Source organism: Prunus avium, chromosome 4 (assembly GCF_965620075.1).
Source record: "Prunus avium chromosome 4, drPruAviu1.hap1.1, whole genome shotgun sequence".
Taxonomy (NCBI): Eukaryota; Viridiplantae; Streptophyta; class Magnoliopsida; order Rosales; family Rosaceae; genus Prunus; species Prunus avium.
In genome coordinates, this window is record NC_142287.1 from 32974883 (window position 1) to 33112728 (window position 137846).

General features: G+C 37.5%; 21 protein-coding genes, 2 long non-coding RNA genes and 2 pseudogenes across 27 annotated transcripts; 12 read left to right on the top strand and 13 right to left on the bottom strand.

Annotated features, from left to right (window-relative positions):
* Window positions 1–3398: 3398 nt before the first annotated feature.
* LOC148295264 (uncharacterized) lies at window positions 3399–4204 on the bottom strand. Its single transcript, XR_015835218.1, has 2 exons — window positions 4146–4204; window positions 3399–4108 (listed from the first exon to the last, which is right to left on the bottom strand). It is a non-coding gene; the product is annotated as an uncharacterized LOC148295264 (long non-coding RNA).
* On the top strand, window positions 4069–10430 carry LOC110774054 (uncharacterized). Its single transcript, XM_088252026.1, has 4 exons — window positions 4069–4537; window positions 5371–6697; window positions 6838–7027; window positions 7188–10430. Exon 4 carries the CDS (start codon window positions 8944–8946, stop codon window positions 10123–10125), a length of 1182 nt encoding a protein of 393 aa, XP_088108152.1. The 5' UTR covers window positions 4069–4537; window positions 5371–6697; window positions 6838–7027; window positions 7188–8943; the 3' UTR covers window positions 10126–10430.
* A 3347-nt stretch (window positions 10431–13777) lies between these two features.
* LOC110774042 (Galactose oxidase/kelch repeat superfamily protein) lies at window positions 13778–15907 on the top strand. Its single transcript, XM_021978565.2, has 2 exons — window positions 13778–14119; window positions 14532–15907. Exon 2 carries the CDS (start codon window positions 14564–14566, stop codon window positions 15779–15781), a length of 1218 nt encoding a protein of 405 aa, XP_021834257.1. The 5' UTR covers window positions 13778–14119; window positions 14532–14563; the 3' UTR covers window positions 15782–15907.
* A 3217-nt stretch (window positions 15908–19124) lies between these two features.
* Window positions 19125–19634, top strand: LOC110773989 (uncharacterized). Its single transcript, XM_021978503.2, has one exon. The coding sequence runs from the start codon at window positions 19191–19193 to the stop codon at window positions 19470–19472; it is 282 nt and encodes a 93-aa protein (XP_021834195.1). The 5' UTR covers window positions 19125–19190; the 3' UTR covers window positions 19473–19634.
* A 487-nt stretch (window positions 19635–20121) lies between these two features.
* CUL4 (cullin4) lies at window positions 20122–28231 on the bottom strand. Its single transcript, XM_021978539.2, has 17 exons — window positions 27695–28231; window positions 26814–26929; window positions 26362–26708; window positions 25148–25328; window positions 24818–24940; window positions 24427–24714; window positions 23865–23990; window positions 23595–23696; window positions 23451–23504; window positions 22326–22432; window positions 21863–21923; window positions 21637–21768; window positions 21382–21519; window positions 21178–21258; window positions 20843–20923; window positions 20626–20706; window positions 20122–20509 (listed from the first exon to the last, which is right to left on the bottom strand). The coding sequence occupies exons 1-17, from the start codon at window positions 28053–28055 to the stop codon at window positions 20396–20398; spliced, it is 2493 nt and encodes an 830-aa protein (XP_021834231.1). The 5' UTR covers window positions 28056–28231; the 3' UTR covers window positions 20122–20395.
* Window positions 28232–33463: 5232 nt separating this feature from the next.
* On the top strand, window positions 33464–35834 carry LOC110774055 (Glycosyl hydrolase superfamily protein). The gene is made up of 3 exons (XM_021978582.2): window positions 33464–33786; window positions 33898–34967; window positions 35351–35834. Exons 1-3 carry the CDS (start codon window positions 33720–33722, stop codon window positions 35438–35440), a joined length of 1227 nt encoding a protein of 408 aa, XP_021834274.1. The 5' UTR covers window positions 33464–33719; the 3' UTR covers window positions 35441–35834.
* Window positions 35835–39288: 3454 nt separating this feature from the next.
* LOC110774057 (uncharacterized) lies at window positions 39289–40768 on the bottom strand. Its single transcript, XR_002529415.2, has 2 exons — window positions 40418–40768; window positions 39289–39506 (listed from the first exon to the last, which is right to left on the bottom strand). It is a non-coding gene; the product is annotated as an uncharacterized LOC110774057 (long non-coding RNA).
* A 445-nt stretch (window positions 40769–41213) lies between these two features.
* On the top strand, window positions 41214–42435 carry LOC110774074 (cytomegalovirus UL139 protein). The gene is made up of 4 exons (XM_021978604.2): window positions 41214–41324; window positions 41473–41660; window positions 41740–41902; window positions 42072–42435. Exons 1-4 carry the CDS (start codon window positions 41247–41249, stop codon window positions 42282–42284), a joined length of 642 nt encoding a protein of 213 aa, XP_021834296.1. The 5' UTR covers window positions 41214–41246; the 3' UTR covers window positions 42285–42435.
* A 363-nt stretch (window positions 42436–42798) lies between these two features.
* On the top strand, window positions 42799–45626 carry LOC110774066 (uncharacterized). The gene is given in 7 exon segments (XM_021978593.2): window positions 42799–43030; window positions 44140–44235; window positions 44369–44485; window positions 44683–44922; window positions 45009–45074; window positions 45238–45303; window positions 45305–45626. Coding segments are annotated over 7 exon segments (753 nt in total). The 5' UTR covers window positions 42799–42919; the 3' UTR covers window positions 45362–45626.
* Window positions 45627–49581: 3955 nt separating this feature from the next.
* Window positions 49582–59165, bottom strand: LOC110774010 (uncharacterized). 3 transcript variants are annotated; one of them, XM_088251768.1, is made up of 7 exons: window positions 58959–59165; window positions 58747–58822; window positions 54069–54657; window positions 52986–53060; window positions 52529–52888; window positions 50305–52287; window positions 49582–50154 (listed from the first exon to the last, which is right to left on the bottom strand). In XM_088251768.1, exons 2-7 carry the CDS (start codon window positions 58774–58776, stop codon window positions 49742–49744), a joined length of 3450 nt encoding a protein of 1149 aa, XP_088107894.1. In that variant the 5' UTR covers window positions 58777–58822; window positions 58959–59165; the 3' UTR covers window positions 49582–49741. The 3 variants fall into 3 exon arrangements, with proteins under 3 accessions (XP_088107894.1, XP_088107895.1, XP_088107896.1); XM_088251769.1 differs by having other exon boundaries at window positions 52986–53057; window positions 58959–59137; XM_088251770.1 differs by lacking the exons at window positions 54069–54657; window positions 58959–59165 and having other exon boundaries at window positions 52986–53057.
* A 2856-nt stretch (window positions 59166–62021) lies between these two features.
* LOC148295265 (uncharacterized) lies at window positions 62022–62506 on the top strand (annotated as a pseudogene).
* Window positions 62507–62830: 324 nt separating this feature from the next.
* LOC110747895 (uncharacterized) lies at window positions 62831–73101 on the bottom strand (annotated as a pseudogene). Its single transcript, XR_015835253.1, has 6 exons — window positions 72407–73101; window positions 71218–71289; window positions 70769–71128; window positions 70334–70515; window positions 63554–65355; window positions 62831–63403 (listed from the first exon to the last, which is right to left on the bottom strand). The product of XR_015835253.1 is annotated as an uncharacterized LOC110747895 (transcript).
* A 1088-nt stretch (window positions 73102–74189) lies between these two features.
* On the bottom strand, window positions 74190–75359 carry LOC110773987 (small ribosomal subunit protein eS28). The gene is made up of 2 exons (XM_021978501.2): window positions 75202–75359; window positions 74190–74583 (listed from the first exon to the last, which is right to left on the bottom strand). The coding sequence occupies exon 2, from the start codon at window positions 74580–74582 to the stop codon at window positions 74385–74387; it is 198 nt and encodes a 65-aa protein (XP_021834193.1). The 5' UTR covers window position 74583; window positions 75202–75359; the 3' UTR covers window positions 74190–74384.
* A 381-nt stretch (window positions 75360–75740) lies between these two features.
* Window positions 75741–80786, bottom strand: CCP1 (P-loop containing nucleoside triphosphate hydrolases superfamily protein). 2 transcript variants are annotated; one of them, XM_021978587.2, is made up of 11 exons: window positions 80588–80786; window positions 80051–80200; window positions 79886–79944; window positions 79051–79116; window positions 78803–78910; window positions 78368–78434; window positions 77998–78082; window positions 77523–77683; window positions 77284–77385; window positions 76497–76719; window positions 75741–76103 (listed from the first exon to the last, which is right to left on the bottom strand). In XM_021978587.2, exons 1-11 carry the CDS (start codon window positions 80624–80626, stop codon window positions 75970–75972), a joined length of 1194 nt encoding a protein of 397 aa, XP_021834279.1. In that variant the 5' UTR covers window positions 80627–80786; the 3' UTR covers window positions 75741–75969. The 2 variants fall into 2 exon arrangements, with proteins under 2 accessions (XP_021834279.1, XP_021834278.1); XM_021978586.2 differs by having other exon boundaries at window positions 80051–80227.
* A 7316-nt stretch (window positions 80787–88102) lies between these two features.
* LOC110773997 (gibberellin 2-beta-dioxygenase-like) lies at window positions 88103–90190 on the bottom strand. Its single transcript, XM_021978513.2, has 3 exons — window positions 89455–90190; window positions 88964–89312; window positions 88103–88614 (listed from the first exon to the last, which is right to left on the bottom strand). Exons 1-3 carry the CDS (start codon window positions 89859–89861, stop codon window positions 88345–88347), a joined length of 1026 nt encoding a protein of 341 aa, XP_021834205.1. The 5' UTR covers window positions 89862–90190; the 3' UTR covers window positions 88103–88344.
* A 10228-nt stretch (window positions 90191–100418) lies between these two features.
* Window positions 100419–102933, bottom strand: LOC110774064 (uncharacterized). The gene is made up of 4 exons (XM_021978590.2): window positions 102270–102933; window positions 101637–101783; window positions 101375–101458; window positions 100419–100778 (listed from the first exon to the last, which is right to left on the bottom strand). Exons 1-4 carry the CDS (start codon window positions 102789–102791, stop codon window positions 100623–100625), a joined length of 909 nt encoding a protein of 302 aa, XP_021834282.1. The 5' UTR covers window positions 102792–102933; the 3' UTR covers window positions 100419–100622.
* Window positions 102934–103563: 630 nt separating this feature from the next.
* Window positions 103564–104904, top strand: LOC110774065 (uncharacterized). Its single transcript, XM_021978592.2, has 4 exons — window positions 103564–103969; window positions 104119–104265; window positions 104358–104435; window positions 104538–104904. Exons 1-4 carry the CDS (start codon window positions 103664–103666, stop codon window positions 104760–104762), a joined length of 756 nt encoding a protein of 251 aa, XP_021834284.1. The 5' UTR covers window positions 103564–103663; the 3' UTR covers window positions 104763–104904.
* A 1820-nt stretch (window positions 104905–106724) lies between these two features.
* Window positions 106725–109046, bottom strand: LOC110774076 (uncharacterized). Its single transcript, XM_021978605.2, has 4 exons — window positions 108433–109046; window positions 107862–108008; window positions 107605–107688; window positions 106725–107003 (listed from the first exon to the last, which is right to left on the bottom strand). Exons 1-4 carry the CDS (start codon window positions 108913–108915, stop codon window positions 106869–106871), a joined length of 849 nt encoding a protein of 282 aa, XP_021834297.1. The 5' UTR covers window positions 108916–109046; the 3' UTR covers window positions 106725–106868.
* A 695-nt stretch (window positions 109047–109741) lies between these two features.
* LOC110774002 (uncharacterized) lies at window positions 109742–110880 on the top strand. The gene is made up of 4 exons (XM_021978520.2): window positions 109742–109856; window positions 109948–110094; window positions 110187–110264; window positions 110366–110880. The coding sequence occupies exons 1-4, from the start codon at window positions 109764–109766 to the stop codon at window positions 110414–110416; spliced, it is 369 nt and encodes a 122-aa protein (XP_021834212.1). The 5' UTR covers window positions 109742–109763; the 3' UTR covers window positions 110417–110880.
* A 1506-nt stretch (window positions 110881–112386) lies between these two features.
* On the top strand, window positions 112387–115197 carry LOC110773999 (transmembrane protein (DUF616)). Its single transcript, XM_021978515.2, has 4 exons — window positions 112387–112665; window positions 112762–112965; window positions 113073–113633; window positions 114391–115197. Exons 1-4 carry the CDS (start codon window positions 112410–112412, stop codon window positions 114759–114761), a joined length of 1392 nt encoding a protein of 463 aa, XP_021834207.1. The 5' UTR covers window positions 112387–112409; the 3' UTR covers window positions 114762–115197.
* A 1671-nt stretch (window positions 115198–116868) lies between these two features.
* Window positions 116869–117660, top strand: LOC110774059 (uncharacterized). The gene has a single exon (XM_021978585.2). It carries the CDS (start codon window positions 116991–116993, stop codon window positions 117447–117449), a length of 459 nt encoding a protein of 152 aa, XP_021834277.1. The 5' UTR covers window positions 116869–116990; the 3' UTR covers window positions 117450–117660.
* A 57-nt stretch (window positions 117661–117717) lies between these two features.
* NMAT1 (Intron maturase, type II family protein) lies at window positions 117718–121141 on the bottom strand. The gene has a single exon (XM_021978584.2). The coding sequence runs from the start codon at window positions 121059–121061 to the stop codon at window positions 118980–118982; it is 2082 nt and encodes a 693-aa protein (XP_021834276.2). The 5' UTR covers window positions 121062–121141; the 3' UTR covers window positions 117718–118979.
* Window positions 121142–122204: 1063 nt separating this feature from the next.
* Window positions 122205–122835, bottom strand: LOC110774003 (uncharacterized). The gene has a single exon (XM_021978521.2). The coding sequence runs from the start codon at window positions 122786–122788 to the stop codon at window positions 122369–122371; it is 420 nt and encodes a 139-aa protein (XP_021834213.2). The 5' UTR covers window positions 122789–122835; the 3' UTR covers window positions 122205–122368.
* Window positions 122836–123198: 363 nt separating this feature from the next.
* MNS3 (alpha-mannosidase 3) lies at window positions 123199–127518 on the top strand. The gene is made up of 6 exons (XM_021978500.2): window positions 123199–123622; window positions 123963–124921; window positions 125666–125921; window positions 126268–126465; window positions 126618–126766; window positions 126887–127518. Exons 1-6 carry the CDS (start codon window positions 123542–123544, stop codon window positions 127143–127145), a joined length of 1902 nt encoding a protein of 633 aa, XP_021834192.1. The 5' UTR covers window positions 123199–123541; the 3' UTR covers window positions 127146–127518.
* On the bottom strand, window positions 126921–132063 carry LOC110773984 (potassium channel KAT3). Its single transcript, XM_021978499.2, has 11 exons — window positions 131254–132063; window positions 130912–131127; window positions 130653–130808; window positions 130467–130524; window positions 130054–130371; window positions 129509–129748; window positions 129207–129305; window positions 129074–129106; window positions 128790–128975; window positions 127972–128674; window positions 126921–127817 (listed from the first exon to the last, which is right to left on the bottom strand). Exons 1-11 carry the CDS (start codon window positions 131430–131432, stop codon window positions 127675–127677), a joined length of 2331 nt encoding a protein of 776 aa, XP_021834191.2. The 5' UTR covers window positions 131433–132063; the 3' UTR covers window positions 126921–127674.
* Window positions 132064–137846: the final 5783 nt, after the last annotated feature.

A 137846-nucleotide genomic window follows, 5' to 3' on the forward strand; every position in this document is an offset into this window, starting at 1 on the left:
ACACGCTAAGTGGTAGGAACTAAAAGACATTAAAAAAAAAAAGAAAATTGAGGAATGAACAAAGAAACGTGCTAGCGGGTTGACTCTTCATGACCCGTTTTCTTAAATGAATTATATAGGTATTTTAGCGGGTTAGTGAGTTGATTTGAAACCCACCCGTTTATTAAACGGGTCATGATAAATTGACCTAAAAATTTAGTCGTGCGGGTTTTGAATCGTGTTGGAAATTGCCATGATTGCATTATATGAAAATTAAGGTCGTGGATACTTTATGAGGAAGAAAACAATGGACAAATTAATTGTGTCGACATTGGTTTCCATTGCATTGTCTTTTTCATCTTTTCACGTTGAAAACTGCGGTTAATATTGTGTGACATTTTAATTGCCATATGAAAGTCATGGCCTTGTGAGAGGCCATGCTCAAAATGCCAAAGGGATGTTTTTGCTTCTTTTTAATAAAGTAAAAGTGGAGTCGGTGTAGATTGTCCTACATGTATATCAGAAGAACATGTCCAGCTGAATTCATGTCTAGAGCTAGAGGTCATGCATGCATATGTATAACTTGTTGCATGGACTCTAGGTTTTGCATTTGCAAATAATAAGGTTAATGGGGGTGATACACTTAATTAGCATGCAAATTATTTGGAGCATAAAATTCCAAGTCCTGAAATCTTCACTTGCCAACAATGAAGGAGGAGGTATCTGCAAGAAAACACTTTGTCGCTCGAGTTAACAAGAATTCAAGAAGATTGTAGTAGAGTTTAGAATAATTTGTTTGTTGTTGAGTTAATTGGTCTTATGTAGACATTGAAATCTTGAGCTCAAAGTCTCATATTCATTGTTTCTCTCCCACGATCAACTATCATTCCATTATGTTTGTCTTTAGTCACGACGAGGCACAAGACATGTTTGCCGTGGTAGGCCTTGGCCATCAAGCCCCACTATAATCTCATGATTTTATTCACTTGCGATCATGAATAGAAAATGGAAAAACTATGTTGCTTGATTGTAATGTAGCTCCACTTTCCCAAATTTAGCCGTGCTAATGGCAACATTTCTTGAGGAGTAATTTTAGATCGCTCAAAATTAAACTTATATTTTAGGTCATTCATTTCATATATATATATATATAGTTGTATATAATGATCATTCAATGGGTTGATCAAGATGAGGAGGCACTAGTAATACCGAGTAGGAGAGCAGGAAAGGGCACATCATAGAAAGTGAGATTGACATCCATTTAGTAAGGGAAGTGACCATTTACCAGACATGTCACAATGTATCTGGCTAGAATCAGTTTATACAAACCCCAACTAATCTCTTTATACATCACATTACCTTTCAAACAAGTATATATATGTTCACTCAAGCATCGCAGAATATAATTGGTCACATTGAGTAGAAAGTTGAACTAAGTTTAGATTTTAACACAACTTATCATCTTTATCATGAAATTATATTGCCCCTACCGTACACTAACATTGCCTGCGAATTTCGGGCTCAAATTGATGCATCGATCGGTAAAAATCAAGTTTGAAAGGACGTTTTTTTGTATTAATTGTAAACATGATTTGAATGCAAAAGAAATATCCATATATGGTGTGGTGACAAATCACTTCTAAAGCCATGTCCAAGTTTTCAACCAGATTGTGATGCCTGGAAAACAAAATACAAACTCAAATGCGCCAGTGTTTGTGTGAAGAACAAACTTAGCTCTATCATGTGATCACCTTTATTAGGGCACTTGGCTGCTTTGATGGGCTCAACTCAAGTACCAACCAATGGCCAAACTTTGGCCCTAGTTTGGTCTTGGAGTAACTGAAACAAACAAACTATTGCTTTGATCGAACACCACATGACAAGAAGCACAAGCCACCAAGAAGCAACTTGTGCCCATGGGCCTACCCTAATTGGACAAACTTCAAGCACTTCGAACCACTGAAAAGACCCATTGGTCCTACACCCAAAACCCTTTTGCCCTTATGAATCCAATTCGAATGCATGATTGGCTTCATCTCTATGCAGGTTCATGTTAATCTCACTCTCACCAACAATATATGCTAATTGCAAATATGGTCTTAGTCAAGTTAGTTAAAATGGATATGTTTCCCATTCTGCACCCGAGTTCGAATCCCCCTTCTAATAATTTAGATTAGTAGTTTAAAGTAAATTATAGCTTGTATATATAAAAAACAATATATGCTAATTATTACAGGGCATGTTGCACATTTTTGGGTTGGTTTGTATGGGTCATGTTTTTGGTGATTTGAGAGGCTTTTTAGATACCTCGTGAAGCAAATATACAAGAAGCAACTAAAATACACATAAAAGTTGGTCTAAAGGTATTGTTTTCCCAACTTATTTTGGGATCAAATTGAGGTCGATTGAAGCACTTGGGGTTAGTCCAAGTGATGAGGAAGAATAGGGTAATGAGTTAGGTCCGATCCCCTCCAATGTAACCAACAAAACTGAGTTCGTATATATTAGTGAGAATGAGGGTGTGTTGAGTAATTTTATAAGTTCCCCCATATGGGCCCATTTCTTATGTATCTCCAAAGGGGCCCTCAGCAGACATAAATTTAAAAAATCAAGAGAAATTAATTTTCTCTTATAAAAATATTGAAATATAGTTTTTTTGTTGGTTGGATATTGAAATATAGTTTAGAAGTGATTAACGGGTCACCCAGACCCACAAACCGAGATTATAAGGCCCAATCTCCATTTCCGAACCCACTTACAGAACCCAGCAAGCCTTGGCGCCTTTTTTATTTTTTAGGATTATTCGCAGCAATGGTCCCTCAATTATACCCCAAGTTACACTTTGGTCACTCAACTCAAATATTAGTTGCAGAGGTCACTCAATTAGGGGTTCTGTTGCACCGTTAGTCCTACCGTCAAGTCTCTCTAACGGTATGGATTAATGGTGCAACATAACACCTAATTGAGTGACCAAAATGTAACTCCGAGTATAGTTAAGGGATCATTGCTACAAATAATCTTAACTGAAAAGTCACATTTGCCCATCAATAATCTAAGAGGGGTCGTTTGGTACGGCGGACTGTCATGGACTGGACTAAATCCTGGGACTGTCGTGAATTAGCTCGGATTGGACTAAGCTGGATTAAGTACTGATCTACGTTTGGTGCTGCGTCGGACTAAGAAACTGGATTGTAAAAATAATGAAGACCTATGTTTGGTGTTGTGTCAGACTAAAAATAATTATTTTAATATTTAATTTTAATTCATGAGAAATTAATAAAATTTTAATATTTAATTTTAATTAAGGCTTTCTTTTACCTAAAAATAAATAAAAAGAAAACAAATAAGTGAGTATGTGGTGGTTTATTATCTTATCTCTCTGGTCAAACAAATAATTAAGCCACACACTCCAAACGACCTTTTTATTTTTTTATTTTTTTTATTTTTCTCCTTTTCTTTTTACCTTCCTTCCTCTCCTCTCCATTGACTTTTCTTCTTCCTTTCCTTCTTGGCCGTTTCTTTCTTTTTTTCCTTTCTGCCTCCTTTCTTCTTCCTTCCCAAGCCTCCCCCATTTCTTTTCTTTCTTTCTTTCCAGGCCGTTCCATCTCTTTTCTTTCTTTCTTTCTTTCCTCCTGTTCTTTCCTTTCTCTTTTTTTCTTCCTTCCTTCCTTTTCACTCTCTCTTCATGCTGCACCCCAATTTTTAAGAGAGCCATATCCACTTCTGGGTATGTGGTGGCTGCAAACACCCACCCTCCTCTCTGTCTGATTCCACTAATTAAAGGTTGTGGTGGTTCAATTGGGTGGTGATGGCTGTTGAACTGAGTATGTGGTGGCTGGTTATGGGTGGTGATAATGCTTTGATTGACTGATTGGGTGGTGATGATGGTTCAATTGGGTCTGTGGTGGCTGGTTATGGGTTTGATGGTGGTGGTCTGAGGGTAGTGGAATCATGGTGGTGGTGGTCAAGGTCGTGTGTTTGATGGTGGTTGTGGTATCCAGGCGGACTCGCATGCTCAAAATAGTACCATCGCTATTTTGAGAACCACATTTTGGGCTCGCTATATTACCCGAGCGAGTCCCATGTTTTTTCCCCTTTTGGACTATACAATCCCATTTAAGTTAATCCCCTACTTTACCAAACATAGGTTTCAAGGACTATTTAACACAATCCAATCCAGTGAGGCATAGTGAGGCATGCCAAACATGCCCAATGAGGCATGCCAAACATGCCCAGAGATGCTTGCCACATCATCATTTTAAACAGAAAAAGTAACAGAGTTGACGGTAGGACTAACGGTGCAACAAAACACCTAATTGAGTGGCCTCTGCAACTAATATTCGAGTTGAGTGACCAAAGTGTAACTTGGGGTATAGTTGAGGGACCATTGCTGCGAATAACCCTATTTTTTATTTTGCCAACAAGCCTCGGCGCCTTTACTCAATGCTCGTCGTTAAACCGCTTCCTGCATACCCAAATCCCTATTAACGACGCCGTCAGCTCCGCCGCGGGCTTCACTACGACCCTAATCAGCATAAGTTTGTGGCTTTCGGCGTCGGTAAAAATTCTTACTCTTCCTTGATTTCAAGCTTTCATCTTGTTGGATGAAATTATGCAAATTGATTTGTTTTAGGGTTTCTGCCCCCTTCTGCACCAAAACAGATAAGATTTGGACGTGATAATTGAAATCGCTCATTGCCTAAATTGGTTTTTGATGATGTTTAAAAAGCAAAATGTAGGAGAAAGGGGTCGAGTAGCAGGGTTTTAGGGTTCCATTGGATTGGGCCTAAATCACAAGCTACATTCTTTCAATAACATAAGCTTTGCTTGCAACAGCTAGCCCATGATGAAGAACATATTCCAGTTGTAGCTAATGACAATCCAAGAGCTGGGTAGACCTTTTTTGTCCATAGATCAATGGCCGTAGGTTTTCTAATCAGTTGTAATTTTTTGTACCTTCATGCATTTGGTGTTGTATATTTATCTGTGTGCAACATTCTTATTCCAATTGGCAACTTGTTCATCCACCAATCATAGGTTGTCTAAGAGTGTGTTTTTCTCTATGTTAGTGAATGACTGTACTTGTTCTGTATTTGAGAAAATCTGCTGTGTATGGGCTTAGCCTAGCTGGGTCACTGACCTGTCTGATCCTGGTTCAGATTGATTTAAAAGCCTTTTACTTGCATTAGAACTTCCTTTAATAATTTAGTTGCCTGTCAAACCATAGAATTGTTAAATGTCTTATGAATGCTGCTAGATACCGTTTTGAGTACTTACTAGAAAGTAGAAACCATTTAGAGTAGTTCTCAAAAATGTGTTTTGCAACTATTTTGTTAATTTATTTTTTCTAATTGTTTTTGTCCCTAACTCTTAAGGATTGTTTATTTTCAGGAAGATGACTAAGTTGACAATTTTGATTAATTATGATGGGAAGTGGGTTAATTCTTTATATAAGGGTGGTAAAATGAAGGCATTAGTTGCTGAAAAAGTTACTTATGAGGATGTTCAGGATAGACTGCATGATATTGTCAGGGTAGATGCAAATGAGTAATGGAGTTATAATAATGGCTGTATATTGTGGAAAACTCTTACCTATCCCGTGCAGGTAGTAGATAATGGTGATGTGACTGCTTTGATTTGTTAGAGTCTTGCACGAGACTGGAAAATTCCATTGGTGCATTACTGTTGAACGTAGGGTATTAGTTTCTGGAAGTGGGAGTATTGAACGTGTTCCAATCTGCCTTACAACTCAAACTACCAAAAATCTCATTCATGAGGTCCGCACACTGAACTGAAGAACAAAATTCCATTGCAATCAATGCAGATCCAGTGCCAGTGGACTTCACTTCAGAGACTCAAGCAAATTCGGATTGTGGTGATGGATTGAGCCCTGATGATTCGGAAAATGATAAGCCGCATGATAATATAGAAGTTTATGTGGAACGTAACAACCTGCGACATGATGATGTGCCTCATGACAACCTGCAATTTGATGAGGTGCCTCGTGCCAGCTTGCAATTTGATAATGTGCTTCATGACAGCTTGCAATTTGTTGTGCCTTGTGACAATATGCAGCTTGATGATGTGTTTCTCAATCCTCCTAATTCTCCACCTTGTGCTCCATATTCACTTAAACTCACAGAAAAAGGGTTAATGCGATACTGAATGTGGAGGGAGATACAGAAGAAGTTAGGCCTTGCTGCGTTGGAAAAAAAAAAATTGAGTTCAAAGTGAAGAGGTCCACAAAAGAACTATTTGTAGTTGAATGTGTGAATGACAACTCTATGCATGCAAGTCTCCAGACTCTGAGAATTTTATGATAACAAGATATCATAGTCGCCACTCTTGTTCAGTAGATGCTATTCATCACAGTCTTCAACAAGCGAGCTGGTGGCTTATTGGTCAGTATTAAAGTCGAAGTACGAGGGTGTTCCATGCCAATACAAACCAAAAGATATCGTCGAGGATTTGCAGAAAGATCTTGGGGTGAATATAAGTTATAGGAAAGCTTGGATGGCTAGCCAATGTGCATTAGAAGATATCAGGGGATCACCAAAAGAATTTTCCTGTACACGGCGGTCATGCGAAGGGTACAAGAAGGAAGGAATTAAATCTCTTGGAGAAGAGCAGTCTACGCGGAAGTGTGGGAAATGTGGTGCAACTGGTCATTACTGTAAAACCTACAAGAACCGTATTACTCTTCATATCATTTCCAAAAGTGAGTGTGCTACCTAGAACTGAAATATGATTTAGCCTAAAGTTACTTTAGTAATTTATTATCTAAAGAAAATGCATTGTAATCTTTTCTAATGTTGTAATCATCTCATGCACTTTACTGACATTAATGTTGGAAACCAGCTCGAAATATCTTCAAGCAATGTGCCTGAAACAACGAATGCAAACATGGTTTTGAAGTACGTTAATCAAAGCTCTTTTGAGCCAGCTTGAAAGTGTTTCAAGTATAGAACCCGAAACCATTGTAACATTTGAAATGGCTTTGAAAAGGCTACTTGAAACAATTTGAATCCAACCCAAAAATGGTTTCAAGGTCAGTATTTTGAAACGTGTGTCTTTGTTTTGTTTGATGTCATCAATGATATTGACGAGAACTACTCAAACCCCAATTAATCAGGCTTGTTATGGTTTTGAGTAGTCTTTTGACATCCTCAGTACATCATTTCGGCGATAAAATGCCTGTTTTATTGCAGCAAAGTGATAGGTAAAGGCTTACCCTCAAAAGAAACAGTACATCAATTGGGTATGATGCTTACCATGTGCCACGTGAAAAAAATGTTATTTTGGCTTCCTGCTTGAGCAGTGAAGAATGGCGGTGTATGAAGGTATGTCTTGTCTCTCTATTCTATTTTTGTGTTTTTATGTTTTTTTTTTGTTTCAAGAGTATTTTGGTCACTTAAAGTCAACCCGGCTTTCCAAAAAAAAAACAAAAATGAAAAATGAAAAGAAAGAAGGAAACTGTAGGTAGATATAATTAGAAAAGCCAGATCTAAAATCTCCTTAAATTAGGAGAAAATGAATATTCCATATTTGAGGATTTTTATAATTGCTTAGACTTACTTAGGATGTTAGCAGTTTGATTATCAGTTGTGTCAATTTTGTTCTTATAGGTTTAATTTGAGTGTTTAGTTATTAAACGTCTTTCATATTGGGCAACAAGTTTTACTTTAGAAAATTTCTATTGTCTGCTGGTTTGTTAACAATTACAAAGTTTGATGAATGGCAATTCTCTATAGTTTTACTTGTACTTATATAGTTATAATACCCTTATCATACCATTGACGTTATGATAAGGAGATTTAAGCAAAAAAAGAAGTAAGCCAAGAGTTGATTATGCACTCTATGATGTTAAGACCAATTCAGCTCTAATGATGCTTTTACACTGCAGCATCCTGTTGTATGTGAGCTTCTAAATGACTTAAGATATATGTGCACACACAGTACTTATGTATATATCTACATACACCAAAATAGGCCGTACCTGGTGTTGTTTCTGGCAAAGAAAGGTCCTAGGAACAGAAATCTAGATATGGAGGTCCTAAGCTTATTATGTGTGAAGCAAGGTACACATGATACAAGACAGCTGAAGTGGACTCAAACATATTCCTTTGCAAAATGTTATTTAAACACAAATTTACTACAGCGGACTAAGACAAGGTGATTATGGGCTGTCAGATATAGCCAAGCAAATACTATCAAAATTGATGACTTAATCAACTTCTGCTCTTAAGGGGTACTTGACTGCTATTGATCTCTGCATTTCTGGTGTCACATTATTAAACCTTGTCAGAGGCATATGAGTGACCACTCCCCTGTGTTTCTATTCACTATACATCCACATTCAAAACTGGAATGAGTTACTATCTGATATCCTTGGGAATTGCAGGCTATTAAAGAAAGAACTATGCCTGCATTTTACAAGTATTGAATATGACACTGAGGCACCTGTTTTCATTCTACGTTTCTTTGCGACTTGCAATTTCCAATATTATCCTCTAACAGATGCAAAAGGTGTTAGTGACAGGTTGTTTCATGACCTTGTTATAGCAGGTGTACTATCTGTAGTTCTATGACATTTGTTTTGCAAGGTGTTCATGCATTGTTGATTTTTTAAAGCATTAATGGCTCTTCTTCATTCAGATTCTTGCTGATAGGATTGCTTTAAAGTTTCTCCTGCATGAGCTTTTCGTGGCAACTTTTTTTTTTCCCGTTTGTATTCTTTGTGTTCTTTTCTCAAATGCGTTTTTATGAGAATTGTCATTTACCATTTATTATTCTTAACCACTATGTCCTGTAGCTTCCCTGCAAACTGATACAATAGAGGTAAGGAGCAAGGCACTCTTCCTCATCGCTTCATTGTTTGTGCTTCTGCTCCTGCTAGTTTTTATCTTCTTCTTCTTTTCCTTCTTCTGAAAGGCCTCATTAAGGGTCTCCGTGTTTGCTCCAACAATGAATTTCCTTTTGACCCCTAACAAAGGAAAGGAAGAGAAGCATATGGGTGTCCAATGCTTGTATTGCAAAAAGGTATTCAAAAATCACCAGGGTCTAGGGGGCCATCTTAGCGCTCATCAGGAAGAGATCAACTCAAAGAGGAGCTGGAATTATCCTAGCCATTTCAGCAACTCAGTAAGCATTACTAACAATAGTCCTCAACCTTTCAGCATGCGTCATCCTGAAATTTTTTCTGGAGGCCCTCTCTTCAGTGAGGTAACCCCTCCTTTGGATTTCTCCAGGAGACTCTACTCAAATGAAAATAGCTGGGTGAATATAAGCAGGTTCTATGAGAACAATATGAGCGCTATGCCTCCAAAATGTTCATCTAGTAGTGGTCATGCTGAAATCCAAAATTCTAAACCTTTATCCTTCATAGCACCTGCTCCCTCGGGTAGCATGGTACCAATTAGTGTTTCTTTGGATCCTCCATTCTGTTTGGTCTCAAATGGAGTTTGTCAGTTTAATACTGATCAATTTCGATCTTTTAGGGATGGTATGCCATCCTTTTCTGCAAATGCCATGCCATACTTTCAGGATCACAACTGTGGTATGATTCCATATCCTGTGAATGCTGTAACTGATCTTCATCCAGGTCTCAGCTCAAAACAGTCACTTTGCTTCAAGGAACCTATTACATTTGGTTCCTTGCCTCCACATCCCAGTGAATCTTCAGGCCAAGGTGAAATTGGTCGGTATAAGACACAAACTGTCTCAACCTCTAAAGGTCGCAAGAAGCACTGCTTAGGTGGAGCCGGAGGAAGTGCTGCTGAGATAATGAATCCATCAAAAAGGCCTAAGAAAAACTCTGAGTTGTTGATGGAAACAGATAAGCCTCCACATCCCAGTCAATCTTCAGACCAAGGTGAAATTGGTCAGTATGAGACACTAATTCTCTTAACCTCTAAAGGAGGTAAGAGGCACTGCTTAGGTGAAGCTGGAGGAAGTGCTGAGATGATGAATTGTCAATGGAAAAGGCCTAAGATCAACTCCGAGTTGTCAATGGAAACCGATAAGCCTCCAAAGAGAGAGCTTCTGCTTTTTAAAGATGTGGAGAACTGCTTTTCCAAGGCAGGAATATCTTCTAATGCGGAAGAAGAGGAAGGCCAAACGGATCTCGATCTCTCTCTACATCTGTAGCTTCATACTGGTCTTATTTATACAGAACTCCAAGTGACAATGGAAACAGATAAGCCTCGGAAGAGAGAGCTTAAATTTCTTTTAAGATGAGGAGAACTCCTTTCTGGGTCATGTATGTCATTTTATGCAAAAGAGGAAGGCCAAATAAATCTAGATCCATCTCTATATTTGTAGCCTTATAACTGCTTTGTTTATACAATGTGTTTTCTAGCAGTAAATATATTACATATACATGGGTTTGATAGAAGGAATGAACTCTCCCTCCTCTCTCTCTCTCTCTCTCTCTCTCTCTCTCTCTCTCTCTCTCTCTCTCAAAAGAAAAGAAAATTTTATTTATTTATTCATTAATGACTTCATATTTTTACTGAATCTATCGTTGCCTTTCTGTTCTTAAACAATGCCAATAATTTAATTCTGTACTCCTTTTTATCCTTGAAATTGCCATTAATTAACATTAAAGGTGTCAATTAAAGCAGGGAAGCATTGTTTTCAGTTATATTTCCTTGCAAATAGTTCTTATATTGAAATAAATGTTTTTTAGGCAAATAGACGGATATGGTTGTTGTGACTCTGCCTCTTTGGTTTATAACTAATTGTGCGCCTTGAATTTTGGTTTAATAATAATGGTTAAGTTATTGATCCAATTCAAACTTGGTTAGGCCTTAAGAGCGTCTTGGATTATTGTTGTCCAATACAGTTTAAGTCTGTATCCTACAAGGTTTTCAAGTATTGGGTTCCCTCTTTCTTTAATATATTCTATTATGCATAGAATTTTCTGATTTATCTTACATGAGTTGTATGCAACAAGTTCATTTCTGTTATCTCTAATAAGGTTATACAGTGGAGTAAAGTACCGCCGTATTGGTAACCTGTATATGTTCCTTGCTTTCTCAGAAATGCTTGTTATTGTTAATTCTTAAACCTTTTGCAGTCGCATGCCCACAGAGAATTCTATGGTATGGACGCTGTTGAGTTATTTTGTCAAGTTTGTATTCATCTCTCTTTCGTATCATTGTTCTTTTGACATAATGGTCTTATTTCCTCAGTTTTTGGGTCAGTGATAGCAACGGCTCCTTACTAGTTAAAAAGCAGCTTGCCCTGGAGAGGCATTTGGTACCAGCTTTAATTCGTTTACTCTTTCTTTTGGTTTTCTGTTTATTGTGCTTGAATATTTGAGCAGTAAAAAGTTCGACCACATTAAGCATTGTTAGCTGTGCTCAGACTATCAGAATTCTATTACTTGAGTATTTAATTAAAATGTGTGTTGCTGTTTCCATGTTTCATTTAAACGATCTTGTTAGGCTTACTAGCATTATTTTTATGGAACCATCACAGAAAACTTCTTGCTTCTTTTCTTTTCTTTCTTTCTTTGTCGATTGGAAATTGTTCTGTTTTTATGAAGATCATTCATGATCAAGGATATTTACGAGCAGTTGGAATCATTCGTCAAGGTAATGCCTCCTCTAGATTCTTATTGGAAATACATCCTTGTTTGTCCTATGTGGCCCAATACGGCAAGAATGTAATCAAGTTTTCACCAACCTTGTTATGGAATTGTAGAAGAGGATTTACATTCATTTGCCACCTCGTTTTGACAGGTGCATGCCTTTTGAGGTGGGAAGAAATAAGATTTAAGAAAATAACATAAGAAAATTCAGGTAGGAAATTTTACTCATCTGTTAATGGTCATAACTGTTCCAGATTTACTCATCTGTTAAAAATTCAGTTTGGTTTACATTTCTTTTTATGGTAATTGAATGAATTGTGTAACCACAAAAAAAAAAAAGGGCCAACCCCTATCAGCAAATTTATTACTGCACTGGTAAGTATATTTGGTTTTACTTTTTCTCTCAGCCTTCTTTCTTAGTTACTGCACTGGCAAGTAAATTTTGGCAGATTGGATCTTCCTCTGTCATCTTACTGAAATAAGCAGACAATCCCAAGTTACGTTTTCTTGAATTTCTGCAAACTTTGCATGTTTTGCCAAAACTTAGAGCTGAGAAACACAAAAGGGAAGATCCAATTCTAATACAACAAGAATAAGAATAGCACTATGATCTGTTGCAGGTGCGAAAATGACATGCCTACAAGCAGCAAATGCAGTGACGTAAATTGGTTGGACTTCAATGGGATTGGGGGGGTCAAAAAGCCATGCTCGTTTCATGGTCATCACCCCTCCATCCAATATCATTTGATTATTTGATTATTTGATTTGATTTGATTTGATTTGGACCAAACCAAACTCATTATAAGAGATCTTATTGGGATGATAGGATGAGGTACCGTGGAGGGGGTAGGTTTTGAGCAAGCAAATATTGTGTGGATTCGGTTTGATTCCCACTTGCCTTTCCTTCCTTTTCAATATCGTCGCTCTCTCTCTCTCTCTCTCTCTATTCTCTAAAGAGTAAATACTAAACGTATCTCTAAATTTAGACCACCAATCCATCTCTTTCTGGTTAATGAGATGAGACAGCCCTTTTCCCTTTTTTAAAAAAATACTTTTTTTTGTTAAACGAGAATAATGGTATCTTTCTTTTTTATCCGTCTGAATTACCTCCACTCCAAGGTTCAGTTTTCTAGATCAAAATTATTTTGTTCCTAGTAAAGGAGAATATATATATATGGGAATTTTATAAGATAGAAAGTTGAGATTTCATTCGATTTTACGCACATATTACTAGTTTAATACACAAGGTTGATTTGTTTCTCAACAACTCATACATTTTTCCGTTAATGATTGTCTAGTATAGTATCAGAACTTTGATTATAAGAGGAACATCATATTCACCGACCAGCGAAGAACCCAGGGACGGTCTATTAATGATAATCATGCCACCTCAAATCCAAAGACTCGTTCATCGCTCATCTAACAATACACTCAAGAAAAAGAAGATGAGACAAACTAATGAATTGAATTCTATTAGATTATTCCAGGACATCTCTGTAAAGTTCTCTCTAAAATGAAAAGTATTTCTATATTGTTGTTACTTTTTTAGTCTACTGCCAACTTCTTTATAAATATATATTATAAACAGTCTATTGCTAATTTTCCTTTAACTGGTAACCCTCTTCACACATAATCCCTTTTAAGTGAAAAAAGTTAAATAAATAAAAGAACGAATTGGTAAGCTGCAGTAGCTGTACCTTTATGTTCCACTCTCCGGGGTGTATATAAGGTAAATTTAGCCCACCTTATTTAAAAATCTTAGGACGAACTGAAAAAGACGTATGTGAAAATTCTATGTTACACATAGAAACAACCAAATTCTAGTTAAAATGTACAACAAAATGAAACCACATTAATAACGTTATAAATTAAGTAACTACGAAAAAAGAAGTATAGTTAAATTAACCGTGCAAGTGGTAACAACGTCTGGAGTTGAACTTGAACATAAAATAAAATTCTGGATTAAACATAACACTTTTCAGCTAAGAGGCTTGCCTAAGCCTAGAGTCAATCTTCCTTTTGAATCTTCCAAGTAAGAGTCACAACTTGCTACACCTTCATCAAGGTGCGTGCGAATCACCGTCCAGCTTCTGCTTCTTTGCTGAGCACTCTCTCCTCCTAAGACTCGCTCATGGCGCGTAGTTTTTGCTTAATCTAGAATCAAAGAACCATGTTTGCCACAAAATAAAAAAAATCTTATTTATGAGGAAGAATAGCCTGATGGGTGACCCTCTCTATTGGGATGCAATAACCAGACCTCTATAAATCTCATAAAGTCACCATCTTTAATAACAATATCTCAGCTTTTTCTGGTTGTAAGTTATTGTTGTTGCAAGTTTATTTCTCCTTCGTCTTGTCCCTGCTATGTTGGTTTTGTTAATAAGTTGTACAGCTTATTTACGTTCTGGGTTCAGTGTTTGATGGATATTCAAGCTGATAAGGCCAGAAAAAGTCCATTGATATGTGATTTTCGAACTGGGTTTTTGTCGGCGGTTGGATTTTTTCACGATAGAGGACAAAGAGCTTAGATTTTGCGCTGCTTCTGAGGTATTGTTTTATGAACTTGTGAATTTTGGGTGTTTTCTGTTCCTCTCACCAGTAGGAAGAAATTTCATAGCTTTAGATTTTGAATTTGCTGTCTTGATTGGCCAAGTGGTTATGGTGTATATAAAGTGAAGAAAAGCTTATTTTTTTCTGTTAATACATGTGAGTTAAGTTTGGATGTTTAGATGGTCGTTTATTTGTATGTTCGTTTTCTGATCCTGTAAAAGGTTTGGTGCTCTACTTTTATGTAAATTTGGATTTTGGGATTCCTTTTATATGCACAAAAACTGTGAAAGCTTACTTGAGGATTCGGAATTCTCTGGATTGGGATTGGATTATGTTAGTTTTCTTAGTAAAGACTATCACAGGCAATAAATTGCATTTGAAGTAAGGGCCTCCTCATTTTTTTTTGAAGTGCCTTGATATACTTTGCTCAAAAGGAGAAAGATGCAACGGGTTCGATTGTCCTCCCAGCAGGCACCCGTACACAAGCTAGGGGATTCTCAAATTACATTATCCCCAAAGTTTAGGTTAGCGGTTATCCAATCTTCTTTGTTGAATCCTTCCCCAGACTTAGAGTTATCTCATGGGGGAGAACCCCTCATTCCGGGCCTTCCTGATGATGTTGCACTTAACTGTCTCCTTCGGCTTCCAGTCCAGAGCCACAAAGCAAGCAAAGCTGTCTGCAAGCGTTGGCATCTACTGCTTGGTAGTAAAGAGCGGTTTTTCACTCGAAGAAAAGAATTAGGATTCAAAGACCCTTGGCTTTTTGTCTTTGCCTATCATAAGTGCACTGAAAAGATTCAGTGGCAGGTTCTTGATCTCACTAATTTCTCTTGGCACACTATCCCTGCCATGCCCTGCAGAGAAAAAGTCTGTCCCCATGGATTCAGATGTGTTTCAACCCCCCGTGATGGCACTCTCTTTGTTTGTGGTGGAACGGTCTCTGATGCGGATTGTCCACTTGACTTGGTCCTGAAATATGAAATGCAGAAGAATCGGTGGACTGTGGTGAATCAGATGATAAGTGCTAGGTCATTTTTTGCAAGTGGAGTTATTGATGGGATGATTTATGTGGCTGGAGGAAACAGCACAGATCTTTTTGAGCTTGACTCAGCTGAGGTTTTGGACCCTGTTGAAGGAACTTGGCATCCCATTGCGAGGATGGGAACAAATATGGCCTCTTATGATGCAGCAGTTCTCAATGGAAAGCTTCTTGTTACCGAAGGCTGGTTGTGGCCTTTCTATGTCTCTCCCAGGGGTCAGGTTTATGATCCAAGAACTAATAATTGGGAGAGTATGGCTGTTGGACTGAGAGAAGGCTGGACAGGTTCAAGTGTGGTGATTTATGGCCATTTGTTTGTGGTCTCAGAGCTTGAAAGGATGAAGCTTAAAGTTTATGATGCGGATACTGATAAGTGGGAAGCAATAGAAGGGCCCCCTTTGCCAGAGCAGATATGTAAACCATTTGCTGTGAATGCCTGTGATTGCAGGATATACGTTGTGGGTAGGAACCTTCATGTTGCTGAGGGTCACATCTCAAGGGTTAGCCGTAAAGGAACTTGTGAGAAGAAGTGGTGCTTTGGTGTTCGATGGAATGTGGTTGATTCCCCAGATTGTTTCTCTGACTTGACACCCTCAAGCTCACAGGTCCTGTTTGCTTAGCTTTTCATGTTTCGTCACTTTGTATGTCCTTAAATAAGTTTCTATATAAAATACTTAAGCTGTACTGAGCTATAATGGTTGTGTGTAAAAGGGTTTGGTGGTTATTGGAATGTATGAATTTAAGTATATGGTTGTTCATCGTTTGATTTTGCCTTCCTTTCTTGCCTTCATCCCTCAATGTGTTGCGTCTACTATTGAAAAGTAATTCAGATAGATTGCTCTGCTTCTTCTGCGTCATGAAGTAGCAGGTTTTGTTCTTTACAGTTGAGGTGGAGAAAAGATTTTTAGATCTCATTCCATGTTTTGAATATGAAACGTGGATGAGTGGTTTAGGTGCTAGAGCATCTGCATCAGATTTTTTAGTGCTTAACATTTATGGGGATTGACATGTAGAACAGATTGATCGCGAAGTTGTGAGCTTCAAAGAAAAGGGTGAACAAACAAATGAACAGAAAGCTTAGGTATACAGCTGTCCCTGAACCAAACTTTTTAAGTCCAGGGTTCAAATATTAATTGTTTCTAAGTGTTGCTGTATCAAAAGCTTAAATTAGGAAATAATGATTCATTTCTGGCATCTTTGGTTGAGAGAAGAGCTGAGTTTGGGGGTTAAAAATGACACCACATCAGAGAGAATGAAGCAAAGCAACAGCTGGTGCAACAGTGACAGACAGATACAATGTGGTCACCTTCAAATAGTAGATGACTAGTATCTTGGAGTTGAAGAAACCTTGTGAATTAAATGAGAATTCTTGTAAATTTATAGCTTGAGATCAGTATTGGAGCTGGCAATGTCAGCGGTCAAGAATGTCAAGGTCTGGTCTGGGGTGAGCTTGAAGGAGGACTTGGTGTGCTCGCCAAGTGCCAATTAGCCTATCTTTGGTTTCATTCATAGCTGCATGCATGATTAGCACAAGTGCCAATTAGATTTCTAACATAAACGTGTGAAAAACTTGTCTCCGATCTTTTGGTACGTGTAATTTGCAAATTTGGTTAATTTCTTGACCCATTCGACGTAAAGGTAAGAACTTTTGATCTATATATCTATATATGATTTAGGATTAGGGTGTTCCAATTGGATTAGGATTCTAGTCGGAATTGTTTGGTCATTCATCTATATATCTATATGATCCTTTATCTACTAATCCATTTAAATGCAAATAATTAAAAACAAAAAGAAAATAATTATCTTCTATGGATAAGGATAAAATAAAAGTTCGAACAAAGAAGCCCTATGTTTCCTTCCTTATTTCAAGTAGCAATAGAAACGAAGTAATAACATTATAGTTTGTCCAAGGATAAACAACACAAAAGGGTAATCAAGACAATAATTTTTCTTGTCCTTCTATTTCTTGATTATTCATGCGGACCCAACTCCACAACCACTATAAACACACCCCAAACTTGATCACCATACTCACAATCACGCTACAACAATTCACCATCTCACTTGCACATCAATAATTAGAAACCCTCATTACGAAAAGCAAGTATGCGTGGTTATTATCAAGTTCCAGTGGGCTACAAGATGGGGTTACAGAGGCTGAGCCGCAGAGGGGTCATTTGTCATCGTCCAGGTACGCTTTACATTTCATCACTCGGGGGTGAACGTTGGGCAGGGCCAGGCTACCTGAATTCGCCCCCACCACAAGCACTTCCAATGCCCCATTTCTTATCAACATCCCCATCCCCGTCCCCAGCTGGGGAGTGCCCTCCTCCCACACCAAACCACTCTGTTGAGTATGTGACAATGGAGCTGCGTCGCATACTCAACATTGAGGTTGGTAAGTAGTATCTATGTAAGGAGTCGACATCCCCGGCCTCAGCTAGAGACCATGGGTGTCCACCTAACATCGGTGGGCTGAGTTATGATATTTCTTTTACTGGTTATGGTCTTATTCAATGCCAAACATTTGATAGGTCTCTGACAATTACACAAATTCCTTTGTGAGGAGGTGTAAAAGACTACAGATTGACCAATGGAGTAAACCCTTCAAAGTCTTGTAAAAAGATAACTCTAGATTGACCACCAATGTTACATTTTAAGAAGGGTTTATGTATAGAGATGGCTGCATGTAGGGGACGTGTGAAGTTACCGTGGAGGTGGGTGCGCACTTAATCTCTAATGGAGAGAACTACCACCCTAATGGTGTGAAAGCTACCTATACAAAGTAGGTGTACACAATAAATTAGGAGAAGGCTACCTATTAGGGTTGAGTGAAAGCTAATGTTGAGGTAGGTAGGTGAATATGCTTCACTTCTAACATAGATGGCTACCACCCTAATAGAGTGAATGCTACCACATTAACGGCTTCCTATATTGTGAAACTAGTACACCATTTAGTAAACATGGAGAGGGCTACTCATAGGGACTGTGTGAAAGCTACCATTAGAGTAGGTGCGCACTTAATTTCTAATGGAGAGGGCTACCGCCCTTATAGTGCGAAAGCCGCTATACAAACGACATTTTAAAAAAGAAAAAAGAAAAAACTTTGTATTGAGTTAGAGTTCACTCTATTCGACTTCAAGTGCAGAGGCTTGAATAAGACCAAATAGTATTATATTATGTATATGTTGTCATTGATTTTGAACTACCCCACAAGTCTTAAAGAGGAGAATGGTCAGAGGGGTAAATGTCAACCTATTAATTTGGGTTTAGTTGCTTATAGATATGCAGGTGAAATATAGGTGCAGCAGATCATCAAGCTAGCGAGGAAACTGCCTACAGGTGAGGTGATACAGAAGACCCATGATTCCGAGGAGCATGAAGAACCACATAGCTTATAATGTGTGTTGTATTATAAAAGGGACCAAGTTTTGGTTGCATCTTCTGTAGGTAGTAGTAATTAGCATTTCTCTTTGTCAAGAAAGCTTATTATTAGTGGTCTTGTATTCTTGTTTGTATCCTTGTGCCCTTTTTACATATTCCCCGAGTCCTCACTATTCCACTGTGTAAACAATTAGCATCTATTAATCTTGATATATAACTTATCATAAAATTCATTTTTTCTATCTTAATATAAGAATGCCAAAACTTTCATCAATCCAATCTTTCAGAGTGAAAAATTTACTCTCTTATTTTTATGAGCGACAGAGAGACGCGCTTCATAATTTTTTTTTTATCCCATAATTCTTGTTTAATATTTGATTTGAATCTTTGTTTAAGTTTCACCATGAGATGAGATGTTCTCTCTGAAAATGGTTAAGATAAAATCTTCATGTTCAAGACTGCTCTGGTTCTTGTCTTTGAAAACCATTTTCAGGTTTGGGCTTTGTGAAATGGGCTTCCACGAGGGTTGGTTTGGTTTGGGTCAGTGTAACCCAACTAAATCCCAAGTAGCAGCACAGATGGAGTCGTCAGTTGATACTTGAGTGAAAGAAAGGCAACAGCAGAGAGACAAGAGAGAAGAAAATGGGAGCGATAACCAGCGCAGTGATAGCGATAGTGGGGGTGGTGCTGGGTTGGATAACCATCGAGATTGCCTGCAAGCCTTGCCTTGAGCAAGGCCGCCAAGCCATCGATCGCAATCTTAACCCGGACTACGATCCCGATGACGACGTCGTTTCCTCTGATATCCGCGCCCCTCTCAACCCTAACTCCAGCGCCACCAGCATCCATGTCGAGGTGGAGGAAGATCCCAAGGCCGCTGCTATCTCCACTTCTGCACATTCGGATGCGCTCAAGGCCGTCTGATATTGCCTCTTCCCATCACCATCGTACACTCAGTTTCCTTCTGTAAAAAGGAAAAAGAAAGAAAAATCAATTATGGATGAGTGAGAATGATGTGAAATTGAAATCGAATTGTGTGTTTGTATTGGAATTTGGATCTGTAATCTGTTTATGATGCTTTGTACTGCCGCTGCCTTCTTTCGTTGGAAAAGCTTCTTCCAATTGTTTTGTTATTGCAAATCAACCATGATCCGTCTGTCTTTACAACAACACTTATATTTTTTGGATGAATCAAATGTGTTTATGAGGAAGATCCCTAATGCTAATGCACATTCTAAAGAACACGGCAAATTGGCCTAACTCACGTCTGCCAAAATTGTTACGTGTTTACCAAAATAAAATTTCACGTCTGCCAAAATCATTGTGTTCACCAAAATAAAATTTTAGAAGAATGAGTTAAAAGTTCGTAGTTCATACGGGAAATAAAAAGCGTTTGCACATATACAACTTATGTTGATATTTGCATGGGGAATACGTAGCAAAACTCACAAGACACCCATAGGAGGATAATAAGAGAGATTTTTTTTATTTTTTTTTTGCTTTCTTTGTTTACATATAATATAACCCTATTTCAGAAATGGAAAACAGAAGAATAAAAAATATCTGCAATTGATTTCTTCAAGTACTGGACTCTTTCGCATGAATATAAATATGAAAGGGGAGACTAAAATGTTCTTTACAATCAGTATTGACCGCAACAAAAATTGAAAAAGAAGAAAAAAAAACTACCAAGGTCACTGTACATTGCAAAGACAGACGGGACTGGACTTCACATCCTGTGCCTCTTCCCTCTTCCCTCCTCTTCCTCTTGAAGATAGAAGAGATCTTCCCGTGTCATTTACATGGAGAAACTTCAAAATCTGCTGCAATTTTTTTCTTTTATTTTCTTATGCTAGGTAGTTGTAAATTTGAGGGTTGTTCTTGTCCCGTTCTAGGTACTCCCTGTCAATCAGGCTTTCAATCCTTTTCTTCAAATCTGCCGGCTTTATCGGAAATTTAAGCTGCTCACCAAAACACACACCAACACATAGTTTCGCTTAATTTAAACTCATTCCTTATTTTTAAAACATAAATACTTATTTCTAAAGTTGAATGAAATCAAATGCCTTTTTTTTACCTGTTGGAACAGTTCTGTTATCAGAAGAGTGTGGCTCAGCACCTTCCTAGTTTTCATTATCCGAACAATAGCAGCATCAACCTGCAATACATCAGGTAATGCAACATTTTCAATTGGAAAGACAGAACAATCTGTTTTGGAATTTGGGATGAAACCAGCATGTGTGTATAGGACAAATCTGGAACATACAAAAAAATGAAAAAGAAAAAAGGCCAACCTGATATTGGCGGTCTTGAAACACTCTTTCAGTGGTGCTCGTGTTCTCCTCCACTGTTTCCTTCATTTGGATTGCATTCACCTGCATCCATCAAATAAAAGCTTCATCATGTGAGTGGCAATCTAAAACAGAACTCCAAAATAAAATCATCCGGTAGCGAACATGAGAGTGATGTATTATAAAGTGAGGTGAAAATTGACAGTCTATGACGTTCAGACATAAAAATTCACTTTTGAAACTTCTCAGGCCTATAATAAGCTTTGTGCATATGCAAGATTGGTGCCTTCTGATAACCATTGTTAATTTGTTACAACTGGACATACAAACCAAAGTACCTTTATGCGGTAGAGAGGAGCAGTAAATCCGTCATTGAACGTAAATGTATCATCATCCTCCACATCTCTCCCTTTGGGAAACTGTAACAAAAATTTAAAAAGTGAGAAAACAAAAGGCAAGGATAAGAGCCGACATCTCCAATTATGTTACAGATAAATATTTTACATATGAATCTGGCAATGAAGGACCACCCGGCCACCCACCTTTTGCAGGACGCGAACTTTTCCACATGCAAGGGACTGCAGAGTTCTTCTCAGTTCCTTGTCCTCAATGCCAGTTGAATCCTTAATGTCTTGAAGGCTTAGCTTCTCAGCATCATTAAACAGCATCAACACAACAGTCTGGCAAACAAAACAACCATACTTAATCCACTTGACAGGTAGAATTTAAAGAATTCTCCAGGAAAACAAATAACTAATGCTGATAAACAGAAGCACAAGGGCCTAGACGCAACCAACCTGAAACAGAGAAACTGCAAGCTCCTTTTTGCCCTTGGGAAACTCTGCTTTCAACACACAGTGACCTAATGAATTTTGCCACATTAAACGCCTACCGCTGTACTTGCTTAAGTAAAACTCTTTGAAGATATCCTATAGCACAAAGAAAAATGAGAGTGAGAATATTGTACAAAGCACATTAATATTGCCAGCAACAAAAGCATCTGTTGTGTAGCATGTACTGAACCTGGTAGACATTCAATTCATGAGGAAGTCTAACATCCATGGGAGGATATGTTGGCCAGTACCTGTACCCAGCCACAAAAAAACCACTTAACCTCGTTGCGGACATAGAGAGATAAATAATGTAGATAAAATTAAGGCAAGATTTAAGTAAAGTTCTTTACAATGTTCACATATAAAAGTATACTTTCAATTAAAGATATATGAGCAAAAAAACAAACGCATTTAAACAATATATATCTTATTTAATAGATCAAAATGTGAAAGAAAATGGCATAATTAAACCAAAATTTCACCAAACTTTATGGACAGTTTAAAACTAAATAGATTCATTTTATTACAAGCTACACTTTTCAATTTCAATCATATTTTAAGTAAACATATTGAACACAATGTAAGGAACCAAACCAAAACTTTTCGCATGCCACATTATAAAACAAAAATGAAAACCAAAACTTTAAACATACCCAGTCGTAAGGACATGAACACTCATCTCAATCCCTGACGGGAGCTTTGTCCTAGCCTGGGATGATTGTTTGAAGGACTCGTTTATCTCTTTTGACAATTCAATATCCTGAAAAAGTGTACATGCAAAGCATATCATTAAACATTACGTAGAAAACTAGCCACAGAAGCTCATACAGTTAATCACAAATCCATCTCTACATAAAGTGAATAAGATTCTGAGAAGAAAGAAGAAAGAGGCTGATACATGACATGACCATGAATCCCAAACTAGCTACAGGAGCTCAAATACAAATGGACTTGTTACTAATATAGAAGGTCAACATAGTGCAATTATTTGTCTTTTTTCTTATGTTGCCCACCAAAGAAAAGAAAAGACACACAACACATAAGATGGGCAAGGTTGATCTCCACCAACACACTCCACCACATCCTTCTATTTTTCTTCATTTTGTAACAACCCTATATATCCTCCCTATTTTCCTTCCCCTTGTACTAAACATAGTAACTACATGAGCAAAATGGTTGACTTAAAAACCACGATTAGGGAAAAAATAATAATGACCCATATTCAATGCGCAGATTTTGATCAGCCAATGGGTATCACATTTCTTCAAGTAGAAACATACATTTCATGTATCCAAATAATGCTTGCATTGCTAATGAAATCTATGATCTGTGACAAAATCTCCCATGGTCAAGCCAAGAGTACCAGACAAAAAGAAAAACAGCCAGATAGTTAAGCCTGCAGAGTATCTCAATAATACTATTCTAACTACAGCATCTTCTAGCAAGTAACCGGGTATAGCTAAAATTAGCACAAGAACTCGTTCAAACATAACAGTTAAACAAGCCTGTAAAAGATCCTTTCATCATTAAGCATCCTATAGAGATAAGCAAACATTGGACCCACAATCAAAACCAGATGGTCTGGACCTCATTTTTCCAAACAAATTGCACTCTAAAAGTCAATCTGATGCATCTTGTCAGTCCAAAGAAAAATAGGTAAGAGGCTGGTCAGTTAGGCAAATTCTGCCATCCTAGTTTTGGCATGAGATACTGGGAGGCAATATTAACTAATCACTAATCTTGAACATATATTTCGTATGATTTAGAAAATAGCACACCTTAAACATTCCTTCGAGTTTGTTCGTAAACTGACTGCCACACTCAGTCTTCAGCTGTACAGAGATAAAACTTTGTTAGTACAATCAAGTGATGGTGAGTTCACTATGCATATAAGTTGTAGAAAAGAAAACTTCATCATTAACCTTGGAAATCATAGATTTCTCTGCATCGATAGAAGCACTCTTTCCCAAAAGTAGTCTTTTCGCAAGATCCTTCTTATAAAATGCTTCAAATACATCCTTGCCCTGGATTAGCAAGAAAAAATCTCTCATCAGTTTCATTTTGCAGACACACACAAGCAGTTACCAACAGTTTGCAAGTATCAATAAGAGAAAACATGTACAAAACAACTGTGAGTTCATACAGTGAGGAGGTCAACTTATTGAATTTGGTTATTAACACTTCAATCTTACCTGTATAAACCTGAATAAAACTAAGACTTTATCCAGCATTCCCTCCAATTCCTCTTCAGAAGTACCCTTATTCCCAGCACGAAGCTTCTCGTCCAAAAACTTTGCAATCAGCTCAGCAGGTCGGTTCTATCAGAGATTAAAAAAAAATCTTGATCAAATATGTCTATTGTCTACATAAATTAGCTATGATGAGCAGCACAATGAAATTGAATTCCAAACACACTGGAAAAAGTATGGAAGGGGGGAATGTACATGGAATCAAGCTAGTTAGATTCAACTGAGAGACAAAAAGATTTTATACATGGTTACTTATGATAGAAAGTTATAACCAAAAGCAAATTACGTGGTTATTTATGATAGGAATGTTATAACCAAAACATATCTGATTCCTCACCAAGTTAAACATACTTTCACATCCATGATCAGTTATTTGCTTAATTGTGCTATCCTACCTTGCAACACTTGAAACCACATCGTAGATGATGGGTTCATTTCCTCATTTTATTGTTAAAGAAAATAAACACATAAAACAAGGGGGAAAGTGAATTGGATGAAAAGCTACCTGACGGAGATTAATAAGATGCTCAAATGCATCCTTTATGGTGTTGCAAAATGCTTCATTCTTGAAAAAGCTTTCTTCCCATATAGTGTCAAGAGAAGCCTTAAATTCCAAAAGGGAAGAAACCATTTCTCTATCTTTTTCTTCATCCATGATCATGCCCTGCCCTGTCCTCCGAATGTATGTACTAAGTGCTTGCCTCAGTGATTCAAGGGCATTGACTCTAGAGAAAAGAGTGTACATCCTTTGAAGATCCTCAATTCGATTCCCATCCATCAGCAATGTAAATCCCTAGAATATATATATATAAGAGAAACTGTGATTACTTAAATTCAATGCATAGTGACAGAAAAAGTAAAACATAGAATCATAAAATTCATAACCAGACAAAAACCTTGTCGAGAATGGCAGGTATATGGCGTTCTAAAAGCTGCTTTTCGGCTGTTGCAACTAATGGCTTCCTTGTACTTGCATCCAGGTAGATTAAACATCTCTCATGTTCTTCATGCAACCTTGTCTGCAACATGTTATCCAAAAATCTCCAATGGTAGGCATAAGTCATCATAGTGCAAAGAGACAAGCTAGATAGGTGCAAAGTAATTGGAACAAGTCATTATGTTCAAAAAATACAGACATGAAGAAAAATGCTGCAATGGAAATCAAATAGACCAGAAAATTTAGAGAGAGAGAGAGAGAGAGAGAGAGAGAGAGAGAGAATATGCACCTCCACATGCTTCAAGTAATCTGGAACATCTGCTTGCTGCATGTATTTCATACCTTCAGCGGCATAAAATTCCGAAGTGCACTCAAGAAATGGCTTCTCAAAGCTTTCTGAGTAGATTCCTAAGGCTGTAAACATCTTCAAAAGATGGTTAAGCAGGGTCCTAGCCACCGCTTCACCCAATCTGAAAAACCAAAACCACAATATTGCAGGTTACTTTGTGCAAAAGTAAACCCAACAGTTAATAGAGAGGCTTGTAATACATTAGAGATCAATGTTCAACTCTCAGGTCTTGATTAACACTTGGGTGGAAAATCATATAAAGGATAGGCAAACAGGTTATGGTGAACACATATTGCATTGGGATGATGACAACTTTTATGGCTGATTTTTCAAAAACCGATAAACTTTAATGTTTTGGGGCGAGAAAAATGTTTCTTGTTTTTTTAAAACTTTTACTCTTTAATTTCCAATAAGCTGATTACTTTAGGGTATGGCTGCTTATATGATATGCCACACATAATAGTCATGGCCAACCCATAAATAAGCCAAACACGGCGCTGTCAATGGCAACCTTACAGACACAACATCATGTAATAGCCATCTTTTAACTTAATTTATTAAGTTCAAAAACCCATGAAGTTTAGTGTTTTGGTAGGAGAAAAACGTTTCCTTTTTCATTTTACTTTCCTACTTTCTAAAAAGCTTTTTACTTTGTGGTGTGGCTGCTTATATGGCATGCCACACATACTACTGATGACCAACCCATATATAAGACAAACATGGTGCTGCCTATGGCAACCCTTACCGACCCCACATCATGGAATGAAAAGTTGTATAAACATTACATTAGTGTATGCATTAAGTGGGTTTCTCAGTGAGATGATGAGTGGCACAATCTTGCCATATATTATTAACTTAAACATGACAAGTTTCTTTCGAAACTGAGAAGATCTAAATGCCTATAACATATAACATAACATCCCCGTGAACATTCATCCATCAAACCCTTGCCTAATTGCTTCCCAATCTAACCTACAACAAAAGAACCCTCACGCACCTTTAGAAATAGGAGAAATATGGGAAGGACATAAAATTTACAGTCTTGAAAGTTTACAATCATTGTTGAAAACTACTTTTCCCAAACCTACTTTTCCCAAGTCATATTGCCTGTCCTACAGCATATGATTTGCTTAAATTGATAGAATACGGCTAACCTTTCTTTCTCGATCAGTCTTAAGAGGCCCGTGACAGTTTTGTGCTCAACTTCTGGAGACAGAGAAAGATGTTTGCGGAAAAGCTGCAGTCCCATGTCCCACAATGAACGCACATTTGGTGTTTGTTTCACATAAGTTCTATCAAGATACAAGGCTATACCGCGAATCATCAACATCTGATCACAAAGATCTTGCCAGCATCTCTCAACAAGTGATAAAAAAACCACCAAGTCTGGGCTTTGGCCAACCAAAGATTGCAGTGCTGCAGCTATGTGTCTTTCACACTCCCTTTCAATTCGTTGATAAAGACTTCCTCCCATCTTGTGCAGGCAAAGATCATTAACGGCCTGAGGAGAACATAGTTTATTTTCTGTGAATTCCTTATGCATGACATATGTCCACATTGAAAAAAAAAATTGCATTTAATACGAAGAGAAATGTGGTTGTTCTACCTGATAAAGCTTCTCCGAGTCACAAGAATCAGGTTTCTTTAAAAATATAGCACAAATGGCTGACTTCAGCTTTGCCCATGTTTCCTCTTCAAAATTTGTGGGCAACGTGGGTTTAGCTTTATTGAGGCAAAAGGAAAAAACGAACATGAAATATGTCAGTAACCTTTTTCAGTATGTATTCTGCGGGAAAATGAACTTGGCATTGTAAAGACTATGGAACTTATGTCATCATTAATAGAAACACTGTAAATTCTATCAAGTTAATCAAGTGCTATGCACTGCTATTTTCGCTTATATATAACAGCTATATGTCATGCAAAACCCTCACTTCACTCATACGCCGAGTACTTCCTAAGCCTAGAGAATCTGGGAAAGCAATGCTGGGACCTAATTCCGATTATCATTAACAGAAATGGAACTTCCCAGTTCAATCACTGACCAGATAGTGGTCAAGCAGCCAAGTACAGTCACCCCAGGTGAAACATTTTTCATAAAAAACATGCAAATTGCATGGAACGCGCATGAAACTCAAGCACCAATGTTAAAAACATTAGCAGCTGAATTACCGTAGAAATGAAATTAAGGACAAGCATCTAAATCAAAAAGGTAAAAGGAATTCAGGGTTCCCGCCCTATTACGACACAAATTGCAATATTGGATAATACCCACATCAAATTTAAGCATCCATGTCGAAACCACCCTATCAATTCGACCTAATAGCAGAGCCAAAAGGCCCAAAGCCCAAAACCTAATTCAACAAATCGCCCTAGCCCCCAAACCCCGAAGCAAAATCAAAGATGTTATTCAATCCCACAAAACCTAGAAATCACTATCCGACTAGAGCATATCAAAATTATGGCTTTGGGATCAAGAAGGCGTACCTTTCAGGAGCTTGATGACTAGCTTCTTGGTAGGCTGAGGGGGCTGGGCCTTTTTGCGGGACAAATTGGCGGCGACGGCACGAGAAGAGGGGTCGTCGGACTTGAGATCTTCGTCGAGGGCCATGGTAGAGGGGTCGAATACGACGTCGTTATCGGGGTCCTGAGAAGGGTGAGTGTGGGGATGATGGTGGTGGTGGTGGTGGAGGCCATTCTTGCTGGGATCGAGGGAACAGGCGACGGCCTGAGACTTGGCCTTTTTCATGGGTGGGCCTGAAGAAGGGTTGAGAGAGGAGGAGGTGCTGCTGCTGGTGTTGTTGTTGATGGCTGAGGAGCGTTTGGTGGGGTGAGACATCAAACTCATTAACAGCGCATTGTAAGTGAAAGAGATAGAGGGAGAAAGAGAGAAGAGAGAGAAACCAAAGACAAAGCGAGACGAGGATTTGAGAAGCCAGCAGCTGATAGATAGCCCGATATGAGACAGAGATAGAGAGAGAAAAGAGAAACAGAGCAAGAGAGAGAGTGTGTGTGTGTGCGTTAATTGTCTTACAATTAATGACTAAAGATTTTTTTTTAAAACAAGAAATGACTACAGATTTTGTTTTATGGTTTTATAGTTTTCTTCTTATTATGTGATTCATGAGATTTCGTATAGTTTATACAATCTTTTTGGTTATAACCGTTGAAAATGGAAAAAAAAAAAAAAAAAAAAGGTTATAACTCTCGTAACTTCATACAAGAGTCGTGCTTTGATGATATATTTTAATCTTCTCAAAACGCCCAAATGTTTATATTTTCACTTAATTAATAATGTTTAGAAAGTTAGGGTTAGGGAGTTAGCCTGAAAGATTAAACCTTTGGTCCTAATCTCCAAATGAAATACAAAAACTATCTTTAAAAAATGTAAATTTCATTAAACTACAATGGTATAATTTCCTTTTTTTCTTTAATATAATTGATATTGGGAATTCGAACACAAGATTTCATGTGCATTGTAACACCCATAATTACGAACTATTTTTGATTGATTGACGTACAAAATGTTGAGTGATAATGGCAACTGCCCAAGTTTTTAATACTATACAAATGATATGGTGAAAAAATTGTTTTTGTTTTGTGTCCTACATGAGGACTTCAAGTAGTAAAATAGAAAGATAAAAAGAGTATCAAATTGGTTTGAAATTTAATGCATAAAATGAGCTTGAATAAATTATTAAATCGAAAGCCTAACAATAATTATATATTTGAAATAATCAATCAGCCCATGATCCATTCGTTTTCAAACTTGGGATGCTCCAACCAATTCTATTGGGTTTTTGATGAACCAGTCTTCGGCCACATACTATTGCAGCCCAAACCTGATCATAAGGGTGAACCCACTTAATTAAGAGTCGGCAGCTTAGTTTGCTTCTAACGAGCGTCTAATTTAAGCCCGACTAGTGTTCGACAGAATGACTCAATGAACAGCACGAGTGGCAAAAGCACATTTCTCTCTTTTTCTTTTTTCTTCTTTTGATGGATATGAATGGCAAAGATCTTGAAACTGAACCCAGAACAGTTTAGCCTTATCCAGTACATGGCCCCTACCAGTTCGCTCCTTCCATGCTACACATCTTAATTGCTCTTTTGAAGAAGAAAAAAAAACCGACATGCATTGCTACTAAAATTACTTAGTGCATCTAAAAGTTCCAGGTAGGTTTTTATCATGTACATATAGGTTAGGTTAAGAGAAAATGCTGAACTAAGCATTGCCTAATTTTCTAAACCAAAAACCAACTTTGATTTTGATATTTTGTTATATTCGTATGAGGGATTAAAAAATCTGTAATCTAATACCTAAAAAGCCAGGAAATACTGAAAAAACTAGAAATTAGATTGATTATGGAAGTAGTTGATCGCATTCACATTTCTCTATCTCATATTCCTAACTTTCTTGATTCATCACTCTCCCAATCCTAATAAATGCATCAACAAATTATTATTTGTTATTTATCAAGGCAAAAGAATTAACATTAGGTTTTCTTTAGAAAAAGCTTTTTGATCAAGGCTCTTTAACTTGAGTTAGGCAAGCAATTGATGTTTTCACTTTTTGGAAGATATACATCAGTGAATAGAAGGAGTGAGAATCAAACTCTGACTGAAAATAATATAAGGTTCAAGAGGATCTACAATTGGAGCCATGCACTCAAACCAAACAAAATAGCAAAAGGCCCTACATGATGAGGCATTTTCCTCTTTTGACTCTATTTTCAGGACTTGTTTGCAAGCGCCGACTATTGCATGATGACCAAAATATGCTACCATGCTAAGATGGGCAGCAGACTAGCTATACCTAAAAAGCAAAAGCTAAATTATAGCTGGAGGACGTTACCTTATCAAAAAATTCACAACTCTAAAAACAACAACAACTATAAGCAAGCCAATAACCATTCTTGCTTTTCAACTTTAAAGTTCAATTGGCTTATCACCAGAACATATGCTTTTTTGTTGCAAAATTTACTGTTCCCCTCCTAACAGGGTTTTCAACTTGCATGCATGCGTATGGCTAGGGCTAGCCATGACCCTTCAAATGCAAGGCTTGCCCTTGCTTATTGTTGCATTTTCCAACCAAGTTGGTGTAGAATGATAGGGCCCTTGAAAAGAAGCATGTCTTTGGGCAAACATATACATGTGGAGCTGTGTGTATTCGTTCATTCATGGCATGCATTTGCACCTCATAAACTTACTTTTGAGCGTACCTGCTTTTTTTCTTCTTCCATGATGCTTCCTCTTTAACAAAAGCATGCATGTTCTTTACAAAAACTTCTTTGGATTGGATTTCTCTCGATCCTCTCCTTTCGCATATAGACATATCCTTTTGGATCCATGGAAAAAGATAGCATTGACCAAGTGATAATTAACTGGGGACATAAACATACATGCATATTCTTGTTTTGATTCATCCACGGATCAAAAAAGGGAGAGAATATATATTGAATCAACGGATTTAGGGACTTGGACTTGAGATCTCTTACAACATTAAGAAGAGAAATACGACTAATTAAACCAAAAACTATATAGTTTTTTTATAATCAGTGCACTATTGGTATGTTTCTACTATGCATCCAAAAACCTAAATTTTGAAGATGGTCTAGTTCAAGAAAAATCCAATTGAATGTAGCAAGTATATTCATGATTTTTAAATTATATTCATCATATATATTGATGATGAACATATACGTGTGTATGTCGACAAATCAGAAAATAGAGAGAGAGAGAGAGAGAGAGAGAGAGAGAGAGAGAGAGAGAGAGAGAGAGAGAGAGAGAGAGAGAGATGATGAGCAAGGGATAAATGATGCATTCTTTTAGATCTTTACTAGCCATTGCCAAAGGTTTGATGACGATCGACTACTACAAGTGCTAGCTAGCTTTAATTTGAAGAAAATTAATAAAGGGCCTTTCACCTTTGAAATGTAAGACTTTCTTTTTATCTCTTTTAGCAGTAAGATCACGATTCACATGCCTGGCTGGGGGAGAGCCACTTTGTTTACAAATTGCTAAAAGAGAAACTTCACCGCAACTTGTCTCTCTTGCTCATCAATTTTTCACCTTTCAATCCGATAACGAGATGTCATCCTTCGAATCTTTAGAAACAAAATATATACATATAATATACAGTATCAGTCCCATTCTATTGAGGGATCCTTCAAATAATTTTATTTGAGGGACACCCTTTAGGGTCTCCTACAAATATTTTTTAAACTATCCAAACCATCTATTTTTTAAGTCTACATTCACATATCATCCTTACAAAAAATTAGACAAATCGAAAACCATTTCGATATATATATATAATGAATTTTATTTGATATCTCATGCATGCAATATATGTGTATATATACCTTACCAACCTACACAAAATTCACTGCCGCTGGCAAGCTCTGATTCTTTATTTCCTACCAGTTCCTTAATTAACTTGATCAAATTAAGCTTCGTCATATTGCTTTCCTAACAATTAATTAAGATCCGTTTAATCATTAATTAAAAAAAATTATCAATCCAGAGCCAAACTTGGACCCTATTTCTGCACGTGTTGTTATATACAGGAAGCTAAATTTGACGGAATAAAAGGGTGTATTTGAATGCAAGGCCACCTGGTAAAGTAGGCAAAGAAGAAAAAAACATAAGTACGTAGGACTACACTCATTCATTTGGTCCCTATCATTCCCACGTATTTTGATTCAACCCTTATCCGCATACAACACATTTCGGCTGCTAACCCCTTTTTTAAGAGGTCAATTTGGCCTAATCACGTAATTAACTTTTTGATTTTTTTCTTTGTTAAATATATACAAGACCGAATATTACATGTACATTTGTTTGTCCTCTTCTCAAGAGGAAAGGATTGATCTTAGGGCTCCTTTATATATTCTACTACTTGACCAACAATTCTACCATGCTTGCATGGTCAATGTTTTTTTTTGGGATGAATATTGCTAGATTATGATGCCACACAAACAAATTATAACATCTGGTCTCTTGGCACGTGTTCACGAGTGTACTAATTAATTTTTTCGTTTTAGAATTAAGAAAGATAAAATTAGATGTAAAATGTCGAATCATAAAAAAGGAACACGACAGAAGAAAAGAAAATTGGCCCTAATTAAGTAAAACATTTCTCTTGATTCTCGAATAAAAGAAAAGGTGAAACGTTTCTCTTTCAACTTTTTCTATGCATCTCTTAAGTAAAAGGATATGGGAAAGAAGACTCTCTTTCTCTGTCTCTTCTTTTACTCCCCTAATACGCTTAAGAACAAAATGTGCAAAGAAGTGGAAGCAAAGAAAAAGGTAAATATGATTCATGAGCCAATATATCTAGTGTTTGCCGGGGTGTAAAAGCTGCATGCACTCACTTGGGGTTGTTTGGATTTAAACTAACTTTACCCTAGGAGCCATTTACTTTTAACTTCAACTAGCTAGTGTAATTTGCCTCAAGTGTGGAAAAAGAAAAGAACATAAGATTCTTGAGCCAATATAGCTAAAAGCTTTAACGAATCTTTGGTTCGACAAACAATGTTGTTTGGACAAACTATTACATGCAGTTTTATGAAGTGCATCAAACTTATTCTCCATCCAAATTTTCAAGACGAATATACTATATGAAAAAGGAAATTTTGTTTAGGTGCCTTGTGTTTAAAGACTTTGCGAAAGTTTCCCCGTTTTTGTTATTTTAGGTTTTTCCTTTTTCGATTCGGTTCGCGTTTGATTTCCTTTTGTAAATTAGGAGTTAAGTTTTCTAGTTGAATTAGAAATTTCTCTCATCATTCAGACAAATGTCAGTTTGATTTCCTTTGTAAATTAGGAGTTAATTTTTATTGTTGGTTTAGAAATTTCACTCATCATTCAAACAAATTTCAGTTCAATTTCCTTTGTAAATTAGGAGTTAAATTTCCTAGTTGAATTAGAAATTTCTCTCATCATTCAAACAAATTTCAGTTTGATTTCCTTTGCAAATTAGGAGTTAAGTTTCCTAGTTGAATTAGAAATTTCTCTCATCATTCAGACAAATTTCAATTCTAGTTCCTGGTTATTGAGGCTTGTCCAAAACTCGTTTCTCATATTCTCTGGGATTGCCAAGTTGCTGTCGTCTCACATATTTAAGTTTAACCAACTTAGTGGGATTGCTCTTTGCCTTTATCGGAAGAAAGTGGCGAGGGTATTTTGGTCATATAAAGCCGGCCAGTCTAAAAGCAACCATCGAGACGAAGAAAATACAATCCACCCAAACCCAAGTCATTTAAAAGCAGTTGAGAGGTAAGAGCCAAACCAAAGACAACATTGCCAAGGCAAGCTATAAGCCTCAAACTCCCCAAAAATTATAGCCAAGAAAAGAAAGGAATTCTCAGCTTCTCCTTCTCCTTCTCCCTACACAAAACACAACTCTATATCTCCCTATCAAGTTTCTTCCCAATTCTTCAAACTCTCTCTCACATCTCTCTCACATCTCTCGCACATCTCTCTCTCTCTCTCTCTCTCTCTCTCTCTCTCTATGGCAAGTTTTTTTAGCAGAACCTCCATATTCAGGATTTTTCTTCTATGTTCACTCTGTTTCTCAGGTACCCTCTTTGTTTTTCTTCATTTTTGTCATGTTTTTGTTAATTTTCCCTTCAACTTCTAATGTACTTTCTCTGTTTTTGTTGCTGTATGTTTTTAACTTTTCTTTACAGATTTTGGTTTCCCGCAAGGAGTTTCATCACTTGGTATCAATTATGGCCAACTTGGCAACAATTTGCTGCCACCAGAGAAAGTCCTGGACCTCTTGAGCGCTCTTAGGATCACGAAAGCACGAATTTACGACACGAATCCTCAGGTGCTCACAGCATTTGCAAATTCTGGTGTTGAGCTAATGGTGACCATTGAGAATGCAATGCTAGGCCAATTAAGCAACCCCCAAGCAGCCTTCCAATGGGTTACCTCCCACATCAAGCCTTATGTTCCAGCCACAAAAATCACCAGCATTGCTGTGGGCAATGAGGTCTTCACAGATGATGACACAACAGTTCTACTATCCAATCTGGTTCCAGCCATGGTCAGCATTCAAGGGGCTCTAGCTCAGCTAGGCCTTGACCAATACATCAAACTCTCAACCCCTTGTTCTTTGGCTGTGCTTCAAGAATCTTATCCGCCTTCGGCCGGTAGCTTCAAAACTGAGGTCTCTGGGGTCATGTCACAATTGTTACAGTTCCTTCAGACCACAAAGGCACCTTTCTGGATCAATGCCTACCCATATTTTGCATACAAAGGTGACCCAAACAGAGTCTCTTTGGACTATGTGCTTTTCAATCCCAATCAAGGAATGGTTGATCCTTTTACCAAACTACGCTATGACAACATGTTGTATGCTCAAGTTGATGCAGCCATTTATGCCATGGCTAGGCTGGGATTCAATGGCATTGAGGTTAAGGTCTCCGAGACTGGCTGGCCATCCAACGGGGACGAAAATGAAATCGGTGCAACTTTGCAGAATGCTGCAATTTACAATAGAAATCTGTTGAGGAGGCAGCTGCAAAATGAAGGCACGCCTTTGAGGCCTAAACTGAGGCTGGAAGTATATGTCTTTGCTCTGTTCAATGAGAACATGAAGCCGGGGCCGAGTTCCGAAAGGAACTATGGCCTGTTTCACCCTGATGGCACCATGGCTTATAATGTTGGGTTGTCTTCCGTGTCAACTACTTCAGCCACAACTCCATCCACAACAACCTCATCAGTCTCTGATTTTAGTTCCTCTGCTACAAAGGTAAAATCATAGGTTCTTTCTCGCTTCCTCAAATTTCTTTTCCCTTTAACATGTGTAAATGTGCCAGAAAGGCAAAAGTGTAATAGAGATTTGTATATACTTAATACACATATCAATGCAACAAGAGCTATTTCTACATAATTAAATTCCACTCTATGTTGCACTGGCACAACCACATGATACATGACACGACACAACACGGGGACACTGCATACCCAAAATATTGGAGTGTCCGTGCAACATAGATTACAGATTTTTTGTTCCTCAAGTACTGCATGCGTAAAAAAACCAATTTCATAAGTATTGAGTGCTAAATTTGGATTAACTGTGGCCTAATTCTTTTGTTTTATTCCTAATAAAATGGAATATTTTTTGTGAAACAGGCAGCAACCATGGAATATCATCAAAGCTGGGTGTACTGGATGCTTGTATGTGTGCTGAGCTTCCAAGTTTATATGAGAAGACCATTTTAAGCAAATGGGAGTTGGTGTAAATATTTACTTTTTGATGGGTACAAAGATAATGAACTCTCTATTCTTCAGAAACAAGATTACTTCATTAGGCAATGACCTTCAAATCGACATGTCGAAGAATGAATTACACACCAGAAATTGATCATGCAGAAGCAGCTTACTCTTACTGTGACAAGTCCTACGTCAAGATCAAGTAGTTAAAACAATTTAATTTCAATGTCATTTTATTATACATTTTACCATGTTGTTGCTTAGAGAAAAAAAAAATAGAAACTAAATAGTGAGAGAATTCATATGGCTGTTTCTATTGGTTGCAAGGAAAAGCTGTTTCCTTTGGAACGTGGAATCCATAACAGTTCCCTGCATATATAATATTTCTCAAATTTGCTTTAAATTCATTTCTGTGGCTCTCCTCTCTCTCTCTCTCTTAGATCAAATGCTGCACAAAGTTCATGTATAAAAATGAGATAATGAAATCCTAAAGTGTAAAAAAGGGAAAGGCCTTGTTTGGTTCTTTTTATTATCTTGAAGAAGCAGACAATGGGCGGCCAAACTTTATTCTCCTCCCTGGCCTATAAAAACCGTCAGCATTGTTCATTGCCTTGCCAATGGCTTTATGCAAAGGAGCTTTTTTTCTTCTTCTAGCTTTTCTTTGTCTGTTATAAGAGCTGAGAGGCAGACAATGTAAGCTCAGCCTTAGTTCAACATGATGGGGATGGTCTTCCTATTGACATCATCCAACATGCTGCACATGCTCTCCAACAAATTCCCACACCCCCCACTAAGATTTCTCATCAATCTTCTTTAGAATTTTAAACAAAAGGGCAAAAATAAACCATTTTTTATTATTAATTTTTTTTTTCTAAATACAAACGATAGTTTAAACTACAAGGAGAATGGAGGTTTTTTCTCACACACACTATCGAGGTGTCATGAAGGCTCGAACCTAAGACTACTAGTCTGTAAGTTAAGGTCCTGTTCTACTAAATCATGTTTGCGAATGTAATTTTTATTGAGATAGAGATATCTCTTTGAAAAAAGAAAAAAAAATGTAGTTTTCTTTGACCCTTTTTACTGAAATTATTTAACAACAACTCTACTTCTGCGGAAAACTGGTGTAGGTCGGCGTTTTCTTTGGCTTTTTGGCTAAGACAAGTTAGATTAAAATTAAAATATACCTATATTTAAGCCAGAAGAATATATATGTAAGTGTCATATTCCATAATCTAAGCTAGGTGGCATGATTTGATGTGCTTCGATTTTCAAGTTTTCATAGGATTTTGATATGTGTCATATATCATTTGCTTATCTGTCAACATTTATTTGTGTCATTTCATGCTATCTTGTTAATTGTCTTCTTCTTCTTAATACCCTTAACCTTTTAGCTTTGTGAGGGCGGCATATGAATCCAATCACAGAGCTAGCTATATATATAATATGAAGAAGAAAAAAAACAAATTAAATATATGTTAATCTCACTGCTTAAGGCTTTTTCCTTGATTCACCACAATATTGCGTTGCATGGTTTGGAAAGGGCACATTTTTGATGGCTTTTTTAAAAATTATTTGGACATTTAAATGAGATTTGATGTCAGAGATTATTAGCTAAAAGAGATGCGTGCTGCTTTGGACCACCATAATTCTTAGAAAATTATTCTTTCGACACAATGATCTGACACAGAATATATGGTACTCCCTTTTGTGTATTATGTATGCCCACATTAGTTTTATTAATAATTTGTTTGTCACATTAGAATGATGATTATTATTCATGATTGTAATATTCCAAAAATGATTGATTGAAGTTGGAAAATTCCATATATTTGTGGGATTCAATTCCCGCAAACACATGATATGTATATATATCTCTCTCGCATATACAGGTTAGGCTAATTAATTAAGATAGTGTGCTCGCCCTTTTACACTAGAGTGCGATCCTCCTCCTTGTACATTAGAGTAGTTAGAATATCGTTCTGTAAAAAAAAACACATTATATATCACAAAGTAATTACTCAAAAAGAAAAAGGAAAGTAACTAGAAAGGTCCTACTCAAATGACATATATAATGTGAACCTGCATGCCTTTTACTCCTTATGAAATGCTAGGTAGTGCCGATAAAATGGCTTTCATATTTATATATGCAAAGAAACCCCTGCTTTTGTTTCCAAGGGTCAAAGGGAATTGTTCGATTGTGGAAGTTTATTTGTCGATAATTGTGATTTTAATAAGGGCACAATGATAGGTTGATTAGCCTCATATGCCATGTTTAGGGATCATGCATAATGGATTAGGCCTTAATTACTTGTTTAATGTTGCCTTTAATTGGTACATAATTGTGGAAGATGCTTTTATAAAGGCACCGTCCTCTTCCACATGGGAAGTTTTCAGTTTTCGGCAGTTGCTTAGTCAGATATACATTAATAGTAAACAATATGGAGAATTAAAGATTTTTTTTTTAAAAAAAGTACAAATTCTGTTCTATTATAGATCGGGAGCATTTTTGCTTGCCATCATTTTCAACACTTGACATGTGTCCATAAGTATAACTATGGAAACATAAATCAAAATAAAAGGTTAACCATGGTTAGGCTTATGGACACGTGTCATGTATTAAGAAGAGTAGTGAGCATACACCTTGAGTTAAAGTGGTGAGCAAAAATATTTACATTGTGAATCTGGGAACTTTGGACCCATTTCTCGAAATGGTAATTAATATTATATTATATTTATTTATCTAGCAATGCAAGTCAATATTGTTATTATTCTTTAATAATTATCTGTTTCTTTCTCACTAAGTCACTAACCTCTCACCATCTGCAATAGCTCTTCATGTGCAATATGCTCTTTCTGTGTCAACTGTATCAATATTATAAAAACCTTGTCAGCATTTGAAGAAAGTGAGCAGAAAATTAAGGACTAAACAGTTTTAAATTCTCTCAAAAAAGAAAAAAGAAAACAGTTTTATATTCAAAGTAGATTTTTTTTGGAGTAATTAGATTCAAAAGTGCTATTTCTCCTCATTGTTTACCTCATCATTAATATACTAATTAAGGTCGGTTGGTAAATAGTATAAGTTCGCACCAAATTGAGGGGAACACACTCCCTATAATGATATTAGTCATAGAAACTAGCTACCTAACTCCTTGCACCATGCACTTATTCTGAAAGATTATAAATTTTTTAAACTATTTGGAAAATCCACATAAACCCTAGACAAAAGCAACTCAGAACAAAGAGCTAATTTAATAATTACGATAATCACGGCGAGTGAGTCATACCTTATACACAATTCAAAATATTAAAATTTAATTAATTTAAGAGCGTGTTTACTTGTTAAGATTTGAGGAAGTCATGAATTGGGAAACATAGAAATAGGGGAATTGTACTTAACTCAATCTAGTGAGAATATTACGTAATGGATTTAATATGAAACCTACACAATTTTTTATCTTTAATGTATTAGTAAACGCAAAACAAGCCATGAATTAATAATGTATTAATAAACCAATAAATTAATAAAGTATTAGTAAACGCAAGAGAAATCATACTATAAGAGAAGTATTTCTTTATATATATATATATATATATATATATATATATATATATTGTATATAATAGAAGTATTCAAAACAATGTTTATATTACTAGTTACTAGTACTACTTGACAGGACCCGACCCAAATTCCACTTTGGAATCCGAGCCGAATCCTGTGCGTGTCCGACACCTGGCAAGTGCCGGGCACAAATGACCTACTTGCCCTTCTAGTCAAACAATTTCTAAAACAACTGGAGTTTGACTTCTGCCGAAAAACTCAGCAGAGTCTCCCTTGAAATGGACCAAACCCAAGATTACACCTGTCAAACATGCATATAAAAATATACACCAACTGCCAGTATACAAAGATTTTACATACTAACAGTTAGACAAGTGTTCTAGGGCAATATCAGAGCATTTATACAGAGTAGGTTACAAGTACAAAAATAAGTAAACAAAACCCTACTTTGTCAAGGAAGGCGGCGGAAAATGGACTCGGCCCGGTGGTGGCGCACTGACGCACGACTACTGCCTGGGGGCGCAAAACATTAAAAAGGTGAGTGGACCAAAAACAAAGTTTAGAAAGTAGCATAAGAACATACTAACCCCTCTGTAAAAACAGTTAAGAAACTATAACATTTCTTTATTCATAATTGTACTGAAATCAATGTAATCATATTTATATATATATATATATATATATATATCAATCATATACTTGGTCAATTATTAAGTCTTTGAAAACATTGAAAACACTTTAAATCTACCACCTAGGTGTACCCATTTAGTAATCCGTCAATTCCTTATAATCCGTCAATTCCTTTAATTTCCGTCAATTCCTTTATAATCCGTCAATTCCATTCTCATGCCACCGGAGTGACACGTCCTAGCAGACCTCGGGAAATACAAAGTCAACCCGAGCCGCAATCCTAGCAGAATTCAGGGGACACTTGGTCGGCCTGATCCGCATTCCTCACACCCACGGTTTGGGCGTCCCCGAAACTCGTGGGGCGGTGTCTAGCATGCTGACTTACCCGAAGGCAACTGGATGTCCGTCGACATCAATATAACCGAAGGCAACATAATTTTATTCCGAAGACAACTTTATTTCCGAGGCAACATTTATTATACTGAAAGCAACCTTGGGTACCTATGGTGGCTTAAAATAAATGTATATATATATATAATTCTTGAAAAAGATTAAAGTTTATAAAACTACTTATAAAACTATTCCTTAAATCCTGCTGCCATTTAATATGATAATACCTCAATTCTAACTTTCCAAATCCCTTTTTAAATGTTCCACTAGGCAGCACATAAATAAACAGAAATATTTAAATCTATCAAGTCATGCTAGGAAAGCCGTATTCAGTAAAACTTATTCAAGATCAAATAATGAAATTAAAATGCATAAGACGTTTATAAAACAAACAGTCCACTCACAGATACTCTGAGCTAGCTGGACCCTTTGAGGGTCCCTCCTGCGGGTCACCTGGTGCCCGGGTGCCTAATCCGTCCGATTTGGTGGCCGGAGGAGGGAGTTTGAGGGATTTGAAAATCGGAGAAAATCTGCCGCGATTTTCTGGGTTTTTCTGGCAGCTTCGTGGCAGCTGGACGGCGGAGCAGGCTGGCTGGGTTGCGGAGGTGGCGGCGGTGCTTCCTTGGCTGGTCCGGTGAGGTGTGGTGGCGGCTGGAGGTGGCTGCAAATTGGGGAGGGTGGCGGCTGAACAATCGAGAGGGAGAGAGAGAAGAGATGTGGGGAGAGAGAGAGTGAGGAGAGAGAGAAGAAATCTGGTTTTTTTTTAAAATCTGACTTTTTTTCCAAAATTTCAATTATGCCCTTTTTCATAATTTGATCGTATTATCTTCAATACGACTCGGAATTGAGCCCATTACGTGTCTACGGACTCGTTTTGTCGTGCTCTACGCAGTGGTACAAGTGGATTTTCCAAATTCTTTCTCGGTCAAAAAGTCAACTTAAAACCTAATAAATTATTCCGAGGGTAGTTTAGTCTTTTCCTTCATTAAATTAATAGTTAAATAATAATTAAGGTTTGGGTTGTTACACTACTAGCCCAATCATGTTTGCTAGAGCATTTTTAATTTTCTTCATTAATGCGAAAAAAAATAAAAATAAAGGAAGCCCACTATTTCTAACCAATCGCATTAGAGCACGTATTCTTCTAAGCTCCTCTATATATAATTCAAAATTCAAAATTTCGTTGACAGTTCAGAAACCACAATTTCTGAGCCTTCTCCTCTGCAGATTGCAATGGCGCTCTCCGCTGCGTTTCGGGAACGACTTGAGCACATGGAGCATACTCGTAACCAACGCCTCTCTCTCCTCCAGGTACCAAGCACAAACCCTAATCTCCTTCAATTCTGTTCAATTTTTCTAAGAATCAGAAATTTAGAATTGCTTATTTCGTCAAATTTCCTACGCTTTCTCTGCGGCCAAATTGGAGCAAAAATCTGATTAGTTCTGGCTTCGTTTGCAGGCAGAGAAAGAAGTGCAGGAGAACAAGTCTCAGGCGTTGGTTTTGAGGATCGCAAGCATGAGGGCCACGGAGCGGAGGTGCTTGGCGCTCGACCAAAAGATCGCATCGCAAAGCTTCAAGATTTGGACGCTGAGGTCGGAGATAGATCGCCTCGACGAGAAAAATCAAACCGATTCACATCAATTGAGGTATTAGTTTCATCTCAATTGATTAATTAGGATAAAATTAGAACTTAATCTCATATTGGAATTGGGAATGGAATGTTAGGGTTTTGAAGAGTGAGGTGGAGGAGCTTGAGGACTTGGAGAAGGAGAAGAACAGGTTTTATGAACTGAAGGGCTCTGAAATGAAGGAGTTCAAGGAAAATATGGAGAGGTTTGCTTTTGAATGCCAAATGCAAGTTCAAGATTTGAAGAAGGGCATCAATGAGGTAAAAAAAGAACCCAATCAAACCCCTACAGATCACAACTTTAATGATATGCAAAGCAAGATTTGGGAATTTCAAAATTCAAGGGCTTTTAAGGATGCAATTTAGATGTTTGATTGATGAAGATTCTTACAACTTTAACATGGTTTTTTTTTTTGGGTCTTTATCTCAGATTCAATCGAGCTTTGTCAAATTCCAAGGCAGTGACAGATGCACAAGTGATTCTGAGATAGCTGCGGCTGAAATGAGAAAGTCTGAGCTTTTAGCTATGAAAGAGGAGGTTGATAGAAAATTGGCTTCTAATTACCAAATTAGAGCCCAATTGCAAAAGCAGCTTCAAACCATTCTAACCAAACACAAACAAGACACAAGTTACAAATCCTGATCACCATAGTGTGCACATTAGCATATATCTGATTCTCATAAGACAATGCTAGTATTGCCACTCTTGCAAGTGCATCATTGTACATAATAATTGTAGAGACGTACATTGATACACAAATTCTGATAATTTGCAACGCAAATCATATTATGACTTTACCAAAAAGATGCTTTTATAGGATTTCGGGTAGCAACTAGCTCGTACCCGAGTAACGTTTTTGTTCTCAGTACTAAAAGAGGTCTCAAATTCAGCTCCCACTTTTTCCATTGACAAAAAATGAGAATAGGCTTTCGAGCTATGGGATCTGAGAATAACAGGCTGGTTGTTGAGTAGCAGCCAGCCGAGAACCAAGCCCAAATAATAAGCTCTAACAAACTTTCACGTGCATCGCGCCCACTATTTGCAACCGAAACGTCGAATCTAGAACCTTATTGTAACTGTAAATTCCCAATATACCCCTCTCATTTCCCTCGCTAAGCTTATAGCAATTTATGCGGCTTCTTGTCTTAACCCAAATATAAAAACCCATCTAAACCATCAAAGGCGCTCTGTTTCTTTTGAGAGCAATTACAAATTTACAATTAGCAAAGATAGTGTGAAGGAAAAGAAACCGAGCGTAGGGTGAAAGAAAGACGAAAATGGCAGACGAAGTGGCGCTAGATTTGGTGGAGCTCTACCACCTTAAGAGCATTGCTACACGACCCCATATCATCAACTTCATTTCCTCTGCGATTCGCACTCTGGAAAAGGTCCCATTTCTATATCTGTACTGTTTCATTTACAAGCCACTATTTTGTTCTCCTTACATATCTTAAGCATGGGTCGCAAAGTTTTTGCGGAAAATATGTATGATTGCTTGATAATGTACCCAGTTTATTGTATGAAAATGGGGTTTACAGTTATGGAAGAAAATGGGTATTGAGTTCTTTGAGTTCTTGAGTTCAAAATGATATGGGTTTACAAATTGTTCTTGAGTGCTTTTGCAATTTTTTGCTACTTCCTGTTAGCTGACGAGTGTATGAAAATGGGGTGGGTACAGTTTTGAAGAAAGTGGGTCTTGAGTTCTTGAGTTCAATATGATATGGATTCTTCGATTGTGGGTCAAAAATAAAACATCCTATTTGAGGCTGTTATCGTTCTTAGTTGCATAAACACGCTTCTTGGAATTTCAAAAGAAGGTGATTTCTCTTTTTCTTGGTATTATATGATTCTTGATAAGAAAAAACTCCCCAACCCTGTCCACTTTCCTGGTTAATGAAGGTGAATTCTTTCCGGCTATGCGAAGTAGTTATATCTACAACAAAGAAGGGTTTACAGATATGGAAGAAAATGTGTCTTTCATTTTTATCTTGTATGAATTGAGTTTTTGGGAGTTCAATATGATATGGGTACAATTTAGAAATGCTTTTCTGGGTGGTGAAAAACAGAGTGCTTTTGTAATTTTTGTTGTGTTGTTGTGACTTCCTCTTGTTAGCAGAAGAGGCCAAAACTTATAACTACCGATCATAATAACCAGGGATGGGTAGAGTTATGAATGACCTGAACCTGGTTTTGGGTTTGGTTGTGGATCAAAGTGATTTCTTTCCAGGCATGCATGCAAATGAGTGCCATCACACGGTTGTAGATGATTGTGGTGTCTTTAGTTGTTGTCTGATCAATGATGTCAAATATGTCTGTGGATTCTTTGACCTGTGTTGTTGAAGTTTGATTTGGCATTATTTAAACTCTACAAGTCCTCCACTATTTTTTTTTTCCAGAGAGAATGAGAAATTATTGTTCCACGTCAAGCCTATACATGAACTTTGCTTTCTTTGCTTATAATAGGCTTATAGCAGCTAATGTTGTTTGATCATTACAGATGCCACAAGGGGATGCTACTGCAGTTCCCACCCCTGCTCTGCTACATGACAAGCCTGTGCCATTCAACTGGGACCAAGATAATGATAACGTCAAGGTGAGGATGTATTTACCATGTGTATTTACCGTCTAGGATGAGATATTATTGACCCACCTCATCAAGCCTACACAGTAACTTTTCTATCTTTGCTTATACGCTTATAGAAGCTAATGTTGTTTGATTATTACAGTTATCACAAGGGGCTGCTACTTTGCCTACTCCAATTTTAGCTACAATTTGCACCCCTGCTCGGCATTATGAGATGCTTGGGTCATTCGGATGGGAGCAAAATAATATTGATGTCAAGGTGAGGATGTTTTTACCATGTGTTTTTACGTAGGATAAGCACGTCTAGGTTACTTGTCTCATTTACGTGTTCTGCAATGAGGCAACATCAAAGCAACAAAATGATTTATGCTATTGTTCTGCTTATAAGCAATGGTCATGTGTCTTCCAATTGCTAATTTTATGGTTTTTGGTGTTCCTCTTTCCTTCCTCCTGCAGGTATATATATATCTGAAGGGAGTTGATCAGGAGAGGATAGAGACTGGCTTCACACCTTCGTCCTTTTTCATCAAATTCCATGATGTCGAAGGAATGAATTACAAATTTGCTATACCTGCACTGCACAAGGAGATTGTCCCAGCGAACTGTAGGGTGATAACTAGGCCTGAAAAGGTTGTCATCAGTTTGGTTAAAGCTTCAAGGGATTACTGGTTGGATTTGAAGTTCAAGGAGGAAAGGGTACTTCATCATTTCTTTGGACCGCCCATTTTATGCTTTGGCAAAGGCAGAAATGGAACTAATTGTTTTATTGTTTGATCTTTTAGCCGATGCCGATGCCAAATTGGGATGAAGAGCCAGATCCTTTGGCAGGGGTCATGGGCATAATGAAGGTAAGGTTATCAAGCTTTGAGGTTGATAGCATGTACACATGTATATGCATGCAAATCCACATTTGAAAACAAACATGAAAATGTGAATGCAATCACATTGAATAAACGTACATGTACACTATATATCTGTTTGGTTAATTACTGCATGAAATGCAACTTGCAGAATATGTACGAAGAAGGGGATCCAGAGATGAAAAGAACAGTTGCCAAAGCATGGACTGAAGCAAAATTCGGGAGAAACCGCTGATTCATCATCGAAGAGGTGTTCAATCAATCTGGGGCTATAGAACATTGTTTTTTGAGTAGTTTTTTTTGCTTCTGGCAGGCTTTATGGTAGTTAGTCCTTTTGTTGCTGGACGGTTCTTTGTAATGTCATGGAAGTCTATTGAACATAGCTTTTTCTAAAGTCTTAGATGGTAGGCTATAACGCTTTCTGTTATCGTAGTAGCCTCTAATCGATGATCATTTGATGTGGATTTGGTATTGGAACTATCATATTTGTAGTTGAACTCATATTATATAACATGTCACAAACAGGAAAGGTTTCCATAACGAGTAGCATGAAATGTTGTTCAATATTGTGAAACAATTTCAACTCTGCTGCGAGTTGAAGAAATGGCAGATTGGGGAAATTTTTCTTTTTGTTTACAGGGAAGTTTGGTTTCGAAATGGACAGTAGATGGCCATGACAAGTGTTATTATCTGCTCTGGAGTTTAAATCTGAGGATTCCATATATACCATCTTCTGCTCTCGAGACTTGTTATGGCTTTCTAGTTAGCTAAAAGAACCCTAAACCCTATTAACTTTATTTCTATGATTAGCCAGAAGAAAATAAGCATGCAAGTGTCATTAGGAAATGCTTTGGTTTAAATTGAATAGTAAATTGAGCTTAGACCCATAAAATTCATTTGTAATCACCTACAATCCTTTCCTTTATTTGGCTTAAATTGAATAGTAAATGGTTTCAACGTGTTGCTTTTGATTCATTAAATCTGTACAATGTTGTGTAGCTTTATTGTGAAGACTTCCAACTTGTCCAACATGGTCCCTAAAATTCTCGGGTCCCTTCCTCCAATTTTTAAACCCTTTCTCAGTGAAGACATCGCTTCCAGCCTTTCCTTGTTTATCAAAGTCGCATTTAAAAAGATAACAATGAAGACAAAATGCAGCATCTTTCTCTTTACTATACTCCAACCAAACAAATGAATCAAACCATTTCACAAGAAAATGTCGATTACAAGGACCCATAAGTGTTTGAGGCATGTCATTTTGGCTTTTAGGCTGACAAGGACCCCTTTGCAGATAGGCTCTTCGGATTTGTTCTCGAAAATTGGGATTATAATAAGTCATTGGAGGTCTAAGTCCAGGGTCTGTAGGAAGATTAGCCAATATTTCATCCAACTCAGTGACCTCTGATCGTTTTGGACTACCCGAATTATTCAAGGGAGGATGTGAAGTAGGCAGATTATTTGAAGGTTGATTTGAACTAGCCGGATTATTTGAAGGAGGGTTGGAACTAGTCGGATTATTTGAAGGAGGATTTGAACTCTTTCTCTGAAAGTACCGTTCCATAACTGTATAGAGAGAGCTAAATAAGAAAAGAAAAAATTATTAAAAAAAGAATAAACAAAATTGGCTTTTGCTCAAGGAAAAAAAAATGCATTCGACATACTTTGGATTGGCGCACTCAAGAAGGAAAAAAAACGCAGGATTCTTGTGATGCACACACGCTTTGATGAAATTGTGATGCACAAACGCAGGATTCTAGAATAGAATAGAAGGGACTAATAGATAAGGACCAGCCAAGGTAACCGTTTGGGAGGATAATATGCTGAGCATATGTTGAGTCATATTTGGTCTTTGCTAGCTTGGTGCATGCTGGCATGTACGATTCAATCTTGAGGCTTCATTTGGAATGGTGCTTTGTGGCGCTGCATCAATGGTTGTGATGGATTGCTGTGTATTGTTATTACAAAGAACATCCAGTGAGAAGCAAATTTTCTCAAAACTAAACAGAGAAAGGAAAGAAGAAGAAAAAATAAGTACATTTATCTTTATCTTGAATAATCTGAGCTTTGGCTTCTTCGAGAAGAAGGGGTTCATAAGTAGAGATATAATCGTCAACATCTTTGTAGGTGTCTTTCACTTTTGCCATTACAAAACCATCTTTGCTATTCTGCTCCCCAAACAATTGAAATTTGCATCAATTTAATATAAAAATAATATACATATATAATATGTATGTACATGAGATAGTTGAAGGACAGAGAAACTACTGTTGATTTTTCACGGACGAAAAAGTCCCAACTAAGAACAATCTTGTAGAAGCGGGCAATGGAAGCGTCTTCTTCAAGCTTGTCTTTGTCCACAGCCATTGAGAGACACAGAGTGACTGAAACAGAGTTTTCAAATTCTCAGTGAGAAAGGGGTTAATGCACAAGATTTTTGGCCAAAGGTATTTAATTGATAACAACTGTCTCATCACACTTGTGTCTCTGGCTTTCATCCTCTCAGAGATTTGGTACGTATGTTCAACAACTTTTTAAGCCCTATTCAATCAAAGTCTATGGATCTTCTGGTCTCCATGGAATTTGTTTTTAAATATATATGTGGATTTTTGTGGCGCAGGACTTGGATTGCCACCTGGTGTGGTGGTGATTATGGATCAATCTCACTCAGTGCCAGTGGTGGTGAGTTCTGATATGTGAATTTTTGTCTTCGAGGAATCGAATATCTGAACCTGAATATCCTTCTGCAGCCTTTCCAGCAACAAATCGTAAGAAAACTTCTCCTAATCAGGCTCTACTGTCAGGAGCTCCTCAAACTTGGCATTTCTTTCTTCTGGTTCAGGCCGAGGCATAAGTTCTAATTTTTCATGGTCAATGGATGGAGAACACGATTAATCAACATACACAAGTGACATTAGTGAGGAGAATCAAACTTATGATCTTGGGTGCATAAATGAATGTTCTTAACCACTCGAGCTACAAGTTTTGCGGATGCTCAATATACTTGATCATGTAAAAAACTGCCTCATGCATTGATACATAGATAGATGAGAATGCAAACAAGGGCCAAAGTCCTTGTTCCATATCTATACCAAAGGATGGGTCAAAGTAAGTGTTGTGTATTTTCTGAGTGCTTCCCGTCCATTATCCCAAAACTAGTTATTGCGTTTATGGTATATTTTCATATGTGAGTTCTATCAAAATTTTGGCCTCTTCTTCGTTGATTGAATTGCTTCAAATGTTTAATCGTGAGGACAAGAAGATTGTGATCATCTGCGCCCCTTTACATCAACAAGATTTGGGAAAGGATTTATTAAATACTAAATTTCAACTTTGATGTGGCAAGAGACCAGACAATTTCATAATCTTAAGCCTTTGGGAAGGAACACAAGAGACCAGACAATTTCATCAAGCATTAAGATGATAAATGGAACACAAGATATAAAATACAAAAAAACAGAGCAAAGAACTAATTCCATGTTATTTTCCAATAACTGAAACATTGAAAAATATCAGCATTATATAGCAGCACCTGAGAGGACATTTGGATTCCATAGCACACCAGTTAATCAAAGCTAAACATCAAAACTAAGCCAACCACAAGCTACGACATGTATCTCTCTCTTGTTTATTTGCTCTCTTAAAACAAGGCACTACTACCCATAATACACAATATTTCCAAACTAAGCCTATGTCCTTTGACATCAAATTCCGTGATGTCCAAGGAAAGAATTACAAATGGGCTATACCTAAACTGCAAAAGGAGATTGTCCCAGAGAAGTGTAAGGTGATAGTTGACCCTAAAAGGGTTCTTATCAATTTGGCTAAATCTTGAAAGGATTACTGGTTGGATTTGAAGTTTAAGGAGGACAAGGTACTTCATCATATCATTGGACCACCCATTTTATGTAGAATTAGTTTGTTTTATTGTTTGATATTGCAGGCAAATCTGGATGAAGAGAGAGATCCCATCGCAGGAATCATAGGTAAAGGTTACCAAGCTTTGAGGTTGACATGTATATGCATGCACATCCACATTTGAAAATGTGAATGCAATCACATTGAATAAACATATATTTGCTTGCTTAATTACTGCTGTATTCAATGCAACTTGCAGAATATGTACAACAAAGGGGATATTGCTGACATGAAAGCAACAATTTCCAAAGCATGGACTGATGCAAAATTCGGGAGAAACGGCTGATTCATCATTGAAGGGGTTCAATCAATCTGGGGCTGGAACAGTGTTGTTTTGAGTAGTTTTTGTGCTTCTAGCATGCTTATGGACTAGTAAGTCCTTTTGTGGCTGGATGGTTCTTCGTACTTTCATTGAAGTCTATTGCACATAGCTTTTCTAAAGTCTTAGATGGTAGGCGGGAACGCTTTCTGTTTCACGTAGTATTTGGTATTGGATTGTCATATTTGTAGTGGATATCATAATGCATCTCGTGTGGTGTGGATATCATAATACAACAAACAGACCCTGCCATACCAAGTATGTAAGAAGCTTTGAATTTCTTTATGATGACTTGTTCCATCTATATATTATTGTATTTAAAATTCAAATACAATTACACAACCACATGAATTAAGACTCAAATTGAATCGAATCCAACCAAAGTGCATGAAAGAAATATATGTCATTGTCATAGGATCCATTAATTGAAGCGATGAGCAAGAGGACGGTTTAACACCACACCTCTTGCGGCGTCCCTGGAAAACTTCATCTTGATTTTATTGAGTGTGGCTACAGCTTCTTTCATATTCATCCTCTCTTCTGGTGATTCTGCACAGCAAGCAAGAGCTAATTGCATAATGGATGATAAGCAATCCCTCTTTCTCACATGATCATCATCTTCCTGCTCTGTCCCAATCCCAAGCAAATTGGCATCCACAACTTCATCTATCTTTGCATCTGGTAATACTAGTGAGTTTGCAACCCATTGCTTTATATTCATTTCCTCACCAAACATTTCATCTGTTGGCTTCCTTCTTGTGAATGTTTCCATCACTAGAATTCCAAAACTGTACACATCCCCACTTCTTGAAACTATTCCTTCCATTCCATACTCTGCAATATGAAATATATTTGAGTTGTTTTTGTATATGTGTGTGAATTGTATACACATGTATGATGAAAAGAAAATTATAAAGTTAAGTTCTTCATAATTAAGGACAACATGTATAGGATTAAAAGATATTAAACTAGCAACTACATCACCTGGAGCCATATACCCAACTGTGGCTAGGGTCATGGTTTGGGTCATAGAATCTCCTCCATCCAAGAGTTTTGCAATTCCAAAATCAGCAACATGTGCAACCATTTCATCATCTAGTAGTATATTGCTCGGCTTCAAATCACAATGGACTATAGGTATTGAATAACCTTGGTGTAGGTATTCCAATCCCGAAGCAACATCTATCATTATGTTCATCCTCTGTAAGATATGCAAAGAATATCCTCGATAGTACAACCAGTTCTCGAGGCTCCCATTTGGCATGTATTGCAATACCAGGGCTTTGAAATCAATTTCACTGCAACAACTGATGATTTTGACAAGGTTTCGATGACGAATATTGCTTAGGATTTCACATTCCCTATCAAAACTTTTGAATGCCCCTTCTAGCTGTAAACTGAAAACCTTTATTGCAACATCTATTCCATATGAAAGTGTCCCTTTATATACTGATCCAAAACTTCCACTTCCAAGTAAGTTGCTTTCGTGAAATCCATTCGTTACCCTTAGAAGTTCTAGGCGTGAAACTCTTCTCCAAAGAGGTTGAAGCAATGAGCTAGCCTCTATTGTAACTTCCACATTCCTTTTCCTGCGTAGTAGAAAGATAGATACGGAGGCCACTAGGAGAACTACTGATATGATCCCTGGGACGATATATTTAGCTTTCCTCCAATTTGGTTCGAGTGTACCCTTTTTGCATGGTGGAACATGAAGTCGGGGTGCACCACATAGTGCACTGTTTGAGACAAATGATTGAGCAGAGAAGTTTTGAAACGGGCCACCAGTTGGAATTTGTCCTTGGAGCCTGTTGAAAGACAAATCCAGATACTTGAGAAGTGACAGAGCTTCTAAAGACTGGGAAATCACTCCAGACAGATTGTTTCTGGATAAATCCAAGAGTTTCAGGCTTAGCAAGTCGTGAAATGAACTTGGAATAGGTCCTTCCAAATTATTACTTGCCAAGGAAAGAATAACCAGATCCCGAAGACCGCCAATGGTGCTTGGTATAACACCAGATAAATGGTTATTTGATAAATCTACATCTATCACAACTTTCAAGTTTCCAATATCTTGTGAGAGAGATCCAATTAGAGAATTGGATGACAAGTTGACATGCAAGATATGAACAAGATTCCAAAAAGTTGATGGTATTGTGGAACTCAACGAATTGGACTCCAGTGATAGAGTTCTTAGAGATGCGGCTAGATTACCCAAACAGGAAGGTATAGAACCAGAGAGCTTATTACCAAGCAAAACCAATTCAACTAGGTTATCTAGTTGACAAAGTTCATATGGGATGTACCCTTGCAATTTGTTGTAACTCAAGTACAAACCTTGGAGATTCCCTAGTCTTCCCAGTGAAGTTGGAATTGATCCACTCAATTGATTGCCATCCAGGGATAAAATTACCAAGCCGCTAATGTTGCTAATACCAATGGGAATGTTACCCCTCATGTTGCAATTGGATAATTTAATATATTGAAGCCGCGACAATGTAGAGCAATTCCGAAAGGAATCATCAAGTCTGACATTTAAAGGATTATATCCCAACCCCAGTGTTCTCAAATTTGCAAGATTAGCCAAACAAGAGAGAGTCGAAGTATCAATCGCCAAATTATTCCTTGATAACCTAAGCCCCTGAAGGTTTGTCAAGGCACAGAGCGTGCTTGGAATAAACCCTGTAAATGAGTTGTAGTTCAACTCTAGCTTCATGAGCATAGAAGCATTGGAGAGGTTGGGGATTACTCCGCTGAGGTCAGATCCTGATAGATAAAGGCCTTGTAGGTTTGGAGCCCCAAGGCCTATGTTTGCTGGGAGGCTACCTGATAGCATATTAAAACCAAGTCCGAGGTCTGTTATTGTGGAGATATTGAAGATTGAGGCTGGGATGAGGCCATGTAGATTGTTGAATTGGATTGATAAAGCCTCTAAATTTTGAAGATCACCGATCTCGTTTGGTATAGTGCCTGCCACAATTTCACAACATTGTAGCGCATTAGGTTACGTGAAAACAATATTGACTTCTATACAATGTTAACGTTTATTAGGCAATTCAATCTATATTTTATTCTATACAATTTGTAGCCCAAGAGAAGTGAACAGGGCTGAAGGGGTTTTCGTTCTCTTTTTTGTCTGTTGACCTTGTACAAAATAGTTAAATAATGATAAATGATGTTGTCGTCAAGAACATAATGAAATATCAATTACCTGTCAAATTGTTGTTGTCAAGATAAATCGTTGTTACTTGGGTTAAGTTGCCAATATATTTGGGTATGCTTCCACTGAAATTGTTTACGGACATTCTTAATGCAAGAAGATGTTTGCAATGCCACAATTTGGATGGAAGTGGACCATCAAACTGGTTGCGGCCAAAATTAGCTTTCTGAAGACTAGGAAGATGCTGGCATATATTATCTGGAAGACCACCACTCAAACTGTTTCCATATAGAGTCAAAATAGTCAAAGAGGACATGTTGAAGAGACTGGCAGGAACATGCCCTTTTAGGGCATTCACTTGAACGAACAAATGCTCCACCTGATCTAAAAAGCCGATCTCGTTTGGAATTTCTGAAAAATCAACAAGATATACATATATATATATATATATCAAACTATATAATTAGGCTATTTAATTTTATGCATACAATGAAATGCAACAATATACCGGTGAATTTGTTGTGGCTCAGGTATATCCGCTTCAGCATTGTTAAGTTCCCAATTTTCCTTGGTATCCCTCCTGCTATGCATGCCAAAGTCTCAGAAAACATTTAAAATAATCTAAACTAATTTCTTGCAAATCAAATAGTGCAGACACAAATTCATGTACTTACTACAACTGCAGCCCAAAAAAAAAACGAGCGAATCCCATGTAGGATTAATTTTTGGCCATGTATTACTCATTATTTACAATCTATGTCCATATCCGACACTCAATGAGTTTTAATTATTTATAGCCCAAATGTTGTCTCTAGTTTCATTTCATCAATGTAGTTTTTATGCTTAGGGAAGGTGGCTAGAGAGAGAAGTGAAGGAAAATAAAAAGCACCAAAGCTGGAATGAAACAACAGGTGCCGAAACAACAGGATGCGAGGTGCGATTGGGTGCAGAAGGCAATGGTTGCTTGAGGGGTGGCAGCTGTGGCTGTGGCTTCAAATATTTAAACATTTTTTAATTAAATTTTTTAAATAAATTTAATTTTAAGCAAATGCAGTTTTTCAAAAAATAAATTTAATGAATATATATGTCTTGTTAATTTCAATTTTAATTTTTTTAATAACTAAAATTACTAAAATGCACATGTCACGTCAACAAGTTAACAATTTTATTAAGAAAATTGATGCAATAAAGAATGTGGGACTCTAATTTTAAAAAATAGGAACATGGGACACGAAATTAGGGTGATGAAATGAACATTGACCCAAGTGCATATTTATGGGAAAATTTGAAATTCGAGGTAAAGAATAGAGGTCGAAATTATAAATAAGTTTAATTTTTATACAAACTTTCAAATACATAATCTATTCAAAATTAAAAATTAAAGACATAATCTATTCAAGGGAGTTATTTTTGCTATATGATGGGCTGTAAGTAAGAAAATCAAGTTTAATAGGACAAGCTTAAGTTTCTATTGAAAAAAGAAGAAACAAGGATAGTTTAGCTTATATTATAAATTAATAAAAATATGCTAAAACGTAATCATATCAACAGTAGATTCGTAGATAGGTTGTTGATACATATGCATGCGTACCTGATAGTTGGTTGTACTCTAGATCAATCTCTTGCAATGTAGATAAGTTGAAGATGGTCGTGGGTATAGAACCTGAAAATTGATTGCCCCACAAACTGAAGCTTTGAAGTTTAGGGAAGGACCCAAACCACAATGGAATGGATCCCATAAAATTGTTGAATGCGAAGCTAATCAACTTGAGGCGATGTAAATGAGACAATTCATGGGGCAAGGTGCCATGGAAACTGTTGTTTTTGAAAAGCAGCTCAATAAGAAATGAGAGGTTGCCGAGGTGCGGTGGAATGATGCCGGTGAGTCCCATATAAGAGAGGTTTAGGACTGAAACTCTCAAGTGGCGAGCACCACAAGTAACGCCAACCCAATTACAAACTGGGGTGATGGTTGACCAGTTGACCAAGATGTTGTCTGGGTCACTACTGATATGGGATTTCAGAGCAAGAAGAGCAGACTGGTCCGTGGTGATGTTGGTTTGTGCTGCTGCACCTACAGAAGTGTACCGCAGCAGCACCAGCAACAACGTCATTGACAAGAGGAAACGACTTAGACTTCTCCATGAGATGAGCACCGAAAACAGACTAGTTCCTTCCAACTTCATCAAAGTGTTATGGACAATTAATTGGGTGTTGTAAAGAAAGTGGTGGAGCCCACATAAAGAAAATAAGGAAATAATATTTAAAAAGCTAAATTATGATGTTGGAGCTTAATGATGAAGAAAAGTGTTGTAGCTCGACGCTTTGTTGGCCATTTTGGCTAAGACAAATTAAAATTAAAATATTCTATATTTTATCAAACAAATTAACTTTATTTCTATGATTAGCCAGAAGAAAATAAGCATGCAAGTGTCATTAGGAAATGAACTGGTTTTAATTTTATTTTAGCACAAACCACCACCTACACACACATGAAAACTAGTACCAATATTACATTAACCAGGTCACTTAGATAAATACCATCCTTTAACAAAACAAAAACATAAAATTCTGAAAATTAAATCTGCAAAGGAACGGACGCATAGCATAGATGGCACTTGACTGACTGGATGGCGTGTTAGTGTATAAATTAGTGAACTGATTGGTAGTTTGCTTTGTGGGTTGGGCCTCAGCTCATAGGCTGAGTTATAAATATTTGAATTGTATCGGTTTTTAATATTCACGACGCTACGTATTCCTACTTTATATTTTTTCCTTGCTAGTTTGTAGTAAATTGAGCTTAGACCCATAAAATTCATTTGTAATCATCTACAACCCTTTCCTTTATTTTTCTATTTAAAATACCCAATTTTTTCAAGTAAAACCCGCTGACTAGGATCCAAGTAAGCAAGTTACCTAATCTAGCTTAAAATCTGATTTATTATATTTTTCATATTCCAAAACTACCCCTATTTACAAGTTAACGTGTTATGTGGAGGTGTAACTGATCGATTCATAATTGTATATCATTTTGTACCCTTCTAACTTATGATTTGGTTATGTTTTTGAGTTAAACTTGTGCTTTTAATCCTTTTTGTGTTTATCTTTCAGTTAATTGACATTTAGGTAACAATGATGACTTTGGATAGGAAATGATTCAATCCATGCATGTTTGGGCTGATTGGGATAAGAGCAAGAGCTTAAAGACAAAACCAAAGTTGGGCCACACTTCTTGTCAGTCCAGTTTCGTAAGTCACCTTGCAGGTCTCATTTCAGCAATCTGCACAACTCGGATGAGGAGACATTCTTCATAGAAGTTGTTCAATTGGGTGTCTAGTATAACATATCCAAAATTCAGCCCAATTGAACATATGTGGAGTCCTTAGCCCGTCCAACACTGAACCATGCTCAGGAGGATTTGCAACTGCCAGCTTTGAGCCTTGTCTCCTCCTTTAAGCCATGTGCCTCACCCATGCTGCAATTGACTTTGGATCCAACATAATGAGTGAAGTGGGGAGGCATTCCAGCAATGAAATTCTAAAGGAGCAAGTTGGTACATAATGGAGCTATTAAAGAGAAAGCATGTGCATACATGTAAAGCATAAATGAAATGAAGTCAATTCCAGTCTCTGTTCGGCAGCCAAATTGCAAGGCCCAAAACGCACACTTCTACTGCTCCGATGGGAATACTTTCTTCATAGAAGTTGTTCCAATGGGTGTCTAGTATAACATATCCAAATTTGAGCCCCATTGGATACGTTGTGAAACCTCTGGCCTTCCTACACCAAGCCTGGTTCAGAAAACTCGTTTTTCAGCAACCAAAAGGCAACCACATGGGTTGGCAACCAAAAGGCAACCACATGGGTTGGTAGCAAAGGCAGCCACATCTGATCACCTTTGAACCCATGTGAAGATGCTTGAGGTGCAGCAGCAAAAGATGAAGGATGGTGTGGGAATCCATCATGATGTTCCTCCCTCTTAGCCCTATAAATAGAGAAGCCTTCAAGCTTCAAAACACACCCCAAGGGGGGGAGCTCTCAAACACTTCTCTAGAGCTCCCTTCCCTTCTCTCCCTCAAATTCTCTTAGTTTCCTTTCAAGTTGTCAATTGTTGTAACAAAATGAGTTTACTAAATTTTCCTTCAAGTTTTCTTAGTTCCACTTTACTTTTATTTGTAATGTACATTCTTTCTTAAGTATTCAAGTTTAATTAGTTTCCAAGTTTCAATTATGGTTTTTGTTCTTATTCATTATGCTTATAAGTTAATATGCTAGTTTGAATGATTGATCACCATTTAGGCTTGCATGTTAGCTATCTTGGTTTGAATTAAGAGTAGACACCATGTTTTAATTCGAATTGAACTATGGATAGGAAGAGTATGTATGGACATTCGACAACAGGGATTAGATACATACCTGGTTGTTTAAAATGTTCTTCTATGCTTAATGGGTTCCTAATGCTTAATTTTAGGTTAGACAACAAATGATCAAATTAGGGAATTAGGAACACAAGGTTTTGACCAAACACCATGGCTTAATCATACTTTAGCTAGAATCAATCCGTTAATCTAATTGAACTTGGGAACTTATTTGCTTGAGTTATTTCTTTTTTTTCTTGTTTCATTTATTTCCTTTTTCATTTCTATTTTGTGTAGGGGAAACAAATTGGATCATTCAATCACCAATCCTCGTGGGATCGACCTCGCACTTACATATGCTATACTACCAAACGGCTCGTGCACTTGCGAGTATCACAAGTTGAGGATGCAGTTGAATCTATTTTGGTGCAGCTGAATCGAAGCAACAGTAACTAATGACACATGTTGAATTTGGAAAGATTTTCAAATGGTTGTAATGAATGTAGAAATTAATTTAGAAACTTATTTGAAATTAAATATTAAATTCAACATTAACATATTAGTAACGTTTTGGTTTATTTTATGACCGAAAAAAAAAAACGTTTGGTTTATTTAATAATTTTTTTTTGTTGTTTTCCTTTTATGAATTATACTACTAGTAATCTATTTTATTATAGTTTTATGAATAATAGTGTACATTCTAATTATGTTGGAAAATATTTTGATAATCTATTTATTGTTTGTTTTATGAAAAACATTTTTTTTTTAAAATGAACCTATTTTTTCTCTAAATAATGTACCTATTTTTTTTTCTCTAAATTATGTACCCTTTTTTCTCTGAATAAAGTACCTATTATTTGTTTTATGAAAAATAATTTTTTTAAATGAACCTATTTTCTCTCTCCAAATAATGCACCTATTTTTTTCCTCTAATAATATACATAGTAAAACAATGTACATATTTTTTTTAAATGAACCTATTTTTCCTCTCCAAATAATGTACCTATACACATTTATAGGTATATTGTAAAATAATTTACCTATGGGTAAATAATGTACCTATATTTTCTATAAATTATTGTGTACCTATTTTTAATTTATGAAAAATGTAAGGAAATTTCAATTACAAAGTAACTGACTTAGTTTTTTTTTAATTAATTTTTTTGGTAAATAATATACCTATATTTTATTTAAATAATATATTTATATTTTATACGTATATATTTATATTTATATTTTTTATAGGTACATTATTGGATATGTAATTTACAGATTTTTTTTTTGGTTTGCAATTTTAGGGGGCGGTATGTGAGAGGGAATGACAACCAAAAGAAATGGGGTGATTGATATGCTATTAATAGGGAGTGTTAATTACAATTATGACAGTGAATGAAATGCTTGAAATAAATTATAAATAAAATATGATGTTTGGTGGCAACGATGTAAAAATATAAGAATACTACGACCTCTTATATCCTACTGGTCATTTAAATTTGAAATTGGGTTTTACACATAGATTTTTAGAGTGATGGGTATATGTCTAGGAAATAAAAAATGTAGGGATCTATATTGAACAAGCCCTTTGTTTTATCACATTTATTCTACTGTGCTTGTGATGTGAGAGAGTTGTTGGGTTTAATGATATCAAAGTTTCAAACTCACCTTTCTCCTTATTTTTAATGATACCCGAGTAGCATCAAATTTTCACAACCCCCTGACTAATGCACTAAACTCTGCTGCGAGTTGAAGAAATAGCAGATTGGGGATATTTTTTGGTTCAGGGGGAAATTAGGTTTTAAAATAGACGGTAGATGGTTTTGTGGTTGGAAATTTTGGTTTACTTTTCATGGTTATCAAACAGAGAGAGCAATCAAGCAGACAGCATGAACAAGCCCTAGTTATCAAAACTCACCACCATGGACTCCGAGTCAGATTGATCCATAATCAACACCAAGCAGCAAGCACACCAGGTAGTAGCAATCCAAGTCCTGTGCCACAAAAATCCACATATAAATTTAAAAACAAATTCCATGGAGAGTTTGCAATTTAAAAATCCAACACCAAGACTGGAAGATCCATAAGCTTTGATTGAATAGGGTTTAAAAAGTTGTTGAACATACTTACCAACTTTCTGAGAGGATTAAAGGCAGAGACCGAGAGAGTGATTAATGGGAGTGTTAGAGAGAGAGAGAGAGAGAGAACCTGAGGCTAGTTTTGAAGAAGAACCGCCAATGCCCCACGTAAAAGTGGAGAGAATCTAATCAATGCTCATCAATGCTTGACTAGGAAATCTTACAAAATTTTCAGTAAGACACACAAAATTCACGTATTATACAAATAATCGTCACATATTAGTGAATAAGAATAATATATGTTATAAAAATATATATTAAAATATTATATAATAGCCGATTAATATCTACTTTGGATATGTTGAAACTAGCAAATTAATATCTATAAAGAGTAACATCTCGATGAGAGAATAATTTTAGATGTGTATATAAAAGCAGTGACTCGACCTAACATTTAAACTTGGGATTACACTAATACATAAATAAATAAATCCTAAAAGCCCAATTCTCTCTATTAGTGTTGATGTGTTCAAATACTTGATACAATAATACCTCAAAGCTTATCCTACGATAAACACACACTTGACTTTATAATTATCTTGGTCCAAGCTGAATGACCCAAGCGTCTCATAATGCAGAGCAGGGGTGGAAACTGACATCAAGTCAAGCCTATGTATGTCTTTTATTGGCGAGGGACCCACTCGGGCAAAAGGGCCGGCTCCTGCGGGTGTTTGTCGTCATCTATACATTATTGATATTGAAATAATGTCGTCATCTTTTATGAAGTTTTAAATGATATATTCTTCTGTCAGCCTCCTGTACATAATCATGCTTGCTAGTGGGCTTCGTCGTTATCTATAGAAAGAGGATTGAATCCAAATGAGATATCCTGCATCTCAACAACCCAGATGAGATATTCTACGTCTGGACAAATAGATGCATATTACATGATTACATTCCACCGAACAAATTGATCTCGGAAGCTGCCCAAGCATAAAAGAAATATTTTGATCACCCCGAAAACCATGAGAAGAATTAGCCAAATTGATCTCGGAATTAGCCAATTATAAACAGAAAATAAATGTCAATCTAGTATATTAACCAATAGAACCCACCCGAAAACCAAGAGAAGAATTAGCCACCCTACCTGGCAACCATCAACAGTAGTACTCTCCACTAATTTCTCAAACTCCACACCGTAAGTACTTCTGAAACGTTGTTTCAGGCGTTCTACTTGCTCTCTGTATGGGGATATAATCGCCAACTGATCACTTGATTTAAGCTCTGGATATGTACTTACGAGCTTATGATGTAAGAGCATGACAAAGTTAACCTCATTACTTAAAAAAAAAGTGTTACCTTATAAGTGTAAAAGAACCTGTCTCGTTCACTACTAGAAGTTACCAAATACTTCATGTTTAACAGCCTTAAACGTGATTTAACTGCATATGGATTCGAATTTGTAACTTCTCCAGATACATTCTAATCCAAAAACCACTTAGTTGACGACTTTCTACCACCGCAAAAGCATAGATTGTTGGACTTGGAGTTTCCTTTTCATACTGCAATAAGAAATGCCATCAAAACAGTAAGTAACCCTACATAATATATAAATTATGTCATTCCTCTTACATGAGTCTTCTTTTGTGATTTTTTTTGGTTATTGAAACCTGTCATTTCCCAAGATTTACTTTTCCTTTATTTTCCCCAAAAACCAAAGACAAACACATTATTTTTCAGTCAAAAATTTTCCGCACTTGCTAAGTACCAGCTACCTTTCCTCTTACTTTTTTTCTTTTTACCTACCCCATTCATTTTGTGCCGCGTGTATTCCACTTATGCATGAATGAATCTATGTATTTAATGTAAAATACTAATATTTTGCTTGTAAAGTTAATATTTTGAACATAAAAGTGCCGTACATCTTGAGAGCACTATGAGATAAATGCAACACAGACAACATAGAAATAAACAGAATCAGTTGAATTTGATTACCTTTGTTTTGAAAGAAGCAAAATATCATTCTTGCGATACTGATTTCTTGTCATCCATGTCATTCGCAGAGGTAAGAACTGCTAAGTGAAACAGATCAACTTCAGTGCACTCCACAACACACCTTTCCGTGGCGTCTCCTACTGCACAAGTAAATGTACAAAGAACATCCAGTGAGAAGAAAATTTTCTCAAAACTAAACAGAGAAAGGAAAGAAGAAGAAAAAATAAGTACATTTATCTTTATCTTTATATTATATATGTATGTACATGAGATAGTTGAAGGACAGAGAAACTACTGTTGATTTTTCGCGGACGAAAAAGTCCCAACTAAGAACAATCTTGTAGAAGCGGGCAATGGAAGCGTCTTCTTCAAGCTTGTCTTTGTCCACAGCCATTGAGAGACACAGAGTGACTGAAACAGAGTTTCCAAATTCTCAGTGAGAAAGGGGTTAATGCACAAGATTTTTGGCCAAAGGTATTTAATTGATAACAACTGTCTCATCACACTTGTGGATGGGTCAAAGTAATGTTGTGTATTTTCTGAGTGCTTCCCGTCCATTATCCCAAAACTAGTTATTGGGTTTATGGTATATTTTTATATGTGAGTTCTATCAAAATTTCGGCCTCTTCTTCGTTGATTGAATAGGACAAGAAGATTGTGATCATCTGCGCTCCTTTACATCAACAAGACTTGGGAAAGGATTGATTAAATACTAAATTTCAACTTTGATGTAGCAAGAGACCAGACAATTTCATAATCTTAAGACTTTGGGAAGGAACACAAGATTTGGCATTAAGATTATAAATCGAACACAAGTTATATAATATACAAAAAAAAAAAACAGAGCAAAGAACTCAATTGGTATCACAATTCCATGTTATTTTCCAATAACTGAAACATTGAAAAATATCAGCATTATATAGCAGCACATGAGATTGGTCTACAGAGGACATTTGGATTCCATAGCACACCAGTTAATGAAACCTAAACATCAAAACTAAGCCAACCACAAGCTACGACATGTATCTCTCTCTTGTTTATTTGCTCTCTTAAAACAAGGCACTACTACCCATAATACACAATATTTCCAAACTAAGCCTATGTACTTTGACATCAATTCCATGATTTCCAAGGAAAGAATTACAAATGGGCTATACCTAAACTGCAAAAGGAGATTGTCCCAGAGAAGTGTAAGGTGATAGTTGACCCTAAAAGGGTTGTTATCAATTTGGCTAAATCTTGAAAGGATTACTGGTTGGATTTGAAGTTTAAGGAGGACAAGGTACTTCATCATATCATTGGCAAGGGCAGAAGTAGAATTAGTTTGTTTTATTGTTTGATATTGCAGGCAAATCTGGATGAAGAGAGAGATCCCATGGCAGGAATCATAGGTAAGGTTACCAAGCTTTGAGGTTGACATGTATATGCATGCACATCCACATCTGAAAATGTGAATGCAATCACATTGAATAAACATATATTTGATTGCTTAATTACTGCTGTATTCAATGCAACTTGCAGAATATGTACAACGAAGGGGATGCTGACATGAAAGCAACAATTGCCAAAGCATGGACTGATGCAAAATTCGGGAGAAACGGCTGATTCATCATTGAAGGGGTTCAATCAATCTGGGGCTGGAACATTGTTGTTTTGAGTAGTTTTTGTGCTTCTGGCATGCTTATGGACTAGGAAGTCCTTTTGTGGCTGGATGGTTCTTTGTACTTTCATCGAAGTCTATTGCACATAGCTTTTCTAAAGTCTTAGATGGTAGGCGGGAACGCTTTCTGTTTCGCGTAGTAGCCTCTCTAATCCATCATTTGTTGTTGTATTTGGTATTGGATTATCATATTTGTGGTGGATATCATAATACATCTCGTGTGGTGTGGATGTCATAATACAACAAAACAGACCCTGCAATACCAAGTATGTAAGAAGCTTTGAATTTCTTTATGATGAATTGTTCCATCTATATATTATTGTCTTTAAAATTCAAATACAATTATACAACCGCATGAATTAAGACTCAAATTGAATCGAATCCAACCAAAGTGCATGAAAGAAATATATGTCATTGTCATAGGATCCATTAATTGAAGCGCTGAGCAAGAGGACGGTTTAACACGACACTTCTTGTGGCGTCCCTGGAAAACTTCATCTTGATTTTATTGAGTGTATCTACAGCTTCTTTCATACTCATCCTCTCTTATGGTGATTCTGCACAGCAAGCAAGAGCTAATTGCATAATGGATGATAAGCAATCCCTCTTTCTCACGTGATCATCATCTTCCTGCTCTGTCCCAATCCCAAGCAAATTGGCATCCACAACTTCATCTATCTTTGCATCTGGTAATAATAGTGAGTTCGCAACCCATTGCTTTATATTCATTTCCTCAACAAACATCTCATCTGTTGGCTTCCTTCTGGTGAATGTTTCCATCACTAGAATTCCAAAACTGTACACATCCCCTCTTCTTGAAACTATTCCTTCCATTCCATACTCTGCAATATGAACTATATTTGAGTTGTTCTTGTATATGTGTGTGAATTGTATACATATGTATGATGAAAAGAAAATTATAAAGTTAAGTTCTTCATAATTAAGGACAACATGTATAGGATTAAAAGATATTAAACTAGCAACTACATCACCTGGAGCCATATACCCAACTGTGGCTAGGGTCATGGTTTGGGTCATAGAATCTCCTCCATCCAAGAGTTTTGCAATTCCAAAATCAGCAACATGCTCAACCATATCATCATCTAGTAGTATATTGCTCGGCTTCAAATCACAATGGACTATAGGTATTGAATAACCATGGTGAAGGTATTCCAATCCCGACGCAACGTCTATCATTATGTTCATCCTCTGTAAGATATGCAAAGAATAGTCTTGATAGTACAACCAGTTCTCGAGGCTCCCATTTGGCATGTATTGCAGTACTAGAGCTTTGAAATCAATTTCACTGCAACAACTGATGATTTTGACAAGGTTTCGATGACGAATATTGCTTAGGATTTCACATTCCCTATCAAAACTCTTGAATGCCCATTCTAGCTGTAAACTGAAAACCTTTACTGCAACATCTATTCCATATGAAAGTGTCCCTTTATATACTGATCCAAAACTTCCACTTCCAAGTAAGTTGCTTTCGTGAAATCCATTCGTTACCCTTAGAAGTTCTAGGCGTGAAACTCTTCTCCAAAGAGGTTGAAGCAATGAGCTAGCCTCTATTGTAACTTCCACATTCCTTTTCCTGCGTAGTAGAAAGATAGATACGGAGGCCACTAGGAGAACTACTGACATGATCCCTGGGACGATATATTTAGCTTTCCTCCAATTTGGTTCGAGTGTACCTTTTTTGCATGGTGGAACATGAAGTCGGGGTGCACCACATAGTGCACTGTTTGAGACAAATGATTGAGCATAGAAGTTTTGAAATGGGCCACCAGTTGGAATTTGTCCTTGGAGCCTGTTGAAAGACAAATCCAGATACTTGAGAAGTGACAAAGCTTCTAAAGACTCGGGAATCACTCCAGACAGATTGTTTCTGGATAAATCCAAGAGTTCCAGGCTTAGCAAGTTGTGAAATGAACTTGGAATAGGTCCTTCCAAATTATTACTTGCCAAGGATAGACTAACCAGTTCCCGAAGACCGCCAATGGTGCTTGGTATAACACCAGATAAATGGTTATTTGATAAATCTACATCTATCACAACTTTCAAGTTTCCAATATCTTGTGAGAGAGATCCAATTAGAGAATTGGATGACAAGTTGACATGCAAGGTATAAACAAGATTCCAAAAAGTTGATGGTATTGTGGAACTCAACGAATTGGACTCCAGTGATAGAGTTCTTAGAGATGCGGCTAGATTACCCAAACAGGAAGGTATAGAACCAGAGAGCTGATTACCACCCAAAAGCAATACAACTAGCTTATCTAGTTGACAAAGTTCATATGGGATGTACCCTTGCAATTTGTTGTTACTCAAGCGCAAACCTTGGAGATTCCCTAGTCTTCCCAGTGAAGTTGGAATTGATCCACTCAATTGATTGCCATCCAGGAATAAGCTTACCAAGCCGCTAATGTTGCTAATACCAATGGGAATGTTACCCCTCATGCTGCAATTGGATAAAAAAATATATTGAAGCCGCGACAATGTAGAGCAATTCCGAAAGGAATCATCAAGTCTGACATTTAAGGGATTATTTTGCAACTGTAGTCTTGTCAAATTTGCAAGATTAGCCAAACAAGAGAGAGTCGAAGTATCAATCGCCAAATTATTCGTTGATAACCTAAGCGTCTGAAGGTTTGTCAAGGCACAGAGCGTGCTTGGAATAAACCCTGTAAATGAGTTTTTGCCCAAATCTAGGTTCGTGAGCATAGAAGCATTGGAGAGGTTGGGGATTACTCCGCTGAGGTCAATTCCTGCTATATAAAGGTTTTGTTGACTATTGTCTCAAAAGCAAAGTTGCTTTCGGCCAAAAGTAGAATATATTATTTGGCATTGGCAGACAAAGTGGAATGGGAAGCTGCATGTGGGAGACAAAAGGCTAGCATTTATTGCTTTTGACTTTGTTGGCGCTAAATCTGAACAGATAGAGATGAGTGCAACTTACAAGAGATGTGGACGATCTAGGAGATCGATTGAGTTGTAAATGGAGATTCCTCCTGTCTTCAGATGCTGATCCTGAATAGAAGATAAGCGAAGCTCGTGAGGTCTATGGAACCGGTGTGGAACCAGCCTAAGACCCTTCGATGCTCAAGTAAGATTGTTTTTAAGAGCTCTTGCTGTTGACCATATAGAAGTATAAAAGTCAAGCTGAAAAGTCTTACCCCTTTGTTGATGGTGAAGGGGTGTATTTATAGAGGGCATTTGGGATGCTTGTGGTGTTCATTTCCGATGTGGGACTCGTGGGAGGGCCCTGTGAGGTTGACACGAGTCCTTAGATATTTCGGGCGGGTGCTTCAAGGCTGATTATGTACAATCGGTATGGGGTGCCGATTGTAGACGAGCTGGGCCTGTATCGGTTGTTTGCAGCTTTGAGACAATGTCATCAGTAGCCTATGCCGATTGTTCGAGGCCTTGGGTACTTGGGTGAGCTTCTCTGATCCACGTGTCGTTGTATGAGTGGAGGGTCAGATATGGTACAAACAGTAGTCCCCCAAGTTACCGATTGAGAAGCTTCTCGGTTGGGGACTTGAATCTGTCTTCGGCATTCTGATCCGGACTCGATGGTCTCAATGCTGCCGATGGTGGTATGTAGTCCCCCAAGTGCCCGAGCGAGTGAGCTTGGAAAAGGAAACGGCACGAATGATGATAAGGTGCCGAAGGCATCGCTTCTGCCGAATGATGACAGGGTACCGAAGGCTCCACTCCTGCCAAATGCTGACGGGGTGCCGTAGGCAACGCTCGCGTCGTATGGCTATTGCCGATGGCCAATTGTCTTCAGCACATGGGTGCCCAACATGGTGGATTAGCGGAGCTTTGTGGTTGTTTGAGCATGGGTGGTGCCGAACGGCAGCTGGATTTGCTAATGATGATTTCATCCTTGACTTGGGTGCCGATCAGTAATTGTCATCTTCAATATGCATGTTGGGCTTGGGTGCCGTTTGGTTCCCTTTGAAAGATTTTCCAAGCAATGAGTGTAGAATGCAAAAAGACACGGTAGCAATCAAAAGCTTCCAAACGACAGATAAAGGGCCAAGTCCCCCAGTGGGTCGATAGGGAAAGGCTACCGAACGGTATGAAGGTGGTCTCTTTAAGCCTCTTGGGTGCCGTGAGCAATCTCATGGTTTGGCCAGTCAATTTGTTTGGAGGATGCGGTGCCGATGGCTACCTTGGAGTTTTCCATTCTGTGCTTTGCCATTCAGCCTTAGTGTGAGGCATGTGGGATTGCCGAACGGTTGGGTGTCTAGAGCAATTCATCGGCATGGTGTACACAGCCAGAGGCATTGATTCTGTACAAGTGCATGGACTTCGATAGCCATGGGAGATTTTATTGCTCCGGTGGGATGACTTGCCATAAGAAATTCAGTCAAGTTGAGTTGGTGCTGAACGACATGATGCCGATCCCTTGACTCATTGTCCACTGCATGGGTATTCCATTGAATTGCCGAATGGCAATTGACAGCTCATGGTGTGGTGGGGATGCACGTGGGCATCCGTTAGATTGGAATAGATTTCTGCTTCGTTTGCCATGCAACGTGACAGCCATATTTGGTTTGAACGGAAGCTGCTCCCACAGTCATGGAAGCCATGCGAAGCGAGGTGCCGAACGGTAAGGTCTTGCGATTTGAAGACGCACAGTGCACTTCGAGGGGTTGAATATTGACATGCGCTACAGGAGCTATTTATTTGCCGTTCAGAATCTTTGACCAAGTGGATGTCTTGAGAAAGCTATTGGCATGGCTACCGTTCGGTAGCTAGTTGGGGGGCATGTAGATGGTGGTTTCACTCTTGGTCACGCAAGCCGTGCAAGCCATGCAAATTGAGTCACTTTCTGATTGGCTTTTCCTATATAGCCAATAGGACAAAATAGTATTAAAATAAGAAGAATTGAAGGTGACTGGGTCACCGATTGAGCCCATGTTTTATGTCAGCCACCTGAATAATATATGGAATTATTGAATCCCATGCTTATAAATATATTAAAGTATAAGATAAGAAAATGTGTTTTTATCTCTTGGAAATAATGCACGTGGCTTTTCTTGACCCCAAGAATAATAAGTTTCTCCAATAATGCTTTCCAAGGAATATGCCGAACGGTAAGGCATGTCCAGAAAAGATAGGGTGGCCCATGTGTTTCTTCTTCTTCTTAATATTATATTGCAAGGATTTATCTTCTACATGTCGCTGCTTTAGCATTCATGGTTGCTCCAGCATGGTAAGGCTGGTGGCCGAAGGCTGATGCCGATGGCCGAAGGCTGATGGCGCCGTAATGGAGAAGTGTCTCTTGGAAGGTGCCGTTCGGCATGGCTGATGGCTGATGGCTGATGCCGAAGGTTGATGCCAATGGCCGAATGCTGAATCATTGAGGGGACGTGAAGACATCACACACGCCGAATGATGCAAGGGGTGCCGAAGGCCGATGGCAGATGCCGAATCATTGGGGGGATGTGAAGACATCGCACGCGCCGAATGATGCAGGGGCGCCGAAGGCCGAAGGCCGAAGGCAGATGCCGGATCATTGGGGGATGTGAAGACATCGCACGCGCCGAATGATGCAAGGGCGCTGTAGGCCGAAGGCAGATACCGAATCATTGGGGGGATGTGAAGACATCGCACGCGCCGAATGATGCAGGGGCGCCGAAGGCCGAAGGCAGATACCGAATCATTGGGGGGATGTGAAGACATCGCACGCGCCGAATGATGCAGGGGCGCCGAAGGCCGAAGGCAGATGCCAGATCATTGGGGGATGTGAAGACATCGCACGCGCCGAATGATGCAAGGGCGCCGAAGGCAGATACCGAATCATTGGGGGGATGTGAAGACATCGCACACGCCGAATGATGCAAGGGCGCCGTAGGCCGAAGGCAGATGCCGAATCATTGGGGGGATGTGAAGACATCGCACACGCCGAATGATGCAAGGGCGCCGTAGGCCGAAGGCAGATACCGAATCATTGGGGGGATGTGAAGACATCGCACACGCCGAATGATGCAAGGGCGCCGAAGGCAGATACCGAATCATTGGGGGGATGTGAAGACATCGCACACGCCGAATGATGCAAGGGCGCCGTAGGCCGAAGGCAGATGCCGAATCATTGGGGGGATGTGAAGACATCGCACACGCCGAATGATGCAAGGGCGCCGTAGGCCGAAGGCAGATACCGAATCATTGGGGGGATGTGAAGACATCGCACACGCCGAATGATGCAAGGGCGCCGTAGGCCGAAGGCAGATACCGAATCATTGGGGGATGTGAAGACATCGCACGCGCCGAATGATGCAGGGGCGCCGAAGGCCGAAGGCCGAAGGCAGATGCCGGATCATTGGGGGATGTGAAGACATCGCACGCGCCGAATGATGCAAGGGCGCCGAAGGCCGAAGGCCGAAGGCAGATGCCGGATCATTGGGGGATGTGAAGACATCGCACGCGCCGAATGATGCAAGGGCGCCGAAGGCCGAAGGCCGAAGGCAGATGCCGGATCATTGGGGGATGTGAAGACATCGCACGCGCCGAATGATGCAAGGGCGCCGAAGGCCGAAGGCCGATGCCGAATCATTGGGGGGATGTGAAGACATCGCACACGCCGAATGATGCAAGGGCGCCGAAGGCCGAAGGCCGAAGGCCGATTGTAGGAGGTGCCGAGGGCATGGCTCAAAAGGGTGCCGAGAGCACTCGTGAAGGAGAACGACATAGCGTTTTGTGTCGTTTCCCACAGACGGCGACAATCTGTTGGCGCTAAATCTGAACAGATAGAGATGAGTGCAACTTACAAGAGATGTGGACGATCTAGGAGATCGATTGAGTTGTAAATGGAGATTCCTCCTGTCTTCAGATGCTGATCCTGAATAGAAGATAAGCGAAGCTCGTGAGGTCTATGGAACCGGTGTGGAACCAGCCTAAGACCCTCCGACGCTCAAGTAAGATTGTTTTTAAGAGCTCTTGCTGTTGACCATATAGAAGTATAAAAGTCAAGCTGAAAAGTCTTACCCCTTTGTTGATGGTGAAGGGGTGTATTTATAGAGGGCATTTGGGATGCTTGTGGTGTTCATTTCCGATGTGGGACTCGTGGGAGGGCCCTGTGAGGTTGACACGAGTCCTTAGATATTTCGGGCGGGTGCTTCAAGGCTGATTATGTACAATCGGTATGGGGTGCCGATTGTAGACGAGCTGGGCCTGTATCGGTTGTTTGCAGCTTTGAGACAATGTCATCAGTAGCCTATGCCGATTGTTCGAGGCCTTGGGTACTTGGGTGAGCTTCTCTGATCCACGTGTCGTTGTATGAGTGGAGGGTCAGATATGGTACAAACAGACTTGATGGAAGGCCTTTGGCCGTTGGCTTCTTTGAGAAGCCACTTCCTTTGGCTTTAAAAGGAGAAGCAGCAGCAGCCCAGAGTAGGAGAGACAGAAGTTTGCAGAGAGAAAATTGAGAGAGGAAAAATAAGAGTTGGGCAGCAAAACAAATTGTTGCTGTCGTTGGTTATTTTTCCCTTTCTCTAAATTGTACTCAATTTGTATTCTCTTTATATTCTTGAGTGTGTGAGCTTGGGTATATTTGGGGCTTGGGTTTCTGAGTGTTAAACACTATTGTATTCTCTCATTGATTATAGTGGAATACTCCGTCGTCTCCAAACTGGATGTAGGCATTGTCGAACCAGTATAAATCTTGGTGTTCTTGTTAGTGTTGTTTTGTGTTCATTATTTTATCTCCTGCCAGTTGTTAATTTTTCACTCGAAATTGGTTGACGCTTCCGCACAACAGGTTTTGTAGGTTTGGAACCCCAAGGCCTATGTTTGCTGGGAGGCATATTCAAACCAAGTGCGAGGTCTGTTATCGTGGAGATATTGAAGATTGAGGCTGGGATGAGGCCATTTAGATTGTTAATTTGGATTGATAAAACCTCTAAATTCTGAAGATCACCGATCTCGTTTGGTATAGTGCCTGCCACAATTTCAAAACATTGTAGCGCATTAGGTTAGATGAAAACAATATTGACTTCTATACAATGTTAACGTTTATTATGCAATTCAATCTATTTTATTCTATACAATTTGTAGCCCAAGAGAAGTGAACAGGGCTGAAGGGGTTTTCGTTCTCTTTTTTATCTGTTGACCTTGTACAAAATAGTTAAATAATGATAAATGATGCCAAACAAAAAGATATAGTTGGAACAACATAATGAAATATCAATTACCTGTCAAATTGTTGTCTTCCAGATAAATCGTTGTTAATTGGGTTAAGTTGCCAATATATTTGGGTATGCTTCCACTGAAATTGTTTCTAGACAATGCTAATGAAAGAAGATGTTTGCAATGCCATAATTTGGATGGAAGTGGACCATCAAACTGGTTGCGGCCAAAATTAGCTTCCTGAAGATTAGGAAGATGCTGGCATATATTATCTGGAAGACCACCACTCAAACTGTTTTCATATAGAGTCTAAATAGTCAAAGAGGACATGTTGAAGACACTGGCAGGAACATGCCCTTTTAGGGCGTTCACCTGAACGAACAAATGCTCCACCTGATCTAAAAATCCGATCTCGTTTGGAATTTCTGAAAAATCAACAAGATATGCACATATATATCAAACTATATAATTAGGCTATTTAATTTTATTCATACAATGAAATGCAACAATATACCGGTGAATTTGTTGTAGCTCAGGTATATCTCCTCCAGCATTGTTAAGTTCCCAATTTTACTTGGTATATTTCCTGGTATGCATGCCAAAGTCTCAGAAAACATTTAAAATAATCTAAACTAATTTCTTGCAAATCAAATAGTGTAGACACAAATTCATGTACTTACTACAACTGCAGCCCAAAAAAAAATCGAGCGAATCCCATGTAGGATTAATTTTTGGCCATGTATTACTCATTATTTACAATCTATGTCCATATCCGACACTCAATGAGTTTTAATTATTTATAGCCCAAATGTTGTCTCTAGTTTCATTTCATCAATGTAGTTTTTATGCTTAGGGAAGGTGGCTAGAGAGAGAAGTGAAGGAAAATAAAAAGCACCAAAGCTGGAATGAAACAGCAGGTGCCGAAAGATAGTGAATATCCCAACAAATACAATCATCAAAATTATTTTGTGGTTGTGGGGTCACGGCTATAGGGTGGGGAGGAGGTTGGCTGGCTTGGGGAGAATGGATGCGAGGTGCGATTGGGTGCAGAAGGCAATGGTTGCTTGCGGGGTGGCAGCTGTGGCTGCGGCTTCAAATATTTAAACATTTTTTAATTAAAAATTTTAAATAAATTTAATTTTAAGCAAATGCAGTTTTTCAAAAAATAAATTTAATTAATATATATGTTTTGTTTAATTTTAATTTTAATTTTTTTAATTACTAAAATTACTAAAATGCACATGTCACGTCAACAAGTTAACAATTTTACTAAGAAAATTGATGCAATAAAGAATGTGGGACTCTGATTTTAAAAAATAGGAACATGGGACACGAAATTAGGGTGACGAAATGAACATTGACCTAACTGCATATTTATGGGAGAATTTGAAATTCGAGGTAAAGAATAGGGGTCGAAATTATAAATAAGTTTAATTTTTATACAAACTTTCAAATATAGAAGAAAAAGACTAACTAAACTCAAAATTAAAAATTAAAGACATAATCTATTCAAGAGAGGTTTTTTTGCTATATGATGGGCTGTAAGCAAGAAAATCAAGTTTAATAGGACAAGCTTAAGTTTCTATTGAAAAAAGAAGAAACAAGGATAGTTTAGCTTATATTATAAATTAATAGAAATATGCTAAAACGTAATCATATTATATTTATTCGTAGATAGGTTGTTGATACATATGCATGCGTACCTGATAGTTGGTTGTTGTCTAGATCAATCACTTGCAATGTAGATAAGTTGAAGATGGTCGTGGGTATAGAACCTGAAAATTGATTGCCCCACAAAATCAAGCTTTGAAGTTTAGGGAAGGACCCAAACCACAATGGAATCGATCCCATAAAATTGTTGAATGCGAAGCTAATAAACTTGAGGCGATGTAAATGAGACAATTCATGGGGCAAGGTGCCATGGAAACTGTTGTTTCTGAAAAGCAGCTCAATAAGAAATGAGAGGTTGCCGAGGTGCGGTGGAATGATGCCGGTGAGTCCCATATAAGAGAGGTTTAAGACTGAAACTCTCAAGTGGCGAGCACCACAAGTAACGCCAACCCAATTACAAACTGGGGTGATGGTTGACCAGTTGACCAAGATGTTGTCTGGGTCACTACTGATATGGGATTTCAGAGCAAGAAGAGCAGACTGGTCCGTGGTGATGTTGGTTTGTGCTGCTGCACCTACAGAAGTGTACCGCAGCAGCACCAGCAACAACGTCATTGACAAGAGGAAACGACTTAGACTTCTCCATGAGATGAGCACCGAAAACAGACAAGTTCCTTCCAACTTCATCCAAGTGTTTTTGCTTTTACACACTGAATATTTGTTGCAGGGCCAATTTAATATATGAAGGCAGAACAAGTTGTCAAAGAGTGCGGCACATCAGACATGACGAAATTCACAATTGACCAATGCAACTGCATCCTTGTCTCATCCGCATGACTCCGAGTCGTCTATGCAACGACTTAGACTTGTAAGAAAAGAAAAATATAATGGACAAATAATTGGGCATCTGTCTAAGTCTTCAGAAATTTATGTCTCTATATATTCCATCATTTCGATAGGGATGGTCAATCCAGTCTCCTTCGCATAATATATTTTAATTTATATGTTAATTATTGTTGTGTAAATTTTGCATTTTAAGCATCAAGTGTAGCTGAAATATTAACATATAGGGGTCGTTTGGTACGGCCAATTCACAATTGACCAATGCAACTGCATCCTTGTCTCATCCGCACGACTCCGAGTCGTCTATGCAACGACTCCGACTTGTAAGAAAAGAAAAATATAAAGGACAATTAATTGGGCATCTGTCTAAGTCTTCAGAAATTTATGTCTCTATATATTCTGTCAGTTCGATAGGGATGGTCAATCCAGTCTCCTTCGCATAATATATTTTAATTTATATGTTAATTATTGTTGTGTAAATTTTGCGTTTTAAGCAGCAAGTGAAGCTGAAATATTAACATATAGGGGTCTTTTGGTACGGCGGACTATCATGAACTGAACTAAATCCTAGGACCCGAGCTACAAGCCGCTCAATATACTTGATCATGTAAAAAACTGCATCATGCTTCGATACATTAGCTAGATGAGAATGCAAACAAGGGCCAAAGTCCTTGTTCCATATCTATAACCAAGGATGGGTCAAAGTAAGTGTTGTGTATTTTCTGAGTGCTTCCCGGCCAATATCCCAAAACTAGTTATTGCGTTTATGGTACATCTTTATATGTGAGTTCTATCAAAATTTCGGCCTCTTCTTCGTTGATTGAATTGCTTCAAATTTTTAGTCGTCAGGACAAAAAGATGTGATTATCAGCGCTCCTTTACATCAACAAGATTTGGGAAAGGATTATTAAGTACTAAATTTCAACTTTGATGCAGCAGCAATAAGCCATATTTATGCACCAGTTTTGCACGTTGAGACAAAAGTCTTTGTTGATCAATACCCAAGAGCTCAGGCAAGAAGGAGAGCAAAGGTTTGACACAGCAAGCAGGAATATTTGTTACTGTTCAAACAAAACCTACATAGAAGTTCCGAAAGATTCCACAAAGAAATCTCATCACAACAATCAAGTCTACGATGCTACTAATAAACTTAAAAAGTAATTAACAGTTGCTTGCAAGTAACCAAAACTTTGAAGTTCAAGCATCAACAAACGAGACCATCTCCGATCAACGCAACCTTCTAGCTTCCCTCTCAGACTCGAGCAAGGTAAGGATATCCCCCTCCCTCACTGGTCCCTTCACGTTCCTCATGATGAACCGATTCTGGTCATCCAAAAATTTGACTCTTACTTGAGTCACCTGCCCACGAGATCCAGTCCGACCCATAACTTTCACAACCACAGCATGCTTCACAGTGGAGTCCATTCTTCAAGCAAAAGTGAAAGTAAAATTAGATAGAGAACACCCTACTAGTACCCACCGGCCGGCACGAGGATGGTAAAATGGAAAGCAACAATGTCAAGCCATGCCAGACTTGGGAATAAAGAGACCAGACAATTTCAGCAAGCATTACGATTATCAATGGAACACAAGTTACAAAATACAAAAAACAGAGCAAAGAACTCAATTGGGTATCACAATTTCATGTTATTTTCCCAAAAAACAGAGCAAACAGGGCATTGCTACCAACCATAATAAACAATATTTCCAAAGTCTCAATATTTGATAGGAAGTCTCACAATTTTTTGTTGTGAAGTACATGAACACAAACAAAACCAAAAGTTACAACTTTTTATCTGTTCTGCATAAATCTCTCTGACCCATATAGCCATGAAAGCGATCAGAACCCTTTTCTTATCTTATATTTAAGGTCTAAAAACAACATATAATAGGTTGTGTTGAGTAAATCATCCAGCCAAAAACGCAAACAGAGATTGAAAGTCGCAGAGAATAAAACGTTCAACAAAAAATAAATGAAAATGCAAACAGAGATAGGAAACAAGACTTTTGAAGATTGAGTATTTAGAGAAGAGTGAGCATTCACCTTCGGTAGAGAGAGTCTCACAATCACAGCCTTCTTCAATGGAAGAGTGAGAGGGAAGGAGGAGATGGTAACGGCGGCTGCGTCGAGGAGGGGAGTAGGGTTCTGAAAGGTTTTTACTTTATAGTGATTCTTTTTTTCTTTCTTCTTATATTTTTATGGATCGCTTATTGAAAGCCCAAGACGACGACGTTTATTATTTTTACATCATCTCGTTTAAAACCTCTCTCAATTGAACTCAATAAGCCCAAAGACGACGTCGTTTAGTGCTTTTGTTGCATCATCTTCTCGTTCAAGACCTCTATCTCAAGCAATTGAATTCTGCACTGGACTTGTTGGTTGAATACTAATAATTGGTGCAATTGCAAATGAGGAAGAGCTGAATAACGTGGAATTATTACCTTAAAAATACAAAATAAGAATATATGTCATTATTGAAATTGTGTTTGTTAATTTCATTGAAATTCTGAATGAAATGAAATCAACTAAATAAATATAAAAAAATTGAGGGAGCACAAACGAGAGAGAGAGGGAGAGAGAGAGAGATAAAGCCAGTCCTGGCTAACCTGTTCTCTTCATACATCAAATCTGAATCGTTTAAATACAAAACAAATCAACCTATTTTCATCTGAAAACAGCCAACTTTTTATTCGGTTTCACACAAATTACACTTCTCAGAACAACCCTTGGATGTCCAATAGGCAATGGTAATCTAAGCGAAGTCCAGAACTAACAAATCTAACCATACAAGACAAGACAGGTTATGTGCCGTCATTGGAGTATTTGACTACCGTAATCCGCATTGAACTTCTCATAACGATGAGCTTGGAGATGAGCAGATGGCCTTGTGTTCTTCAAAGCTGCCTCAATATCTTCGTGTTTAATTGGTCCAACCTTAGGCAGTTCTGCAACCATAAATATCCTGGGATTAGCTGTGACTGAGTATGTCCTCTTATATTCTAAGCAAAGGACCCTTTGCACAAATTGCAGGATTTAAGAGACAAATATTAGAATTTATATCAACTTATATGCATGCAATTTTTGTTGAACACAGGGAGCAACAACTGAGTTGATTGAATAATAGAATGGGATGGATATCCTTGCTAAGACCCCAACACAAGATGGAGGTTATCTCGCTCGTGTATTTACCACCTAAGCAAAGCCTCAGAGCCCTAGATGAACCTATATGTTTCTCACCTTGTAACATTTTCCCGTTCGTGAGATGCAGTAAAATTTAATATTGTAAAAGTCTTCTCCCATCTTATGTTATAAGACACGTATAATTAGGAGTCACATACCATCCTCAGGAACTATTTCCTCTCTGTCTTCAAGGAATGACATTAACCGTCTCAAAGGCTGCATGGCAGCCTCCTTGCATACCAATCGAATATCTGAACCTGAATATCCTTCTGTCCTTTCAACCAACAAATCATAAGGAAGCTTCTCCTCATCAGGCTCCAGTGGCAGGAGCTCCTCAAACATGGATCTTCTTGCTTCTGCTTCAGGCAGAGGCACAAGAATCTAATTTTTCATGGTCAATGGAGAACCTGATAAATAAAACGACTGAATGCAAAATATACTTGATCATGTAAAAAGCTGCCTCATATTTTGATACCTAGCTAGAAGATAAACAAGGCCCAACAGATGAGAGTAGTTTAACCTTTCCCTGTTCTAGGGCCAATATCAAGTTTTCTAACTAACCACATAATGATCCTACATCTATTTAGACATCAAGATTATCCTGGCATCCTATGCAAAACACTGAACATAGCAATCTGTTTGCGAAACTATAACCATAAGCACTGCACTCAACTAACTAGTGCTCTGTTAACGATTGCAAACTATGTTTCTCAATCAAGTAACAGATTGGATTGTAATCATAATCCATTCACAGGCATAAAGGCCTTTGAAGTAGCCACAACTTGTATTATATAATATGCCAGCAATTATGACTTCCAAGGCTTCCATATAGTTGATTTAGAATACATGCCAAAAGCATTCGATTAGCGTAAATTCCAATTGACAGATATAATTGTTTTATTACCACATATCACTGAGCATAAATTTCACTTTTCAAAAGGATACTCGCTTCTCAAGACGCCGAAGCATGGCTGCATCCAGTTCCCAAGGAAGGTTTGTTGCAGCCAAAACAAAAACAAGTTCACTTGTCCTCGTCAAGCCATCCATCTGCAATCTAACACAAGTCATCAATTTTTGAACAAGCACAGTTGACATGTTCAGAATTGGAATATGCAACAGAGGTTTTGATGATCGGAACATATGATGAGCAAGAAAATACAGAAAGTAGCAGAAAACAACATCACCTGTATGAGTAGTTCCGTCTTCAAACGCCTACTCGCTTCATGCTCACTTCGTCCTTCACCACGTTGACTAATAATTGCATCAATTTCATCAATAAATATGGTTGATGGTGCATGGTGCCTAGCAAGCTCAAATAACACCTTCACTAACTTCTCTGAGTCGCCTGAAAAGTCATACAAACATTAAAATTGAAAAAGCCAGCATAAATTTACTAAAATAAAATAAAACTTTCCTAATTAAAAAAAAGTTTCGACTCAGGTACCAGGAGTTGTTTTAATTAAAATAATGAAGAACGGATACGAAGAAGAAGAAAAATTTCCGGTGCACAATTAGGTCATTATTATTAAGTTTCATCTGAGTTTCCAACAAGGTGGCAAATTTGGACCCTGCTAAACTTTCCCTATTGAGTAACCATTTTATAACAAACAAACAAACAGACAAACAAGATCTTCAGAAAATTGCTCAACTCCGACATACCACGCCATTTACTGACAACAGACGAGGCTGAAATGTTGAAAAATGTGGTCTTGCACTCTGTTGCAACGGCCTTTGCAAGCATTGTCTGCAACATCAGATGTTAACTTATTTTATTTCCAAAGTATCATTGTAAAACGTAATTGAAGTTATACAGGATCATTGCATGGAAGACCAATTTAGCATGTAATGTTTCTAGACAAGCTAAGAACTCCAAGTTGCAGGAAATCAGATTTTAATCAATAAAACATCAACTACCTAAAACCCCCCAACCTTTCTGGGGCACGGAAATGGAAAACCAAACACATAACCAAAGCAGGGAAATATAGAAAAGAGAAGATAAACAAACAACAGGAGGTGAAAAATTACAAACCTTTCCTGTCCCTGGAGGGCCAAAGAGGAGAATACCTTTCCACGGTGACAAAAGACCAGTAAAGTACCTAGGGGGAAAAGGAAAGATCAGGTCTGGGAATGATATTTCATCATTTTAAAGGCTTCACCATTTAGTAATTCAATCTGCTTGCCCTAAAATTTATCAAAACATGTAAAGTAGCTGCCAGAAACAATATGAAAAAATTCTTGCATATATGGATCAACATGAAGAAACCCAAGAAATTATTTCCAAAGATCTCAAGTTCTAGAATAGAGAAACCAAGGAACAACACTTTCTCTATTTATAATTCCACAAGTAGTTTGTTAAACTTTTTCAATACGGAAAATACAGGGAGACAGACAAATGTAAGAACAAGCATGTATAAATGTGGAGTACAAAATTGTGGCACATGAGGTGCTCATTAACTGGACCTACTTGGGATATTTAATTGGCATGACCACTGCTTCTTTAAGCAAACGTTTTGCATTCTCTAAGCCCTTGATGCTTTCCCACTTAACATCTGGATTACCACGAACTATATCCCTGCACAAGATGCGATACATGGTAATAAAAGTGACGAAGTTTTCAGGGTACAACCGAAATTATCCTTGGCCACCGGACAAAATGTATGCAATAACAGTTACATGTATTCCATTGTGTGAAGTCTTTTATGTTAAAAATACCTGGCTAAACTTTCTGCTAACGAACGCATTTCTGTTGATTCAAAAGCCGGCAACAGAGACTTCTGTCTGTGGAGTTCATAAAACATGTCAGTAGGTTCTTAAAGGAGGCATCCAAAAGCATTCTTCCATCAAGAGGAAAATAAGATGGGAAGTATCATAAGTACTTAGTAATCAGTTTAGTATACAGCCCTTGAAAGAATTCGTCCAATAGTCTAAATAAATTCAACTGTTATCATCAGAAACTTCTTAAGTCCAACACTTGAATTGTACTTCTAAGCATATTGGAAGCCTTATAAGTTGTCCATGCTAAAATCAGATCTCTTCCTTTGTCAGACTCTGAATAAGCATTTTACCTTGTGCATCTTTCCTTAAGTGAATATCTTAAAGGAATAAATAGCCAATAACATGACAAATGTGAAAATATTAAAGGATGAAGTTTAGTCACGCTTAGCCCCTTAAAATAGAATATGGGGGACTTGGCTACATAAGGCTCATCTTTTGTATTAATGCTTTCACATACTTAAGCGATACCATGAATATTAAATTAACGATGCATTAAGGACACATTTAGGCACCACACAGTAATGCAGTAACACATACAGCAGACCTCAACGCCTGACAAACTATAGTACTCCCACCCACATTTTAGCCTCTAAGTACCTAGTTAGTAGAACTTTGCTAAATATTATTTGTACCAAATTTTTTAGTCTGTCGAGTAGATATGAGACTATGTTTAGTTACTCACTCTAAGATTTCTTAACTAGAACTCATGCAGCCAAAAGGTAATAAAAACTAATACAATAAAATTAATATGAGAAACGGTGCGAAGCCATACGGTGTCTGATCATGCCTATCAGATAAGACTCCATTCGAGTGAGGTGCCGAGCTCCTATCCTAACAAACAGACAAAACCAAAGTACGAATCAATCTGACTATACAAAATCCATGCAATGATGTCAACACCAATTGAGCACATGATAAGACACAATGCAATACCTACCTGGTTTTGAAATTGCTCGTAGATGGCCAAGTCAGCTGTGTTTTTAACATGACCATTCCCATTCGCAGTCACCCCCGAACTACTCCCATTACTCACAGCTTTATCAGTGGACTGCCCGTTTTGCGGCTCTGCCACTTTCTTTCTACCAAACTTGGCATCATAAAACAATTTAAAATCCTAGAAATACACATAATTTTAGCTGAGATAAACCCACGAATTCTTGATTCAATCCTATCCATCAGATCAAGAATCGCAACTACTAAATTACCTCAACAAGCAAAATTTAAACCAAATCTACTTGAATTCTAGCATATAAGTAACCGTAAGAGTAAAAGTACATATTCAAGAACACTAAGCTTGTGTTTGGTAGCCGAGCAAACAGAAGCAACCCAAAACAAGAACAAATATAGAAATTGGATTCCTTCAGTTTCAAGTTCAAGCTCAGAAAAAGCTTACAGCTACTCTACTCATAGATTCTGTCAAGCACCAACATTTTCTCAGAAATCAAACAGAAAATGATAGAGAAGTAATGAGTACCTGGAAGGACCAGCGAGTGGGTGCAGGCTCCTCGGCCATTGCTCAAACAAATCTGGAGCAGAGGAGAATGAAAAGTTGAAAAGAGAAGAGCAAAAGAGAGATTGGTTAGATTCCCCTCTCTCTCTCTCTCTCTCTCTCTCTCTCTCTGAGCGCTCTTGTTTGCTGTCAATGAGCTCATAGAAATATGTAGAACGAACAAGAAGCATGTGTAATTTCTGTATTTTATTATTAAATCGAAAAAATTCTCCAAAAAAAATTTAAAAAAAGTTATAATTGGAAAATCATTTGGGCCCCGGCCGAGCAAGAAAATACTTGACGACCATTATTATTACTGAACCAACAATGCCCACTCTATATGTTACCAGAAAAGAAGAAAAAGAAAAAGAAAAAGAAATGGCCACTCTACAGTCTCTAGACTCTAGCTAATTATACTTTTTTTATTTAAAAAATTAAAACTAATAATACCTTTGCAACTTAATTCATCCATCAATAATTGAAAATACATTTTACTCTCATTTTCTTCCTAAAACATACCTTCATTTTAATTACGTAATACGGTTGTTTGCAGAGGCTAAAACCAATTAAGGTTGGCCTCTCTATCAACAATTTCTATCCACGACCTCATAATCAAGCAATGCCATTAATGTTAAGAAATCTCAAAACCAAAAGAAAATTCCAATTATGTTCAATGACAATTTTTCCAATCTTGGTTAGTTTACCAATTTCCTCTCCTAATTCTTTCTTATTTTTGGTTTTATTCCATTACAAACATGATTTTGCTCCATTCCAACATAACATTATCAATATCCTCATTTCCAAAACCAGCAAAAAAACCATAGAAGTTTGTTTTCGGAATTCAGACAATAAGCCGACTCATCAACTTTTTTTTTTTTTTAATAAAAAGATTTGAAATATAACAGCAAGATAACCGTAACTCTTTTTTTATTAATTTTCTTTAATATTTTTTTTTTTGGGCCAAAATATTCTTTAATAATTCATAGTGGGAAAAAAGTGAGATTCAAGTGCATTAGACTATCGGTAAAAACTAATGGGCTAGAGTCAAGTCCATGATATATTATGGGTGCAAAATTTATAGCGAGGATCTTATATATGGTCTTTAAGGAACTGTTGAATCAAATTGGTTAGTCTAATTCAATAGTTAAAAGATAAGATCTCACATAAGGGCCATATATAAAGTCCTCACTATAGAATGACTCCATTATGAGCTAGGAAGATGATAATTGGGCCAGTAATATTTCTTATTGAGCCACAACATAGCCCAACTACAAGCAGATTCTTGACCCAAGACAAAATAAGCCCACCCCACAAGACCCAACAAAAAAAAAAAAGAAACTCAATAAAACCACCTAGAAGTAATTTAAATTATAATCACCATATCACTAATTGACCTAAAAAAAAAATTATATCTCTAATGGGCTGTCACTTGAATGAAACAAGTATTTTAGTGGTACAAATCTAGAAAGTTAATTATTTTTACAAAGACATTACAAAGTGTTTTTTTTTTTTTTGTTATTTGCTAGGGAAGGTGAGGGGGGAGTATTATATTGGGTTGTCTCAAGATTATCTCCTACGTAAATTGAGTCCGGTTGCACACTTGTGGAGGGGAAGAGGGAGAGTTTGGCCAACTTTCCCACTGTGGTGCTTGCCACCCCATGTGCATTAAAAATGAATTATTTTTACAAAGAAATTAGTTAGAAAGATTGTGTGCGTGTTCAATGAACTTGGGGAACCAAAAGAAACAACCAAATTTAATTGAGTGACACCCAATATAAACCAAAAGTGGCCAATCTAAACTTATCATTTTTTTTTTCTCACGGCTGATTATTAAGTTCACCATAAACTTAAAATTCATAGAAATGGACCAAAAAGATGGACGAGTGCCAAGTAACCTAACCCAATGAAGAAAGTCAATAAGTTGAATAAAGTCTTAGGGCTCTTTTGAGAGTGACTTTGAATAAGCTATAGTCACTTTTGGGTAGAAACATCTAGAAAACATCTAAAATTACTCTCCCAAAGCCTTTAGACTTTGAAAAAAGCACTTTCTAAATAAAATCTACTTCTAGAAAACCTTAATGCGAAGAAGCTATTTGTACCTGATTTTTAATTTTGGTCAACAGAAGCTTGGCCGCAAAAATTTTGCATGCCTGCGAAAATAAGCACCGTCCATTAAAGTAGTTAAAAAGAAGCCAAAGCGTAAGAACCAACTCAAAAAATGGTGCAAAGCTTTTAAGCACCAAATGGCAACCTGCTGAAGGCAATACGATGTATCTGTTGTTTTGGAAGCTCCTAAGTCCTGCGTTATGTGAATATAACATGGGTATCGATCAGCTGTGGTCATTGTGTCGGTAGAAGAAAATGACATTTCTAATGTGGGGCTTGCATTATTCTCCAACATCAACTCCTTCCTTACTCATGATGCATATGTTTGTATAGACTTACTTTTTGATTCTTAAAGGTGTGTGTATATGTGTGTGTGATGTGAGCCCGCTTTCGTCGGCCTAGGGAATTGCGTTCTATTGGGAGTCACTATTTCTCCACTCTCGCAAGAAAGAATTAGCTGTCAATATAAACCCTCTTATAGATATAGAATCTCACAATATAAATAAATATCTGAATGCTCTTTTACCAAATTATCTGTCGGCTCAAGTTGATTTTGTCCATAATATATAATTTAGATTTACTTGTCGCAGTATAACTACTTTTTTAGATATACAAGTCTGACAAGATAACACTATCCTGGATAATCGTCGGTACAAATTAGCCCGCTCAGAAGCAAGTAACCCTCAAATCTTAGCAATACCTGATTTCATTCAAGCTTACAGGTCAGCGTGGCGATTTGCTTCTTGACAGATATATGTAGTTTTCATTCCTTTCCATGCAAATTGTTTTACAATTGCTTCGTTCCTGCGTCAATGAAGGTATTATTTTCTCAGGCAAGGATGGGCCTCCGGAGTGCCAAGAGAGACACAGAGATATAGCAGTGACGGATAGATATTATATCACAGAGAGAGAGAGAGAGAGAGAGAGGTGATCACACTCTTATTTTTCTGTTTTAAGTAACTTCAATTATTGTTCTAGTCGCGTGGTGATCACATTCTTCTTTTTTACCACATCAGGAAATTTTTCTGTACATAAAAATCTTGAATTCTCTTTCACATTATCAATCTCTACATATGCAACCAAACAAACTTCAACACAGTAGGCAAAATTTGTGGCAGATATTCATGTACATCTAGGTCATCATTTTGAAGGAGATATCAGACTTGGAGCACAACTCTCTAGGCTCCAACTGACTGTTGCAAATAATAAAGTCCTGTTTGATGGTTTTGCAGTGGGGTGCTGTTACTGTAATTTTGCACTAAAACAGAAGAAAAAAAATATTCAAACAGAGACAGACATGTTGATATGAACATGATATAAAGCATATAACCCTACCAGAAAAATATGTGTAGTTGCTAGAAAGGAGAGATCATTATTGTTGATGATTAAGTTTCGCAAACAGTAATTAATTAATTAAAGGTGTATTCATAAGGAGGAGAAACATTTACATGAAACGAGAATAGCACTAGTATTTTGCTACTCCGGCCAATCACAGTATGCCACACGTGTTAACTTTGCCCCCATACGAGTTTTTATGAGAAAGGAGAGATCATTATTGTTAATGATTAAGTTTAGCAAACAGTAATTAATTAATATTAAAGGTGTATTCAGAAGCTAGGGTTTATATGTACCTGCAAGGCTGCAATTCTGCAAGGAATATCCAACTATTGACGCATTATTGATGAAAAAAGCATACAAATTTAAAGGGTTGTCTAATTTAGGCAACAAAAAACTATTCTACTTTTAGTACTCAAAGCTGAATCACCACTAGATAATGCGTGGAGTTTACAGATCACACATATATCGATATAGAATACCATCAAAGTTTTCTTGACCCATCAAAAGTCTTGTCTACATAATTTTTCAGACCTTGCATTCGTCGCCAGATATTTTTATTTATTTTTGTTTTAATTTGCCATGACAGCAGTGGACTGTTGTGACCATATCTGCACTCCAAATATCCTGTGTATTTAGGCAATATATATACATATCACATACATAAACTGTATGTATACGTATTTTATATTGTAACGGCAGAAACGAAAATAAGTATATGTCGATCGGATGGATAAAATTATTACAGCAATGACGGCATTGTGACATGAAACAAAACCAAATTGTATCCCTTAAGTCAATGGTTATAGGGTTGTGAGCTAAGATTGATGCCATAATTTCTTATTAATATGTTTTTAGCAACCAAGATTAACCCCACATTTGCTAATCACACTAATTAAATATGCAGTGTACACAGTTATATTATAACTTCCAAATGTGTCGACCAAACATGTCGAAAGGTCATTTCAAACATTTTAAAACCTTTTCTTCGGTTAATTTTTTTTTCCCTGGGTCAAGTAGGTAATGCTGCATATCGTCATCGGTGATAAGACGCCAATGGATAGATTAATGGTGGGTCTTATTCTGTGTGAGGAGCATCGTATTTTGATCATTTCTTGAATCTTGAGTTTCTCCCGTGAGAGATATTTTCTTTCTGATATTTGTCTAACCAACCCAACTTTTTTATGTTGAGGGATAAGCTAGCTTTTTCAGTCTTTTTCTTTCACTTCATACCGTACGAAGCTTCTTTATAGTACTGGTGCATATGCTTTTATTTGTGGTGGATGTTGACTTGCTATACAAGCTAACAAATTATTGAACAAAAGGTACCATGGTTAATTCATACTTTGTTTGCGGATGATTGCACGTATCTGAAATATCGTGAAAATGTTGCCTTGGAACCAAGAAATATCTACCGAAGATGACAAATTAACAATGAGAAATGGAAGTGCCCAAATCACTAGCACTTGAGCAACCCTTTGGCTTCGGCTTCGGGCACATTTTGGTTGAGAACTCGAAATGATTGAAATGGCATTCTGAGAGAATAAAGGGTTCGATAGTGATGTATAATGAGATGCGCAGAGCTTGGCATTGTATGGCTTCATGGCCTTGGGGCCTTGTCATCACCTTGGTTAATTTGTAGGGTTTTGTAGCTGAGATGAGAGTGAGACTCTGAGAGTGACAAGGCTTTGTATATATCTGCAGTTACTGTGTAGACCACTTCCTTAGAGAATCTTTCTTATTTGTATGGAGAAGTGGGGACTCCAAAACCCATGAATTTATGTTTAAATCATTGCTATATATCCTTTTATGGGGCGTGCCTCTCCTTTTTCCTATAAATGGAAACAAAAGAGCACTAAGTTTCTTTTTCTACTTTTTCATGTTAAAAGAAAAGGTTTAGTCTGACCTCCCACTGTCAAACTCAAGCGTGAACGACTAATCAGTCCAAGTGTACGTGATGTTATCCATTCAAATAGTTTGCCATATTAATTTTTCCCCGAGGCTTATAGCTTCAGTGGTAGATAACTTATTCCCACATTCACTGTTGACTCACGGTATTCTTTATTCTCTAACGTATGTTAACAATATGCATGTTGTAGTAACAAACTCTAAGCTCTAAAGGCCAGTCGAAAAAAAAAACACACACACACAACAACCTTAGCATAAGTATTTGGGGTTTTAGTTTAAGGCCAAACCTATGTACCTATCAATCCCTGAACTTTCTCGTTTTTGCCCCAAATCGTGGAACAAGTGGATCTCTCAAGAAATAGTTATACACTGTTTTCGGCACAGTATGCATCGCATCAAGCGGTCAAATAATAGTGTCAATATCACGTTGATAAGTTTTGGATGGGCTGTCAATGCATGATGAGACAGCGACGAGCAGTGAGTGACCACTACTTCTCTCGGTTTTTATTAATTAGCTTTGAAACTTGGTTTACGGATTCTTATTAGTCTTTCTATAAATTAATTTGCTTAAATAAATGATTGGGGTGGCCTCTCAGGCACAGCAAGGAACGGAGCTACGAGTATTGGCATAGACTATGGACAAATCAAAAACCTAATTTACAAATAGGAAAGCATTACTTTTGCTTCCAAATGACTAGATCCTAGTCACCACTTGCATAAAATTTTTAGTGTGAATAGGTCTCGAAATTAAATATTTCTTATTTTATAAAAAAATAATGTGTAGAAATAATATATATGCGTCAAATGGCTAAAATTTGATTTAATGAACTGAAAATGACATACAATCTCGGTTAAAGGCTCTCCAACAGAGTATTTGTAGACTTAAATTTGAAGAATATTGCACACGTGCAGCTCCTTGTTAATAGTATGTACCTTATGCCCTCCTTGCCGACCCAACTTCCTTCCTGTCTGTCTCTCTCAACACTTTCCTCAAAGGTTCACGGTTCACCAAGCTGTAGTTCATTCACTCACCTAAACACAAAAGAAAAAACAACTCCAAATCCCCACCATAACCTACTGTGTATTATTGACTTTCGCATATATATATATATATTAATAGTTTTAGACCATATGAATAGAATTCACATGCATAAACAGGTGCAGCACCATGATTTTATTATGTAAGGAGAGCCAAAAGTAAGACACAATGGGTGGAGGGACCACAGGGTTAGTTATGGATATCTCCCCTAAACTTGGCCATTTTTTTTGGCTTGTGAGTAGTTCCACTTCCACCTTTCGATATAAATGAATCTCATCATTATAATATAAGGATGTTCGGTTTCTCAACTATGATTTTAATAATCGGAATCGTTTGATTTTTAGTTTTTTTTAATGATATATTGTTTATGCAAAAGGTCAATTGAATGGGAAATTGTTTCAGTTTTATCTAATGAATTGCATTTCTTTTGCACATTAAAGTGACCAAACGACTTCAAATTTATATTATTTTTTGTAAAGATTACCTAAAATATAGACGGTTCAGTTGTTGAACTTCAAAGCGGAATAACTTTAGAAAAATGTGTGCATTGTTCTTAAAAAATAAGGACATCCTTAACATAGAAAACTCAATTTTTAAAGATGGTATATTTATTTTTATATGCAAACAAAATTGGAAACGGATGATTCGGACATTAAACCAGTAACTAATATTGGATAAAGTTGATTCATGTAAGTTCTAAGTTCTAACTAATGGCCATTTTGTTCCCCGTACTGCTAATGGAGTTTGCGGATTGCATTGCATGATTCAATCTTCACTAGGAGGGCTTTGTCTTTTGGTTAGATGATGGTACTTTTTCTTACCTTGTGGTTTTGATTATTAACTCTTTTGTAGTGTGTAGTATGTATGGTACTATTTCTTCCCATGGGATTTTGTCCCGCGTTGTTTTCCGTAGGAATATTTAAACGAGGCCACTGTTGACATGTTGGTTTTATCATGGATCCAGAGCCACAACATTTTTACATATGTGGAAATGGTTTATTCAGATTTAGAATATCTTTTATATAATATATATATTATCAAGACATACATGTAACACGACCAATTTCAGTTTATCTTAGGAAACTTGACAAAGTGCTTTCAACATAAAGACATGAAGATGACAAAAGATCGCATTTGCAGAAGGTGGTTCTTCTTGTTACATTGAAACCAAGAACAGAAGAAAAAGAAAGAAAGAAGAAACCAAGTCAAAAGAAAAGGGACAGAAGGAAAAATAAAAGAAAGAAGATGATCGATAACAACCTATTTGTTTGCCTTCTATGGCAAACTGAGCAGCTAGAGTCAACTTTTTCACAGCTATTCTGAGCTTTAAACAAAACCTAAAACATTTTTTTTCCTAAAATTGGGAATTTGACATCATTGGCACAGATTTCTCGAACAGCCCTAGCCTATAATCAGCCAGCCTTGACTTGTATGCGGACTTTTTGTATTCACACCACGTGAACTCTTTGTACAAGCTTTCTTCTCCTTCTGCCATAAGTGACGGCAGAGGTGCTATCTTTTCACTCAAAGGTGGCCCTCCAAAGAAGATCATTGAAATCCTTGAACTTGTAGTGTCTGCCAAAACCCTATGCCTCACGCTCTTGAACCTCCCATTGCTCATCACCTGCATCAAAGCCACTTCCAAAATTAGTAAACTCTCATTTTCCACGCAAAAAACAGTATAAAGGGCTCGTCACTTTCCATGTGTTTCTCTATAAAATCACTCAGAATCACTCCAAAACGAGCAAAAAAATTTACCCCAAAAGAAAATGGCGTCCAAGAACAGAAGAGGAAGTGATGTTTTGTTGGTGGCATGTTGTGAGAGAGTGTTTTGGAAGGAAGTAAAGTAAAGAGGCAAAATGCAAGTTGGCTGCTAGAAGTTAGGATTTGACCATAATTACCAAAGCAGAACAAATAATATGTATAAAAACAAAAAGTGAAGAAAAAAACAATAATTCCATTTATATTGGTACCTGCAAACAATCACCAACATTGATGAAAAAGGAGTTTTGATCAGGTGGGACAGAAACCCAAGTCCCATCCTTGAGACTGATTTGCAGGCCTGATGTGTTGTTTGATCTCAGGACAGAGATGATCTGTGGGTCTGTGTGCTCCCCAAACCCAATCAAGTTTCGTCCACTCAATGCCTGAAGCTCTGGGCATGGCGGATAGTAGTTTAGCCTGAAGCAACAGTCGCTCTTATCCTCTCTCAGAAGATTGCTCAGCACATTCCTTGGTTCAATCCCCAGCCCATCAACCATCAATTCCAATACCTCAAAGGTCATCTTCTTCACCGCGCAGATATAATCTAAGACTGCATCACTGTAACACGAAATGAAAGCAAAACCAATGGAACGAAAGTTAGATTACTTTGTATGCGTCTTTGTTTTGTTTCTTTGTAAAACAGAGGATTAAAACAGAGTGAGAAACAGAGTCCTCTGTTTTCCTGTTGAGAAAATTTTACCGGAAAATTTCTGGGTTTTCTTTGAAAATGGAGAGGGACTTGGGGGAGATGATATCAGGGTTGGTGTTGAGAAGGACGTATTCAATCCAACCCACGTCACCGTTTGGGCCAATTCTCTTGCTTCCGTAGCCGAATGGATTGGCGGGGCCTGCCTTCTCTTTCTCTGACTGAGGTAAGTTAAAGAATTTGAGAGCTTGGGCTTCAAGCGTGGTCATGAAGTCTAATGGCACTCCATGGTTGACCAGCTTGAACAAGCCGTAGTCTTGACAGGCCTTGACTATGTGGTGTTTTGCTTCAGGGTCTGAGAGGTCCACGACTGGAATTCCAGTGAACAAGCCGGTGGGCTTGCACGATTTGATCAGATCAGATAAATGGTCTAATGCAGCTGGTTGAGAAAGAACCACCATAGCTGGATGTTGCTGCACAAGAGATGTGTGTGTTTGTTTTTAGAAATGAGAGAGATGTGGGAAGAAGAAGAAGAAGAAGAAGAGGGGTTTTTTTATATAAAAAGTTTGGTTTGGTGAGAATGTTGAGAGAGGGAGAGGTGATGGGTTTATATGGGGAAACGGCTTTGCTTATTATGCATGATGAGTATTGAGGGGCAGAGGCGTTAGGAACTATAAGGAGGAGCCATCTGGCTCTGTGTTGTGTGTCTGCTTGGTGTGGTGTGTTTATGCTATCGAGGGAGAGAAATTGCTTTCCCCATTTCCAATTTCTGATTTCAGAAAACGGAAAACAGAAAATTATTAGGGAAACACAAAACCTATCTTTCATATATAATAATATTTACTACATAGAAAAGGACCGTCTGCATTATATATGGCCTATATAATATATACTTGCATGAATTGTTATTTTGAGTCAAGAAACAGATTCATTGTTACATATAATATGGTCTTGCATGAATTGTTAGTTTGAATTTCAGTATCCTTCGCAAATGGTATTTACTTTCTTACACGAACAGCACTAGTAGATTCCATTTACTCGTCCACGTGTTATAATATAAATAATTATTTATTAATTATATACCCTAAAAATTAAAAATATCAACTACATCCTCCATTTATATTGTGACAGGTCTTGTTATATTGAAGGTTTTTATATTATTTTATAATCCTTTTGGGTCTCAAAGCAATTAATCATGTGATGGTGAGCGTCTGCTTACATAGACACATTCATGTATATAATTAGTTGATGAAAAGAAAAGGTCTTGAGTTTGATACATTGGAGCGAGATTTGTGGCATGGGAACCTATTAGAAAAGAGATGCTGGAAGAATTGTACCAAAAAGATTCTGTAAGAAGGCTTGAAGAAACAACAACACATCTTAATCGTTAGGTGAAGTTATATCTTTTAATCGTTGAATCAGACGAACCAATTTGATCTAATGACTAATCAATTTGATTCAACAATTAAGAGATAGGACCTCACTTGAGAGCCATATATCGTATAAGTGGTGTTACACCATCATCATTCCCAAGTTAGGGTAAAGAGGAGCTAGCCTCAATTAACCGAAATTTTTGTTGTATTGCACGTAAAAATGATGTGGACTTCCATATGTTAAAGTTTCCATTGCATTGCCAATGGGTTCCCACCACAGTGGTGGTGGATTCCCCCTTCCCCCCGTGGCACCCAGGATCGAACCCCAGTGGGGTTTCTTTCCTCCAATGTAACCAAAAAAAAAAAAGTTTCCATTGCATTATATTAGTATTTTGGATGGGGAAGGCAAAAAGATGAAATGATAAACTTTGATATATGATTGCTTAAATGTGGCATCTTAAAAGGGGAAGGAGAGCCCCATATACTGCATCCAACATAGATTTCCAATATTATTACTGCTAAACACTAATTAATTATAAGTTAAAACCCTACCCCTTTCTCTATCTTTTTTTATAAAAAATAAAAATAAAAATAAAAATTAGTAGAGTGGTGGGGATGAGGTTTTTAACTGATAATGGGGAACTCATTAATTATTATTGGATGGGGCAAGTGCCCGAAAGATCCGAAAGCTATCCCTGTGACATGCATATAATTGAAAAAATATTATGCATGAAAGGGATGTAATTCTTTTTTACTTTTTTTCTTTTATTTCTTTGGAATGAAAGGGATATAGTTGACTTTAACAAATTGTTTTCTGCAAAGGTGCTTTGCATATCTTACTATCATATCTGTAATTGTTTTTACATATATATAATCAAATTAATGTTTTATGATGGTAACACGTATCTTGGCTTGGTATTATAAGTTGGATTCTAAACTGCCGAATAAGAGGTATATATATGCATGAATAAATTGGAAAATATATTGTCGTTGTTTTAGTTTTCATTTTTTCTTGTCCTATATTTCGCAAAATATGCCATGACAAATGTTCGACATGAAAAAAATGGGTCCGGTTTTGATTTGATATATTTCATATAGATTTTGTCAGATTTTGTAGAGTCCAATCGCGTGACTTTCTTCAATAAATCATACATGAAACTAATTAAATTCAGTTTCTTGAATTGACGAATAATTGTATGTTTTTGTTTCTTTTGTACAGGAAAAATAGAAGGTGTGAGAGTTGAACATCTAATGACCTGGGTATAAATAATTGCGTCTATGCCAAAGAAGGTTGGTTGAGTTGGTAAAGATCGTCCTCTGTCAAAGTCTAGACCCTGAGATGGCGTAGCCTATCCTCCTCCTAATAAACTTTTTGCCAACAAACAAATAATTGCGTTTGCTGATGTCTCTCATTGGAAAATTATTGGATATGCATCATGCAAGTGTGAAATATTACATAAAGTTCTGTAGGGTAAACCACATATAATTGATCAGTTAAAATTAGAATGAACATTACACAATTAGTAAAGCCAATTTTCTAAGTAAGGATCAAACTTGGAAAGAATGGTCCAGAAATTGTCACGTAGCATCACCAAAAACAAAGAGTGGTCAAAATGATTGCTACGTATACATTCCGAAATTCTCAAGACAAAGATTTTCACTTATCCACTCACATAGTTGAACAAGAAAAAACTTCTTAACTATTAGCTGGCTGGCTCCAATATTTTATATATATAGCTACCTACTTATAAGAAGATCAATTTTTGTTAAGAATAATCGACTAAAATTATTGTTAATATCACCCTTGCACATAGAAATTTGTGAAATTTATAGTTTGATTTGGGTAATTTTGTATGTTTCGGGTACACACTTTCGATCTGGAAAGAAAAAACTATTAAGTTCTTTACATATTGCCAAATAAATACAAATGCATCTGGTTGGTCAAAGAACACAAGAGACCCCTTTGAGTTGATGGAAGAAAAGCTATCGTACCGTTACAATCAAATATATTGAGGACAATGGAATAACTACAAACATAATTTAATGGTTGTTTTAATTTTGTTTTCGTAATCGTAAAGGTTCTGATTACAGCACTGATATTCTTTGCTTGTGTAGGCAAAAAGGATATTAGCGTGTGGAAGAACACCTTTTACTAATTCATGTTCAAAGTCAAAACTAAATTAAATAAAAAGTCATGGTCAAACTCCTTAATTTAGCCCTATAAAAAACCTGAAAATAGAGCTCCATATGTAAATTTTATCTAGGGTAGTAGGCACCCATTCCCGTCATTCAGGAATCTTCTTTTTTATTTTTTCTGAAACAATAATGCAAGGCAAGAAATGACGTGTCGTGAAGAAGGTGGAGACATGAGACATGAGACATGGAGAAAGAGATTAAACTGCCTGCATTATGCGTGTGGTTTATACAGACTTTTTCAAGTACTGACTGACTTGGAAATAGACCTATCTCTCCAGTCTCTGCAGAGACTTTTTATCTGCATGAGAGAGTGGGTGGTGGAACAGTCAAGGTCCCTAGTCGGGGCAATGGACGTTAACTCTTGAGAAAACATATCGAAAAATAGTGTAGATGCAATTAACCTGATCAACTCTCACTCCTCACTGCCAACAAATGAGAGAGAAAAAGATCTCTGAGCTATGAATCTAGACCCCATAACCTGATCCAACTACGACACTGCTCTTGGAGAAAAAGTTGGATTGTCTACCCTTTAGGTTTTCTATTTGTATCCAACTAGCCTTGAGACTTGGTTACGAAAATTAATTGTTAAATACTTATATTGTCAAACTACGAATTTAAACTGCATGTATAGCAATAACAAACAAGGCATGAATTGTTAAAATTTACGAAATAGATAATGTTTTCCGTGAGTTTAAAATACAATCGAGATGGACAAGGCATTTGAATTGTATGGTATAAGCTCTTACATTTCGAATGTGATTCCTCTTGGTTTCTTTTAGATATTGAATTGGTTTCATAGGGCATGTTTGAGAGTTTGAGTATGACTGTGTGACATTGACAAGCCGCTGGGGTTCCAGCTGCCTATGGCCCCCCTACTAGATTCCCTCTTCAATTGGCAAAAAACCATAAGCCCATACATCTCCCTTTTCTGCAAGTCCTTTTTCTAATACTTCTCTACCAAGATAAAGCTTATAGCTATGGTACTAGCTAGGGCATATATCCATCAGCAGTACACGTGGTACTATTTCGAAGCTTGATGATAAAACATACTTGGAGTGCTGCTGACACGTGGAGGACCAGGGTACGACTACGACTTGATTGTAGCTGTAATGGCCTCCAGCTTGGTCATCATCCGTCAGAGTCAGCATCTCCCATTAACAACGTACAACGTACACACACACATATACACTCTCCTCCCATATATTCCTCTATCTCTCCTTACCGTCCGTCTGTCTCTTTGAGCTGTAAATCAACAATAATGGGTGAACCTATCTATATGTGTGCCAGCTTCTAATATGGCGCCCATGCTTTCCTCAGCTCCCACGCTTACAATGAAATACATATGGTCTCTATCTATTTATGTTAGTTTTCGTGCTACTATACATTATTATGTCAGAACAACGTTAGGTTAGTCGTATATGCGTGTGAGTTTTGTGTTTATGTCTAAAATTATATCCTTAAAGCATTTAGAGTCCAAATTTCTAACATTTACATTGGAAAAAGGTAATTAAAGTGGTATTGCGATTAATAAGCATAATATCAAGGTTTCCTGAAAAATATATTAAGAAAGGACTCAAATGTTGTTTTGGGTTAGCAAACGTTGCTAAATGCCCAAAAAATCCCATACGTCATAACAAAGCAGTGAATTTGACTTGTGATGCCGTTCTCTTTAAAATAGCTTATCATGAGCTCAAATTAAAATAAAGCACCTCAATCGCCATCGCTAGCTGTTCGACATCATATCTTTATAGTGAAGGAGTAGTTACAACTTACGATGCCCACCACAAAATAAACAAAACCAAATTAATTACAAAAACAAGGAATCAACCTAGATCTGCCTCTAGGAAGACAAAATGGACTGAGACTATCGATTATAACATATAATTTATAGTAAATTAATGGCTTAGAATATCCCTCCAAGCTTAGGCAATTCCCACGTACAATGATGTGCAAGCTTACAAAATAATATTTAATAAAAACGTTTATTCGAAGACTAATTGATGGTAGTGGTTGATGATATAATACATATACTTAAACTTAGAGGCTTAGAGGAAATGACCAAAAAGACTGAAGAAACGATAGTCAAAATGTCTATTTGTCAGAGATAGCATAAATATTTGTGGTAAATTGGTCATTAACTTCATCTAAGAGACTCCAACTTGTGATCGATAATTCTCACCGGAAAAGTACGAAATTAACGCAGAATATATACTAATTAATTGCCGAAATATATGATTGATGTTGTCTCATAGATGGGAAAAAAAAGGTGCACATAGCTTTGTGCCACTGCCAGATTCTTTAATGATTTGGAATATTGCATGGTCAGTTGACACGTGGGAACTTGAAAGAACAAGGCGATTTTGGCATGGGAATCTTACGGTTCAATTTTATTAGACCACTTTCACCTATTGTACCGTAGCAATGGGTAAGAGCAACTAAGGGCAGACACGTGAATAGTGCTACTTTTTGGCTTTTCCACCCATTGCCATGACAAGAAAAGGCAAGTACTATTCACATGAGATATGAGGATAGAAATTTATATGGAGTTTTGGTTTGGGAAGTGAAGAACATGGCTAGATATTTATAGAATTTTTAAAAAAAAAAATCTGAATTTTAAAGTTCTTTTGGGTATTTAAATTGATCGCTGATGTCAACGCACCCAAGTGCCCAGGCAATTCTTACCTTTAGACTAGCCCGGGTAATTGGGGTCATTCTTGTCCAGGCCAGCCTTTGTTGTTGTGGACATTATTCCAAGACTGGCTGCCTTTTGCCTTAGCAAAAGACCCTTACTGGAAGTGCTCTTAGGAACCTAAGTATTATTGGACATAAATTTGAAAGTGACATGATCACTTACATTTCTGATAAATGAATTTGTGGTCTAATATGTGCAGTTTTGTTTCTTGGATTGATTAAATTATATTATGTGAAGTGTAAAGAGAAGTTTTCCATACAAATATAAGATATATTATGGGTATACAATATTCTCTCATCCGTACGTCCACGGACGTTATTGTAAACGGAGAGAAATTGAGGATTGAGGGAGGAGTAATAAAAAATATATGGCGTTCGTACAGTAAAACATTCAGACGTCTGCATAGGAGAATTTATGAATAGGTATATATAATTCTTTTCTGTTTATACAAAATATATCTGTTGGTAGTCAGATTCATTCATAAATAATGACTCAGTTTTTTTCTTTCCATTTTTGGTTGGAATCTAGATTTGTTTGTTGGGCTATTACCATAAATGGTATATAGAAAAACATATATAGTTTCCCCTCTTAAATCTCTGATTTCTCCAAGTGTAGATCTGGATTCGTGACAGGTGTTAGAATGGTTGAGAGTTGAAGACATAACCACTCACTGAAGAAAGAAAGATCTGCAATTTTGTAGAATAAGTGTCTGGGAGTTTCGCAGAATATGATATAAGCTCTTTGTTTCGATACCTCGTCACCCTATTATTTAAAAAACCCTAACCCTTTTGCCCTGACATTTAGACAAAGGAGACGTATACAAGGGCTAAGGCCATCACGTGTATTGGAGCAACTGTTGGATTTTGATTGGGCATTTGGCCGCTGCACCTCAGGGCTGCTGAGGCTCGACCTCATGCTCCTTTAACATTTTGTTCAACCCAAAGCCTGTCATCAGGCCCTGAAACTGAGCTGATCAGCTAAACTTCTCGACGTTTGTCCAAAAAAAAAAAAAAAAGCTAAACTTCTCAACAGTTATGTATTTTCCCACACATTCTGCAACACCAGAGAGGGAAGGAAACCAACTCATCACTTCCTTGACTTTTTCTCTGCCTTCTGCATCATCAGATGCATTTGATTCTGAAACAACATGATTTTCTGACAGTGTGGTTAGTGGTTACTAGAACTACACAAGGCCTTCCCCCTTGGATCCTCTTACATTACACAAAATATATATTAGACAAATATATCTTATATGTTTCTTGGTCAACAGACATGTATTTTATGTTACACAAAACAAAATCCTAAATTAGTCAGACACAGTTCTGAAAATATACCAGTATAATCTCCACCAAGGAAAAAATTTAACATATATCTGTATACATATGTACACAAGTATATTCTCCATCCAAAAGAAAACTATATATAGGGATACTCTTATTGAGCCCACTTTGCATTGTATTTCAATGATCCGAATTGTCTATTATTTATATATTTATTTAAAAATTATCCCTGTAAAAGATCATTTGAACCCAAACCATTTGATCACTCAATATAATGGTTATCTTTTTAATTTTTTGAAAGCACCGTATTTGTTTCCGATTTGTCTAATTTTTTTGCAAATATAATTTATGAAGTATGAATGAAGACCTGTGAAATAGACAGTTGAATAGTTGAAATGAAATTTATAGTGGACACCCCATAAGCAGAATTTGAAGAATCCCTCAATAGTTATTCCCATAAACTTTTGTGAAAATGCTATAATGAGGGGGTTGTGGGAGGGGTTCAATCCCACTATCCAATAAATATAATCTATGAAGTATTAATGAAGACTTGTGAAATAGATGGTCGAATCGTTGAAATGAAATTCGTAGTGGACACCATAAGCAGAATTTGAAGAATCCCTCAATAGTTATTCCCATAAACTCTTGTGAAAATGCTATAATGAGGGGTTCAATCCCACTATCCAATAAAGGAGAGAATATTGTACCTCAACCCCCTCACCAAAATCCCCCTCATTATAGCATCTCCCCCAACTCTTGATCTTGTATTTACCATGGGCACAACTAGCTATTTTCTCCCGTGGGTATAGCCGAGCCCATCTTTTGGTGAAAGAAAACATTGGTAACATTGCCCGTCCTATGCCTAAAGCCCACTCTACACGTATATTATTAAACCATGTTTCTTCTTGTATTAATTTTTTTATTATTTAAAACATGCTTCTTCATCTTCTTCTTTTTAATTTTTTATGTCAATGAGCATGTAAAAGACCCCAACGGCTTGCGATGTAACTGAAGTTATGTCAGCCATTCAACCTACCAAAATATTGACTTAGCACATTTTATCCAACTAACTCACAGTTTCATCCACTTAAATTCATGATTTTCAGGTTTGGATTGTGCCTTGACCATTCTAATTGTCCACTCTACTTTTTTTTCTTTTTTTTTTGATAGCCGAAGCAATTCAATTATGAGGAAGGGGTTACAACCAAATCATCATGGAGATGAGTCTCCAACCAAGAAGGAGCCTCCTCCTCCCAAATAGTAATATCGTTACACCTCAAAGCAAAACTAGAAAGAGTATATGCAACACGATTACAATCACGAGAGATCGATAGCAAAATCCCTCTTGAGGCAATCACATTTTGAAGCTTCTTGGTACTTTACCTGGATAAGTAGACATACATTTGCATTTGCATATGCTATAACCAAAAGTGTATTATTCAAGGAAGAATAAAAAAAAAGTTATGAAGTGGTTTGGAACTCAAGTATTATTTGGACATAAATTTGAAAGTGACGTGATCACTTACATTTCTAATAAATAAATTTGTGGTCTTAACACAACACACAATGACCTAAGCAATGAGCTTGTAGTTTAAGTGGTTAAGAGCATTTATCCATATACCTAAAGTCCGAGGTTCAATTTCTCCATCCCACAATATCGCTCGCTTTAAAAAAATATTATTATTATTATTACTATTTGTAGTTTAAGTAGTTTAAGTGATTGAGTTATATTATGTGAACTGTAAAGAGATTATTATTATTATTTTTTTGTTTGGTGAAAGTAGAGAGATAAGTTGGACATACAAATATAAGATAAGACGATAGATGATAGGTTTAGGTATGAATAGTACAAATTATTCATAAATAGTACGAATATCGTTTGGAGCAGTACGCACAGCAGTCTTGGGGCAGTACAAATAGTTCATAAATCTATGTATAATGATTGTGTTTTTTTCCATTATTGGCTACAAACTTAGAATCTATATCATTTGTTGGACTATTACCATAAATGGTATTATTTAAAAATAAAAAAACATATTTTCCCCCTTTTCTCTGACATTTATTTAAAATGCCCATACTGTTGGTTTTGGATTGGGCATTTTGTTAAACCCAAAGCTGTCATCAGGCCCTGAAACTGAGCAGACAATAAGCAAAGCTCCTAAATAGTTATGTCATCAGACCTTGATGCATAACAACATGATTTATGACAGTTGTTATCCCCACGATTTTCTGCCTCTCTCTTGCAACCTCTTACACACGATATATACATATAATACACAAATATCTTATATGTTTCTTGGTCGATTGAGGACATCAAAGACCTTATCAAAGATAAATCTGGTTTCTTTCATCGAAAAAAAGTTAAATATATGGTTTCTTATTCTCTTTTCTCGGTTGTCAGGCTAACGAGGTTGCGTACCGACTAGCTCGTTATGCTTTATTTAGTAAAAATAGAATTGAGTAGTTTGAGGAATCACTCGATTTTATCTTTGATATCTTACTTTTTTGTTATAATGATTCCTTGTAACAAACTGATAACGAGATGCAGAAATAAATAAATAATATATTCCTACCATTTAATCATCTCACAATTTTTACTTCTTTTTTTTTAAATATTACAAGTTATCTTCTGTTTATTTGCAGATATCTTTTGGGACAGTACCCAGCACAGCACTCTTGGAATTTATATAAGATTCTTTCATAAATCTATATATAATGACTCTGTTTTTTCCCATTTTTGGTTGGACTATTACCATAAATGGTCCCATCACGTTGGTTTTCTCCTTCAACATTTTGTTCAACCGAAAGTTGTCAATGAGCAGACAGCGAGGAAAACCAACACAAAACACTTCCTTGACTTGTCCTCTGCCTGCATCATCTCATGCATTTGATTCTTTCTGACAGTTGTTAGTGGTAGTTGCTATAACTACACAAGGCCTTTCCCCTTGGAACCTCTTACACATTACACATGATAATAGACAAATATCTTATATGTTTCTTCGTCAACAGACGTATATTTTATGTTATGCATAATGCATGCTCATTCATCAACTCTTGATCTTGTAAGTTGTATTTACCAAGGGCACAACCAGCTATTTTCTCCCATGGATATACCCAACCCATCTTTTAGCCCAACATTGTCCCAAAAAACGAAAGTAGAAATTTAGCTCATCCTTATTCCAAAAGCCCACTCCAACCCCGCACTTGTATTAAACTATGGTTTATAATGTCATACGTCTTAAAGAGGATAACACTAGTTTGTTATTCTCAACCAATAACATTATGACGCGCTTGATAACACTTTTACATGGCATAACATTATTGGATGAGGATAGGAAAACAGTGTTATCCCCGTTGCATGTCCTCAAGGGTATGCAAAAGACCCCAAAGGTTTGCCATATGTAGCTTATGTCAACCATTCAACTCAAGGAGGCCAATTTACCACCCAACTACATACTAAGAAAACTTAAACCCTAGCAAAATATTTGGACTTGCACATTCATTCCGTCATAGGAAAGATAATTCCTTTGAACAATTCATTCTATTGTTTAGGGGGGGGGGGGAGATTGAGTAACGAAATAATGGAGATCAATTGAATTGAGGTCTAGGCAATAGAGAAAACAATTTTGATGCATTTTGATCATCTCTCAATTAAAAACAAATATATATGAATAGCGCCTTTCATATCTTGAACCGACCGCTGTGCTGCTTTTGCTTAGACCCATGTGAAGGCGATGACAATGGATTTGGCAAACCCTCATTGTCAAGAAAGCCGATGAATGTTTCCCAGCATTCCTTGGCTTCTTTATTTTCTTCCAACATAGTATATATAATAGCCTGAAAATTTCAAAGTAACAATAATGAGATTCTGTTAGCTGTTTTTCTTTTTATTTACTAGGTATAATAGCTTGCAATTTGCAAAAGAGAAGTTTTTAGTGAAAAAGATTAAAAATTTACTGTAGAAACTATGTACGTGTACAGTACATTTGTTTGTATCTATAAAAGTAAACAGGTAAATGAGGTGAGGTGAAATAGTTTTGACCCTGTCCCTACCCTATTAGGGAACTAGGGTTAGCAATGGTTAGTTAAAGTAACAAGTGAATGAGGTCATATATGTGACTTAGACACACTTGTTTTTGTAATAAAACCGACAAAGTTGTCAATTTGAGCATTCAATGCGTTAAAGTTTTAAACCGAAGAAAAAACGACAAAATTGTCATTTTGGGTAAACTTGAAGCCGATAACGAAATGTTAAAAGTAAATGAATAAAGAGGGGTAAGTTTTTCTAGAGTGATCTATTCCTACCCTCTTTTTTACTAATCTCACCTCTTTACTCATTTTGTTAATTACAAGTTTACCCTTATGTAGAATTACCTTAAAGGACAAAAATATTACAACAAAAATAATCCGATGGAATAGAATGAATGAATGACCTTATATAGATGAACCCGACCATCCGATGGAATAGCGTGCTCCTTGTTGAGACAAACCCATTTCAAAGCTTCTTTGTACTTCCCCTGCATAAGCAGAAATACATTTGCATTAAATTTGCTTATATCCTAGCAAGAAATGTGAATATCGAAGAAGAAAAAGCATTGTCTTTGTTGATGACGTGCTACTATAAATCAAGTTCTTTCATACTGAATTGGGCTATGTATTTTAGTGTGTTGTCTTTGTAACTGCAATTTCACAAACCTGGAAAATGAGAATTGCTACCAGTGCCATCTGCACATTGTATGCAGGCTCCGTTTTTCCTCCCGTCACCATGTTATTGTATATATCTTGAAGTTGTCTTTCTGCTCTATCACTCTTTCCATCTTTGATCAGCGCTGCTGCTTGAATCTACAAGCAGTGCACTAAGTTAGCAGTAAGTACACTAAATAAATTCTAGCTAGGCTATGTGGAGACGTACGTTCTTTAATCGATATTACAGAAAATGTAATGATATAAAGGTGAAATATCTGATATCTTAAATTTACCAATTCATTTTGCTTGCTACTTAAATTAAATGGATGTGACCAATGTTTGGTTGGTGTTATTTATGGCACCTCCGCATAGATTTCTCATGAAATAAACAAACATACAAGGGTTCAATAACGTTAATTCTTCAAAAGAAAGGTAATTGTTCTAGCTGTGTGGCTTGACCTTGCCTGTGAGTAGACAAGCTCAAAAGATTAATGCCAGGAAAGGCAATTTTAGTTCGCATTTTTATGTTACTAGACTCTAAAATAAACTAATACAAACGTTTTAGTTCTATAATTGTAGTTGTTTACCCCAAATCTGACAGTACAAACTAATAACAGAGTGTGTATGGATGGAAGAGTATACCATAAGTTGTTCACAATCTTTCATGGAAGGCTCCGGAGGCGACTTGAGATTGTTAAAATTTGGGAGAACCGAATTTTTAGATGAGGCAACGTTCTGATTCACCATCAACAAGGATTGTAACACGTCCTTGGCGCTTTTTGGATACGATATGTCTTGCTTTACAGAAGAACGACTTGTCTGATATGGTGGGTCCCTAACACCTGCAATGGCTCTAGGGGTGAACTTGTAGTTGCAATTCATGATGCCAAGGACACAGGCCAAAACCACAGAGGCACCGCCTATGCCTCTCACAATGAACTTTTTATCATCTTTGTCATTTGCTGAAGGTGTTGAGGGCTTGTTAAGAGCAGAAATCACAGGGCTGAAGGCATACCCCGACACGGCACAGTGTGTGGAACACAGGGAAGATAGTGAAAGAGGAGAAGGGTTGTTGAAATTGGGAAGAAGCCTGGACACCCTAGTCACTCTCATGGGGGAAGGCACACATAGAGCACCATATTGGAGACACAGTGCAGAATCCATGAAATAATTTGTGCTGTTTTGAGGGTAGGTACTAGGTAGCAATTGTAGAGTTAGTTAACAATACTAGTATTTATTTGGTCATAATCTGAAATGGCAAGGACTGAGCATGTCACGGCCCACGCACCGGACCCAGGGTATGACAGAATATGAGTATGAGGGCATTTCAGGAGTGAAGTAAGGTATCACTTTGTTAGTCAAGGCAAGGCATCAACATCATGTCCTTTTGTAATACAGAATTTTTCTTTTGGCCAACCGTACTTTGTCTAAGTACTTTGGCAAAAAACAAAATGTGTTACACATTCTTGAGGTGTGAGTAAGATTTTTCAGAAAAGAATAGTTCTCTATATGTAGGCCAGGGTGACTCAGCAAGATGTAAGGAAATAGGGAGATTGAATGATAACCCTACAAGTAACACACGCCGGAATCCACTAGCAAACTGGAATCCGTACTTTGTCTAAGTACTTTGGCAAAAAACAAAATCTGCTACACATTCTTGAGGTGTGAGTAAGAATTTTCCAGAAAGAAACAACAGTACTAACTGCATTACATTGTGTCCCTCTAATCTTTTTGATACAGTTCCCTATATGTAGACCAGGGCCTTAACTAGATACTGGCAAAATGCTTTGCTTAGAAGATAAGAAATCCCAATAAAGCATTGGAATAAGTTATTGCTTCTCATCTAGGAGAAGAATGAACTTCTCTGACACCTTGCAAGACTGAAATCATTATCTTTTCCCAAGTATCAATTACAGCTTTTCTAAATAACTTGCCAATCACACGGCACCATCCTTTTTCCTCACATATTTCACAAATTTAAGGTAACAATACATAACATAATATAAACGAAAAATCTCACTAGAACAAACGTTAACATGGTGAATTTCTCCAAAACTTTCAGTGTTAGAACTAAATATGGAGCGATGGCAACCGTGGTCTTTGCCAGCATTTATGTTGTAGGGGCTTACATATCTCGCGCCCGAAAAATGAGCAAAGAAGAGGATCAAGGCCCTCAACTTACAAGGTCCATGTCCATAGCAGTCCTCCATGGAGGGCAGCTTGCCTTGCAGAGATTGTTCGAATATCACGAAGCTCGAGCAGACAAATCCGCAGTGGAGGTAGCTGAATGTGAGCTGAAGACTCACCTTGCAGAACAACACCCTGATTACAAGAAGCTGCAGGTTAGGCATCATCTCCAAATACGAATAGTCCACAATGGCATGATTAAATTTCAAGTTTATTAATAAAATGGTATTTTTTTTTTCTTCTCTTAATATCATATTAAGATGCTTGATTTTACTAGCTAGCTTTGTTTCTTTGCCTATGAAAGTCGGTTATTGGGAAGCTTGAAATGAGTGGGAAAGAAGCCCAAGCAGTTGAAATATTAAAGAATGCAACAGCAAAGGCACGCAATGAAGGAAGAAACCATGAAGCATATGAATACGAGATGTTACTAGTAGAAATGCTTATATACAAGGTAATTGTTACAACTAATTTTACTTATAACATTCCAATTCATAAAGAAAATTTTAGTTTTCTTGTTTGGTTTTGATGGTTGATGTGCCGTAGGGAGATTTTAAGGAGGCGCTCGGCCGTGAATGCTTGAAACATGTTGAGATTTCAGATGCACGGCGTCCGCTGTTCAAGGTATGAAAAGTTTATCTTGAACATTTCTTGGCAACCAATCAAACCCACATGAACTAACAATTAAGTTAACATGATTACAATTTTGTATTTCCATGTTTACAGGCTATCATTCACATCATATTAGAGTGCAACGAGAATGAAGGGACAAAATATTGGAGAGAATTTAACGATCTAAAAGAAGAATTCCAGAGTAGACCATGTAAAAAAGAAAGCATGGAAGAATGCCAACTCCATAAACTCAGTACAAATTTCAACGAGTTTAAGAAGGTCGTCCACATGCTCAAAAAGGACATAATAGAGGCGCAAGCAAAAAGAAACAAGAAATAAGAGATGAGCTTTTAGCTATTGACTTTTCCTTGACTCAAAAAAGAAAGTTGGAAAAGCACCGTATAATGGTTGTCTTTTTAATCATTTGAATCCAAACCATTTCATCACTCAATATAATAGTTGTCTTTTTAATTTCTTGAAAGCACCGTATTTGTTTATTTTGTCCGTCATTATGATTTAATGGTTTTTTATTTGTCTAATTTTTTTGCAAATATAATCCATGAAGTATGAATGAAGACCTGTGAAATAGACCGTCGAATCGTTGAATGAAATTCATAGTAGACACCCCATAAGCATAATTTGAAGAATCCCTCAATAATTATTCTCATCAACTCTTGTGGAAATGCTATAATGAGGGGCTGTGGAAGGGGTTCAATCCCACTATCCAATAAGGGAGAGAAAATATTGTACCTCAACCTCCTCACCAAAATCCCTCATTCAACCCCCTCACCAAAATCCCCTTATTGTAGCATCTTCCCCAACTCTATCTTGTATTTACCATGGGCACAACTAGGTATTTTCTCCCATGAGTATAGCCCAGGCCATCTTTTGGTGAAAGAAAACATTGGTAACATTGTCCCAAAAAAAGTGTAGAAATTTAGCCCATCCTATGCCTAAAGCTCACTCCACACGTATATTATTAAACCATGCTTCTTCTTGTATTAATTTTTTATTATTTAAAACATGCTTCTTCATCTTCTTCTTTTCAATTTTTTATGTCAATGAGCATGTAAAAGACCCCAATGGCTTGCGATGTAACTTAAGTTAAACTTTCTGTTAAGTTTAATGGCATTTCGGTCAATTTATTTTATAATTAAAAAATGTAGAATTTCTAAAAGTAATAGAGTTATAAATAGGCTTAATATCACAAAATGTCCATAAGGTTTACAAAACTATCAAATTGCATCCTTATTATTTATTTTTTTTGGGTATCATTCGTGGTTCTCAAGGTTAGTATGTGTACTTACAAATAGTCCATGCCGTTAGGTTTCATCAAAAACTCCTTTAGTTTGCTGACGTGGCACATATATATATATATATATATATCACAAAACATCCTTGAGGTTCACGCACCTATCACAAATGGTCCATGCGAAATTGTTTTGATTTTTTCATTTAAAATTCATAAAATTTTATAAATTTTAAATTATTTAAAAATATATATTGTATTTTAAACACACGTGACACAATATTATTGGAGATGTGGGCTCCACATATATGCCACATTAACAAACTAATGGAGTTTTTTTAAAAATAATTTAAAATTCATAAAATTTAAAAATGAAAAAACCAATATTTATTTTAAATTTTTTTAAAAAAATATATTGTATTTTAAATACATGTGGCACTATATCATTGGAGATGTGGGCTCCATATATATGCCACATGAGCAAACTAAGGGAGTTTTTAAAATTTAGAAATGAAAACCAAAATCTCAAATGAAAAAACCAAAATTTTAGGCACAAAGGTTTTTTCAGTTTTAAATTTTATAAATTTAAATGAAAAACTCAATTGTTTTCGTAGGGACCATTTGTGTAGGTGCGTTTCATATCTCCAAGGGTATATAAAAAAACCCCAAATATTTGCCTTTTGGACTTGGCACATTTGAATTCCCTGCCTAAATTTCATTCATTCGGTCGTAGGAAAGATAATTCCTTTGAACAAATTCGTTCTATTGTTAATTGAGGTCTAGGCAATAGAGAAAACAAATTTAATGCTTTTTTAATTGTAACATAAGCATTGCTTGTCCACTGGTGGTAAGGTTATTGCCTTTAACTTTAAAGGAGGAGGTTAGAGGTACGAATCTCTTTACCACCCATTTGAATATTGTTTGAATATTATATTATATATTTATTAATTTAAAAATAAACATATAAATATCGGGCCGGGTTCGGAGACAGGGATGGTACCTGTACCCGCCGATGGGAACCCGACCCGACTGGGATTTCTGCCATCCATAAATAGAGAAAACAAATTTAATGCATTTTGATAATCTCTCAATTAAAAAAACAAGATTTAAAAATATAAAAAAATAAAATAAAAAGTATGAATATCAGGCCGTCTAATTGGTGAAGGCACCTTTCATATCTTGATCCGATTGCTGTGCTACTTACGCTTAGACTTGTTAGGCTCTAGCGTCGACATTGGATTTGGCAAACCCTCATTGTCAAGAGAGCGGATGAATGTTTTCCAGCATTCCTTGGCTTCTTTATTTTTATCCAACATAGTACATATAATAGCCTGAAAAAAGTAACAATAATGAGATTCTGTTAGCTTGTTTTTCTTTTTAATTAGTAGGTATAATAGCTTGCAATTTGCAAAACAGAAGTTTTTAGTGAAAAAGATTAAAACTTTACTGTAGAAACTATATACATGAGGTGAGGTGAAATAGTTTTGACCCCGTCCCAAACCCTTAGGGAACTAGGGTTAGCAATTATTAGTTAAAGTAACAAGTGAATGAGGTCATATGTGACTTAGACACGCCTTTTTTGTTATAAAACTGATAAAATTGTCAATTTGAGCATTCAATGCGTTGAAATTTTAAACCAAAGAAAAACCGACAAAATTGTCATCAATCTATGCTTCCAATGGATTGAAGTTGCGAACAACAACCAAAGAAAAACCGACGAAGTTGTAATTTTGGGTAAACTTCAAACCGATAACGAAAAATGTTGAAGTACATGAATGAACAGAGGTGTAAATTTTTCCATTCCTACCCTCTTTTTTTACTAATCTCACCTCTTTACTCATTTTTTCAATTACAAGTTTACCCTTATGTAGAATTACCTAAAAGGACAAAAATATTACAACAAAAATAATCCGATGGAATAGAATGAATGACCTTGTATAGATGAACCCGACCATCCGATGTAATAGCCTGATCCTTGTTGTGACAAACCCAATTCAAAGCTTCTTGGTACTTCCCCTACATAAGCAGAAATACATTTGCAGTTGCTTACATCCTAGCAAGAAATGTGAATATCCAAGAAGAAATAGCGTTGTCTTTGTTGATGACGTGCTACTATAAATCAAGGTCTTTCATACTGAATTGGGCTATATATTTTAGTGTGTTGTCTTTGTAACTGCAATTTGACAAACCTGGAAAATGAGAATTGCTACCAGTGCCATCTGCACATGGTATGCAGACTCGCTTTTTTGTCCCGTCACCACGTCATTGTATATATTTTTTAGTTGTCTTTCTGCTTCATCACCCTTTCCAGCTTTGATCAGCCCTGCTGCTTGAACCTACAAGCAGTGCACTAAGTTAGCAGTAAGTACACTAAAGATTTAAGGGTGAAATACTCTAATATCTTAAAATTACCAATTCATTTTGCTACTTAAATTAAATGGATGTGAGCAGTGTTTAGTTGGTGACCAACTTTTAAATATGGCACCTCTGCATAATATCTCTTGAAACAAACCAACTTACAAGGCTTCAAGAACTTTAATTCTTCAAGGGGAAGGTAATTGTTCTAGCTGTGAGGCTTGAGCTTGCCTGTGAGTAGACAATCTCACAAGATGAATGCCGGGAAAGGCAATTTCAGTGCATATTTAGCCACTCATTTTTCCGTTCTTGCACTCTAAGATAAACTAATATACAAACCTTTAGTTCTATAATTGTAGTTTACAGTTCAAACTAATAGCAGAGTGTGTATGGATGGAACGTTACCTTAAGATGGTCACAATCTATTTTGGAAGGCTCTGGAGGCAGCTTGAGCTTCTTTGGGAAATACTTGTATTTAGATGAGGCAACGTTCTGATTTACCATTAACAAGGATTGTAACACGTCCTTGGCGCTTTCCGGATACACTATGCCTTGCTTTCCAGCATCTGCAAGGGCTCTGGGGGTGAACTTGTAGTTGCAACTCATGATGCCAAGGACACAGGCCAAAACCACAGAGGCACCCCCCATGCCTCTCACAATTAACTTTTTATCATCTTTGTCATTTGTTGAAGGTGTTGAGGGCTTGTTAAGAGCAGAAATCACAGGGCTGAAGGCATGCCCCGACACGGCACGGTGTGTGGAACACAAGGAAGAAAGTGAAAGAGAAGAACGGCTGTTGAAATTGGGAAGAAGCCTGGGCACCCTAGTCACATTCATGGTGGAAGGCCCGCATAGAGCACCATATTGGGGACAAAGTGCAGAATCCATGAAATAATTTGTGCAGTTTTGAGGGTATAAGGTACTAGGTAGCAATTGTAGAGTTAATTAACAATACTATTATTTATTTGGTCATAATCTGAAATGGCAAGGACTGTGCATGTCACGCCCCACGCACCGGACCCAGGGTATGACAGAATATGAGTATGAGGGTATTTCAGGAGTGAAGAAAGGTATCACTTTGTTAGTCAAGGCAAGGCATCAACATCATGTCCTTTTGTAATACAGAATTTTTCTTTTGGCCAACCGTACTTTGTCTAAGTACTTTGGCAAAAAACAAAATGTGTTACACATTCTTGAGGTGTGAGTACGAATTTTTCAGAAAAAAAAAAAAAAAAAGTTCTCTATATGTAGGCCAGGGTGACGCAGCGAGATATAAGGAAATAGGGAGATCGAACGATAACCCTACAAGTAACACGCTGGAATCCACCAGCAAACCGGAATCCATACTTTGTCTAAGTACTTTGGCCAAAAACAAAATGTGCTACACATTCTTGAGGTGTGAGTAAGAATTTTCCAGAAAGAAACAAGGGTAGTATCTATTAACTGCATTACATTGTGTCTCTCTAATCTTTTTGATATATAGTTCCCTATATTTAGGCCAGGGCCTTAACTAGATACTGGCAAAATGCTTTGCTTGGAAGATAAGAAATCCCAATAAAGCATTGGAATAAGTTATTGCTTCTCATCTAGGAGAAGAATGAACTTCTCTAATAGCTTGCAAAATCCCACCTTGCAAGACTGAAATCAGAATGACATAATATAAATAACATAATAATTTAGGGTAACTTATACAGAACATAATATAAACGAAAAATCTCACCAGAACAAACGTTAACATGGTGAATTTCTCCAAAAACTTCAGTGTTAGAACTAATTTCTCCCTAAACCCTCACCTTGCAGAAAAATTCCCTGATTACAAGAAGCTGCAGGTTTATTAAAATGGTATATAAAAAAATTCTCTTAATCTCAAATTAAGATGCTTGAGTTTACTAGCTAGCTTTGTTTCTTTGCCTATGAAAGTCGGTTATTGGGAAGCTTGAAATGAGTGGGAAAGAAGCCCAAGCAGTTGAAATATTAAAGAATGCAACAGCAAAGGCACGCAATGAAGGAAGAAATCATGAAGCATATGAATACGAGATGTTACTAGTAGAAATGCTTATATACAAGGTAATTGTTACAACTAATTTTACTTACAACATTCCAATTCATAAAGAAAATTTTAGTTTTCTTGTTTGGTTTTGATGGTTGATGTGCCGTAGGGAGATTTTAAGGAGGGGCTCGGCCGTGAATGCTTGAGACATGTTGAGATTTCAGATGCACAGCGTCCGCTATTCAAGGTATGAAAAGTTTATCTTGAACATTTCTTGACAACCAATCAAACCCACATGAACTAACAATAAATTAACATGATTACAATTTTGTATTTCCATGTTTTCAGGCTATCGTTCACATCATAGAGTGCAACAAGAATGAAGGGACAAAATATTGAAGAGAATTTAACGATCTAAATGAAGAATTCCACTGTACACCACGTAAAAAAGAAAGCATGGAAGAATGCCAACTCCATAAACTCAGTACAAATTTCAACGAGTTTGAGAAGGTCGTCCACATGCTCAAAAAGGACATAATAGAGGCGCAAGCAAAAAGAAACAAGAAATAAGAGATGAGCTTTTAGCTATTGACTTTTCCTTGACTCAGAAAAGAAAGTTGGAAAAGAAAAATCACACTCGCAAAAATATAGTTCATAGGGAATTGCTAATTCATGTTTGGTGTCGTAGTACCAAATAAGAATTCTATAGTGAGAGACCCTAGATGATATCCTATTTTTCAATCGTTGGATCAAATTCCTTATAGAATGACTTGAGTACTGAAGTTCATTCCAGATCTCCAATGAACAAAGCATTACTTTTTCAGGTTTGAAAATCTTTATTATTTAGAAACCCAAAGGTGAGCACAACAACTAGTACAAACGACACAGTATGGATAAGTTCTAGACATTATTGCTAAGGATAATTCTTTTGAAATCGCATCTCATAATATTCTAGGTTCAGATTTTCTCTGTCATGATCCTCCATATCAATCACTAATGGCAGGTCTAAAGAATGATGTGTTGACATTAGTTGGGGGTTAGGGTTTTTTTTATTTTTTATTTTTTATAATTAAGAGTAAATTGGGTTTTTGTTTGAAGAATGATATGTCTACTTTTAAGTCATTTAGATTAAATTTTAATGAGGTAGTATGTGGAAGACAAAAATCAAGTAGATCATGGCAGAGAAAATTAGAGCAGAGAATCTGAGTCCATTCCAATGTACAACGACCTCAACAACATATATTGAACATGATCTTCAGGTCCAATATTCCCAAGGCAAAGACCAGGCCCAAAATGCGAGCCCAAAAACTATTACAAACCCAACCAAACTAAAATATGATTAGACAAGATCAGGAAGGACCACAAACATTATTTTTTTAATTAAAAAAAACAAAGAAAAACATTTTTATAAGCTGCTATTGATAATTCGATAAATTAGAGTCCAAATCAGACCTGCCATTAGTGATTGATATGGAGGATCAAATCAACCCTACCTTGCAGGCATCAAAGAAACTTGATTAGTATTTTTCTTAAAGCGAAAGGCACTTCTAATGTTTTTGTGTGATGATGATGATTATCCTTCATCATCCCCCTCACAAGTCCTAAGTCTCAAAAGTCCAATGATGCAGCATTGAAAATGCTGTCCACTAAATTGGGAATGCAATCCCTTGTACATTACACATAATAAGCTTTTGAAGTTAGGCCACTTCATTAATTTTCCCCTCCTAGCAAAATTTAATAGGACTTTAAAGTTAGGCCACATTATTCTTAGTATGTGTAATGACATATTGCCACTTAATTCAAGAGTTAAGAGAACCCATTCCTTATGAAACCAAGTACATTAAGAAAAACAAAAATATTTGAGGTAAATAAACCTTGGCAAAGCCAACTGATCCGTAGCTCAATGGTAAGAGTATTTATGCGCAGATCAGGAGAGAAACTCTCATGTAATGGAGATAGAACTTTTTGCCATCCTCGACAAATAATGCAATGACACATATGATAACTTTTCTATATGTCATTGTATTATTGATCGGAGATTTACATGTAAATTTTTTTTGGCAAATCAGTGATCTCATGCTTGATCCCAATGACATCCCCCTTCCAAACTTCGAAGAAAAAAAAATCTTACCAAAAGCAAACGATTGTAACTGAAGCTCCCATACATCATCAAACTAGCTATTTCTTTGACCAGAAAAACAACCTAGCTTCTTCTTTGACTTCTCATATTCTAGGGGCAATTTGGGCAACTAGTTAGAAACTAGTCAACATGTGGGGATTATCTTATGTTTTTTTTTTAAATTTAATTAAATAATAATAAAGAATCTGTCAAAAAAGAAAGAACAATAGAATAATAGATAAATGAGGAATATAAATCAAGGCGATCAAACTTATGAATTTTATGGGGAAAGCAACGTCCACTCCTCTGCTCTTTCAATCAAAGCTGGTCTGTTTCTCTCTGCTCTACCTCTTCACCTCTCTGTTTCTAGCTATCTACACCTCTCTCTCCCAAACCAAATGCCTCTTCAGATCCTCCCCTTTCGACCCAATTCAGGCCCCTCTCTTCTCCTACCCTGCAACCTATGGAGAGCACAAGTATGCAATCCCAACCCACCGTACCACTTGCTCGTCCCCTGTCTTTTTCTCGGGTACCCTCCATTTTTTGAGCTCATTTTTCTTCAATTTTGGCATTTAATTATGTTGTTTGGAGATTTTCGTAAATGGGTTTTTGTTTTTGTGCTCAGATTATTGGATGGTCTTGAATGAGATCCAAAATTTCTGTAAGAATTCTTCATGGTCTTCATCGGGTTTGCGGTATATGCAGGGCAAGGCTGAGACTTTTGCAGGAAATTTAAGTACCCAAGACAGAATTCCCTATTTTGTTCATTATAATGATAGCATTGAATTCCCTTGTGGGTTTTTGAAGAAATTTCCAATTAGTAATTCTGGTTAGTTTGGTACCCAAGCAAGTTCGATAAAGTCTCAATTTTTATCTCCTTCCTTTTTAAATTCAGCTACATTTATGACTAACCCTGCTATTTTGTATGTAATTCAGATCGAACAGCTATGGAAAACTGCAACGGAGTTGTAGTGGTCTCTGCCATCTTCAATGACCATGATAAAATTCGACAGCCCCGAGGCCTCGGATCGAAAACCCTAGACAATGTATGTTTCTTTCTGTTTATAGATGATGTAACCCTCAAAGGACTTGTCTACCATAGAATAATTCCAAGCAAATCCAAAAACTATAAGATAGGAGCATGGAGGGTTGTCAAGGTTTTGAGCAAGGGTTTGTATGAGAATCCAGCAATGAATGGTGTCATACCAAAATATTTAGTCCATAGGCTCTTCCCAAACTCAAAATTCAGCATTTGGATTGACGCAAAGTTGCAGCTGATGGTTGATCCATTGCTGCTGATTCATTCACTTGTTGTATCTGAGAATGCAGACATGGCAATTTCAAAACATCCCTACTATATTCATACCATGGAAGAAGCAATGGCAACTGCAAGGTGGCAGAAATGGTGGGATGTTGATGGCTTGAAGAGGCAGATGGAGACTTATTGTGAGAATGGTTTGCTTCCTTGGAGTCCCAACAAGCTCCCCTATCCCACAGGTATACCACTTGCAGATAAGTTATTAGATTTCAGTTGTCACCTTCAACGTTTTTGGTGTTGTTTTCTTTTGAAAGCTTCCATCAGACGGTCATTTAATGATACAGCTATATTTCAACTGTACACATACTTTAGGAACTATAACCTGTGATGTCTGTACAAGAGGTTAATTAATGTTTCAGGTAAACCTCAACCATTAAATTACTGGTTTTGGTGTTTGAGAATAAGCTCGAATCTGGGGACGGTGAGAAGTTCTAGCCTTGAGATAGTATCTATCAAGTTTCATTTGTTAATTCTTGAAAAATAATGTGATGCTAACTGCTAAGATGCTCTTATGCCAAACAAGCATATTTTATTTCTTGTGGGAAGAAATGTTATAAATTTCTTCTCTTTTTTTCCTTGTTGTATCCAATTCATCTCGTAAAAACGAAGATATTTCCTGAGGTAGATGCACTTAAACTTGGTTAGCTATGTGCGTGGTCCAGAAAAATAAAAAAGTGTGATCCAATGTGGTTTTAATATTAAAATCAATGTGGTCCCAGCAAGCAACTTGCAAATCATGGCACCGTAACACAGTTCACAATGCATTGGAATGGGAGTTTCAAAGGCAGATTTTATTTCATTATGTCATTGGGTATTTGCGTATTTTCTTCTCTTGGGTTTACTTGAATTTTGGATGCATTGCATGCCGATCGATTAGATTATCTCATTCCTTTTCTGGGTCCATCAGCTAATGACTTTGGTATTGGTATTTGGCAGATGTACCAGACAGTGCTCTAATTCTGAGAAGACATGGATTGAGGAGCAATCTATTCTCCTGCCTGCTGTTCAATGAGTTGGAGGCTTTCAACCCAAGAGACCAGTTGGCTTTTGCATACGTGAGAGATCTCATGAGCCCAAGGCTGAAGCTGAACATGTTTGAAGTGGAAGTCTTTGAGCAGATTGTTGTTGAATACAGGCACAGCAAAAAGCGTGGAGGTGGGGCCAATGGCAGCCATGAGGTGGGGCCCAAAGGACCCAAAACCAAAAAGACCAAAAGGGCAGGCCCTGATTTGTTGTATGTTAATGGCAGCTGTTGCAGCAAGTGCCAGAAATATCTTTTGGAGATGTGGGGTGAATCCCAGAGTTGATTTTTTTTGTGTCTAGTTTGCAAGCCTGCATGCTCCACAGAGGAGAAGGGAGAAAAGAGACAAAGAAAGAAGACAGAGAACAAAACAAAGCCTAATCAATGATTAAAGCCAACAAACAATAACAGCTGGTCAGGGATTTTTTATTCTTTTGGTTGGTGTTGACAGATTCTTTAAGAGAAAGCATGCAATGGGGCCTCAAGAAAAATCTATGAAGTGCTAAAATTACAGGAATCAGTTGAGAAACCCAGCTATTTATCTGCCTTTTTTTTTCACTGTGAATATCAACAACTGCTCTCAGGCTTCAACACTAGTCGGATTGGAGGTTTGAGGCCATTAATTCTTTTTGGAGGATTCAATAAATTGTAAAACTATTTGTATCAAATTTATTAATATATCTCTTGGAACTTTACATATATAACACTCATGTCTTGAGATGGCTCCCTTTGCAATTTGTATCAGTTCTTTGTACTCTTTATTCTTATGATCTAATAAGATTGTATCGTCTTTGTATAAATAAATAAAACATTGATCTCTCAAACTTGGACAATTTGGGATGAGATTAATCTGGATGAAATTTATTATCTTCATTGTGAACTGTAACAATGATGACACTCACTTTAATAGTTATATAATTTAGATAGAGTACATTTGAATTTCTTCAAAAAATGTCACTAAATCAATCAATTGAAACAAGAGTGCTGCTAAACGAACCCTAAAATTAATTGAGTACACCGTACTATCAAACTATTTATTGAATTACTAATTTATCATAATATAAAATGACCAAAATGGATGTATTGAATTATGAAACAAATTATTTTAATAAGTACATCCTACTCACTATATTCAACCCTAATCAAACGCAAGCGAATGCTATGAAGTTGTTTGTCATTGGTGGTAGATAACAGTCTAGCGGATACATGCTCCATGGAGTCCACTCCGACAGGTTCTTTAAGGGGTTGTGGATGATTCATACGAGGAGGAAAAATAAATAAATAATTTATTGGATGAAAGTTGAGTCCTTCAAACTTAGAACATTCTCTTGGTTTCTTTTTTCTTTTTTTCTATTTATTATTTGGTTCTGGAACTACAAAAAGGAAGAAGGAAGAGTAATTAAAAATAGCGGCTTACGCAGATTTAGACGACCAGTATGAGCATTGACTGCTTATGTAGAACTTTCAAAGGGTAGTAGGTTAATTTTAAATTTATCCAGTAATAACTAGAGATCGGAAAACAAATCCAAAACAACTTACAATGGTTGTCATATTTTCAATAAAATCATCTCCAGCTGCAGAGGAGGCATTATGGTGTTGTGTGATAGAGTGTATAGGGGTATTTTTGGTAATTAAATACGATGTGCTTAGTTAATTTTATATTTTGATTTAAATATTAGGGTGTACTTAGATTATAGAGTGTACTAAGTTAATTTTAGGCTGCGTTTGGTTCATGGGAAAGGAATCTTGGGGATGGGAAACCAATTGCTTTCCCATGTTTGGTAAGTCAGACATGGGAAAGCGTTGCCTAGCACATGGGAAAGTAGGAGGGAAAGTGAATCATTCCTTCCTACTTGGGTTTCACTTTCCCTTCCCATGGGAAAGTAAGACTAACTTTTTTTTGACTAATTTGTCCTTACTAACAATTCATAATTACACTTTTTATCCAACAATTATTGGTATTTTTTTGTTACTTTAATAGGGATACAATTGGGAAACTAAACAAAATTTGTTTTCTATTCCTACTCAAAACAAACATGGGAAATGAATCACCATTTCCCATCCCTTGGGAAATGACATGGGAAATGATTTCCCATCAAATTCATTCCGTGAACCAAACGGGGCCTTAGGGTTCGTTTAGCAGCACTTTTGAAACAAATGGTGTTTCTAAAATATGTAAATCATTTATTTATAGTGTTTAGTATTGATTTGATTGAGTCAAAGATCCGAACAATTCACAGTATTTGATTGAGACTGTTAGAAAATAGATAGACCGTTAAAGAAAGAAATTTGACTTCTATCAGAGAAAAAAAAAAAGAAATTTGACACTTCATAAAGAAAAGAAAATTTTTATTTTTATAATATTACTTTTACTTAAAAAAGAATATCATTCCCCATGCATAACCAGAAACAGTAATCGATCGATCTCCACCACTTCCATTTCCATTCCTAACTTTTATATACAAACCCTTCCCCCCACCTCTCTCTCTCTCTCTCTCTCTCTGATTACACCCAAATGTCAGCCCAACAAATTGCGAGCCACAGAGAAGACGCCGAGATCTATCACGGCGAAGCCCTATGCAAGCAGAAGTCCCACGAGCTGCTCGACAAAATGAGCCTGCCGCGTGCCCTCCTGCCCTTAGAAGATGTCCTAGAGTTCGGTTACAACCACACCTCCGGATTTGTATGGCTCAAGCAGAAGAAGAAGAAAGAGCACCGGTTCCACGCCCTTGGCAAAATGGTGTCGTACGACACGGAGGTGACGGGCTTTGTGGAAGAGCATCGGATGAGGAGGCTCTCTGGGGTTAAAAGTAAGGAGCTTTTGATTTGGGTCTCGATTTCGGATATCTACGTGGACCCGAATTCGAATCCGGATAAGATCACGTTCGCCAACGGCACCGGGATCTCAAGGTCGTTCCCTGTCACAGCCTTTGGGCTTGAAGAAGATGAAAAGAATGCTGATGGGAAAAAATGAAAGCCTTTCTCTTTTTGGTCGAAGAAAAAAAAAATATATTGAATAACTTTTGTTTTGTTTTTTCGTTTTCAATTCATTCAATATGTGATTACGTCGTTACACTTTCATTTCATTTTCTTTATTATTTGTTTTGTATTGTATTGGGTGTTTTGGTGTTGAGCTAGGATGCCCTATGATGCAGAAGAAAAACAGAGGTGAGGTAGTCAATTGTTTTCTTTTTTGGATACAAAGGATATTGAAAAGAAGAATCCAATATAAGATTTCCGTGTATGGTTAAATGCTCTCAACCACTTGATAACCACTTGAGTTACAACCATCTTACATAAGTAAATTTTCTTTATATATCTTTATGAACAACTTTTTAAAATATAAAAGTTTTCTGAAAATTAAGCTTGTGATAGTCAACGGTTGTTCATTGTTAATCTTTACAAGGATTGGGGCACCGCCGAACCTCAGGCTTTGTGTGGCTGAAGCAGAAGAAGGAGCACAAGTTTAAGAGCACCGGCAGGACCATCGTCTAAGATGCTGAGCTCACAATGCTTGTTGAGAACGGTAGGATTAAGAAGCTCACTGGTTGTGCCAATAAGGAAATGTTCCACAGGATCGGCGTTTGCTAAATCTGCTTCAAAGATCTCTCTTCAAACAAGCTTACCCTTAAAAAACCCACCGGCCGGGTGGAACATTCCCAGCTTCAGCATTTGAGGACGAAGATCATAAGGATGGCGGTGATCAGAAAGACAAGCACTGAAGTCTTTGCTTTTACCACTCAGGGCTTCAGAAAAGTCTAAGCATTTAGCATAAATATAATGAGGGTCAGCATGAAAGATAAAACCACATAGCGTTGGTTCGTATAGAAAAACAGCATCAATTTACCACCATGCATGACAAATCTAAGCAGACTTCTATGCTTAGATGTTCATGGAACAAAATATCAACTATGCTCCACAATACCCCATTTGTGTTCCATATTTGACCATTGTTCTTCCCCAAGAATGCCAACCATCAACAGCAAAAGCTTGCTCCAACTTTCTTCATTTTCTGCTGAGGCTAGTTCATAAATATTCCTTTCTTGATCCATTTGATTTTATTATAAATACTAGTTCTACTGAGTCGGGCGTCCATAGAATCGTCCAAAGGAGCTTCACTTGAGTCTTTTATTTATGCCACTTCAAACCGGACAACTGGATTTAATTCCAGGAAACATTTCTTGCTCCACTTAAGGGCAGATCATTGGACAAAACATTATCCACATCAGTGTCCCAAATCACTATGCCCAAATTAAGTCCTTTTCTTGCTATTCTCACTGTCATATTCCAAATTTCAGTCACTCTAAATACATGGGCATGCGTATTCCCTCCCTCTTGATTAAGCAGTCCAGCAACAACTAAAACCAACGCATCAGAAAGTACCATAATGGTTAGTTGACAAACCTTTCATGAAAATTGACAATGCCCAAAAGAATTTCAAGCAGGTGTCCTACCCCGGTCAGCAATCGATGAAGTTCCATTTTCCATTCCACGATAGAATTCATCACGTGGCAGGCACTTCCAAGCAATCTTTCTTTGTTTCTTTTTCTTCCCTGTGCTTATAATTCCAAACCCCAAGGGTTTTGAAATCCCACAGAATTTCAGAGATCTCATCTTGAGGCAAACTCAAACCATCTCGTTTAATTGATCTATGCAAGTCACAGAAATATTTTGGGTCTTCAAGTCTGATGTAGTCACGTAAGAGCTGCTCATGATCTGGGATCCAATTTCTAGGAAATGGGGAGTAATCACAAGATGGAATCATAGACATGTGTGAGAACCGAACGCCTTCAATTGCATCAACAAGACCCACCCTCAATAGATCAGAATATTCAGGTGCAGAGTTGTTACTGCTCTCCCTCAGTGGACGACTGAGATCACGTGAAGCTATTCCATACACCTTGGCTCGTGATTTCAGCCTATACCTTGCAGCATACAGTTTAGCCAAAGAGCTACGAATCACATAGGCACAAAAACCAACAACTTTCTTGCGATTATCAGCATATTTGTACCAATCAGCCATGGTCTCCAACAACTTATTCATCTGGGAATTGGTATGAGCTTGACCAGAGTAAAGCATAGGAGTGCAGGGCAGTGGCTCAGGATCTTTATCACCCTTAACAAATGCAAGCCGCCTGAATTGGCGAATACATTGTTGTAAGCTAGCAGTAACAGAAAGCAGAGTCCCTACACCTTTTTGGCTCACCACATTACCTCCGGTCGCCGTGTACCTAAGTGTAGGGTGTATAACCCTGCGGCAAATTATATGGTCTAAGAACTGAATTCCCCTAGTTATGTGTTCAATATCCACCTTGGAGTTATCCAACCTTATTCCAAATCTTCTCTCACAAAACTCAATTATTTGCTTACGAATGTCAACTGCATCCTCTCTAGGCCCTCGGATCCCAATCAAGAAATGACCCCCATATCTAATATAATCCATTTTTCTAGTTTTCTCATTGCCACTAGAAGGAACAAACTCCGGCCAAGCAGGGTTATGACAGCCATCGTTTATCGAATTCTTCCAAATTGAATCAAGACTAGATGGCCTAAAAAACTCAACTATCTTATCTTCCATAAATTTATCCAATTCATTAAGACATACATTAGCAAGTAAAGGACTTAAAATTCCACAATGACCATAAGAAGGTACCTTAGCAGCCTCTTCAGGTGCAAAATTGAAGAACGTTCTCAACCAATACGGGTCTGGCTTCGGCTCCTTATCGTTCAAAATCTTCTTCTTCTTAGGCGCTTTCTTCTTCTTTCTGTTCTTTGGCCATTCTTCATAACCATCACTCTGTTTTCGATTCGGCGCTCTAACCGCGCATTGGATCAAACCCAGTATTTTCTTGTCCCTCACGGCCTGCTCTAAGCAATCCATCACCATATTCCTATCCACATTGTCAAAAATTTCACTGATATCGCCTCTCAGAAACCACAAGTAACCGGCGAAGTTGCTCCGAATAGTCCGAATAACCGTGTGGGCGTTCCTGCCAGGTCGAAAAGCGTGGGACTTGGGCGAGAACCGGGCCTCGAAAACAGGCTCCAGTATCATCAACAAGACCTCCTGAACGACCCGGTCCTGAAAGCAGGGCTCGTCGGACTCGAGCATAGCCTGGAGCTTACGCTTGGAGAGGAGCTCGATACTGGTCTTGTCGTTGGGGCTCCGAATGAATTGCTGGGTCTTCTTGTTCCAATAGAAATTGCCGCGAACGACGGCATTTCGGAGGGAGAGGAGGTCATGGAGGACGTGGGAGTGGATGGCGTTGCGGGGAGGGAACGTGCCGGTCACGTGAGCGCAGGAGCGTTGATAGGCCAGGACCCAGAGGTCGAATTTGGAGAGGAAGCCGGTGAGGTTGGGGAAGGCGAAGGTGGGTGGGGAGGAGAAGGCCTTGACCCACAGAGCTGAGCAAATTTCAATTGGGTCTTGTTTGAGGAGCGAGTATGGGTCTTGCTGGTCTTGCTTTGAAGGCGGTCGATTTGGCGACGTTGGTGTGGAGAGGGACCATGAGAGAGTGCGAGTGAGGGTTTTGAGGTAAGGGAAGTGGTGGTACTGAAGGTGTTTGATGGTTGTTCTCACTGACATTTTTGTTGGGTTGAAGACGAATGTTGAGGGGCAGAGAGTCCGCAACCCTCTTCTCCCCTTCGATTTTGGCTGGTTTTGGACCGTTGGTAGTTTTGCTATTGAGGCTTTGTCTTCGCGCTTTTTAGATTGGAGGGACTTGGTCTTGGGCTTGGGCTGGGCCTTGAACCTGAATTTTTAGGTTGGGTCAATGTCTGTCTTCAGACTGGCCTAGTCTTATAAAGGAGAAGAACTTCCATGCACCACCGGGGTGTCATTGTGGCAATATTCTAAGCTAATGACACACTGTCATGTGGAGAGTTCAAAGGCATGATGGTGTGAGATTGATTTGAGATACCACCACAATGGCATCTCCAATGTAAATAAGTTTTTCGTATAAATTATGTATGGCAAGCAAATAGAAAAACCTAAATGGTTCGTTTCCCCATCCTCCATAAGAGTTTAAAGCAAACCCTAAACCCTAAACCCTAAACTACTTGCAAGCACTAAAAGGAAAAAGCAGAGGGAGACAAGGCCAACATTTGAACCCAAATTACCATAAGATACATACAATAGGAAAGGCTAGTTATTTTATGCAATCTATGTATAGATTTGCACACACATCGCAAAGAGAGCCCATACTACCATTCCATGCATGGAGTGCACGCTACGGAAACTTGAATAACCCAAGAAAATAAGGGCAAGTGCAGTGCCCCCTCATATTATACAAGTAGAGTTTATATTATACATCATCACATGCCTCTCTTCCTATTTTCCGGCTTGAAATCACACCTACTAACACACTGACACACACATTGACTTTCTGTATGTATGAGGAGAAATGAAACATACCCAAATCTGAAAATGTCAAAGCATTAACACACATCTCATTAACATCATATCTCAACATGCACAACACAATTTAATTATTTAATTCATTACGAAAGAAAAAGAAAATACTGAAGCATTTCCCTAAATGGGTTTTGATATGTATGCATCGAAATAACATAAAAATACAGAGAGAAGCTATATTGAAACTTATCATCATCAAATGGGTTTTGATCATATCTATATATATATATATATATCTGTCCTTCATTACATGGCTAACAAATAGTGTTTACAGTTGATCATACGACCTAGAAGCTTCAAGAAAGGTGGGTGAAATGAAAGATCTGAAACAAAATTCACCAAGAAAGTACGAAAACAAAAAGAAAACAAAAAACATCGTAACCCATCGATCTTGATCATCTGTTTTCATTATCACGAGACGCGCACGGCCAAGAGAACAATGAGCATTTGGACTGAAGGATCCTTCTGGTGTAGGCTAGCTAGGGTTTTGCAGTGGTGGGGGTAAGGTCGCAGAAGAATACGACGGAGTTGGGGTAACCATTGTGGCAAGGGGAGGAGCCGGAAGGAGGGACAAAACCCTTGGGCAGCATTACGGAGAAAGGCCTGCTTTTGAAGTTGTTGTTGGTTTTCTTTCTCCTTTTCTTCTGCTTGTGCCTCATCTTTCTGTGCTTCTTGCTCAGTTGATCTTGTTTGTCCAAGGGAAACGGTGTCGTGTTCTTGATGTAGAACACTCGGTATTGGGCGGCGGTGGCGGTGGATGCGTCTGAGGGGGGTTTGTGTTGGATTTCATGGGATGATGAGGAGGAGGAGAAGGAGGAGATGAGAGCAGAAGAGGAGGGGCTGTGGAGGAGGAGGAGGAGGAGGATGAGGATGAGAAATGCACAGAGCATGAAACCCATTAGAGTTGAGAGGTTTTGGGTTGCTCTTGCATTTATATAAAAATGGAAAAAATGGAATTTTGAAGAACAAAAGTTGAAATGAAATTTGGAATTAATCAGATTATGGGATTTTGATCAGAATGTGAAACTATTTATTTAGGTATTTGGTGTATTGAGTAAATTCATCAACTTATCGTTGGGGTAAATAGTAATTTCCTAAAGTTTATTTAGACACCCCAAGTGTTGAATTGAATTTCATTGTTTGGTTTTGGTTTGCACAAAATCTAAACCCAATTGATTTGGGCCATTTTCGATTTGGACTCTAAAATTGATGTGAGGATTTTTTTTCTTTATTTTTTATTTTTGGAAAATAAAAGGCTCGTGGACTTCCTCCTGACCCAACTCTCTCATAATTTTCCGAACAAGTCCAAGGCCTTAAATGGAAATTCCGTCGTGTTTCTTCGTGTAGGTCTCGTCGTGACGTGTTTGTCGAATGGTCAACAAAAACTCTCACTCTCTAAAATTTACAGACAAAGAAATACAGGAGAAAGGAGTGAAGCTCCTGAACGATCGGTGGTATTGATCGACATTCAACGTACCTGTGAATCCAATTCCGCGCCCAAAACACACAAACCCAACCAAAATTTTCCATCACTTTCTCGGGAAAATCTCATCCAACTCGGCGCACGGTGCATCTCAGCCTCCGACTGTAGGGGCGGAGCTGAGCAGTCAGAGCGAAACCCTAAGGCGGCGGCGACGGTGATCGGATTGAGCATGTGGTCCAAGTCTCTACCGTACTCCAAGAAAGATGTCTACTACGACAACGCCAAGTTCCGCCATCGCTCCTTGGTCAAGGTCCTCCATTTCTTAGATCTCTCTCTCTCGTTTCTGCGCTTCTAGTTCTAGTCAGTTAAATTCATTGTTCAGATTGCGCTTAATTCTGAAAATTGATTAAATTTATTGTTTTTTTCATATAGCTGAATTTCAGTTTTCTTACATTTGTAGAGATTAATTAATTAGATGATGATGCTCTAGTAATTAATTATCATATTGTAAGATTTTATGGATAGGATAGATCAAAGATGTGATTTGAAAAATGTAATTTTTTTGCATCCTCATTAGTAGTTTTTCTCTATTAATTTGATTTAGCACCTTGTCTCATTTAAATGACATAAGTTTATGTCTTGTTTCCCAGATGATATCTCAGTCCTTACACACCAGTAACGTAAAGCATCACTGTATGAGTTGTAGCACAGGAAAGTTTCTATTTTTAATAATGATATTTGGTGTAGCATATCTTATGCTGACACGCACAAGTCCCACAAATTCTGTTACTGGCGGATTTGTGAAGGGTAGTAAGAACAATTCAGTTGAGCACATTACGGGCGGTGGCATTAGATTTGGAAATATTTTCAGAAAACCACCAAGACTTCCTCCTCAATTACCACCTGATGAAAAAGGTAGCAACGGTAACCTTGGTGATGAGCGTAGGAAGTTAAATTCTGACCCAAAATGGATAGCTAGGCAACAGGATGTTAAGAAGGCTTTTATTCATGCATGGTCTGGCTATAAAAAGTATGCAATGGGTTTTGATGAGTTGATGCCCGTGAGCAAGCATGGAGTTGATGGGTTAGGTGGTCTAGGTGCAACTGTTGTGGATGCCCTTGATACTGCCATGATAATGGGTGCTGATGAAGTTGTTTCTGAAGCAAGCTTATGGATTGAAACACACCTTTCAAATAGGATTAATCAGACGGGACAAGTTAATTTATTTGAAACTACAATACGTGTTTTGGGTGGTCTTTTAAGTGCATATCATCTTAGTTCTGTGGAAAATGGGATGGACTCAACACATAAAGGACCTAAACCAGTTGTTTATCTGGAAACTGCTAAAAACTTAGCTGATCGTCTACTATCTGGTTTTACTTCCAGTCCAACTGCTATTCCCTTTGGTGATGTTGTTCTTCGCGACCCTTCAGCGCATCCAGCTCCTGATGGTCGTAGTAGTACTTCAGAAGTTTCTTCTTTACAGCTTGAATTCAATTATCTAAGTTCAGTTTCTGGTGATCCAAAGTACAGTGTGGAAGCTATGAAGGTCTTGGAACACATGAAGACTCTACCAAAGGTGGAAGGACTGGTTCCTATCTTTATAAAGTATGAGCCTTACATCTCAATATTTTATTAATGCTTACATCATTATTCTTATCAACTTCTTAATTCTTGCTTATAAGTCTAGCATCATGTTGACATTTTCCTTGTACCTAGCAGCTCTCATTAGGTCTACATAAAATGACTTATACTAGTATGATTATGATTTGATTACATACATTATACTCCATTATGATATGTTGGGTCTTATAAATAAAAACATAGAGTTGGGAATATGAAAAGGGCCCCCTTGTGCTTATCTAAGAACAAAATATATGGGTTTGGGACCAAAAAAAGGTTTGCTCTCAATGGTGGGGGAGAATACCTCTTTGTTCTTCTATGAGAAATGTTCAACTCAACTGGTTGAATTCCATGTGGCCTTGATATAATTCCGCCATAATAATTTCCGTAGAAGAATTTCTTAAATAATCTCTTCTGTTTCCCTTTTTTCTTCAAGTCTATGTGTTAAACTCTTATAATACGAGTATTCTTATTGAGGGTGGTGCTGAAAGGTTCCTGATTCTAGGAGTTCCCTCCCTTGGTCTCTTGGATACAATTATTGGTGGTTATTTTGATCATTGCTCATTTCTAAAACTGCACTTGCACAAATGTATTTATTTGTTCTTGTGAGTGAGTGTGTTTGTGTTTATCTTTATGTTTCAATTTTTTTTTTAAATGTATTCAGTAGTCAGCGTCTCACATGTGCCTTTTTTATTTTCTCTTTGTTGATGTTGTCTATACTGTGTGCAGCCCTAGCACTGGTGAATTTAGTGGAGAAAATATAAGACTGGGATCTCGCGGTGACAGCTACTATGAGTACCTACTGAAAGTTTGGCTTCAGAAAAATCAAGAAAGTAATGTTACATACCTCTATGATATGTATGAGGAAGCAATGAAGGGTGTTAGGCACCTTCTTGTTCGGAAATCAATCCCAAATGGATTGGTTTTTGTAGGGGAATTGCCTTATGGATCCGAGGGTTCTTTTAGTCCCAAAATGGATCACCTGGTAAGTTACACTCCATAAAATCTTTGGCATTTCGATAACTTATAGGTTACTTGTCTATGCTATTGCTTGCTATAAGTTCTTCAAAGTCAGAAGGAAAAGGCCAACAGGTGGACATCATGTTGCTCCACATAGGGCGGTGAAGTGTAGGTGGCATTGGATATGCTTAATCAAAGTTTTAAAGTCTAGATTTATTAATTGGCTTGTATTTTGCACAACCACAATGTACATGTATGCTTAACTTTTTGTGGTATCCTTGATAAGATGTATTTACCTGTCACTGCGCCAAGCTCATACTTGCTCTTTTGGAAATGATTCTTAGTGTGACATTTTGAACTGCCTTTCGCAGGTATGTTTTTTGCCCGGTACTCTTGCACTTGGTGCCACGAAAGGCATTACCAAGAAAAAAGCAATGACAGATAGTGTGATTAACTTTGAGGACTTAAAAAATTTGAAACTTGCAGAAGATCTGGCTAAAACATGCTTTGAGATGTATTCAGTAACCTCTACCGGTCTTGCTCCAGAAATTGCTTACTTCCATACAGAGGTTAGTTTTGGATCTACATGAGCTATATTATTTGAGAAAAGATCTGCCAAATTTTCACAATGGTCATTAAAGTAACATTTTTTGTCATCATTCCGAACTCTCTATTGTCTATATTGTACCTGGTAACTTGACAATTTCTCTAATTGAAGCAGGAATTTTCTGAAGGAGGTCTTGATGGTGGTAACAAGAGTTCTGAATATGTGAATGACATAATCATCAAACCTGCTGATCGTCATAATCTCTTGCGTCCTGAAACTGTGGAATCATTGTTTGTCTTGTACCGCATCACAGAGAATCCAAAGTAAGCTTTTAATTTCCTCGTTATGTGTCCATCAGTTTTATTGCCCCATAAATACCACACGAGTAGAGGATAAGTCATATCCCCTTTTGGAGCACTTTCACTTATACTTGGTACTTGCAGATATCGTGAATGGGGTTGGCAGATTTTTGAAGCATTTGAGAAATATACAAGAATTGATACCGGTGGATACTGTTCTTTGGATGACGTAACTTCAGTTCCTCCTCATAAAAGAGACAAAATGGAGACGTTCTTTTTGGGCGAGACACTGAAGTATTTGTACTTGCTGTTTGGAGATAGTGGCGTCCTTCCATTGGATAAATTTGTTTTTAACACAGAAGCTCATCCTATTCCAGTAGAAGGCACTACCAAGAGGGGATAAAATTTTGTTGCACTAAAGCATCAATTCAAAGGAAAAGGAAGCAAAGCATGTATGGACAAATTATATGGTAGCAGATGTGAACTTGAATGCTCCTTCCGGACTTGCTCATACATATTTACAGAGTATATCTGATTCCAGAAGACAGTAAATACCCTGGCTGAAGTTAGAGGCGGCTTAATTTGTTTCTCTTCTTGTGCAATTCATTACGTGACAAACCTACCGGACGGAGAGTTTTTCCAGACACCCCTGTGTACTTGGGGGTGCACCAGATAATGACAAGATTGTAATATGTACTAATTGCTATTTTACAATTTTGATTCATTACCTAATGGGGTTTTGCCCATCAAAAGTATGAAAGTGCCATATTCGGTAATCGACTTTTTTCCACTTGTCCGGTAGTATTACTGGATTTGGGGAACCAAAATCTTCAACTGGTTTAGTCACATCGAAATTGCTGTTAACATCTTATTTTACATTGCCTAAAAGTTACAAGCTATCTTCACCTCTACGTAGTTGTATCTAAATAATATTAAGTCACATCAGAATTCATATTATCAGAGTCATGATGAAGAAGAAACAGGTGATCACCATCTCGAACAACACTTAAGTCATCTATTTCTGCATTCTCGGCATTAATGACTTTTGTTGGTTTGTAGCCTCCAAACTTATCACCTGCAATGTCATAAAGTGTGAGGACAAAACTGTGCTGTTATGGAAACTGTATGCTTATCCTGTTAAGTTTTGTGTTGAATATTTTCTAATTTATAAGAATTTATAGTTCAGGTTTGTTCCTAATCTACTTTTTGAGTTAAAAAGGAAAGCTTACTGGCAACTCTGAACAGCTCTTCCATCGAATCAGGTAGGATTATTAACTTTGCAAGCTGCATTTCTGATACACTTCCATTTTGAAAATGCATGTGGATAGTTACTCTCTTGTTGATTGATCTCATCCCTTCTCTATCTCTTGCAGGGCTAGAAGTGCCTGAGTAGGACTTCATGGGTTTCTTTCTCAAGTGAGAGTGGAAAAACTGGGTGCCCTCGTGTCTTTTGGAATTTCCTTTACAATTCCTGGTGCTTTCAGATGTTTCTGGCTCAGTAAACTCTATTCTATGTTCATCTATTCTCCTATTCTCATAACTTCGTAAGAGGTAATTTATGCTCTTGTTTCCCTGCTGTTGTGCCAGAGATTTTGGCGTCCAACCTTTGGCGTCCTCCGGTTTGTTTACATTGGTTCCTCCTTCAAGCAAAATTTTATCCATTTCCTTATGTCCCTGGCTAACAGCAGAATGAAGAGCCATTTGGCCGTCCTCAGCCGCGATGTTGACATCCATTGCACATCTAGTTAAAATATCAGCCTTGCATATCTCACTCTTCTCTGTAGCCTCTGGACCTGTAAACAAATCATTCCTCGCTTCCTGAATCGATGGATCTTGATGTGAATTATCTTTGCATTGTGCTTGAGAACAGCATCCTTCTATTGGATCTGTATGTGGATATTCACAGCCCAACCCTTCTTGGCCCTTCAGTTTCTGTAAAGTAGAGTACAGACAGACTATCAGTCATTGGAAGAGAAGGGTGGTGTGCATGACTGCATGTACCTTTTTTTTTTTTTTTTTTTTTTGAAAAACAATATTGTTTTAGTACCATATAAATGTTGTTCATGATAATTTGCTCATCTTCCTTATTTGCTTGTACAGTGGTCATCAGGGAACTGCTGCGGAGTCGTAAAATCTGAGAAAGTTTGGTGGTCCGAACGGTGAAAGGCTGTGGCATATTACATAATACTCCTATTTCTCCCAAAGTATCATCAGCAGTTGCCTTTCCTACAACCTGTTTGGAGAATGTGAAGTCAGATGTTATCTCTATGTTCTCCAATCCAAACAGAGTATTTTGAAATGTCAACAATCATATTTGTATCTGTGACTTACTTGCTCATGCCCATCAATATTGCATATCAAATCCTGCAACGATGGAATTTTCCAAATTGAAATTTAGGTCAGAAAGCTTTTGTAAGAATAATATACGAAGATCATGTAAGAGATAAGAGTTAAGTTGGCGCACCACTGCACCTGAGACCAGTATGTAAAGATCCGTTGGAGCCTCATTTTGTAGAATTACATCTTCCCTGGGTGGAAAATACTCTGCGTCTATTTCTGATACCTTAATAAAAGAATGCATGGTTTTTAGCAATCTTGTGAGAAATTTAAAAGAGAAGATGAAGGGCCAACGGGGTCTAGTCCAGTGAAAAAGGACCTTGACTTGCACCATGGCATCTTAGTTTTGTGTGTGAGTTTAGACTATCGCTTGTACTAAAATAATAATAATAAGAAGGTGGAGGAAAATAAAATAAAATAAAAATTTACCAACTGAAAGAGGAAGTCATGAGAAACTCCTTGAAAGAGATCGACTTTTTGAACAATGGGGAAGAAGAGATGTTGTGCAATGCTTGAACGAATGGCTTTTGGCAAACCATTTAAAGTCTCTTGCTGCTTCAAACCTTCTGTCTTGAACTTGAGGCATATATGTGACAACATTTGATCCTGAATGCGTTGGGGCAAGTCATTTCTTGCTGCAAATTCCGTAGCAGCTCTCACTGTATCCCTCTGTAAAACACCAAAAGCAAAGCTTCATCATCTAATATTTTATTTTTGAAAAAAAAAATTATAAATTTAATTAATATATTTTTGAGTTGAGTTTTGATTTGAAGAAACAATCTCAAAATGTGGGGTAGACAAGAGAGCTTACAAAGGAACAGATATTTGGACCTTATTCTAAAACTTTGATTGTGACTGGGGGATTATTTTGGTCCATTTACAACCTGCCTAGTGCCTAACGTTTGGGACTCTCTTAGGAGCTGGTTCATTACTTTGAGCTGTAGTTGTTCTCTAGAAAAAGGACTTTTACTTACAAAGATTCTGGTTCTGCTGGTCCAATGAACCACAAGGTTTGTCATGTTTCCAATGAGGTAAGATGTCAATCCCAAGTTGAAGAGCATGTAGAAAATGTCAAACAGCATCTCCCTGGGGTTCTCAGCATGCAGGTCCCCATAGCCAGTTGTTGTTAGTGTGGTTATAGACCAGTATATTGCAGTCACATATCTGTTCCAGAGACTGTCCTCTTTGAAATTTGGGTACACTGCACCAATCCAGGTTCGTTTCGGGTCAGGATATCGGTCTGCGATCAGATAGTTGAAGCATCCAGCACAGTGTACTGCAAAAAGGGTTACCTGCAATTTGGATGCCACATAAATTCAGAAATGGTGAACAGCCAAAATGACAAGAGAAGAGTTATGGTGCATGTGTTGGGGTTTTAGGGGCTTACAGATATGAGCTTTGTGCACCGAATCCAGAAGTAATTGAACCGAATGTCCTTCTCAAGTCTGAAGGGAAAGCAAACCGGCTAGTAAGTATTGTGTTTGTCAATACTGCATCAAAACAATTGGAAAAATTGAAGAAAACCAAAGGCAAAGCCATAGGTTTACGATGGAAGAGTATGGTGGTGATGAACCTTGCAAACAGGGAGCTGACACGTCTGAGGCGCCAGAGCCTGAGCATGTTGAGTAGTTTGAAGCCAAGTTCGCTGCCGTGATTTGTGAAGAGGAGGCTAATTGACTGAAATGGTGCAGTGGAGCACACATCGAAAATGAACCAGGTTGAGATGTACCTGTTGGTTGTGTTAGAACGAAAGAAAGAGGATTATTTATTCTTGTAAAGAAACTAAAACACATCTCCTGGTTGTTGTAACTCAGAATGAAGTACTAACGCACCTCATTGCGATTTGCTTGGGATTGTCAACGAGAAGATAAGAGCGGCTGTCGACATAGGCAACAAAGAAAGTGAGGAAGATGTCAATGGCAAAGAAGCCATTGACAATGTTGTCAATGACGAAAAGAGCATCTTGCTTGTAAGGGAGAAATGCAAACTCGAACGGGCAAATCCAGGAGGAGTAAATGACTAGAAGAACAAGTAACATCTCCCAAGCCCTGAAAAAAGAGGATCATATTTAGAGAGAGGGCATGAATTTGATGAGCAGCAGCAGCAGTGTAGAAAGAAACAAATAACATTGAAGAAGAAGTAATGTGACAAAGAAATGAAGAAACGATCATCACCTATAGCGAGGATTGTATGGGGATATAATGTATTTCCTGAGCTTAGTTGACTGGTTGATTCTGGCTCCAAGGGATGGCAGAAGATCACTAGAGAAGAAGCTGCTCTGAGCAACACTATCTATTTGATATTCATCAATACAGAACCTCTTGAAGAAGTTTTTTGTGCAGGAAAGTGACATATTTTTCTCTTTCTTTTTTTTTTTTTTGGTTTTTCTGGTCTTTGCTTAACTCTTCAAGACTTGTAAAGTAAAAGGGTTGGTTGGTTGCTAACTTGCTAGCTAGCTACAAGATTTTTGGGGTATTAATAGCAAGGCCACTTGGCTTCGGTGACACATCTCCTACTTCCCCTCCTTCCCCTGTAGCCTTTTTCGGTACCTTTTCGGTACCACACCTGTGACATATTTGCTTTGAACGAATATGCTGGAAGCTTAATTGTGCAGGTGGACTAGTAGTGCTGGTTACGGATGGGAAAGCTAGAAGCAAAAAGATGAAAGAAGACTTTCCATCTTGTTTGAGCAAGAAAGGTAAGGAAACACGAACACGAAAAGAACAAGTTGGGGAGAGAGAGAGAAGAAGCAAGGGAAGTGGCAGACATGAGCAGCTTAATTTCTGTAATGCAGCATCAGAATCAGCAGCAGCTGCAGATAAGCTCTTGCTAGTGATAGAGCAACAACAAGGAAGATGATAATGGTGGTTTTTGTTGTGTAAAGGTGGGGGTGGTGGGTGCTCCATCATTGATATACATGTGGAGTTTTGCTCCAACAGGCTGCTGCTCAGCAAGGACAGATTTCACTTGGGTTTTAAGCATTTTGGCAATTCCCCTAATTGGTGTGTCAATTTTTTTTTTTTTTCTCAAGTCTTCATTTCAAAATGTGAGGGAATGGACCAGAGGCTGATCTGGTGAAGTTCACTTCATGGATGCCACGTGGACCAATCAGAGGTTGTTCAAGAGGTGGTGACACACTTCTGCAAAAATCCTCCAACAAACAAAACCCAAGTTTTTATTTTTTTTATTTTTTAAACTCATGATTATTTAGCTCCCTTCATATTCATATTAAGAGGCCAAGAGCAGACTTGCTTGCTGCTGAGGTTGTTTGTATACGCAACTCAATCAGAGCCATAAAAGTGTGAGACGGATTGGTGCCATATATCCAAATTCCTATATCTTTTTTCTTCTAATTTGGTTTTAGCTCTACAGGGTTATCACCGACTAGTTTTTTTGTGGCCTGCACTGCACGTTGTTTTGATTTAACATGCATCTGATCTAGTTTAATTAATTAATTAATCAAGGATTTCATCGGTCGGTCAGGATGAGGTAAACTTTTTGAGTCAGAATGATAATCTCCCATCTGCAAACCTCCAACTCATCATGTAAATGTAATGCAGATTTGCTGGCTCCATGAAATCCTTTGAGTGCATGAAATTTTGATGGCCAATGCGGCATATGGGATGTTGGCTTTGTATTTATCCTGGAAAAGCATGACTGGTTGTCAACAAAAAGTTGAAGAGACAACATGTTATGCATGTCTTCAGTCAGAATTATACCCCCCCTCCCTCTAATTTAATTGGCTGCAGATACTAATTACTTGTGCTGATTGTTTTTTAATTCTCTAGAATAACCTTTTGTCATAAGTTATAGAAGATAATCAAGGCTTAGACAAGTAACCCCTCCACCTCTCAAGGACTAATCCGTGTCATTGAATTAATGATGATGTGATAATTGGTTTGAAGCCCACTTAGTGCTAGCAGTACTAAGCCAACCTTGCAGAGGGTGAAAGGACAACATGTGACAAGTTCTTGGGTCCTGTGGTGGACCACTTTACTCGTCCGGCTATACACATGCCCAATGGGAACTTCCTATATTTGGATAGCACTTTGTGGAATCCAAATGTAGGAAAGTTTTTTTTATTTATGTGTGTAGCCGGACGGATAATTATGGTCCATCAGCCGACCCAAATATTTCTCAAGAATATACTGATGTCTGCTTTAAGCTTAAATTAAAGGCACGTGAGCGACGTGCGTGTTTGGGTTTGATTAGGCAGGCAGAAACCCCACCACTCTTCCATTGTTAGTGACTATGTCTATAGCAATTTGTGTAATTATAGGGACTCTCTCTCCTCATTGGACCTCCTTATTCCTGGGGAGCCTCTCAATGACAAGGACTATATGGCTTTGTATACTTCCTTTGCCTCTCTCTCCTCACTCCTCACACACGGAAAAGGTGCATTGGGTCGCTCGTGAAAATTGTGAAGAAAATAAAGCAATTGTTTTTAGGGTTTACATGCCAATCCTATTCAAGGTTTCTCATGACCATGTACCTCATAAACCAAACATCAGTTCACCAAAACACCATTTGAGGTATATTAGAATTAAGGAAGACAATTCTCACACCAAATAAGAGTAATTAACTAAATTAATTGGGCAATATTTGGCGGTAATGCATGCGAAATGAAGAAGAAAAATCATGAACGTAATGTGGCCAGCATATGTAGCATTCAAACCAAAAGTTTCATGTGACCATATCACATATAATTAAAAAGTTCGAACCTTTTTGGGTGCCACACATGCTTCATGGCCCATGACGCATATATCTTAGGGTTGAAAAATCAAAGAAGTAAACAAATTAAATTATGCAAAAAGGAGAGAAAGAAGTTTAGTTCCCGTGATGGTTGGTTGGGTTGGGAGGCCAGGGGCAATAGCCAATTTTGTGGGCAAGTTAAAGGTGGTCCAGCATCTATGTAAAATGATGGTTCATCTCATAACATTGCTATAATCAATACTTGTACATCATGTGGTCCTTAACTGTGTTTCAGGCCTCCTTGGAAACTAGTGTACTTCAACTTTCCAGCAATATTATACCCGATTAGGTGCCTAGCTAATATATTTATAACTAATGGTGATTTGGATGTTTATCCATAGTAGGGAAATGTTATTTTTCCAAACTTATCTTGCATCGTAATGTATCGTATGTTATCAGACTACGAATTTGAACCATTGCTAAGTTTCGTTCATATTTGAATAAGCGTGCAACTAGCCATCATTATCATGCACATGAATTAAAAGTGAACAGAAGTCTTTAACTTTTGAAGATCGTAGGTCTTGATGAATATGGTCATGTTACCAAATTCCTAAATGCTTGGAATGAAAGATTTTTGAAGGCTACGGTGGTATAAGTTGGGGTCCAAATATGATTAAATTATATTAGTTAGGTCAGATGCCTTGATCAAATTCATTTCCTTAAGACATGATACTCCTCAGATTGCTATGATTATAGACAAAGACACATAGGAAAAGAGCAGAGCTTTTGCTTTACAGATCTTATCTTTTCAAGTAAACAAGAGGTCCTTAATTCGTAGGGTCATATTGCCAAATTGCCAAGTCCCTTAGTGGATGCCTTTCCAAATGCGGGTCAGCTCCATCAAAGCTTCATGATACTTCTTCTCCCACTCCCAATTTAGTTACCTTTTCAATTTGGTGCCAACTAATACCAAATCTCTATATACTTATTAGATGAATTTCTTTTTATAAAATTGCGCGATAAGAGGCGGAACCACATATAGACCTGCAAATATAACCTTGAAATTAGTTGTTGATCACGTTGACTTAATTAGTTTGGCCGTACCCGGTTAACCATTGTGCGATAAAGTGTGGTTGATGACGTTGACTTCTTTGTAGGTTTGACCGGTGTAGGTGTGTACGCATGGAAAAGAGTTTGAGAACTTGTTCGCAGCTACTTTGCATCTTGTTATTGTGAAAATGATGTAGAACATGTTCCAAACCACTTAAAAGTGATTGGCCAGCGAATACCCAAGAAAACTGATGACCTGTTACTTGGTTTAAAAAGAGGCACACCCAAGAAAACTGATGATGACCACATTGCCGTGAAGATACGGATGATGCTTTCATTTCAGTTTGATGCAAGGCCATCTTCTCATCAATTCTCACATGTTAAGAATGGTTTCATGGTCCACAAGATTTTAGGTTAATGGCAGGGGAGTTCGTGCTTATCTCATTACAAAGGGATATAGCAGAATATAATATGAAATTAGATCCCCGAAACCCCAATCACATAAGGCCAAATGTGCATATGATTACAGAAAACGTTGTTTTTGTTGTTGTTTTGATGAGGTTGATATAAATACATGCGCAAAAGGGAATGTTTTTGGCAGCTGCGGGAATATTGGAAATGCCATTTGAGTTCATGTACATATTGCATGCTTGTTTATTTCTAATCAAGTGATGAATTAAATTGAAGATGCTCTTGCCAACATGCACACGAAGACAAAGTAACAATCAAACTATGTAATACATATGATATCTTCACCAAATCTTTGGGTTGGGGGAAAGTTGAGAGGTCTCACTCACTCACTGCAGCAAAAGCCAAATGCCATGTGGTCCTTTTCACTCAATTATATGTAACTTATTATATGGACTTTTAAGATTAACATTAAACCCAATATGGGGCCCATATATATTTATTTTCTTAACAAAAATCTCGTTTGTTATCAATATGGAGCTTAATAATATTTGACCCCAAAAAAAAAAAAAACTATGGAGCTTAACAATATGATCTTTTCATTTTGTGTGTGTGTTTGTTTGCGGATATTGTACGCGATTTGCAATCGATTATATATACAATTATATATCTATCTCTCGTCACGTGATTTATCATGTGATGAGAAAGATAGACACATATGCGATTACACTTTAATTTTCAAGAAAAATATTGCATATAAAGAAAAAGGAAGTGGTGCTGCACCAGCACCATATTATGCAGTATGTGTTGGTGAATTTCACTGATATATTCATATGCAGATGGACCCATTTAGGCGTAAGTTTTATCTCAAAAAATCTCGATACAATTTCATTGATACACACCAATCTTTATATCGCAGTTAGTTGGGAAAAAACTGGCACCTTTGGTAGTGCCCCTCCCTCATTCGTTCCCTCATGTCACATGTGCCTCCGGCAATCTGTCATATCAGCCTTAGCTACCTTATTTTCAATTTCACCATCTAGCAAATCTTCAGTCGCATTCTTTTGATGTATCTGAACATATATGCATGCCAATTGCTAGTACATTTCCTTGGAGGTTCTCGAAGGCAAACTCTGTACTCGAAGTTTGGGGTAGTGGGTTTCCATCGTGTTTTACAAAAACGCAGTCCTGTCATGTATGCCATTGCCAAGCATGCGTGCCCTACGTGATGGTGGCCGAGAGCATATATATATATATATATATATATATACACGCATGCTATGTGGTCTGACTAAAATAACATCAAACACTCACATATTTAAGTCAGAAACAGACATCAAAGTTTTTAGAAGGGTCCTTCAGGAATCAGGATGACAATATTGATTATGGCTGAAAATAGAATCACGTGTATATTGTTGCCAAATATCTCATATTCCCTGCATATTCTTGGACACTACTCATGACTATAATGCAAATGCAATAACATGCAACATCACTAACTCTGCATCCATCTTTTCCCCACCCCGAACCCTGTAATCCAACAACGAAGTGGGAACGGGGTGTTCGAACTTTCAAGACTCTTGTAAAAAATGCTCTCATATCATGTTAGACAACTACTGACTTCAAAAGCTTAAACTTTCAGCGTACATCAATATGCAGAACATCCAAAGTGATTGTAAGGGATTCTGGAGTTTATACTAGGCCTCGTTGAGGATTATACTAGACTAGCAAAGTGGCTATATTTTATGTGCAAGCAAGGCATAATGTGGATATCGTTGTCTAACTTGAAGGATGAAGGAGGACAAATCATAAGAGGTTGATGACTAAAACTTATCCCTCCTAATCCCACCATTTTCAAGGGGATTAGGAGGGATAAGTTTTAGTCATCAACCTCTTATAAATAGTCCCCGTTTTTCCTCCAAGTTAAACAACATATCCATATTATGCCTTGAATGCACATGAAATGTCGGCATTTTGCTAGTCCTCCCTATCGAGCAAACCCTAAAACCATAGATATTGATATAAAAGTCATGTGGGTAGTTGGTGGAACCAATTTTTGAAATCATATCTTTTGATTTTCCCTCAAACTCCCATAGGATGTACAAAGTCCAATGTTGGTTATGATCATCAACTAACTAGCATCATCCTAATTTGTTTGGACTCGGGACTATGTGCATGATGAACATGAGGGAGGGGGCTAAACCCTGTAGATTGAAATTAAAAATGAGCATGACACAAAGTGGAGCTTGGTTATCTTGAATTTGATCATTAAAGCCATGGAAACTAGAAAGATTGCCTCCCTTGTCTGCTTTTCTGTTTGGGTGATGTTATTGGCACTCCAAAAAAGAAAAAAAAATCATTTTATTACATGTGTACTTTGGGGTTACCCTAAAAGAGATTGAACTTTTGATTAATTCTAATTCAAACTAATTTTCCTTCTTTTGATCCAACTTTTGATGCTCTCAAGCCATCCTGCTTAAGTTCTAAGTATATGGTTTCGTCCCTTTGAAGACAAAGTTTGAGAGAATTGTTCTAAAAATATTTGGGTGCTTTCCTTCTCAGCCTGCTTTTTGAAGAAGTTAGAAATCTAAAACATCCGGGGTGAGGCAATTAACAC

Coding starts and splice junctions, on each gene's coding strand:
- LOC110774054 (XM_088252026.1), top strand. CDS start 8,944: ATGAATTTCCTTTTGACCCCTAACAAAGGAAAGGAAGAGAAGCATATG.
- LOC110774042 (XM_021978565.2), top strand. CDS start 14,564: ATGCAACGGGTTCGATTGTCCTCCCAGCAGGCACCCGTACACAAGCTA.
- LOC110773989 (XM_021978503.2), top strand. CDS start 19,191: ATGGGAGCGATAACCAGCGCAGTGATAGCGATAGTGGGGGTGGTGCTG.
- CUL4 (XM_021978539.2), bottom strand. CDS start 28,055: ATGAGTTTGATGTCTCACCCCACCAAACGCTCCTCAGCCATCAACAAC. Junction 22,433..23,450: donor AACTCGAAGGAATGTTTAAG/GTGTGCTATTTT, acceptor ACACTTTTTCAG/GATATTGAATTGTCAAAAGA. Junction 21,769..21,862: donor ATGAATTGAATGTCTACCAG/GTTCAGTACATG, acceptor TTTGTGCTATAG/GATATCTTCAAAGAGTTTTA.
- LOC110774055 (XM_021978582.2), top strand. CDS start 33,720: ATGGCAAGTTTTTTTAGCAGAACCTCCATATTCAGGATTTTTCTTCTA. Junction 33,787..33,897: donor ATGTTCACTCTGTTTCTCAG/GTACCCTCTTTG, acceptor TTTTCTTTACAG/ATTTTGGTTTCCCGCAAGGA. Junction 34,968..35,350: donor TTAGTTCCTCTGCTACAAAG/GTAAAATCATAG, acceptor TTTGTGAAACAG/GCAGCAACCATGGAATATCA.
- LOC110774074 (XM_021978604.2), top strand. CDS start 41,247: ATGGCGCTCTCCGCTGCGTTTCGGGAACGACTTGAGCACATGGAGCAT. Junction 41,325..41,472: donor AACGCCTCTCTCTCCTCCAG/GTACCAAGCACA, acceptor CTTCGTTTGCAG/GCAGAGAAAGAAGTGCAGGA. Junction 41,661..41,739: donor ACCGATTCACATCAATTGAG/GTATTAGTTTCA, acceptor ATGGAATGTTAG/GGTTTTGAAGAGTGAGGTGG.
- LOC110774010 (XM_088251768.1), bottom strand. CDS start 58,776: ATGGATCAATCTGACTCGGAGTCCATGGTG. Junction 54,658..58,746: donor CTGACTCGGAGTCCATGGTG/GTGAGTTTTGAT, acceptor ACTTTGATGAAG/TTGGAAGGAACTAGTCTGTT. Junction 52,889..52,985: donor GAGCCACAACAAATTCACCG/GTATATTGTTGC, acceptor TTGATTTTTCAG/AAATTCCAAACGAGATCGGC.
- LOC110773987 (XM_021978501.2), bottom strand. CDS start 74,582: ATGGACTCCACTGTGAAGCATGCTGTGGTTGTGAAAGTTATGGGTCGG.
- CCP1 (XM_021978586.2), bottom strand. CDS start 80,626: ATGGCCGAGGAGCCTGCACCCACTCGCTGGTCCTTCCAG. Junction 77,684..77,997: donor TGTTGTCAGTAAATGGCGTG/GTATGTCGGAGT, acceptor ATGACTTTTCAG/GCGACTCAGAGAAGTTAGTG. Junction 76,720..77,283: donor TTCGGCGTCTTGAGAAGCGA/GTATCCTTTTGA, acceptor ATGAAAAATTAG/ATTCTTGTGCCTCTGCCTGA.
- LOC110773997 (XM_021978513.2), bottom strand. CDS start 89,861: ATGGTGGTTCTTTCTCAACCAGCTGCATTAGACCATTTATCTGATCTG. Junction 89,313..89,454: donor GAAAACCCAGAAATTTTCCG/GTAAAATTTTCT, acceptor TTCGTGTTACAG/TGATGCAGTCTTAGATTATA. Junction 88,615..88,963: donor ATGTTGGTGATTGTTTGCAG/GTACCAATATAA, acceptor GCTTTGATGCAG/GTGATGAGCAATGGGAGGTT.
- LOC110774064 (XM_021978590.2), bottom strand. CDS start 102,791: ATGGATTCTGCACTGTGTCTCCAATATGGTGCTCTATGTGTGCCTTCC. Junction 101,459..101,636: donor TAGCAATTCTCATTTTCCAG/GTTTGTGAAATT, acceptor CTGCTTATGCAG/GGGAAGTACAAAGAAGCTTT. Junction 100,779..101,374: donor GTCGGGTTCATCTATATAAG/GTCATTCATTCA, acceptor TGAAATTTTCAG/GCTATTATATATACTATGTT.
- LOC110774065 (XM_021978592.2), top strand. CDS start 103,664: ATGGTGAATTTCTCCAAAACTTTCAGTGTTAGAACTAAATATGGAGCG. Junction 103,970..104,118: donor CTGATTACAAGAAGCTGCAG/GTTAGGCATCAT, acceptor TGCCTATGAAAG/TCGGTTATTGGGAAGCTTGA. Junction 104,266..104,357: donor TAGAAATGCTTATATACAAG/GTAATTGTTACA, acceptor GATGTGCCGTAG/GGAGATTTTAAGGAGGCGCT.
- LOC110774076 (XM_021978605.2), bottom strand. CDS start 108,915: ATGGATTCTGCACTTTGTCCCCAATATGGTGCTCTATGCGGGCCTTCC. Junction 108,009..108,432: donor TAGATTGTGACCATCTTAAG/GTAACGTTCCAT, acceptor CACTGCTTGTAG/GTTCAAGCAGCAGGGCTGAT. Junction 107,004..107,604: donor GTCGGGTTCATCTATACAAG/GTCATTCATTCT, acceptor TACTTTTTTCAG/GCTATTATATGTACTATGTT.
- LOC110774002 (XM_021978520.2), top strand. CDS start 109,764: ATGGTGAATTTCTCCAAAAACTTCAGTGTTAGAACTAATTTCTCCCTA. Junction 109,857..109,947: donor CTGATTACAAGAAGCTGCAG/GTTTATTAAAAT, acceptor TGCCTATGAAAG/TCGGTTATTGGGAAGCTTGA. Junction 110,265..110,365: donor CACAGCGTCCGCTATTCAAG/GTATGAAAAGTT, acceptor CCATGTTTTCAG/GCTATCGTTCACATCATAGA.
- LOC110773999 (XM_021978515.2), top strand. CDS start 112,410: ATGAATTTTATGGGGAAAGCAACGTCCACTCCTCTGCTCTTTCAATCA. Junction 112,966..113,072: donor ATTTCCAATTAGTAATTCTG/GTTAGTTTGGTA, acceptor TATGTAATTCAG/ATCGAACAGCTATGGAAAAC. Junction 113,634..114,390: donor CAAGCTCCCCTATCCCACAG/GTATACCACTTG, acceptor GGTATTTGGCAG/ATGTACCAGACAGTGCTCTA.
- LOC110774059 (XM_021978585.2), top strand. CDS start 116,991: ATGTCAGCCCAACAAATTGCGAGCCACAGAGAAGACGCCGAGATCTAT.
- NMAT1 (XM_021978584.2), bottom strand. CDS start 121,061: ATGTCAGTGAGAACAACCATCAAACACCTTCAGTACCACCACTTCCCT.
- LOC110774003 (XM_021978521.2), bottom strand. CDS start 122,788: ATGGGTTTCATGCTCTGTGCATTTCTCATCCTCATCCTCCTCCTCCTC.
- MNS3 (XM_021978500.2), top strand. CDS start 123,542: ATGTGGTCCAAGTCTCTACCGTACTCCAAGAAAGATGTCTACTACGAC. Junction 125,922..126,267: donor GTCCCAAAATGGATCACCTG/GTAAGTTACACT, acceptor TGCCTTTCGCAG/GTATGTTTTTTGCCCGGTAC. Junction 126,466..126,617: donor TTGCTTACTTCCATACAGAG/GTTAGTTTTGGA, acceptor TAATTGAAGCAG/GAATTTTCTGAAGGAGGTCT.
- LOC110773984 (XM_021978499.2), bottom strand. CDS start 131,432: ATGTCACTTTCCTGCACAAAAAACTTCTTCAAGAGGTTCTGTATTGAT. Junction 128,976..129,073: donor ATATTGATGGGCATGAGCAA/GTAAGTCACAGA, acceptor TTCTCCAAACAG/GTTGTAGGAAAGGCAACTGC. Junction 128,675..128,789: donor TCATGAACAACATTTATATG/GTACTAAAACAA, acceptor TCTACTTTACAG/AAACTGAAGGGCCAAGAAGG.